Raw genomic sequence first — 113,272 nt, 5'->3', positions numbered from 1 at the left:
ACAAATTCTTTACACATGTAAATAAAATTAGGATATTTTACAAATCACACCGTATATTTTGTGATTTACGTGTCTTTGAGGTTTTTACAACCCAACTACTTTTTTTTTTACTTATAATCCTCATTTAACACCCTCTCTCAGTTTAAACGATACTAGCAAAAAAATCTTTCATTATAATCTATGAACTAATTTATAAATATCTAATCTACTCATGCCTTTCTTCAAAGGAGGGTTAGAGAGGAGGAAAAAAATAGGTAAAATAAATATCTGAATAACGTCAGAATGTCAAATAAAAATTATAGAGAAAAAGTAGGGATCAGATCGTTAAAAATAGAATGTGAATCACAAAATAGGTAAAACTATAGGGTGTGATTTAATGAAACTATGGAGACATGTTCTTAGTGTAGAGTAAAACTAGTTCTAGAAAATCCCATACATTATCAATGCATAAGTTGATATCTACATTAGGATATTTTTCTTGGTCTGATAATAAATTGTAGGTTTATAACTTTTAATCTGCAAGCCCAAACTCAATAAAACTTTATGTACATGCTATTGATATAGAGGATAATCATCTTCATATAATTTCATAAATTATCAATGCTAGACAGATCTATATGAATGGATCTTTTCCTATGTCTGATAATAATTTACAGCAGGAATTCTGGGATAGCAGATTTCAAGGTCATATAACCTTTAGTCAGTAATTCCAAAATTGATGCCAACTTCACTAACATATTTTCGTCATAGAGAATAATCATCTTCAAAGAATTTCATAAATTATTGAAATCTATATTAATCTACATAATTAGATCTTTTACTATACTTGACAATGATAGTCTGTAACAGAAATTATAGAACAACGTATTTGATTCCTGAATATAAAACTGATATTAGATATAACCCGTAATAAGAAAATCATTATAAGAATTTTTAGATAATGATCTCCATAAAGTTCTCTCTTTAGATACAGTAAAGTGTCTAAGTGTTATTGTTAATATCCATATCACTTATTTAAATGAATGGATTATTTGTAATAAGAAAACCATCTTAATCGTCTGTCTCATTTTCTAACGTATATAAAATAATATAGATTAGAGTTTATACGAAAAAGATATGAGTAAAATAGTATTATTTAATATTTTACTTATTTTTTTGTATAATTTTGATAAATAATATTTTATATTTGTTGGAAAACTTCTTCCGTTAAAGTATATTCAAATTCGATCATTTCTAGCCCTTAAAATTCGGTTAAACATTATAACTTTAAAAATTGTTTGTAAAATATTATTGTTCGAAGTTAATATGAAAACATTTATATGAAAGAGTGAATAAAATTATTTTTTCATATCTTTTTAGTATAAACTTTGATTGACATTATTTTATATGAGTTGGTAAATTTATTCAGTAATTTATAATTTTATCTATAATGAGTATATTTGAATTCAATTATTCTGATAAATTAAAATTATTTTAAACATTATAACTTTAAAAAAGGTCTCTTTAATCGGCGTCCTCATCCTCATCCTTTTTCACCCTCATCCTTTTTCATCCTTCTTCGGCCTCTGCATCCTTTATCAGGAAACTGTCGTTGCCGCCACCTCCTTTATCACCTACAAGCTGCTGTCGCCGCCGTCGCCTCCTCTAATTGGGCTAAGCTCGGGCTAGGTTTCGCTTTGCTCGGGCTAGGTTTCGCTTTGCTCAAGCTCAACTCAAGATAAGCTGAGCTTAAATCTTAAACTCGCTCAAAATTAATTACAAATCGAGCTTGAGCTAGCTCGGTTGGACTCATTTACACTCTTAGTGAAAATATCATTTGTAATTCCCTTTCATTTAATAAACTTGTAAATTCATAGAATTTGAAATTCATCCTTTGGGGAAGAGAAATAAAAGGTAGGGACTTGCAACAAACTAAAAATTTATAAGCTTAGCTAAATTGATATTACATGATCATATTAATTACATCAATTGAGGATAGGAGGTACCTAGAGAGTGGAGAGTGGATAGCTGTTGAGATACATGTTGCATTGTTTGCATTTTTGGTCGACTTAATGGATTAGCTTCTAAATATTGAAGGGTTATATTGACTATAAGTAAGATTTAATTTGCAACTTCAATTGTAGGTAGTGATAGACGTGAATCTAAAATATTCTCCAGAAGTGTGAGTTCGATAACTGCAGATGATAAAGATGTAATCAAATCTCCAGGATGAGCTCCCACAAGCACGTTAAGTGCCATCACTCCAAAACTTTACATGTTGCATTTTTGGTCACTATAATTGTATAGGCAAACTCTATAGAGTATCATAAGATAAAGTTTCAGCAAATTAAACCTAATCATATTAAAACCCATAAGAAAAAAGTTTTGAAATATGATAGACAGTTATACCCAAAGGCAATTATGGTAACAACTTTAAGAATTAGTTTATGGCACACAATTATATATTAATATTTTTAAGCTATAATATATGGGTTAAATAACAAATATTCATATGGTAGAATAAATGACACATTACTTGTATCTTCATACTATGGAAAAGAAGTGACATATGATAATACACGGACTGTCTCAATTAGAATTAAATACAGCCATTTTTCTGGTGAAATGTATCCCTTTGTTCTTGCAACCATGGTCCAATTGGTTGAGTCAGACTTCAAAATTCTAGCTATTCCAAAGTCCGACGCACAAGCTCTAAATTTTAAATCAAGTAAAACATTGTTGCTTGTGATATCTCGATGAACTATGGGAAGAGAACAATTATGATGCAGGTAAGATAAAGCATGAGCAACATCTCTAATAGCATTCAACCTTTTAATCCATTCTAACTCAACGGCATATGCATTATTTAGAATGGCTGTTAGACTTCCTCTCTCCAAGTACTCACTAACAATAAGCTTGTATTGATCAGTTGAACAATAGCTAGAAAGCTTTGCAATATTCCGATGTCGTGTTTCAGATAGTATTTATATCTCATGATGAAAAGATTGGTTATCTATGGATCTTTCTTCTTTCATTTCATGGATTTTCTTCAGAGTAATTATTTTTCCTGTTGGTAGTGTAACTTCTCCTACTCTTACTCATCTTAGTAGGGTGATATTGTAGACACTTCCATATGCACCAGTGCCAATGCAAAACTTGTCATCAAAATTCTCTGTTGTTTCGATGATATCCTTATACAAATTTTTACCATCAATGTTTCCTAACAATAACCCATTTTTATCAATCTCACTTGCATCATGTTTAGTGCTTTTCTTTCTCCATAAAAATAAAGCAAACCCAGCAAAAAGAAGCAAGGATCCAAGAATAGGAAGAATAACTAACAGAATAATGTGAGTTTGTTTGCTTTTAGAATCCTGCAATGTAGTTGAAGGGTTTGAACTACATGGAGTCAAGCTAGGCACCTCGCCGCATAGACCTTTATTATGGGTGAACCAGACTATCGGTGCTTTCTTGAAAAGTTGGCTATTAGGAAGAGAGCCTTCCAAATCATTATATGATAAGTCTATCAATGATAAGCTAATCATATAATTATATATATTGAAAAGATGTCGGGATAGATCCGATCAATACATTGTGTGAGAGATTTAGAGCTTGTAGCATAATTAGTCCACTCAGTTGGGATGGTATGCTTCTAGAAAATGAATTATGACTAATATCTAGTAATTCTTGTAGATTTACTAGATCACCGATTTGAAGGGGGATGCTTCCATTTAAATGATTGCTGCTTAACTTTAAAAACCAAAGTTTATAACAACCTCCAAACTTGCCATGAATCGGTCACTTAGGTTGTTAGCTCATAGATCCAATGTTTTTCTTATGCTAATTTACTTCCTCATTTACTTCAACTAGTTCCAAAAAGAAAATTGAAGCGAATAGGTCACTTTGAGAAGGTTATTAAGTGATTCCACTTAACCTTTAAATAACATTTCTTTTCTTTAGACAAAGTAAAACATTACAGTTCTAGCACAAGTCTCAATTTCATCTATTTGAGGGATCTTAATTGGTAACTCTATTAAGAAAATGAATCTTCCTTTCCTATACACAATCAAATTTGAGACAATAATTTCTTTTAGAAAGCTAATGTGGAAGCAATCAACACAATGGAACAATAGCATCCCAAGAAAATAATCACTCACTGATAATTTTATGTGAAAAACCCAAAGTGGGCAAAACCATGGAGCCTTGCCCTAGCAAATTTCTTCACTATATGTAACGAAATATAAATCTTCTCTAAATTATACTAGAAGCAAGCACACTAATGCGAACGTCAGATCGGATCGCATCATGAGGACATTGGGTTGGATGGATCGAGTTTATTTATATTTTAGTTGATTAATGTTTATCTCTTATATAAGCTCTTAAAATAAGTCTAGTTAAGTCATGTAAATCACTAAAGTAAGTTCAATTAAGTTACGTAAGCCACTAAGATTAGTTTAGTTAAGTAATGTAAGCATCTAAGATAAGTCTTAGTTCAAGTCGCATAAGTCTCATTTTACCCAACCATAGAGGGGCTAGGTTCTTTGTTTATTCATCTAAGTATCCAATAAAGAATTAAAAATTATATATTAGCTATAGACTATCCTAGGAGTAAGAGTAAGATAATTAGAGAGAAGAAGTAAATTTATCATAGTCATTTATTATCCTAAGAGTAGATTTAACTTAGAATCCTAATTTTACCTCCAACACATGGCCACTATCTACCTCCATGAGCCACCTACTTATACGATTGACCGCCACCATTCCACGACCGTCCGCCACCCTTTGATGACCGCCACAACATTGAATATTTATCGTTCTGACATTGCTCCACTCTTTTATTTATATATTTTCATCTTGACATCCAATTTAGGTGAAACGAGAGTAATTAGAACCCTAACTCAAGAATTTACCATCATCTAAATTTTCATAATTTTCTCACTTTCATCCACTTTCCTGAAAATATCTTCCAATCTAGCCATCCGATCTTGTGATATGAGATTCAGTAGAAAGATCTTTTCTCGGGCTACGACCTATCAACATTCCATATCGATCGAAAGCCAAATTTGTGAAAAATTCTCTCAAAAGGTCCATACAAATTTCTGTCCAAAAACTGATTCGAATTGGGTCTAGCCAGTTCATATCAAATTATAACATTGGTATTAGAGCCACCATTCCTCTGCCGTTAGTGAACACATGATCCAAGACAAATCCGAGGGAGATCGCTACCATGGAGGACCAAGAACTCATCTCCCTACCGACTAGCTAGGTCTTCTCCGACGCTATCATCACCAACAACCTTCGATGACGAACCATCCGCGTGGGCGAAAGCATTGATAGAATCATTGAAGGACGGCTTTGAACAGATCGAGAAGGCTCTCTAAGGCTTAATGGTAGCTATCTGGGCTCATTACCACACACCTGCATCACCAATACAATCAGCCATGTCGAAACTAGCTCAGCCATGACTAGATGGTTCCATCCATGAAGTTGATGGAGGAGACCTTCAAATTGCCACAACCGCTCCTCCTCCAATCACAGTGGAGATCCCTCTTCACTTGTAGACTAAACCCTCCACCACAGCAACACCGGAGCATCCCCCAGCGACGGCCCTGACGTGATGAAAATCGGGTTAGGTCGAATCGTATCATGAGGACATTGGGTTCGATGGATCGAGTGTATTTTTCTTTTAATTAATTTATGTTTCTCTTATGTAAGCCGTTAAAGCAAATTTAGTGAAGTCATGTAAGCCACTAAGGCAAATTCAATTAAGTCACATAAGTCACTAAAGTAAGTTCAATTAAGTCATGCAAACCTCTAAAGTAAGTCCCAGTTCGAGTCGTATAAGCATTTAGAGCTAAGTCCGAGTAGAATTCATTGTACCCGACCTTTATATATAAAATGCTGTGCTTCTTTGTTTATTTATCCAAGCATCCAATGAAGAATTAAAAATTATGTTTACGGGGTATGATGAAAGGGTAACATTGCAATGCTCGATTAGTTTAGGAGGTCTAACTGCAGTATTTTAAATGACGAAGGGTCACTGCAATATTAGCCTATAGTTTAGGGGGTGTTAATGTAACTAATTTTTTTTATAAATTATCAATGCCTAAATAGATCTTTACGATTGGATCACAGCAAGAATTCTAGGATAGCAGATTTCAAGGGCTTATAACTTTTAATTAATAATTATAAATGCCTTGCATGTTAAGAAGTTCTGGAAGGATCAGTAATGAATTGCAGAAAGCAAATTCCTAATATAACTTATATTAAGTAAATCACTGTAAGAATTTTTGAAGAATGATCTTCATAAAGTTCTCTTTTAGGTCTAGTAAACTGTCAAGAGTTGTTGTCAATATCTATATTGACAATGGATTATTTCTAATAAAAATACTAGCTTGATTGGAGAGAGTTTCATTTCATATTGAGATTAAGGGAAATTTTGGATAGGTATTTTAGAGTTTTTATTCCTAAAATTATACATCTAATATAGATTAGGGTATTCTAATATTTACCTATAATCTAGAGTGTGGTGTAATAATTACTTTTAATGTGATATTATGTTGAGGTAAAAATTGACTAGAATATCTTTGATTTGATATATAAATTTAAATTAAAGTATTCTTAATTATTTTAGGTATGCAATACATACTTGTAGATATATAATAAAATATAGGGATAATTCTTTTTTCACCTCGTGAACTATCACACATTTCCACATTGACCGCCTGAACTATTTTATAGTACACATTGACCCCATAAACTATCAAAAATACCTCACTTGACCCCTTCCGTTAGGGTTCCGTTACCCATTTCAGTCCAAAAGATATCATGTGATAATCACCGATAAATATATGACAATTTTACCCTCGTAAATGTGCAAGTCACATGCTAAGTCATGAGAAACTTTTAAGTGGACCAAAATACCCCTCATTCTCTCCCTCTATTACTGCGGCCTCAACCTAGCCCACCACAGCCTCCAATGCCATAACCACCGCATCCACGGTGTTGACCAACGTCGCCTCCTCCACAACCTACCGTCGTCTTCCTCTCCGACGTGCTCAAGCTCGAATACATCGCAAGATCCGCATTCTCGTTGGAGTTGGATCTTGGATCAGCATAGCTTCGGCCGCTACGCCGCCGCCTCCGGTGATTACAGCCGATCAAGGCGAGACAGATCCGCCCTCTTCTCGGAGCCCTTTCTCTGAGTCTGGCCTTGATGTTGCTGTCGCCCTCTTCTCTGAGCCCGGCGTCACCGTTGCCATCTTCTCCGAGCCCTTTCTCTTTCTCTAAATTCCTCCCCGTTGCCCTATTCTTAGAGCTCTCTCTCTCTCCAAATGCCTTACGCCATCATCTCCAAGCCTGGCGTCCCTTTTCTCCGAGTCTGGCGTCGCCATTGCCCTCTTCTCCGAGCGCGGCATCGCCAAAGAGCTCGCAAGAGCCGTTGGGGAGAATAGAGACTGGCGTCACCATTGCCCTCTTCTCCGAGCCCGGCATCACTGAAGAGATCACAAGAGGCGTTGAGGAGGAGGAGAGAGGGATCGGGATCGGGATTAAGGTAGAAGGAGAGGGTAATGAAGGAATTAAAAAAATTAAAATATTTAGAAAGAGAATTAAGGCAGTGGGAGAGGGTAATGAAGGAATTTAAAAAATTAAAATATTTAAAAAAGGGATTAAGGCAGAGGGAGAGGGTAATAAAGGAGTTTAAAAAGAATTAAAATATTTAATATTAGTTAAGCTACTTAATTATCTCGTCATTATAAGTGGAGGGGTAATTTAGTCAATTCATTAATTTTGTCAACGACGTCCGGGGATGAGGTATTTCTAATAGTTTAGGGGCGTGTGTACTTAAAAAATAATTTAGGGGGTCAATGCCGAAATGTGTGATAGTTTAGGGGGTGAAAAGAGAATTATCTCTAAAATATATAAATGGCAAGAGAGAATAGATAGATGAAATATTTTAAATAAAAATTTTTGGTTTGTGGAATGAGATAAAATGAGCGGTACTTAGACAGGAGTGAGAATTTTTTTAAATTGTAATTGGGCTTATATAGAATAATTTGAATAGTATCTCTAATCTAGAATAGAGATAATTTGATATTTATTTTCTTATTTGATACAGAAAAAAAAACTTAATGATATCCCAATTAAATAATTCAATATTTATTTTCTAATTTAGAATATTATTTTCTAATCTAGAATAGGGAAAAAAAATAATCTTGAAAGTGAATGGGATGCTTAGGGAACGAAAAACTTATAATCTTCTAATCCTTAATTATTTCCTTGCAGTTCATCAGATTAATCTTAATTTAAACTCATAAACTCTAACCTTGTATCCAACTAATCCAATAAGTTAAGTCTGAAATTTCGATTCCAAGTTAAGTTAATCAAATGGTCAAAGACATTGGCATACCTGATTACTGTGCTTTAGACCAAACTAGCCCTGATTCAATTTATTTTTACTAAAATAGACTACGCCTCAAATTTATTACAAAATGAGATCTAATTTACCTTAGCCCTAACAAAAATGCTGAACTAATCAGCTTTTTATCTCTAAGCAAAAATGCTAATCAGTTTAGCATTTTTGTCTGATCCTAAAATACTGAACAAAACTTATCAGTATTTTATGTATATAAATATCTTTAACTTAATCTTTCAGTAGTTAAAGAAAAAAAAATTGTATAGTGATAAAAATGCTAAATTTATTAACATTTTTAAAAATATTGATTAGTTTAATATTTTTGTTAGGGCTATAATTTTCTATTTGGCTAACCTAAATCTCTTTTTTTCTACAATTCACCAAGAAATCAGTTATCGGTGGATTAAAAGATTATCTTTGAATAAATAATTCAATTTTTATAAAAATTAAGTTATTCATTCATTTTTTAAAAATTTGGAGTAAGAATTTTAAATCATTAGATATATCCTTTTTAAGAAAAACAACTAATATCCAAATTATAAACAACAAATTTAGGCATTATTCACACTGGGAATAGAGTGAAATAGCAATAACAAAGTTTCTTCCTGAAATTTTTAGCTTGATAGAGATTTGATTGCTGAAAATTTATTCCTCGATATAAAAGAAAAGAATTTTGACATATTTTGATTTAGATAAGCAAGAAAGTAATAGTAGATCTTAGTTTGATATAAGCATGACTTGAGAGATGTGATGTAATTTGAGGTTAGTATTAACCAATTAAGTTAAGTGGCTAAGCCCAAATATAATTTGAGCCAAAATTTGACTATTTTTAATGACTAAATGAGATTCAATTGATCAAATGACTACATATAACTAAACATATTAATTAGTTAAAATAAAATATTAACAGTTCTAACAATAAAGCCAAAATAATAAATTTACTAAAATCAATATTAATTCCACACCTAAAAATTACCATATTGTGCTTCCATCCATTTTATTTGAAATTTCAAACAAGTAACTCGAGTCGACTCAGACTTGACTCGATTGACTCAACCCCACTTGCAATTATCATATCATTTTTATATTTTTTATTTTAGACAAATAAAATTCAACCGGCTCCGTGAATTCAAATATGAAAATATTTACATAATATAAGTTTTTTTTTTAAAATATGTGAGCATAATTTCATTGGCACGTTCCAATGTCGAGATGGATGAAAAGAAGTCAATCTCGTGCGTGCACTCGAGTGAGCCGATGTTAGTTCGAGCTTGGCTCGCTTTTCGAATGAGCTTGATTTTTGAGTTTGAGCTCGGTTCCATTATTGTGATTCGAGCACTACAAATGAGCCGCATGGATGTCCAAGATAACAAAGTCAATTTGTTATTTCTGTCTACTCCTTCAAAACATCAAATGTAGATCCAAAGAATATGACATTCATCCTTTGGGAAAAAGAAATAAAAGGTGGGGAGACCAGCAATAAACTCAAAATTTATAAACTTAGCTAAATTGATATACAAGATTGTTTCCTATACATTGCTGTTGGTCTACAATATTACATGATCATATTAGTTATATCAACTGAGGATAGGAGGTATCTGGAGGGTAGATAGCTGTTGAGATACATATTGCATTGTTGGTCGACTTGATGGATTAGCTTCTAAACATTGAAGGGTTATATTGACTATGAGTAATATTTCACTTGCAACTTCAATTGTAGGTAGTGTTAGACGTGGATCTAAAATATCCTTCAGTAGTGTGAGTTCGATGGCAGCAGATGATAAAGATGTAATCAAATCTCCAGGATGAGCTCCCACGAGCACTTCAAGTGCCACAACTCCAAAACTATATACGTCGCATTTCTCGGTCACTATCATTGTATACGCAAACTCTACAGAGTATCACAAGATAAAGGTTTAGCAAATGAAGCCTAATTATATTAAAACCCATAAGAAAAATGTTTTGAAATATGATAGACAGTTATACCTAATGGCAAATATGACAACAACTTAAAAATTAGGTTATGGCATGCAATTATCTCTTCACATTTTTAAACGATAATATATGGACCAAATGATAAATATCCATAAGGTAGAATAAATGAAATATCACTTATATCTTCATACTATAGAAAAGAAATATATGACATGAAAATACACTTTTGAAAATATCAATGCAAACTTTCTTAATTAGAATAAAATACATCCATTTACCTGGTGCGACGTATCCCTTTGTTCCGGCAACCATGGTCCAATTGGATGAGTCAGGCTTCAAAATTCTAGCTATTCCAAAGTCTGACACATAAGCTCTAAATTCTGAATCAAGTAAAACGTTGTTGCTTGTGATATCTCGATGAACTATGGGAGGAGAACAATTATGATGCAGGTAAGATAAAGCATGAGCAACATCTCTAATAACGCTCAACCTTCTGATCCATTCTAACTCAACGGCATAAGCATTATTTGTAAGAATGCTTGCTAGACTTCCTCTCTCCAAGTACTCACAAACAATAAGCCTATGTTGATCAGTTGAACAATAGCCATAAAGCTTCACAATATTCCGATGTTTGGTTTGAGATAGTGTTTGTATCTCGTGATGAAAAAGCTGGTTGTCTATCAATCTTTCTTCTTCCGTTTGATGAATTTTCTTCACAGCAATTGTTTTTCCGATTGGTAGTATAATTTCTCCTACTCTTACTCCTCTTGGTAAGGTAATTTTGTAAACACTTCCATATGCACCGGTGCCAATGCAAAACTTGTCATCAAAATTCTCTGTTGTTTCAATGATATCCTTATATAAATCTTTTCCATCAATGTTTCCTAACAAGAACCCATTTTTATCAATCTCACTTGTATTGTGTTTAGTGTTTTTTTTCCTCTTCCATATGATTAAAGCAAACCCCACAAAAAGAAGCAAGGATCCAAGAATAGGAAGAACAACTAACAGAATAATATGACTTCGTTTACTTGTAGAACCTCTCCTTGAAAAGCTTGAACTACATGGAGTCAAGCTAGGCACCTCGCCGCACAGATCTTTATTATGGGTGAACCACTCCATTGGAGCTTTCTTGAAAACCTGGCTACCAGGAAGAGGCCCCTCCAATTCATTATAGGATAAGTCTATCTTTATTAAGCTAGCCATATCTTGAAAAGAAGGGGGGATAGATCTAGTCAATGCATTGTGTGAGAGATTCAGAACTTGTAGCATAATTAGTCCACTTAGTTGGGATGGGATACTTCCAGAAAATGAATTATGACTAAGATCTAATTCTTGTAGATTCACTAGATCACCGATTTGAAGGGGGATGCTTCCATTTAAATGATTGTTGCTTAACTTTAAAAACCAAAGTTTATGATAGCCCCCAAACTTGCCTTCAATTGATCCACCCAGGTTGTTAGCTGATAGATCCAAAATCTCTATGTTGGGTAGGTTTCCAAGCTCTTGAGGTATCTCACCAGAGAGTAAGTTATTACTTAGACTCAAGTTATATAATTGAGATGACTTGCCTAATTCCTTTGGAATCTCCCCTTCCAGATTATTCGACGAAAGATCAAGCAGTTGCAGCTGAGATAATTGCCCAATGCTATGAGGTATTTCTCCGTTGAGCTTGTTGTTAGAGATTTTTAGGCTTGTCAAATTGTGGCATTGTCCCCAATAGTGTGAGAGAGTACCAGAGAGCCTATTGAAGCTCAAATCAATGTATACTAAGTTGGGATACGCTCCGAAATTAGAGATATCTCCCTCAAGCTGATTCCCATCAAGTTGAATTCTGACAAAGCTTGTGATATTTGCAAGTCCATGAGGTAAAGAACCACTTAAATGATTGTTATATATTAGAAGGTACTGGATGTTACTCAAATTTCCAAATGATAGAGGGATGGGCCCAGAGAGCTGATTATCCCAAAGGTTTAACAAAATGAGCTTGGTCAAGTTCCCTAGACTTGGTGGAATATGGCTTGCTAGGTTATTATTGGAGATACTTAAAATAATCAGATTTGTTAACTTCCCTATTTCATGAGGAATGGAACCAGAGAGCTGATTACCCCAAAGGTTTAACAAAATGAGGTTGGTCAAGTTCCCTAGACTTGGTGGAATATGGCTTGCTAGGTTATTATTGGAGATACTTAAAATAATCAGATTTGTTAACTTCCCTATTTCATGAGGAATAGAACCAGAGAGCTGATTACCCCAAAGAAGTAAGATATTGAGCTTGGTCAAGTTCCCAAAACTTCTCGGGATGGGTCCAGAGAGTTGATTGTTGTTGAATTCTAATTTGACCATATTTACCAACAGTCCTATTTCATGAGGAATGGAACCAGAGAGCTGATTACCCCAAAGAAGTAAGATATTGAGCTTGGTCAAGTTTCCTAAACTTCTTGGGATGGGACCTATAAGATAATTATGATATAGGTCTAAGATTCTAAGTTTGGTCATGCTAGCAAGAGAAGGAGGTATGAAGCCACTTATTTGATTCATAGAAAGATCAAGAGCGGTGAGCTTAAAAAGAGCAATGATGGAAGCTGGAATGGATCCATGCAATTGGTTGAGGGCGAGGTTAAGACTTTTTACCGTTGCTAATTGCGAGAAGTCGAGGACGTCGAGAGTCCCTACAAGACCCATCTGCGACAGAGATATCGCCGTGATTATGCTTCGCCCTCCATGATGCATGGCACTACTACATTTGATGCCAGTCCAATTGCATGGACTAATTGTAAGATTCCATGAAGTTATGGCTTCATGGCTCTTAAGACTGGTTCTCCAATGGAGGAGAGCTCTCCCTTGTGAATCAAGTGATGCCAGTTTTGCACCACTTGGGAGAATTGGGAGTAGCAGTAGAATCGACAAGAGGAACGTTAGGACAGACAACAAAGAATTCATAGCTAGCTCTAACTGAAGACCAAAGGCAGAGCTTATTTTGTTGTTCTTAACCTAAAGTGTTCAAGGGTTTATATAGAAACTTTTTGTCACGACACACTTAGGGCATTATCCAACACTAATCGAACATTTTATTTTGTGTGCTCATATTGTGATAAACCTTCGGATACAAGTTGTGTGGCTAACAAGAAGTCACACAATGTTACTAATAACCTCTTCTATACGTGTTATCTACGATGTTTTTGATAGTGAAATGCTGTGGAATTCTCTAGTTTTGCCAAGAGAATTTCTGCACACTCCACCACACAATTAAGAGAAGACTTGTGTTGAGTCCCCAATTTCCACATGACTCAAGAGTTATCTCTCTACTCCATATAAAAAAGACCTTTCAATTCACCACAAACTTCTCAATTCACATTCATCCGTGGTGGACACCACCAATAAGATTCAATAGTCTCCATGTTAAAGTCATTCCCTCTAAATATATTGTAAAGGTGAGGATTAAATAACCCAGACGAGTCCAGCACTATTTCCAAATACTCTTACATAAGAGTATTTTTGTTATTTTAAAAATAAAATATCTTTAGTTAACAGTATATTCTCACGATGTTAATTCTAAATCGTAATATTTTGTAAATAATAAAAATATACAATATAAATCATAATTATGTTATTATATACAAATTCTTTACACATGTAAATAAAATTAGGATATTTTACAAATCACACCGTATATTTTGTGATTTACGTGTCTTTGAGGTTTTTACAACCCAACTACTTTTTTTTTTACTTATAATCCTCATTTAACACCCTCTCTCAGTTTAAACGATACTAGCAAAAAAATCTTTCATTATAATCTATGAACTAATTTATAAATATCTAATCTACTCATGCCTTTCTTCAAAGGAGGGTTAGAGAGGAGGAAAAAAATAGGTAAAATAAATATCTGAATAACGTCAGAATGTCAAATAAAAATTATAGAGAAAAAGTAGGGATCAGATCGTTAAAAATAGAATGTGAATCACAAAATAGGTAAAACTATAGGGTGTGATTTAATGAAACTATGGAGACATGTTCTTAGTGTAGAGTAAAACTAGTTCTAGAAAATCCCATACATTATCAATGCATAAGTTGATATCTACATTAGGATATTTTTCTTGGTCTGATAATAAATTGTAGGTTTATAACTTTTAATCTGCAAGCCCAAACTCAATAAAACTTTATGTACATGCTATTGATATAGAGGATAATCATCTTCATATAATTTCATAAATTATCAATGCTAGACAGATCTATATGAATGGATCTTTTCCTATGTCTGATAATAATTTACAGCAGGAATTCTGGGATAGCAGATTTCAAGGTCATATAACCTTTAGTCAGTAATTCCAAAATTGATGCCAACTTCACTAACATATTTTCGTCATAGAGAATAATCATCTTCAAAGAATTTCATAAATTATTGAAATCTATATTAATCTACATAATTAGATCTTTTACTATACTTGACAATGATAGTCTGTAACAGAAATTATAGAACAACGTATTTGATTCCTGAATATAAAACTGATATTAGATATAACCCGTAATAAGAAAATCATTATAAGAATTTTTAGATAATGATCTCCATAAAGTTCTCTCTTTAGATACAGTAAAGTGTCTAAGTGTTATTGTTAATATCCATATCACTTATTTAAATGAATGGATTATTTGTAATAAGAAAACCATCTTAATCGTCTGTCTCATTTTCTAACGTATATAAAATAATATAGATTAGAGTTTATACGAAAAAGATATGAGTAAAATAGTATTATTTAATATTTTACTTATTTTTTTGTATAATTTTGATAAATAATATTTTATATTTGTTTGAAAACTTCTTCCGTTAAAGTATATTCAAATTCGATCATTTCTAGCCCTTAAAATTCGGTTAAACATTATAACTTTAAAAATTGTTTGTAAAATATTATTGTTCGAAGTTAATATGAAAACATTTATATGAAAGAGTGAATAAAATTATTTTTTCATATCTTTTTAGTATAAACTTTGATTGACATTATTTTATATGAGTTGGTAAATTTATTCAGTAATTTATAATTTTATCTATAATGAGTATATTTGAATTCAATTATTCTGATAAATTAAAATTATTTTAAACATTATAACTTTAAAAAAGGTCTCTTTAATCGGCGTCCTCATCCTCATCCTTTTTCACCCTCATCCTTTTTCATCCTTCTTCGGCCTCTGCATCCTTTATCAGGAAACTGTCGTTGCCGCCACCTCCTTTATCACCTACAAGCTGCTGTCACCGCCGTCGCCTCCTCTAATTGGGCTAAGCTCGGGCTAGGTTTCGCTTTGCTCAAGCTCAACTCAAGATAAGCTGAGCTTAAATCTTAAACTCGCTCAAAATTAATTACAAATCGAGCTTGAGCTAGCTCGGTTGGACTCATTTACACTCTTAGTGAAAATATCATTTGTAATTCCCTTTCATTTAATAAACTTGTAAATTCATAGAATTTGAAATTCATCCTTTGGGGAAGAGAAATAAAAGGTAGGGACTTGCAACAAACTAAAAATTTATAAGCTTAGCTAAATTGATATTACATGATCATATTAATTACATCAATTGAGGATAGGAGGTACCTAGAGAGTGGAGAGTGGATAGCTGTTGAGATATATGTTGCATTGTTTGCATTTTTGGTCGACTTAATGGATTAGCTTCTAAATATTGAAGGGTTATATTGACTATAAGTAAGATTTAATTTGCAACTTCAATTGTAGGTAGTGATAGACGTGAATCTAAAATATTCTCCAGAAGTGTGAGTTCGATAACTGCAGATGATAAAGATGTAATCAAATCTCCAGGATGAGCTCCCACAAGCACGTTAAGTGCCATCACTCCAAAACTTTACATGTTGCATTTTTGGTCACTATAATTGTATAGGCAAACTCTATAGAGTATCATAAGATAAAGTTTCAGCAAATTAAACCTAATCATATTAAAACCCATAAGAAAAAAGTTTTGAAATATGATAGACAGTTATACCCAAAGACAATTATGGTAACAACTTTAAGAATTAGTTTATGGCACACAATTATATATTAATATTTTTAAGCTATAATATATGGGTTAAATAATAAATATTCATATGGTAGAATAAATGACACATTACTTGTATCTTCATACTATGGAAAAGAAGTGACATATGATAATACACGAACTGTCTCAATTAGAATTAAATACAGCCATTTTTCTAGTGAAATGTATCCCTTTGTTCCTGCAACCATGGTCCAATTGGTTGAGTCAGACTTCAAAATTCTAGCTATTCCAAAGTCCGACGCACAAGCTCTAAATTTTAAATCAAGTAAAACATTGTTGCTTGTGATATCTCGATGAACTATGGGAAGAGAACAATTATGATGCAGGTAAGATAAAGCATGAGCAACATCTCTAATAGCATTCAACCTTTTAATCCATTCTAACTCAACGGCATATGCATTATTTAGAATGGCTGTTAGACTTCCTCTCTCCAAGTACTCACTAACAATAAGCTTGTATTGATCAGTTGAACAATAGCTAGAAAGCTTTGCAATATTCCGATGTCGTGTTTCAGATAGTATTTATATCTCATGATGAAAAGATTGGTTATCTATGGATCTTTCTTCTTTCATTTCATGGATTTTCTTTAGAGTAATTATTTTTCCTGTTGGTAGTGTAACTTCTCCTACTCTTACTCATCTTAGTAGGGTGATATTGTAGACACTTCCATATGCACCAGTGCCAATGCAAAACTTGTCATCAAAATTCTCTGTTATTTCGATGATATCCTTATACAAATTTTTTCATCAATGATTCCTAACAATAACCCATTTTTATCAATCTCACTTGCATCATGTTTAGTGCTTTTCTTCCTCCATAAAAATAAAGCAAACCCAGCAAAAAGAAGCAATGATCCAAGAATACGAAGAATAACTAACAGAATAATGTGAGTTTGTTTGCTTTTAGAATCCTGCAATGTAGTTGAAGGGCTTGAACTACATGGAGTCAAGCTAGGCACCTCGCCGCATAAACATTTATTATGAGTGAACCACTCGATCGGTGCTTTCTTGAAATTGGCTATTAGGAAGAGAGCCTTCCAAATCATTATATGATTAGTCTATCAATGATAAGCTAATCATATAATTATATATATTGAAAAGATGTCAGGATAGATCTGATCAATACATTGTGTGAGAGATTCAGAGCTTGTAGCATAATTAGTCCACTTAGTTGGGATGGTATGCTTCTAGAAAATGAATTATGACTAATATCTAGTAATTCTTGTAGATTTACTAGATCAACTATTTGAAGGGGGATGCTTCCATTTAAATGATTGTTGCTTAACTTTAAAAACCAAAGTTTATAACAACCTCCAAACTTGCCATGAATTGGTCACTTAGGTTGTTAGCTCATAGATCCAATGTTTTTCTTATGCTAATTTACTTCCTCGTTTACTTCAACTAGTTCCAAAAAGAAAATTGAAGCGAATAGGTCACTTTGAGAAGGTTATTAAGTGATTCCACTTAACCTTTAAATAACATTTCTTTTCTTTAGACAAAGTAAAACATTACAGTTCTAGCACAAGTCTCAATTTCATCTATTTGAGGGATCTTAATAGGTAACTCTATTAAGAAAATGAATCTTCCTTGCCTATACACAATCAAATTTGAGACAATAATTTCTTTTAGAAAGCTAATCTGGAAGCAATCAACACAATGGAACAATAGTGTCCCAAGAAAATAATCACTCATTGAGAATTTTATGTGAAAAACCCAAAGTGGGCAAAACCATGGAGCCTTGCCCTAGCAAATTTCTTCACTATATGTAACGAAATATAAATCTTCTCTAAATTATACTAGAAGCAAGCACACTAATGCGAACGTCTGATCGGATCGCATCATGAGTACATTGGGTTAGATGGATCGAGTTTATTTATATTTTAGTTGATTAATGTTGATCTCTTATGTAAGCTCTTAAAATAAGTCTAGTTAAATCATGTAAATCACTAAAGTAAGTTCAATTAAGTTACGTAAGCCACTAAGATTAGTTTAATTAAGTAATGTAAGCATCTAAGACAAATCTTAGTTCAAGTCGTATAAGTCTTTAGTGCTAAGTCCGAGTATAACTCATTTTACCCAACCTCTATATATAGAGGGGCTAGGTTCTTTGTTTATTCATCTAAGTATAAAATAAAGAATTAAAAATTATATATTAGCTATAGACTATCTTAGGAGTAAGAGTAAGATAATTAGGGAGAATACGTAAATTAATCATAGTCATTTATTATCCTAAGAGTAGATTTAACTTAGAATCCTAATTTTACCTCCAACACATGGCCACTATCTACCTTCATGAGCCACCTACTCATATGACTGACCGCCACCATTCCACGACCGTCCGCCACCCTTTAATGACCACCACAATATTGAATATTTACCGTTCTAATATTGCTCCACTCTTTTATTTATATATTTTCATCTTGACATCCAATTTAGGTGAAACAACAGTAATTAGAACCCTAACTCGAGAATTTACCATCATCTAAATTTTCATAATTTTCTCACTTTCATCCACTTTCCTGAAAATCTCTTCCAATCTAGCCATCTGATCTTGTGATATTAGATTCAGTAGAAAGATCTTTTCCAGGGCTACAACCTATCAACATTCCATATCGATTGAAAGCCAAATTTGTGAAAAATTATCTCAAAAGGTCCATACAAATTTCTATCCAGAAACTGATTCGAATCGGGTCTAGCCAGTTCATATCAAATTATAACATTGGTATTAGAGCCACCATTCCTCTACTGTTGGTGAACACATGATCCAAAACAAATCCGAGGGAGATCGCTGCCATGGAGGACCAAGAACTCATCTCCCTATCGACTAGCTAGGTCTTCTCCGACGCTATCATCACCAACAACCTTCAATGACGAACCATCCGCGTGGGCGAAAGCATTGATAGAATCATTGAAGGACGGCTTTGAACAAATCGAGAAGGCTCTCTAAGGCTTAATGGTAGCTATCTGGGCTCATTACCACACACCTGCGTCACCAATACAATCAGCCATGTCGAAACTAGCTTAGCCATGACTATATGGTTCCATCCATGAAGTTGATGGAGGAGACCTTCAAATTGCCACAATCGCTCCTCCTCCAACCACAATGGAGATCCCTCTTCACCTGCAGACTAAACCCTCCACCACAGCAACACCGGAGCATCCCCCAGTGACGGCCCTGACGTGATGCAAATCGGGTTAGGTCGGATCGCATCATGAGGACATTGGGTTCGATGGATCGAGTGTATTTTTCTTTTAATTAATTTATGTTTCTCTTATGTAAGCCCTTAAAGCAAATTTAGTAAAGTCATATAAGCCACTAAAGCAAATTCAATTAAGTTACATAAGTCACTAAAGTAAGTTCAATTAAGTCATGTAAACCTCTAAAACAAGTCCTAATTCGAGTTGTATAAGCATTTAGAGCTAAGTCCGAGTAAAATTCATTGTACTCGACCTTTATATATAAAATGCTGTGCTTCTTTGTTTATTTATCCAAGCATCCAATGAAGAATTAAAAATTATGTTTAGGGGGTATGATGAAAGGGTAACATTGCAATGCTCGATTAGTTTAGGAGGTCTAACTGCAGTATTTTAAATGACGAAGGGTCACTGCAATATTAGCCTATAGTTTCGGGGGTGTTAATGTAACTAATTTTTTTTATAAATTATCAATGCCTAAATAGATCTTTACGATTGGATCACAGCAAGAATTCTAGGATAGCAGATTTCAAGGGCTTATAACTTTTAATTAGTAATTCTAATTGCCTTGCATGTTAAGAAGTTCTGGAAGGATGAGTAATGAATTACAGAAAGAAAATTCCTAATATAACTTATATTAAGTAAATCACCGTAAGAATTTTTGAAGAATGATCTTCATAAAGTTCTCTTTTAGGTCTGGTAAACTGTCAAGAGTTGTTGTCAATATCTATATTGATAATGGATTATTTCTAATAGAAATACTAGCTTTTTTGGAGAGAGTTTTATTTCATATTGAGATTAAGGGAAATTCTGGATAGCTATTTTAGAGTTTTTATTCCTAAAATTATACATCTAATATAGATTAGGGTATTCTAATATTTACCTATAATCTAGAGTGTGGTGTAATAATTACTTTTAATGTGATATTATGTTGAGGTAAAAATTGACTAGAATATCTTTGATTTGATATATAAATTTAAATTAAAGTATTCTTTTTTTAGGTATGCAATACATACTTGTAGATATATAATGAAATATAGGGATAATTCTTTTTTCATCTCATGAACTATCACCTATTTCCACATTGACCGCCTGAATTTTTTTTTGGTACACATTGACCCCATAAACGATCAAAAATACCTCGCTTGACCCCTTCCGTTAGGATTCTGTTACCCATTTCAGTCCAAAAGATATCACATGATAATCACCGACAAATATATGACAATTTTACCCTCGTACATGTGCAAGTCACATGCTAAGTCATGAGAAACTTTTAGGTGGACTAAAATAACCCTCATTCTCTCCCTCCATTACTACGGCCTCAACCTAGCCCACCGCAGCCTCCACTGCCATAACCACCGCATCCACGGTGTTGACCAACGTCGCCTCCTCCACAGCCTACCATCATCTTCCTCTCCAACGTGCTCGAGCTCGAATACATCGGAAGATCTGCCTCTGGTGATTACAGCCGATCAAGGCAAGACAGATCCACCCTCTTCTTGAAGCCCTTTCTCTGAGTCTGCCCTCGACGTTGCTGTCACCCTCTTAACCTAAAGTGTTGTAGGGTTTATATAGAAACTTTTTGTCATGACACACTTAGGGCATTATCCAACATTAATCGAACATTTTATTTTGTGTGCTCATATTGTCATAAACCTTCCAATACAAGTTGTGTGGCTAACAAGAAGTCACACAATGTTACCAATAACCTCTTCTATACGTGTTATCTACGATGTTTTGATAGTGAAGTGTTGTGGAATTCTCTAGTTTTGCCAAGAGAATTTCTGCACACTCCACCACACAATTAAGAGAAAGCTTGTGTTGAGTACCCAATTTCCACATGACTCAAGAGTTATCTCTCTATTCCATATAAAGACCTTGCAATTCACCACAAAATAAATCCAGAGAAGACAAGATATTCATCCGTTAGAAAACCAGCAATAAGATTCAATAGTCTACATGCTAAAGTCATTCCCTCTAAATATATTGTAAAGTTGAGGATTAAATAACCCAGACGAGTCCAGCACTATTTCCAAATACTCTTACATTAGAGTATTTTAGTTATTTTAGAAATAAAATATCTTTAGTTAATAGTATATTCTCACGATGTTACTTCTAAATTATATGGCTTTATTTTGTAAATATTAAAAATATAAAATAAGGAACTCATAACTAAATCTAATGTAGGCCAAAGGCAGGAGCTTATTTTGTTGTTCTTAATCCTAAAGAGTTCTGGGGTTTATATAGAAACTTTTGTCATAACTTAGGGCATTATCCGGCCCTAATCAAACATTTTGTTTTGCTCAGATTATGATGAGTAATAACCATAACCTTCAGATTCAAATTGTGTGGCTAGCAAGAGGTCACACGATGTTACCAATAACCTCTTCAATACTTGTTTAATTCGATGTTTTGATGGTGAAGTGCTGTGGAATTCTCTAGTTTTGCCCAACTTCCACATGACTTAATGTACAGAGAAGACTCGAGAGTCTATCTCTTTACTCCAGACCTTGCACTTCACCACACACTTCTCTATTCACAATAAATCCAGAGAAGGACATTTCTCCACTCACACTTCCCCCAGACATTTCTCTACTGACCTTCCGCTTCACTACCACTGGCCCAAATACTCTTACACAAAACACTAAAGAGGTCGTTTGGCTGGCTCCATGTATCTATAGAAGCATTCTGTAGATACTGTATATAGGGAAATAAATCACTTACTTTGGTTGTTTGTATTATATGAAACTGTTTTTGTTGAACATATGTTTGGGTTTACATTTAATTAGCTTGTTTGTGAAAGATAGCTATTTGCTAACTAGGATAATACTAATTTATGATCAAGCATGCGCCTTCATCTCTTGATATTAAATTAATTAAAAGGTTTAGGAAAATACTTAGAATAAAATATTTGCCTACAGTGAGTAAGAATTGTTGGGTTAACAAAGAGAAAGAGAGAAGAGAGTGAGATTTAAGTGTGTCAACAAAAAAAAAAACCCTATTTTTCAGATGCTAACCAATTAGTTATTAAAAATAATTTTCATATGTTGATAAATTTAAGGGTATATAAGACATTTTATATATGACTAGATTTATCGATAAAAAAATTAAAATTTAAATATTTTCTTATTGCTTATTCTTATAACTGTTTCCTTAATAATAGGAGTGTCAACTTCTATCAACATATTATTATTTTTATCTTTTATAAAAATATTGATAGCTAAGAGAGAGAAATAAAATACGACTAATTTATCTTTACAATTTAGAAAAGTGACCCGTATACCTAGTTCATATGACGGGTACTTTCGATTAATTTTATTTAGTATTATTTAATTTTAATCGTTCGATTATGAGAGAGAAATTAATAGTTCTTATTGAATTATTTGTTATTACGAGAGAGAAGTGAAAGGGTTAATTTAAAGTGCAGTTAATTTAAGTGCATGTTAAAAAACTACATATGATTCTTATAATGGCATACCAAAATATTGCATGATATGCTATATACATCAAACCAAAGAAAATTTTTCAGCCCCAAATGGGCCAGAGGAAACTCTCTATTAGTCCTGTTATCATTTCTTTTAACTTTGCAACTACTATTAACTAATATATAATATTAATACTCCCATCCCTCTTATCTATCACCATAATGATAAACAGTTAATATACTTCCCACTCTACTTGCATGACATGATCACCCAACAAGTTAAATCCCATAAACCCTAACCTTAATTTAAGATATCCAACTAATCCGATAACTAGCCACACACTTCACTTCACTATTGACTTACCTATTAATCCATTACCGCTATTCTACATCTATTTCAGTCCATACAACAAAACCTGGACCTCTCTAAGATGTCAATGTTTGTAAAAAGATTAGAACGAGGGAATTGTGTGTTTCACTAAGATGAATCAAGTACATAAACAGGAGGAGATTACAACAATCTCTCCTACAATTAAGCTTGTCTATCCAAAAGATTAGGATAAAGCTGCTATATACAAAGAAAGTAAATAACAAACCGATTAACCAAATCAATAATAATAGTAATAAAATCTTATTTTGATATTTTTTTTCTGATTTTGATATTTTTTTCCAATACCCCCAAGAAGTTGGAACCAAATCTAATTTCAATATTTCTTTCCGACAACGCTTAATTGATAATAAAGCTCTGGATTTCTCAAAAACCTTGAAGTCATTCCAGAGGAATATGCACTTCAATTCTAAGATTATGCCATGTATTTTAGCACCACTTGTATTATTGTTTTGTTTTGCTTTCGTATACTAAATTTGAAGCATACAAAAAAAAAAGGAAATCATATTTGGTGGACTTATCTAGAGTTTGCTCCTAATTTACCTCAGCTAGTTCCAACAAAATTAAAAAAAAAATGAAGTTGAAAAGTCACTTCTATATTGTTATGAAGTGATTGCACTTACCCTTTAAATAACATTTTCTTTTTTCTTTTAGATAAATGAAAAACTAACAGCGTCTCAGTGAATTCAAATATGAGAATATTCATATAATAATATTAGGCTCTTTAGACTATTATATATGATAGAACTCAGATATTATCTGACCAGTTTTCACTCGTACCCTAAATTCTTAGAAACCCCAAAGTCAAAAGAAAAGTAACCAAAACTCTAATGTAAACTAAAGAAGTATAATTATGATTTAAAATAGGCATCCCTTAAGTGGTACTAGAAATTTAATCATCTAATTACTTCTTTTAATTTTTAAAAGAACTCTATTGATCAATATATATATCTCAAGTTCAGTAGGAGAAAATTTATTATCTTAATACTTCGTTGGTATGTTTCCGACGTAGAGAAGAATCATTTCCATAAGATTTTATAAATTATCAGTATATTGATCAATACAATTAGATCTTTTCCTACACTTGACAAATGATAGCCTTCAACATAAATTTAATAATCATGTATTTGAAACGCTTCTAACTTTTTATTTGCTACTTCAAACTAAGATGAAATTTTATGGGCATGTTTATAACATATATGAAAAATCCGTTCAATCAATTTATGATTTTTTGAAATCACTAAATTGGCTGCATGTTAAGAAGTTCTCAAAGGATCAATAATGAATTGCTAGAGTAGGGTATTCTAAGATAGAGTATAGTGTGAAGCAAACCGGGTAAAATCAGATCGCATTATGAGGACATTGGGCTCGAAGAGTCGAGTCTATTTATCTTTTAATTAATTTATGATATAAGCCATTAAGGTAGATATAATCATTAGACCCGACCCGCCCAAACTCAACCCGAACCCGCCCGGTTTTAATTGGGCTAAGCTCGACCCGACCTGAACCCGAGATGGTAGTGGGCGACAAGGGCTAAGCCTTTGCCCGCCCGGCCTGGCCTGAAAGCCCGATCCATTATTCTTATTATGGCCCAACCCATAATGTATGCATATTTCTATAACTTTTTTAGTCTCACATTGGATATTTAGTAAACATATATCAATATATAAGTATGTTTCTATGAAAGATAACTAAAATGACATTAAATATAGCCCAATAAGATATGGTATACCCATTATGTTAGACCGATTATATCCAATTCAAGCCCAATTACCTTAAAGTAAGTTTAGTTATGTTATATAAGCCCTTAAAGTAAGTTTAGTGAAGTTAATAAGCTTTTAAGGCAAGTCTAATTAGTTCCAGTTGTGTAAGTTTTTAGGACTCCTTGTACTCGGCCTTTATATATAGAGGGGTTGGGCTGTTTAATTTAACCATCCAAACATTGAGAAATAATTGAGTTTAGTTATTTTATTATTATCATATTTACTATTTTACCATAGCTATTAGATTGTCTTTATCTTTATAGAAGTAGATCATAACCATAGAACCCTTTCAAGCGCCCAAACCCTAGCCACTATGAGCCACCTTACTATATGGCCATCCACCACCACCCTTGGCCGTCCGCCACCCTTTGACGACCTCTACAACGCCGGATATTTATCAATTTGTTCCATTCTAACCTTCCTTCACTATTTTATTTATGTCGTTTAATCCCAATCTCCGATTTACGTGAGATGAAAACCATTAGAACCCTAACGTCCTAGGCTATCACCATATAATTTTTTATAATTTTCTTATATCTAGATCGGCTCAAATCTAATTCGTAACATGGTGTAATAATTATAGAATACAAATAAGAAGTAAAAATTGACTAAATTATCTTTGATTTGGTATATAAATTAAACTGAAGTATTCTATTTATTATAGGTATGCAATATAAGTTCTTAGATATACAATAGGATATATAGATGGTAAGAGAGAATATATAGGTGGAAATTTATAATTAGAACTTCTGGTTTGTGGAGAGAGAGAGAGGTGGGTGGTAGGGGAGAGGAGTGAGAACTTTTTAAAATAACTTTACCCAAATCAATGGAAAAACTGTAATTGGGCTCATATGAAATAATTTGAATATAATCTCTAATCTAGAATAGAGATAATTTGATATTTATTTTAGAAAGAAATGAGAAATTAATGATGTCCCAATTAAACAATTTGATGTTTACTTTTTAATGTAGGATATTATCTCCTAATCCAGAATAGGGGAAAAGATAATCCTAAAGTGAACCGGGGTATTAGGGAACAGAAAACATATAATCTTCTAATCCTTATTTATTTCCTTTTAGTTCGTCATATTAACCTTAACTTAAGCTTCTAAATGACCATGGATTTCTCAGAGATGGTGATGTGTTGTACTTCAGAGTTTGTGCCTAAAGTATTAAGAAGGTTATTTGAACTATTATGAAGCAAAAACGTCACTTTGAGAAGGCTATGAAGTGATTCTTCATACTATAAATTCAAATGGCAGCTAGGCATTCAAATGCCCACTTGGAGTGAGCCAAAAATAATAATAATTCTATCTTGGCAAAAATTCCAAGACTTCATCACTGGAAAGTGACTATAAATTTCAAAATGCCTACATACAAATTTGCGTCCAAAGATGCTAAATCCAAACAATCAAATATTGTGAGATTTCCAAACCGTCTTCACCGGTACAAATTGTGTGCACCACCTCAAATATGAAGGCAATTAACTATGACCTAGACTTTGAAAATGTAAAAGAAATTGTCTCCACTAATGCAAAATGAGTAAGTGCACCACACTAAATTTAAACAATCAGATATGCAAATAACTGATCAAGTCCAAGCAATATTGGATCTTGACCCAGTCACCATTATACTATTATTGTGAACAACTAAAAGTACATATGCCACCATGTCAGTTGAGTCAAGACGACTCTATTTATCTTTTAATTAATTCATAATATAAGCCGTTAAGACAAGTTTAGTTATATCATATAAACTCTCAAGATAAGTCTAGTTAAGTCATGTAAGCTATTAAGATAAGTTCAATTAAATCATGTAAACCTTTAAGACAAGTCCTACTTCGAGTGGTATAAGCCTTTAGAGAGTCTTAGTATGACTCATTGTGCCCGACCTCTATGTATAAAAGAGCTGGGCTTCTTTGTTTAGGCATTCAAGCATTGAAAAATAATTAAGTTTAATTATTTTATTATTGTATTTACTGTTTTATCGTAGCCATTAAATCGCCTTTATTTTCATAAAAGTATATTGTAACCATAGAATTCTTTCAAGCACCCAAACACTAGCGACCATCCTCCACCACGAGCCACCCTATTATACAGCTATCAACCACCACCTTTGGCTACCCACCACCCTCCAATGATTGCCGCAATATCGGATATTTACCATTTTGCCCCATTTCAATATTTCTCCACTCTTTTATTTATATCTTTTTATCATAACCTTCGATTTCTATGAAACTAAAACTATTAGAATCCTAACTTTTTAGGCTACCATCATATAAATTTTCATAATTTTATTACGTCCATATTGATCCTAATATAATTCAAAACACAAACTTAAATATTCTACATCTAAATTATTTAACTTTCTACACTTCAATGGAGTTATAGGGATTTCGATCTCCACTTGTTGTGGAAAGTTTTTGCTTGTGCCATTCTTCCAAATTCTCTTGGTTTAAGTTAGAAGACTAACCAAAAGTTACAACTCTTCTAGAGACCACATTTTTGAAATCTAGGTTTTGAGGTTTCTATCCCTATTTGTTTAAAACAATACTACCTTACAAAAAAAAATACAAATTCCTTTTTTGAAGATTTCTTTTCATAATAAAAGTACCCAATGCAATTTTTGAAATTCTATCTTTTATTGTGATTCTGAAGCATTTAGATTCTATGCATTCGATGAGATGAGAGTTTTTCTTTTATATCAAGGATATACCGAACACCTGTCAACTCTCTCACTTATCCATCATGCAACTACAAATAAACTGTCAATTTCCTTCAAATTTATACGCATTTTCATTACCAATACAAATATACCTTTGTTCAATTCTTCAAAAGAGCAAAACCAATCACAATGAAAACACATATGATAACTGCAATCTAAATCCTAAATCCACTCATTTGTATTCATTTGCATGGCATAATATAGACAAAATAGTAAGTGGAATATCTAAATCTAAAATGATGGACCATGCTTGCTAAATTTTTCATTATTCGATCTACCACTTTGTATCAAAGCTTCAGTTGAAGAATCCATATGAACTTGTTTATTCATCTTGTGATATTCATTATTTGCCAATCCATTGTAATATCATCATAATAAATTGATTATTTTTTATACTATAAAGTAATAGTCAAATAATCATATATATCAGGCAATGAATTCAATAACACCAAAGTTTTATCTTCATATGATATTTTCACATCCAAATTTTACAAATTTGTAGGAAATTTGTTGAAGGCATTCAAGTGCTTAGTCATAAGTATTATAATCTTATATTAAAATGAGAAGCACTTCTTCATCAAATAGAGTTTGTTCTTAATGCTATGATGCGAACCAAACTAGGTTGGATCACATCATGAGGACATTAAGCTCGATAGATCGAGTGTTGTGAATCATATCTGGAACGATCCGTTCATAACAAAATTATAAGAATTTAGTGAAAGTAGTCTCATGAGTTAAAATTCTAATAGCTCTAGTTTCACCTAACTCGGAGGTCAGGATGAGAAGTTAAAAATAAAATAGTATAGATAGGGTAGAATGGTAAATATCTGACATTATGGCAACCGTTGAAGGGTGGCGGACGACAAAGGGTGGTGGTGGATGGCTATATTGTAGGGTGGCTACTGGAGGTAGCAGGTGGCTAGGGTTTGAAAGATTGGGATATTTCTACAGCTAAGATGTACTCCTAGAAAGATAAAGTGATCTAATAGCTAGATAAAAGATAAGGATGAAAATAATAATTGGTTAAACTCATATTTCTTCCAATTGATAATTATCAACATGTCCACCCCTATTTATACGAGTAAAATTCCTTGTGGATCGAATCCACATGTGAATTATCCAATTTTTTTTAAATTCAAAACAGAAAGATAAAGCTAAGTAACTAACTCGAATCGACTTAACCCATGTAGTCAGATCGTAACAATCCACCACGCTTCCAACACCTTGTCCTCAAAGTAACTAGTCTCTCATGTCCTTATACTCATACAACTTATCATGTCAATCAGTGGATTCGGGTTCGTCTTCCTCGTGTCTGCCTAGGAACATGACGTGGAATGGTTGACGCTTGCATTTATGACCCAGGGTAAATCGGTCATCACAGTAAAACCACAAGCCTTTTCTTTGGTGCTCTTCCAAGTCGTTGAGTACAAAACGGCGCGTGATCATCTGTCGGTTAGGCTGAGCCGTTGGTGCAGGCTGAGTCAAGGTAGATGCCATCTCTAATGGGCTGTGGGCTTGGACTGTCTTTCTTTTTTCCTCCTTGCGAATCTGGTTCAACTGATCCAACTTGAACTCCATCAAAACAGCTAAGGAGAAGGCATCATCAGAAGTAGTGGGCCTCAAAGCCTTGATCTTAGCCTGAATGTCAGGCCTGAGCCTACTAATGAAAATGCTCTTCAAGGTCGAGTCAAACCAGAAGAGCCTTCACGTCCGGTTAGATCTCTCCCCGCAGCCCTAACATGAAAGAACTCTGTATTAACACATTTGGCCATATCGAGTTGCATCTACTACTAATTTTCTCGAACTCCTCTTAGTAAACACCAATAGTAGTTTGCCACACAAACTTGGTGGGGGCATCAAAATCCTCGTATCCTTCTACTCCAAAATGCCAAAAAATTCCAGCACTGAACTCCTCCCATTTCCTCAACCTATTGTTAGTAGAAGCCAACTTGTACTAATGAAGGGCAAACCCTTCTAAATAAAAACTTTCTAGCAATACCTTTGTATCTTTCTTAGTTCGTTGGAAGGCAAAAAATTGCTTAACATGGTACAACCACTCGACAAGGTCTCCACATTTAAATTTGGAAAAGTTGATGCTCGTCGTTTGGGTGTGAATGCCCCAATCTTCCATAGGTGGGTGCTACGGTGCAGGTCTGTGAGGAGGGCAACATTGCCCTATTCTGTGGTTACCTCTCACGTCATCAAGATGTGGTTCATCCTCTTTGGAGTAGTGCCACCTTCCATCTTCTATGAAGTCCCTTGGGTTCACCTGATAAATCGGTATGCCCGGTGGTGGGGCAAATAGCTCCTCTTCTATTGCTTCTTCTCACTCTTATGGTGTGGAGAGTAATGATTCATTCCTTGGTCGTGGGTGTCCCCAAGGTTGTTCCGGAGGTGTGGGGACAGTCACCCTAACTGCAAGTGCATCATCAGCTAAGAGTGTCACCCTATACTCTTGGGTTGCCCTTGCCGCTTCTCGTTCAGCGCTCCTTTCTTTCGACATATGAAGGAGTTGCATGTCTGTGGAGACATGTCTACCCTCCAACTTAACATGGCCAACTGTGGGTGGTTATGATTGGCTAGGATTAATTGGAGTATCTCTCGATCTTTCTTTCTAGTTCACGGCAATCTAATAATCCTCCATATTCGCCATTTCTTCATAATTCCTTTGAGACCTTATATTCACCATTAATGGAGCTTTAAGGTGGTCTAAGGTCTGACCGGCTCTGATACCAATGTAACAATCACCTTTCTAACTCCAAAATTGCTACGAGTCCAAATCCGAAGATGGAATTTGATTTCAACTCTCGAGTAGAATGTTAAGGTTGTTGCGTATTTCCAAAGTTAAGAAGTAACTGAGATTAACAGTTAGATAGTCGAGTGCTTTTGAGTTTGAGATAGATTTGGAATGAAGAACAAATCTATCAGAGTGGATTGTGGAAATGGAAGGCCGAAGAGGTGTGGTGGTGATCGGCCTAGGGTTGTGGTGGTAAAGTGGTGGAGATGGCAATGGTGGAAATTGATGTAATCGATAGGAAATGGATAGAGAAGAAGTACGAGTTATTCCTTACGACCAAGGGGGTAAGGTCAGATGAAAGGAAAGGTAGCGACGACTGCTCTAGGTGGTTTAGGGCTACTACGGTTGGGTCTAATCGGACAAGGAAGGAGGAAGATGACCTCAAAAATTTGATTAATTTTAAGATGACTAACTAGGTGCACACCATAAATACTTGACAATACGATCGAATATGCTTGAGTCTTATTACCCAACTTAAGCACAAAAAAAAAAACTTAATTTAAACACCCAAACTTGGGCTCCTTTCCGTTGAGTGTTTGAACACCCGCAAGGTCGTTTGAATGCCTTAATGCTCCTTCTGCGTTGGGGAATTTGTGTTCAAATACCTTGAGTGGCCGTGTGAACACCTTAAAGCTTCTTCTGCCCTCAAAAATTTACGTTCAAATGCCTGGAGGGGCCGTTCGAACGCCTTAAAGCTTTATCTACTCACAGACACCCAATCTCAAGATTGGATATTTTGACTACTGGAACCATTATTTCTTTTACAAGCAACTATTATTCAATCATTACATGATCAAGGTGATATGACATCAAAGTGTTTATAAAATATTTGTAAAGTGTTTGTAAGTATATCATTATTCATATTTATCAGATTAAACTTCCAACTTTCTTTTTTAGTCTAAAAAATAAAAAAAATAAAAACTTTCTTTTTACTCTTTTTATTAGGGAGGGAGATCCGCTTAGAAGACCCAAACCGAAAGAAAAGCATCATTTACTACTCCCATCTATAAATCCAATGCCGACTATTCATTTCTCCTCTTCTGTTCTCTTCTCTTCTGTTCTCTTCTCTTCTCTTACCTACCTCTCTCTCTACAACAATGGCGGGTCTCTCGCTCCGCTGCGGGGACTGCGGGGCCCATCTGAAGAGCGTGGAGGAGGCCCAGTCGCACGCCGAGCTCACCTCCCACACCAACTTCTCCGAGTCCACCGAAGCCGTCCTCAACCTCGTCTGCGCCGCCTGCGGCAAGCCCTGCCGATCCAAGACGGTAACGATCCCTCTTCGATCGCAAGAAATTTGGGCTCTTTTGTCGCAAATCTTGGTCGGTTTCTTGAATCGGTGGTTGTGGTTTCTTTGGTTTCTTGGCCTGGGCGGTGGTCTTGTAGGAGACGGATCTGCACACGAAGAGGACCGGGCATGCGGATTTTGTCGATAAGACTATGGAGGCGGCGAAGCCCATCGAATTGGAGGTTCCAAAGCCCAAGGTGGATGATATGGAGGTGGAGGGGGGTGCCGCAGCAGCTGAGGGTGGCCAATCGGAAGGTATATATATTTCTATCTTGAATTGATTAAGATGATAAAGTCGGATTTTGCTGACAATTATTGTTATTTTTAGAGAACATCGTAATTTGTGCTGGTTAGAATTGAAAGATTTGAGTAGCTTTTATCTCCTCTACCTGCTATTAACAGAAGCATGTGTAATGTATTAGATGACACCGGCCACCAATTTGAACTAGGGTCACGAATGGGAATTTGAGTATATAATAGTTGAAATGATGCTAGTCCCATAGATTGAATCATTCCAATATTTTGAATTGCTAAGGCATGATATTGATAGTCCATCATCTACCCGTTTAAAGTTTGCGGGCTGATTCATTGTCTAACAATTGGGAAATGGGAACCTTCATCGCGTTGAAATTGACACCTATCACTCCACAGTTGAAATGGGCTCTTCTTTATCTCTGCTTTAGATCATGATAATTATGGCAGCATGAGGACAAATCTAATCATTAGATTACCCATTTTAAATAGAAGAATGTTAAAGCTAGTACTCATGAGCAGATCCGAAGTTAACTTGTTGAATGGAAGTGATTTTAACAGTCATTTAGGGGAATGGAAAAGAAATACTTTTTATCATTTTTTTATCAAACATGAGTCCGTAGGCTATATGTTAAACAAAAGGGCTAATCCTTTTCGATATATAGGTTGAACTATTAGACAACTGAATCAATCCTCTTAAGAAACGAGCTACAACGAGCCTAAACTATAAGCATATAGTGATTCTATTGAAAATCCATCAAATATCAAACCCAATGCTCATGGAAGAAATTAAACTCATGGCCTCCGTCATGGATTAATAAAACCCAACCACTGAGCTAGTGTGGTGGCCTGGAAAAGAGATCTTTTATGTCACTTTTTTTCATTTTATATTTGATTTTAATCTTTCTGTTGCATATTACTTTTTGTGGTAAGCATAAATGTTGGTTTCCTAGTTATCTACGTGTTACCTTTTTTTGTTCTGTTTATTTTAGAGATGGTGATGCCGGAAGTCAATAAAACTATGCTTGAGGAGCTTGAGTCTATGGGATTTCCAACAGCCCGTGCTACAAGAGCACTACACTACTCTGGCAAGTCCCTGAACTATGGCTATCAATAATTTGATCTCAGTCAATACTTTCTTCAAGTTTTCTGCTATATGTAGAGTAAAATAGATTTTTAAATATTTCTGCTTTTCTCTAGTTATGGTTATTAAGATCCATCTCAGCAAAGTTTCCACTCCTGCTCCCATTGTCTATTGGAAATTCACCATATACTCAGTATAATGTGGGGTTTGCAACATATTTTACTATTTGCCTTTTATCAATGACGATGTTGATTTTTAAGTTTAGTAGTGCCTGGGGTACATGTGGAAATGCCATTTTTTTCTACAAATTTTGTTGCTCTTAACTCATATACCTTACTATGCATTGATGTTCAAAGTGACATTAGTAAATGTTAATATGCTATGCCTGTAAAAAAATTACATTAACTAATATATATGTTTTGTTTTTGGAATGTTACTAAACAAGTGGCATGTGTTTCTAAGGGAATAACTTAAAGGCCTCATAATTCACAATTCATCTTATTATTTTTATCTTATTTCATCTTGAAGAAAATGAATTGAATTAATTGGCTTGACCAACCTGGGCCTTGGTTCTTTCAATTTTGTTGATGTACGAGCCCTTTCTCAAGACTAATCAAAAGATTAATCAATCATGTGGCAGACTTTTGTAAGAGTATGTCTGATTGTGGCTTCCTTGCTGTTTGCTGGGCCAATATCAAGTAATGGATTGGTTCTTGGACCCTATTTCTACATCTTTGTTCCTCCTTTGTAATCATGTAAACAACAGAAGGCAACTCGCTAGATCTAGAGATAGGATTGTGATGGCATAACTGCAGAAAATGCAACTGGAATGACAAGGCTAATACAGAGTAGAACTTCTGGAAAAGAACAAGATGCAATATAATAATATCATGTTAGTCTCCTACAGGGTTCAAATGTTGGTACCAACTCAGTAAGATGTGTGATGTAAGTTTAACCTTAAAAGGGCCTATAAGCAATGAGACAGTCAATGAGCTAAGAACAATATTATGACTGTGTGCATTCACCTGTACATATATAACTTATTATCCTACCTATCTTGTGATGGTAAATAAAATGGATGATGATTCTTTTTTTGTTCCTCTTTTGTAGAACTAAGAATCCATTGATGCCATTGATGCCATTGATTGACATGGATATTTTGTTACTTTAGGTAATAGCAGTATCGAGGCTGCAATCAACTGGGTTGCAGAACATGAGGATGACTCAGATATTGATGAAATGCCTCTGGTATGTGCTTAGGAATGCTATGATGATATCATATTTAGACCAACTGTTTAATAAGAACTTATATAGTTAATAATGATCTTGCATTTACTTATTGAGTGTATTCTGTGTAGCCTTATATTGCGTCTATTCTAGCAGTTTTTAAGTTGTTAAAATGCTTGTTTGCATATGCTTGCACCAACATATTTTGAGTTTCTTTGAGGAACCCTCCTTTCTTATTCTTTTCTATAGATATGCTTCGTTCAAGAAAAGTTGCTTGTATATATATATATATATATATATATATATAGCTGTAACATTGTATGCTGGACTAACAATTGTTTAATGAAGATGGTATTGAACATCTGTAATGGGATAAAGCTTTATCCATTTGTATTGTCATATGTACATTCTACTTCTATGGGCATTAATTCTGTAAAAGGGGTCATTCTAAATTAGTTGTAGACTTGTAATCCACAAAATAGTTTTCCACTTTTCATGGCATCATGACTGTATCTTATTATGAAATTTATCTCCGAGGACTTCAATCAGAGTATGCCACTAAAGTATTCCTTACCGTAATTTAACCACTTTCAGGTGCCTGTTATTACTGAAACTGAAAAATCTAAACCTTCTTTAACACCAGAGGAAGTGAAGATGAAAGCACAAGAGCTAAGGTTCGTTTTCAGGATCTTTCCTTAAACTATTTACAGTGTTGTAAACGTTGTCAATCATCTCCATTGCTAAGAATAGAAAGACTCTTAAGAATTAAGATTAAGTTAGTCTACATGCATCATTACTAAGATCCTATGAAGCATGGATACGAATATGGGAAACGGATATATGGTGATACAAATACAGGAATATGGATAACTGTTAAAAAACAGGATATAGATATGGTATGAATACGACAATAAATAAATTAATAAAAAATATATTTTCAGTCTTTACCAATAAAGCATATATAAAAAATGCATATCATTCTCCAAAAGTGCATAAAAAATCTAAGTTACATCATTAGATAATACATACACTAATAAGTTCATGCGCTATGCGACCAAACAACAAAAATAACTACAATAAGGACAAAATGTTGCTAGAATAGTCATTGCTACAAAAGCATTTTTTTATTTACATAAGTAATATGACATCAAAACATTTTTTATTTTAGTAAATAGTCACATATCTCTGCTATCTAACAATAACATTCTATGAACAAAACAAAACAAAATAGAGAGGGCAATATTTTTATAGACATGGGCATTACTAGAGAAAACAAAACAGAGAAAAAAAATCCAAGGCATATGAACCGATGAACTCAATGAAAGAAATATAAGAGAAACATGCTTCTAAGAAGCCCGCTAGCATGGGATAGATACCGATGGTGGTCCGGTGGTGGAAAGGATAAAGAAGAAATGTCAAGGGGGTGAAAGCCATGGGAGAAAAGGAGGGAGAATTGAAAGAAAGATTGATACCTTCGGAGAAGCCCACTAAGATTAATGGAGGAAGTAGGCATCGTCGAGAAAGGAAGAAGGTTTTGTCAAGGAAGAAGGCATCGTCGAGCATTGAGGGAAGAAGCAAGCCTCGGTATCGAGAGAGGAACATCGTCGGGGGGAAGGAGGAAGGAAGCTAGGGCACGGTGGGTTTAATTTTTCCAATGTACCGAAAGGCGACCGCGGGTTGTGGGCGGTCAACCCACCGCCTAGCACCAAGGTGGTTTAGTATTTTTAATATATAAAAAATAATTATATATATATGTAATTTAACAGAATAATTTACCATCATAACAATAAGATATCATAATTTACAAATACATATATATGTAAAGTACATATTTTATTAATACATTTGAAATTAATAAAAGATGGATCTGGTGCATGCCAGCTAGCATGGGAAAGGATCGTCTGTAACGTGGCTATAAGATGTTTCTACAGTTCAGTAGTTAGCAGCAATTGGTTGCTGCCAAATGTGTTGATCCATTAAGCTTCCTACATCCAGCTAGTGAGAGGAAGAGAGTGACATTTGTCTCTCTTTTCTTCTTTCAATCTCTCGCTGTCACTATTTGAAGTTACTATCCAAAGAATCAAATAGCAAGGGAGAGAGAGAGAAGGCGATCACTTGTCGTCGCCGGTGTCAAGAGTGAAAGGAAGAAGTAAAGAAGAAAGAGAAGAGGAAAAGAGAAGAAAGAAGAAAGGGAAGAGAAAAGGACAAGAAAGAAGAGTTAGCTGCGGACTGCCGCCGCCGCTTGCTGTCACCGCTCCTACTGCTGCTACTGCTATCGTCGCTCAAGAGGGGAGGAAGTTGAAGATGAGAGATTGATTGGGTATGTTAGGGTTAGCAGCTGATTTTTTTTAAAAAAAGTAGTCATTAACTATCCATTGGATAGTCTGACCTTACCTGACCTGCTATGACAACTAAGCTGGCCACGCGGGCTGCCAAACGGAAAAGGTGGGCCGCCAAATGACAAGGCAGGCCGCCTAGCTACCTGGTTGGGCGGTTGGGTGCCCCGCCATGGCGGCCGCCTTTAAAAAAACTGATTTTTCCTTTCCTTATATTGGCTTAACAGGTTTAACCATTTAATATTTAACCAACCGAATATACAACTAATAAACTTAAAAATGTATCCAAAACATATCTTGCCGTATTTTGAGCGTATATGGTCATATCCTAACCTGTATCCAGTAATTAGATTAATTTATTTTTATTTTTGATACTTCGGACATATAGATACTTACGTAGAGCGTATTTGACCCGAAATTTTTTTAAGAGATTTGAGAGAGTAAGGAAAAAGTATGAGAATGTGTGATGAATTTAGGATGAATTATCATCTATTTATAAACCTGAGAAAAATCAAAATTAGTAAATTACCTCTCTAAACTAGCTATTTATTACTGTTTAAAGGGGTAAAATGGTAAAAGGAAAAAGTAGGCCCTATTTTTTTTATTTTCAGAATATTTTTAGCTGTTGGCCCTATTTTAAGAAAAGAAATCTGTTAATTTTTTTTTAAAAGTACTATACATCTCTCATGTACTCATATTTTTGTTGGAATAAATATACTGTAGGCTGTTGGGCCTAATATTGACTATTGGACCTAGTTGTACAATTATTTAAAGGACTATACTATCAGGTCAGGCTATAGTAGGGCTGAACGGGCTAGGCTTTTGGCTCAGGCTTATAGGCACTAGTCGGGATTTTGAGTTGGGCCGACGAGCGGAATTCCTAGCCAGACCGAGCAGGCAAAGGACTGACCTGTGCCGTTGGCAATATGGGCTCGGGCTAGGCAAGTCTAATCGGTTTTAATTACTCAGGAATAAGGTAGGATTAGTTTGGTTTTTGTTTTATTCATAATTTTAAACATACGTTCTTCTATCCTATTTCCATAACAGCAAAAAGGTTATTGGATGCTAACCTTGCAACTTTAAGGCTGTGTTTAGGTGGGGGATAAAATAGCTTTATCCCCTTTCATTCTTAGAGCTATTCCAAACAACTCGCCTTTTAACTTTGAGAGAAATAGCTTATAGGAAAACTTGGTATTTGAGAAAAGCAAAAGGATGCTTTTATCACTTTATCAAAGGATCATAGTTTCACTAAATCGATGGAACTACTTTTATCTCCTAGTTTATCCCCATTTATCATTGAGATTTAACCAGCCAAACGAATAGGCCGGGGATAAACTCTGCCCAGCTACTCCTTTCAAAAAACAGCTTAAGAGGTAGTATGATTGTTGTACAATTGTACATGTTTAGTTTTCATCTGGGATTTACATTTGTAGCAGAGTAGGTGACAATTCTGCCTGCATAAGGCAGGATTTAAAGCTTATTATATGCCTGTATTTCTTGATATATGCCGGCATCTTAAAGCTTTACCATTTCTTTATGCAAGCCATTGTTTCATTTCATTCCTCAGTTGCATTTTGCATTAACTAATAAGATAAACATGGTATCCTTGCAGAGAACGGGCTCGTAAAAAGAAGGAAGAAGAAGAAAGGAGAATTGAGAGAGAAAAAGAGAAGGTATTTTAACATTTTATGCATCACTGTTGTTAATTTCACTGAAAGATGCCTATTATCAAGAATGTAGGTCATGATTTTTGTATTATTAGTTCTAGATTCTTCAAAATATGCTTCTCCTTCAAGTTTCTTTTCTCCAACTTCAAATTCCTTAAGTTATCTTCTGCAAAATATGGTTTGTGTTCAAAATGCTGAAGCTTAAAAATAAATTATTTTTTTAATTACTTTTGAGTATAAAGTTCATATCAGAAACAATCTTTGGAATATGCCATCAGTTAGTATGATAAATCTTTAACTTTACATAAAAATCCAATATACGAATAATAATCATAGCCCTACTATATAAGATTTAAATAATTATTGGCTAGATCATCATAACTATGATTCTTCCTGTCACTATAATCCAATATTGATTGTCTAAGCAAGAAAAAACAACCTGTCAGAAAATGAAGCAATGCCTGAATCTAAATATAGTAATCCAATTGATGTTGAGTCTCAGAATCATAAAGAGGGAACTGTTACTTTATCAGTTTTCTCCGTTTAACCTGAAATCTCTTGAATTTGTTGCAGTTTTGTTAAGTCATCATTATGAAAGTTAAATAATGATCTAAAGAATAATAAAGAAAGAAGAGGATACAAACATGGAATGGTAGTGGTTTACGTATGTGTTTACACTCAGAATAGTGTCAAGTGCAAACTTTAGGTTGGCTCTAGACTAGTGAAGCGGCAATGAATTAATACTTGGGGAACAAATTTAGAACCATTGGAAGTACTAGAATAAGATAGATATTTTATTCAACATAATGATTTTTTTTCACCTAGAATGTTCCAATTGTTAGAGGAACTATTGAGGTTTTATTCTTATTGAGTCAAACTGCAATCACTTGGGTAGATAACTGTTACGAACTAGATCTAAACCGATCTAGACATAAGAAAATTATAAAAATTTATATGGTGGTAGTCTCGTGAGTTAGGATTTCAATGGTTTTAGTTTCACATGAATCCAATATCGAGATAAAAAGTTATTAATGAAAGAGTGGAGCAAGGTTAGAACAGGGCATAATAGTAAATATTTGACGTTGTAGAGATTGTTGGAGGGTGGCGGATGGCCAAGGATGGTGGTGGAGGGCCGTATCGTAGAGTGACTACTGAAGGAAGATAGTGGCTAGAGTTTGAAAATTTGGAAAAGTTCTACGGTTATAATCCACTCCTAGAATTATAAGGATGATCTAATAGTTGTGGTAAAACGATAAATGTGATAATAAAAATAATTAAACTCAAATGGTCATTCCACAATAATAACCAATACATGAGCACTCATAGCGAATTAGATTCACATGTAGATTATTCGCTTTATTTAAAATTCAAAATAATAAGATAAATCTAACTAACTCTAATTGACTCAACTCGACTAACTTAACCCACGTAATCGGATCATAACAATCTATTATACTTTCGACACATTGTCCTCAAGGTGACTAGTACGCGAGCTGAATCATCTAGCACATGACATCTCTCCTAATAGTTTCATTCAATGAAGCACGGACACCTCTCCCAGGAGAAGGTGTTCGCGTCGGACACGGACACGGACACGCATGGGACACGTGTTCAGAGTTTCCAAAAAAAAAAATATCGGACACTATTGGGACACGAGCGGGGACAAATCGTCGTTCTGTCAAATGTTAAACGGGTCGGGTTGGGTTCAGTCAAATGTTGTTAACCCGAATCCAAACCCGATAATAAAACCTAAAACCCAAATTGTCGTTCTCACCTTCACTGTTGAGCGACGAATTGTTCGGTCGAAGCCCTAAAACCCTTGAGCAGTTGTAGAGCGACGATCCAAGTTGTGACGGGCTGCTGAGAGAGTGCGACAGGTTGCTGAGCGAACGCAACAGCCGATAGGCTGCTGAGCGAGCGCAACGACTGACGGGCTGCTGAGTGAGCACGACGAAGCTGAGCACGGCCAGGACGCAGGTTCTCTCTCCCTGTCTCTGTCTCTCTCTCTCTCTCTCTCTCTCTGTCTCTTCCTCCCTCCCTTCGTCCCTGTCTCTGTCTCTCTCCCTGTCTCTTCCTCCCTCCCTCGCTCTCTCATTCTCTGTCTCTTTCTCCCTCCCTTTCTCTCACTCTCTCGCTGTCTCTCTCTCTCTCTCTCTTCCTCCCTCCTTCCCTTTCTCATTATCTTTCTCTATCTCTCTCTGTCTGTCTCTGTCTCTTCCTCCCTCCCTCCCTTTCTCTCATTCTATCTCTCTCTTTTCTCTCTCTCTCTTCCTCTCCCTCCCTCCCTCTCTCTCATTATCTCTATCTGTCTCTGTCTCTCTCTATCTCACTCTCTCTCTCATTCTCTCTTGCTGTCTCACTCTCTCTTTGTTAAATTATTTTAATTTATATTAGTTATTTTAATCTATGTTATCAAATTGTTAAATTATATTAAAGCTTCTCTATCTGTTAAATTATTAATCTGCTAATACATATCCCTCTTAGAAGTTTGTACATTTTTTATTGTCTTTTAATTTGTTCTTATCTTTAAATTAGTTCTTACAACTTGATGTATACTTCTTAGTTTTTTGAATGATACTTAGTTTTTATAGCTTGATGTATGTGTATTTAACACTATTAGATTGCAAACTTTTATTTTAGATGTATCAATAATTTATATATTTTTTATTTTTTTATTTCGCCGTGTCCTATACCATGTCCGTGTCCTATATTTTTAAAATTTGCCATTTTTGTCATGTCTGTTTCCCGTGTCCGTATCCGTGCTTCATTGGTTTCACTGCTTGTCGTTGACCGTCGACCTCGTCTTTGTCGTCACCACTTGCCCACAAACTCTTCATCATCGGTTGCTGCCCGGATTCGCAAATTAAGTTCTTATTCAACCCAACCCGACCCACTCACCATTTCTTTCTTGCGCTAGGGCACCTAATGGGTGCGAGCGGCAACTCAAACTCCGAGGGCGGTGAGGACGACAGCAAGTGGCGACGACAAGTTCGGTAGCGAGTGGCGATGACGAATTTGGTGGCGAGCGACGACTATGAAGACGAGATTGATAGCAAGCGGCGAAGGGTGAAAGATAAGTATCTCTCTACCTTTTTCTCTCCCTCTTGTGGCACGATCGGCAAGTGTCACGGCACATGCCGTATAGCACATGCTGTCGTGCTGGCTGGTGGGCAGCACGGACCGTGCTTGTAGCATGGCCATCCTTGCGGCAGATTATTACCAATCACTATAAAATAATGTGCAATGTAGGTGATATTATACGTATAGGTTATACTGTAGTTCATTCTGGTTTATTGATGCTGGACTTGAGCTTTCATATGATTTATCAGTTTCAGTTGGCATGGATATCCTACTTGCAACGTGTGTCAAAATTACGTACTTGTTTGCCTCTTGCAAAGTTGTCTCATGTGGGAAGTGAATCATGGTTAGGCTTATTAAGCTTAGTTGTCTTTTACTGGAAATTATTGTGTCAATCCTTACTGTTTCTTTTTTTCTGATTCTTGCACGTTAATAGCTCTTAGTTTTGGTTCATTTTTAAACTGAAATCTGCATTTATGATCATTAGTTTTTGGGGAAAACAAAGAACTGGATATTGTATGACTTGGTTGTCTGCCTTCGTAGGAGAGGATACGGATTGGTAAAGAACTTCTTGAAGCCAAGAGAATTGAAGAGGAGAATGAAAGAAAACGGTTTGTCCTTGTATAGAAGTTTTCTCTTTTATGGTAGTCTATTTCAGCATAATTTCATTTGCAAGTGCTGATGTATTACTCATTTTTCTCATTGATATTGAGAACCGTTTCTTCTTACATGCAGAATGCTGGCATTGCGAAAAGCTGAGAAAGAGGAAGAGAAGAGAGCAAGGGAGAAGATCCGCCAGCGACTAGAGGAGGATAAGGTATTTAACGTGATTCTAATCTGCTGCCTCAAATTGTTCTTTTGCATGTTGGTGGTTTCATTCTTTGTCAACATTTTCATTCCAGTAATGCTTTAAAAATCAGTTTGCAATCCCTCATTTTTTACAGGTCATACATCACAAATAAATTATAATTTAGATGCTTTAGTGCTTCCTATAACTAGTTCTTTATTAGTAGTCGTGCCAGCTGTGAGCTTGCAAGTCATTATTTTGTTGCTAACTGTTTGTGTATATCAATCAAGAAAGTTATTCTGTTCACAACAAATATGCTGAAGTTCACAACAAATACACTTTAGCATGCCTTCTAGTTTTAGTTTCTTACCCTTTTGTTGAGGAATACCATGTGCCCACTTTCTGCTATATTACTGCCATGAAATCTCATGTGGGTTCAGTACAGAGCTTATTAGTAATATGTTTTTGGGGTAAATTCATTCGCTCAGCCTAAGAGAATTGCAAAACAAGCCAGAAGGCCCAGATCCCAACAGAGTACTAGCAACAAAATCAAAAGGAACAAAAGCCAGAAAGAAAAGAGTTTCAGCGTGGTTAGCAGAACACATCAGATTCAGTTAGTTGAAGTCAAAGGTCACTAAAGGATGAAACAAGGCACCTAGCCTCTTCAAGTAAAAAAGGTCAATCAAGGATAGAGGTGTTGAAACGTCATATCTTTCACATATGTAGTAAATAATTATAGACAAAACACCTTTTAGATTAGAAACTGAGATTTTAAGTTCTGTAAACGTCATATTGTTTGCCAATCTTGAAATACATTATTGATAACAATTCAAGCTTGTATTGCAAGTCACGATGTGACCATGTCTTATATTCTTAGGCACTATTTGGTCTAGCATCGAGGTTTATATTAGTATACTAACCAAACAACTGCTTATTCAATACTAGTTTACTAATATATACTTCTCTCTCCTCTCCTCTTCCATCCAATATTTTTATATTATTCATTAAGTATCACTTTAGGTAACTATCATTTCATTCTCTCCCACTCTTTCCTTTTCTCTCTTCTCTCTCCTCCTCTCATCCATACCTTGTAAAAGGTATTCTATTCATTTGCCAGAATATCTCTATTTTTTGTCATATCAAGTATAATAATTATATCACTATTACTGGTTTATAATCAAATTAGTTTGGAAGTTATACTGGTATAAACCTTGTTACATGTTTAAGACATGAGCATATTTTTTTAAAAAATTAAAAGAAGAGAAATGGGCATATTTAAACTAGTTTGGAAGTTATTCCACACAACCTAACCAAATGCCACCTTATTGTCTAGCTCCTTTCTTTTAGAGCTGTTGGGATGATGTTAATATGATAGCTCAGCTAGAGTCCAATATGAACTTAATGATGGTAAACTTTTTACCTCTATTTAATCTTCAGATCTAAGGTGATAATCAGTTGTGTCAGGTACTATCATCTCTGGACAATATTTGCTACTAAAGTCTCAAACCAGTACTTGTTAATAGATACCTTCTTGACCTGCCAAGACTTTCTGCAGTGACAATCAAGAGAGGTAAATAGACCATGGTTAAAATTAGACAAAGCTTTGAATAATTAGGTCCTCTCTTTTTGGTTCGGTTTGAATACACTATAGGCAGATAGCAGACAAGTTGTGTAAACGAGTCAGTTGGGACTTTTGATTAGTCACTGCTGCAGATGCTTGCTTAATAGAATGTTTATGATAGCAAATTTGTCTACCTATTGCATTTAACAATATATATTAGGTTATATTTTTAACAAAATAAGATTAGCAGTACTTCTTGAGTATATAGAAGAATGGCATGACTATCTTATGATGTGAAGAGTTCTGCAGGTCTCTAGGAATATCAACATGTGTGGCCTGTTGTGGTCACTTTGATTGTTGTTACATAATCTTGTTAGATCCAATTGAATCTCCTAATCACAGCTCACATAGAAATAAGCACTTACAGCATATATGTTACGTACAAGACAACCAAAGAGTGGAGTTTGATCATTTGTCTCTTCTTCCTTGTAAGATTAATCGATCTTGTTATTCGTGTTAGATTCTCTCTGTGGATTGTGAAACACCGACTCTAAATACACGTGTCCCTCAGAGCATCTCCAACGGACTGTGCTCTATATTTATTATTTAATTAATATAATATATATATATTTATATATTATATTTTAAATCACTTAATAAGTCTTCTTAATGTTATTATTTTTTAATAAAAAATATATGGTTAGAAAACTCCCATCGATATCTTTATACTAAGACTAATATTCGATAGTTTTACAAATACTTTTAAATTACTTTTTTAATTAAATGTATTGAAATAATATTACACAAAATAAAAATAAAAAATTTAAAATAACTTAAATAATTTAATATTAGACTCATTTTAAAGATCTCAATAAGACCTTTTCAACGGTACTTTTTCAATGGTACTATTTTTGTTAAAAATTGATTAGCAAAACTAATTATATATTCGATTTAACTAATTAGATTATTTAATAAAGGATATAGACGGAATTTAAATTTTTGGATTAAGCTTTTGTAGGGCAAAAGTGGATCTTTTAAAGTTAAATAGTATTGGAGCTAAGCTCCAAATTTTTAGATGGGGCTCCATATTTGAAGTTTCACTGTAGCTGGCTCCAAATTTGGAGCCCCATTTGAAGTTCGGTTAGAGTTCCATCGAACTCTAAATTTGGAGTTTTGGAGCCTAGTTAGAGATGCTCTCATATGAGTAGAACCCACGTTATTTCCACGTGATCTGTTAGTTAATATTTTATATGATAAACAAGATAAAAGTTAAAAGCCTAATATTTTTACAAATAATACAAGCAAAAAGAAGTCCAAAATATCACAGGCTACAACAAGTTTTAAAATACATAACAGAATAAATGCTCACATAGGGACTATAATCCAACTTATTTACAACAATAAAATAAACTATAATCAAATCTTCACTAACTTCGTGAACTCAGGGTTATCTACTGATTTGAAAATATTTTCACCAAAAGGTGGTGAGCATAAAGCCCAATAAGTATATAGCTCTGTACTCTAAAAGTAGTGTAAAGAAGAATAACACATAATACGTATATATATGCCAATATAATAACTATAATGCGTTCATGTAACATGTCTATTATGTTTATATTTACAGCTCACATGTATTAATAAAGGAATACATAATATGTATTATTCAAACTATCAAATTCTCTCTCTCATGCTCACATAGAGCCATAGCCATGTATTATCATTATATACTCATAGAGCTATCTATAACATAATAAACATATGCATACAAAGCTATCTACCATATAAAAAATATATGCTCACAAAGTTATTTGTTATGTAATAAACATAGACTCACATATCATCTCACATATCAAGGGATAGATATGTAGCAGTAATGTCGTCCGTGCATGTTTGACGACACTGCATATGACTAATTATTATAGCTATCATATTAAAGACCCCATTCGTAAGCCCACACCCTCATTTTTATCATCATCATCGCACGCAGCGAGATCGCACATAGCAAGATTATCGCACGCAACGGAATCAAGAGCATACAACTCGTAGATGCCCTAACCCTACCATCATTGGGTACCGTTCGGTCTACGAGTCCTACCCTAACAACCTCAGGTTTAGACTGGTAATAATATAAGCACCATATAATACACTCTACCTTTAACCCCGGTTTAGGTGAGTAGATGACATCACGTAGCGATTCAATCATATGATATATATACCGCAATTATAATACTAAAAAATGCACTAATAATCCATGAATGACTATGAAGCAATAAAGTAAATATAATTATGCTGAATAGTAAATAAATAGCTACATATGTATGATATGAATGTCATGATATTATAAAGTCAAACATCACTTCAATATTATACTATTACTAAACTATGAAAGATTCAATTGCCTGACATCACTTTTCAATTTGCTAACTCTAATTGCTCTACTGAATCATATTTTCTTGGTACCGAATCTACCTCGATAATGGAAGTCATAAATATAAGTACCAGCCTACCTGAATTGATTAATTAAATGCTCTACGGATAACCATTACGAGTTTAGGGTACGTCCACCTAATGATTCTTATATTTAGTAATTATAACGATATGACGCACTATTAAGGGTTATTAATACAATTATCATACTTATCGTTTCACTAATTACTGACAATTCAAAATAAATAAAGTAGGCCACATTCAATTAACTTATTGTTTTGAGTATAAAAACACATCTAATATAATTACCAAACTCCAATTAGAGTTAGATTCCCATTAAAATCAAATAGTAGTGGTACTCTTGTATGCATCAGTTATTAATATTGGTTTATAGTAATTATTATAACTAAGTAACTAACAAAACCACTCTTTATCAATAATTAATATAAAGGCTCAAGTTGACAAGGATAAATAAATAAAATAACAAAAGTAAATTGAAACAATTTAGAGAACCATTAATCTATTTGGGCCAACACAAACCCACCAAGTTTGGGCTCGAAGCACCAAAACAATAAAGCGTAAGAACTACTTGAGCTAGGCCACAATCCAACCCACCAGCAACTTGGGTTGGGCTGCTCCCAACCCAAGCCCGACCTGGGCAGGTCAGCCCAACTCAACCACACCACACGCCTTACTTTTCCCACCTATGACAGAAGGCCAGTGAGGGAGGAGGGTGGCTGCCCGTGATCATCACAGTTGACAACTAGACCACACCCATTGGCCCTCTCTCTTCTAGGGAAAAGGCATGTCAGGTGCCGATCGGAAACGAAGCACAATCATCTCAAAGGGAAAAGGCTCAATGGCAATGAGCAGAGCGGATCCGCGAGTCACCATGGAGACCGACGAAAAACTCCTGCTAAAAGGATGAGGAGATCGAGTGGAGTGTGCACAACGCACGTGGCAAGCGGTGACTATATAACTCCATGGCTGGTGACCATGGAGGTTGCCAAAATCACAACTGAGCCACGATGGCATTGAAGGGCGATACAAAAGCTTTGCCTCGCAAAGAGGGGACTTTCCAACCAATTAGGGAAGGAAGACATTGGTGGGAATGGCTAGAAAAATGTCCGCAAACTAGCGAGGAGAGGCTACCGTGCGTAGCCTTAACCAAGAGGAAAAGCAACTCATTGAGGGTACTAATAGCAAGGGAACGACAAGAGGAAGCTACCAAGGCCGGTGTGGTGAGGCATGAGGCTGCCAGTTGACTGATTGCTCGACGAGACCAAACAAGAAGAGAAAGGGGGAAAAGCATACTAAAGGGCTAATTAAACCAAAAATTAACTTCACAAGATAGAAAATGACTCACTGACGGGCATTTTCGCGTACGACAAGCTCCGACACGATAGGAAGGACGGAAGAGTGGCAGCTATGGAGTGAGTGAGGGAGAAAGGAAAAGAGAGAAGAAGAGATGAAGGGGGAGAAAATAAAGCAGTGCATGTGCCGGGCTTTATTTTTGGGGGGGGGTACGGGATGTTATAGATTGTCTATTCTCACTCATTGGGATATGGTTGCACAATGCTGACAGTAACAGTGCACAGAGCTCTAACTGGCTATGAGACAAAGCTTCTCTGCTTGGAATGCAATGATTAACATGTTATTTAGGGCTTTTTTCTGGTAAAGGATAATTTTAAGGTTTTAAAGATGATGGTCTGGATCCCATTTTGTTATTCACTTCTCTGAAGTGAAGTGCAAACCAAATAAATCTGTTTTCTTTCGGGAGAATACAATTTGATTTCTTGTTATGCTTTCTTCTAAAATGATAGTATGTAAACTAGCATGCTATGATATCTTCCCTTAGAGTGGACCCTTTCATGTTCAAGAGATGCCTACCTGCGCCTGTTCTCTTTGGTGCCCTTTCCAGAAAATGTACTGACTTGTTTTCCTCATTAACAAGGATGCCCTTCTTATAGAGGATGTAGCAAGAATTACAAAGTTTCCAACTCTAATTATATGTATTTGATAATCAGAATTTACTTGCTCTGTTCAGCTATGTCTGCTATCCATCGAAACTTTAGCTTTTTTTGCTTAATGTGCCATGATCGAATCTCTATTACAGGCTGAGAGAAGGCGAAAGCTTGGACTGCCTCCTGAAGACCCAGGAGCTGCAAAACCTAGCACACCTCCAGTGGAAGAAAAGAAGGTAGGAATCCATTATTGTCCTAATCAAATATTACAAGAGTTTACTGTCTTAATTGTCTCAAAAAAAAAAAGAGAAAGTAATTCTGAACGGTGTCCGTGCTTTGCATTTTGCAGAGCGCATTACCTATCAAGCCTGCTACAAAGGCAGAGCTTATGAGAGACTGCTTACGCTCCCTTAAACAGCATCACAAGGTAAAGCTCAAAGCATTATATTTTCTCTAGTAAGGTATGGAGGTATAAGTAGAAGCAAAACAAATTCAATAATTTATATTAGAAGTTTAATTTCATTCTCATATAATGACCTAAGCTTTGGCTGCTTCTCTTCTTGGATATGCATATCTCTGTTAAAGATGCTTCATTTCCTACTCATGTCATACTTCTATATCTGGGCCTACTCTTGCTACAACATTGAGGTCCTTGGGATGTGCAAGGATCTTCTACTATTATTATGCCAAATTCTGATCATTTGCAGGTGCTTTTTGAAACAAAAGCTGGTAGATATTGCAATTTGTTCTATGAACAATTACAAGCATTTGGCTTGCTTAATTTGTAAATTTAAAGTGCTTGTGTCTTTCCCTGGCAAAATATTTGGTGCTACTTTTCTTCATAGATTATGTTTTATTTCTGTAATCTTTCGGCATAACTTATTGTCAGACTTTATTTTGATAGGATGAGGATGTCAAAGTAAAGAGAGCGTTTCAAACACTTCTCACTTATATCGGAAATATTGCAAAAAATCCTGATGAAGAAAAATTCAGAAAGATCCGTCTCAGTAATCCTTCTTTTCAGGTGTGACAGTAGCAAGCCATTAATTGGTTGAAGCAGATGATCTCTTCTTGATGTAATCATCTTTCTCTTTTCTGATATTTAACAGGATCGAGTCGGCAACCTTCATGGAGGCATAGAGTTCCTTTGCCTTTGCGGATTTGAGAAACTTGAAGATAATGAGTTCTTGTATCTGCCTAGGGAGAAGGTGGATATGCCAATCCTTAACTCTGCTGGAGCCGAGCTGAATTCTGCTATAACAAACCCCTTTTTTGGGGTTCTCTGAATCAAAGAGTACCAATTTCAGCAGCAATTTCTTGTAACACTCAGCTGTAATGATTTTTCAGAATATGTAGAGAAAGCATGGACTGGAGCATGAAAAAGTTGACTTTAAGAGAAAATTAGAGAAGGAAACAAGAGACTTTTGGAAATTATATGCCCTCTTTAATTTTTCTATTCACATTTTTATTTTATCTTTGATATGTTCCAGGATTTTCAAGAAATGAGAGAATTCACTATGCTCATGAATAACTCTGAACTAGTCCTGTATTCCAACTTGATTGCCCAATTATTCTGCTCTTTGAGTTAGGTTGCGATATATCGGATCACAGAATAAATCATAATGCTGTTTAACAATTGATTCTTGAGTTGCTATGACCACAAAATTCACATATCTTATATGCAAGATAGTGCAATATGCAGCAGTATTTATTCTGAAGTAGTTTTGGAATGATAGATGTGGTTGAACGTTCTCATGACATCATGTCTTAGCTTTGGTATCTTGGCAACCAATTTCAAGAGCAAAGAAATTTATACAGAAGTCTTTCACTGATTATTGTAGGTTAGGTGTCATCAGAACCTTTTCTCCTAGATCCAAAAGGAATTTGCCTCTCATAAGACGGCTAGAAGATTACTCCGCAACCAGGAAACAGGGGGTGACCCACAGGAGGATGCTGAGAGATGAGAGAGTAATTAGGTTGAGTCCAATTATAACTACAAAGTGAGAAGCGAGGAAAATGAATCAAATGTCCCTCTAGAAGGGAAAATGGACCTCCACTGTACTAGATCTCCTAGAGGAAGATGCGTCCTTGATTATGCTCCTCCTGAAGAAGTCGCCAAAAAGGTGATCGACAACCTAGCGGGAGTCCCTTCGAATAGTGACTTTTCTCTAGGAAGATCAACGAACAAGAAAAGCAAGGACATCATACTCAAAACTGGGACGGGAGAAAAGAATCCCATCAAATACAAGAAGCCATCAAAGTTAACTGCTGATTAAATGTCTATAGGTATCTATGCAAAAACAAAGGTATCAAGGGTACCCATCTAAAAATAAGTGTTTTAGGGAACAGACATATAAATATCAACTTTAGAGAGGGATTCTACTGAGAGTGAGGAGAACCAAAAGAAGGATATAGAAAGGAAGGATATGATACTACTCAATTTAATAGAGGATCTTTCATTAAAAAAAAAAAAGATGAAGAAAAAGAATCTTACATTAAATAGTGACGAATGAATGAATTGGATTCCTAAAGCATACTCCTATCAAATAGTTGGGATTCAAGGCTTCTTGCTGTGGTGGCATACTCCTATCGAATAGTTGGGATTCAAGTAATTTATACCAGTGTAGGGCATAACTAAAGGTCACAATAAATTGTTCAAATTATGTCTGATCTATTATGTTCCTGTTGGAAATATTGAATACAAATATTTTATTAACTTTGAGCTCAAATTTAAGTAGAGTTCATATATTATTAATGATAAATTAATGGTAAGATTAAAAGAGTTTAAAGAATATTTTAAAGTTATATAATCACTTATTCAATTCTATGAAGAGAAGTAAATAAAAATTAGCTTTAAAATGGTATCTTAGTAATAAAAAATAACAAAAATTGAGTTAAATACTGTAGTGAATATTTAAGAAATATTAATATAATATATAAGTGTCAAACTTCTCATACTTTGAGCCCCGAAAGAAATACTTATTTTATAGATAAAATTATCTATGCAAATTAACTTATACATGCGCGTGTAAGCTATCAATCTAATATCCACTATTCTAAAAGTAATTAGATAGAGGGCGAATTAACTTAAAGAAATAGTTTCTTTTTGATAGGTCAGAAAATTCACATCTTATTTCATTGACACATTAAATGCGATTGCACTCTACCAAGATTACAAAACTAAATTAAAAATAACCTATTTGATTGGATCTTATGCATCCCAAATTAAACATAAATCAGTACTAATGTGGAACCAGGTATCCAGTTAGGGGGACTTTGAAGGAAAGAATGTGTGCTAATCTAATTCCATAATACCTAGCACATTACCATGAGTTAACATCACTGTAGATTTGCCAAGAATTGCAAAACTGGTAAACACTTGAAAGATTGCAAAATTATACAAATTATCATGCATTCCTCCCCTGAGAATCAGCAGGTTCAGACCTTGAACAAGTTTTCAATCAAAAACTACCAAACCCAAAACATTGCCTGATAGCAACAGGTAAGTCTTTAGTATTAGAAAATATAAGATGTAAGTTTCCTTTCCAAAATCTAAGCCTAAACACTCATAGATTCACATAAAATGGGTTATTGGTACAATCTCTGCAGCTTCCACTGGAATATTAGCCAAATGGCTGACAGGCACTGAAGGCAATTTTTCTTTTAAGTAAAACAGAGTATTTCCTTCAGAAGGGCATTCCATCATATAAGGAACTACGGCTCTTAGCTTACAAATTGCATTACTTGTAAAAGTTTAAGCATTAGATTTATATAGACCTTCAGAATGAGGAGTAAGATTGCAAAAATTGCTGATTTTGTAAGTTTTGATGGAGCTCATCCATGCTATATTGATACAAAGAATTGCCTTCCAGCCAATCCTATTAATTTTTACATGGCTTTTGTTTTGAAATCTGTTCTCGAGAGATGAAAAGGATAACATGATGCAAGAAGAATCTATCTCCAGCTAAGATTGTGGTTTTGGTTTGTGCAAGACTGGACTCCATTACTAACAGCTGGATCTGCTTTAACTCTCCTGTAGAAGAGCACATAGGCTGCAGCTGACTTCACATCTTCCTCGTTGATAGGTGATATATGGCTATCATCAAAATTATACCATCTATTTTCATCTAGGAGCTGCAAAGAAGTGAATCATAAGAAGAATTTCAGATAATGAACATGAAAAATAATTCTATTTTGTTATCACATGTCAGTAACAGATTACCAAGCTTCCATATTCTTAATAACAGAATAATCACAATTTATATCTCCCCAGGATTAAGTAGAAAAAGATATGAAAGTTATCATTTATATGTAAGAAAAAAGGAATTTTGAACCTAAGGTATTCATGACTTAGAACAAGCCAAAAGTATTATTTGCCACAGGTGTTTGTGCAGGCTAACTAGAGCAGGGTATAATACTCAGTAGTAATGTGAATAGCTGATATCACAAGAACGTCAGTAAAAAAAAAACAGCTAGGAGCCTACAAATCATTTAAATAGAATTTCTTGCAGGAAAGTGGACTGCCAGAGTATATATAGAAAGCCAACCTTGATGTGTGCAGTGTAATGCCCACTTGCCATGCTTCCATAGTGGTTGCTCAGGGCATACAATTCGTAAATCTGGCGGTGTGAGTTTTTCTTGTTGGCAACATAATTCGTCAAATCCAAATCATGGATTGGGAAATTGACAAAAGTTTCTAGCTTATGCTTTGTTGACCGGCTAAAAGAGAATCTCTTCAGATGAATAACCAACACCTGGGGAAGTCTCCACAAGTCCAACTTTTTGCTAGCTTGAGTTTGCTCCTTGCATCTTGGGCAGTACCTAAGGTTAATCAGATCCACTAAATATATAAAAAATTGAAAGCAAGTGATGGTTAAGGATAAGGAAAAGAGTAAATTTTGATAGTAGCAACATCTAAAAATCTGGAGGTGACCTAGCATAAATTTAACAGAAATTATATTCAGAAATAGTAGAACCATCCTAAATGAAATTTTGTGGAAAGTAGAGAAAGTTCTCTGACTTCCTTTTATAGCAACTAATTAGGATAGATGTGCCAGTGGCTGATATTTAACCATTTTTCTAGATTAAATGGTATCTAGTGCAAAATAACTGAAGCTACATGAAAAGGTTCAGCCAGCCAAAAAGCAAACTCCTCTTTGAAGTTTATTGGTGGGATCTCAATGAGTCAAAGAGGACCCAGTGCTGTTGCTTGTAGTACATTCGGAAAAGCAATAGGTATCATCTCTTTTTCTGGAGATATTAGCTGTCAAACTACCTGATTAGTTCTACTAGGAAAGTTATGAGACTAACCACATGTCCTCAGGTACCAGTGGTTCTTCCCTCAAGAAAGCATCCAGGCATGCATATAGTGAGAGAGGTTCACTACGAGTTCTCTTAGGTGGAGGAGCATACTTAACCACTTCAGGAATACTCTCCAGATGACGAGTATCAAACCTTTTCAAATCCTTCTTAGACCAATTTATATACACAACAGCGGATGCAGTCAGTGATGGTATCTTGATGACTTTCTCCTCTGACAAATCAATGCATGCATTATTTTCATCAACCAACTGAAGTTGCAGTCTGAAAGGTGCTACTCTTTTCAAATGTTCTTGTTCTCTACTATCAGTTTCAGATGAAGAAATGCATCTTTCTTTAATCCCTTCATCTTGAGGAGCTTGTAATGCTCCAATGTCACTGGAAATTGAAAGGTTTGAAGGCTGTAGCTCTTCATTTTGTAGCATAGAAGCTAACATCTTACAAGCCATCACTTGGATGTCAGAACATCTGACAGTTACCTCACGTGAGATCAGCGATAAGAGAGGCGTGCCGTATGGTTTCCAGCATGTTGAGCTGCTGGTGTTCCCAGGCTCCCTAAAATTTTGAATATTCATGAGACAGGAACAAACAAGCATTTCCGTACAGTAAAATAGAATCTAATTAGAGAATCATTAAGGATCCAAGAAATGCCTACACTTCTTCACGACGATGTACAAACTGTATGTAAGTAGAATTCTTTCCCATTTTTGGGAGCTTATAAGCCGCCAGATGATCATCATCCTTAACTGTAGACAGCAGAAGTGCAGGATCTTGCAGAAACTGATGAATTAAGTGACCACGTATCTGCACATATTCAACTCAAAGTGAAGCAACTATGACAATATCATAAATTTGTTATCCCCAGCTTTTCTGACTGAATTTTAACAAACCTCTGCAAGTAGTAGCTCCTCCCCACTTTTAAGCAAACAAGATGTGCTTAGAGCTTGAAGCAGGTCCCTGACTCGACCTTGCTTTGGTACGTTTACAGTGCAAGGTTTTGGGAGCACACTGCCATCACTAGTGAAGACCGTAACAGTCATAGTCCGGGATGAGGCAGATTGTAGAGGTAATGAAAGGTACATAAAAGGATCAAATGTCACTGAAACTTTCCCACATACAGGACATACCAAGGTTGACTTGTACTGACCCTGTCAAAGTAGAAATACTTAGATTAACTGCAGAGCAATTTTGTATCAAAGACCACTAAGTTTCTGGGAGTTGGTAGAATAAGAGATTAAAAGAAAGTAACCAACAGTCAAAGTAAGAAGAATAATTCCATCACAATCAGTCTCTGTATGAATTCTAACAAAGTTTAAACAATATGGCCAACTTATGCAGCAGTTAGTCGCACAAATATGAAGTAACAATGGATATACACTAAAGACTCCAGTTATAGACACATTATGAAAGTATGGCCCATGGATAGGATGAGGTACAGACACGACTACATAATATAATTATGATGGTTATGCTGATAAGGCAAAACTTGAAAATACCCTGGTTATAAATATTAAGGATATATAGTCTAAATATGCAGACGCCTACATATGGTTGTAATCTATTTAACTATGTTATTATCACAAGTGACAGTACATACTTAAGCACATCCATAATTTAATTCACCAAACAAAGCAAACAAAATATAACAAATTCTCAGTTAAAAATATAAAGAACAAAAAATAGAAACTTGATCTATATTTCACAAGTTTATTGTGGCATGAAATACCAATACCCCATTCCTTCAAAACGATAACAATAGATTAACATTTCAATTATCTTCAATATGACTTATCTTTGAATTCTCCAAAGAATCCACCCATATGGTGTCCAATACAATATCACTAGATTATAAAAGTATCTACTCTTCCTAGTTGACAAGAGTCATTTTCTCATTTTCTTTATTACAATTAGAATGTTTCCCAGAAGAAAATTTTAATGTTGTGCAAAGTGCCTGCTATATAGAGGCAGTCAGGCAGTAATATACATGCATACATTATATATATATATATATATATATATATATATATATATAGTATTCAATCATAGTATATTAGAATTTTTCCTTGGTAATAAACTAATAGATGGGTAAAGTAACTAAATGATATATGGACAATCATATCTTATTAAAATCTTATCCACGAATAGGTATATGATTTATAATCATATGATCACAGAAGTGAACTACCTAGTAAACATTTGTACCAGATGTGATATGTTGATAACCACATACCAATAAAGTATTTGAAAAAAAAAGTACAAATAGATAATAACAATAATACAACTTATTAGTTATCATATGCATTCATAGTTAGTTGCTTATCTATTGCTAGTACAACACAACACATATACAGTAACTACAGTCAATACGTGATCCCTGCTCAGTATATTCATGCATATGTGTATATGCAGGCGAATATTGAATACACAGTCCACATATAGAGCATATATGAAGTCTGGCCACATATAATTCCACATAATGCGTATGCGGAGCAGTTTATCCACCGCCACCACATATGTGGCTGCATATACTGCGTTCTAAAAGACAAACTACGGTTATAGGAGGATGTTTACATAGTAGTGCATGTAGATATATATTTACAGGAAGTAAAGAGAACTATCGGAACTGTTTAGGTGATTACAGTTTTCTCTCCATAGTATTAAAAAGGGCAACCGATTCAGTAATAACATTAATATATTTATATGCGAGGAATCTTAGGTCCATGGAACAGGGAATAGTAGGGGTAAAATATGGAAGGTATGCTAGCAATCTAGGGCTTCTGTTGATAGTTGACAATTATTATCGTTCTAGGATTTGGAACCAAATAGAGTTAAATAAAAATTTTTGACTGATCTATACTGACTTTGTAGACACATTCAGGGGAAAAAAATTTTATGACACACAACATATGAATTTATCCAATTTATGGCAAATAAAAACATTGTTTAAAGAAAAATAAATCAAGATTTTTTCTGTTGTGAAGATATTAAGCCTAATTATAGTGAGATCTACACAAAATCCTGGCATTTTCCAGAAGAGCTTTATTGATTTTGAATCCTGGACGGCTTAATAGAAGATAATACAAAACCAAAACTCAGACTGACATGTAACACTAACATTATATCAACAAAAACAAATAAAAGATTTGTCTTGGGATATTTTGGACCCAACCCTAGGTAATAGAGTCTAACTCTCCATATAGACCTTAGTTAAATCAGAGCTCTACTAAGAATTTATGGTCAGGGTTGAACAAGTGATTGAGACTTTATTACCTACTAGTGTTTTGTGGCTTACCTATCCAAATACTGCTCCAATAAGTGGCCATCTCCTGATACATACAGAACCTTTCTTAGATCAAATTAAACTCAATTACATACTCCAGAGACTGATCTTTCTCCTAATTTGATTCAATGTGGGCAACACCCACCTCAGATTTACTCAAATACTAGCTTGCTAGCTCAGTTGACCAATTGAAATGGATCACTTAAATCAAACTAAATTGAACATAATTAAACTTAAATTGAGTAAATGACTCAAAAAAAGTAACAAAACTATTTACTGATAAGAAAAGACACTGTAGGCACCTTGCCATTATAAGATTTAGTCATGAGCAATACTTTCCTGTTCTTAGTCCAGTGTAGCTAATAACCCTCTTGGGCACCTTGCTTATCTCAGTAACTCTTATAATTGGTCGGAGAATGTATTATCTTATGAACAAAGAAATAAAGAGTACATTTATCTATCTAGCTTACTTATCAGTTCTCTTGTAAACAAATGGAATCACAATATACTGCAGCACAATTAGATGTTGGAATGATCCAACTAGGTGATGGCATATGATGACTAACCATTTAAAGAATAAATCAATATATATTTGGGAACTCACCTGGCATACATCAACAATGATTGAATCATTTCGAGCTATGTGATTTGCCCAGTACTCATCTGCAACTTCTTCATCTGGTCGCCCATCAGCATCTTTAGTTTTTGTATAATGTTTATTTTTCACACGGTTCAGATCCTCATGAAGTCCATCTAAGAGAAATGCCAGAAGTTCCTGTGGAATGTGCACAGACAGAATACAGCTCAAGATTTAGCAATGTACCAAACAAGAGTTAAAGTCTGACCGATTGAGAGATATTGAACCTGGGAATCATGTTGATTATATCCGCTGAATTGAGGTGCAAAACGAGCAAGCTTTGTTTTAAATGGCCGAGGAGAAACTGGAGAGCGTCCAGGAGCCCACAGCTTCCTCAGTAGCTCCCCAAAAGCTAAAGCAAGCTCACCCTACATTATCATAACATATTAGTGGATGTATACGAAATGCACATAGCTGCTTGATAGTTTAAAGAAGAACCTCTCTGATGAATAAGAACAGAGAAAAAATATTTATCTGAGTATCAAACATCATTCGCTAGAAAATCAATAGCAAAATTGCTCACTGATAGTATCAAGTGTGACCATGGACATGTTTCATATGAAACTTTCTGGCCAAATTGGAGATACTAAATGCAAAGGGAAGACGAGGGTACTCAAATCAAGTTATTCTTGATCAAAGATGGTCATGCCACAACCACAGCACGAGACAGGAAGGGAAAAAGATGAAGGAAACTACTCACTTTTACCCTTCGTTGTAGACCTCATCGTCACTGCTCGCCAGCCACAACTTAATGTTTTATTTGACCTGACCTACTAACTCTTTTTTCCTCCTCGAGCTAGGGCACCCAACGAGTGCGCATGGCACCTCAAGCTCGAGGGGCAACAAGGATGACGGCGAACAGTGACGGCGAGTGGCAACGGCAAGCTTGACGACAAGGTCGACTGTGAGGTTGATGGCGAGCAACAAAGCTGCTAAGAGGAGTATTGTATGGCACCCTCGTGCCACAAGCCGGTACGCAGCCAGCATAGTAAGTGCCGACCGGCACATCCCGTGCTAGTCGGCACACCCATCATTGATCTTGATGACACATATGGTTGACCGATAATAGAGACGATGGTGCTAGATAGCAATAGATTTTAAAAGTGTAAACCAAAGATGAAGATTAGATTAGGGCTCTTGTTGTGTTTATGTAGAGACCATGACTGTGGCTCATATTTCAAAAAGTTGATACAGAAACCATATCTGGGCTTGTGAGTTCTGCATGATCTATACAAAGAGATTGTACTTAATGCAGATCAACAGAATGGCAGAACATAAGCAGTCATCTATATTTAAAACTGAAGCCAGTGGCTAGTATATTGGTTTAATGTCCCAAGTAGCCACTGGTACAGGTTCCAGTGCAAAGAATAAACTTATAAGATCCATACAACATGATATATTCTCATATGCATTGAATACTAGAATACCTGGAGATTACAACAATATATGAAGAAGCATCTAGGTATCTTAAGTATCAACAATACATTGACAAATAAAATGAACAAAAGCAGATGAAGGAGAAAATATTATAGTGAAGTGATTACAATATACAATAACTCATTGTGAAATAAGAAATGATTGGAGTGTAATCAATCCTTTGACCTTTAATTCTAGGATGAATATAAGCTAGGCCAGTTTGCTCCACATCTAAGAAAGCAATAAGTTCTTTTGAGTAATCTGACAAATTGTAGGTAGAAAAGGAGTAAGAAAATGAATTCTACATGCCTATATATACATGAAACAATCAGCTAAAAGAGGAAGTTTGCACTCTCCTTTCTTCCAAAAGGAACTTGGAAACTTGGTTAGTACAAAGAACTTCCACATGCATGTCCCTATAACAAACATCCCATGTAGTGTGGATAATAAAAATTAAAAAAAGGAAATAACACGAATGCTTATTCAGTTAATATTAGTAACAGATCCATAACCAAGGGTGTAGTTCCAATTATATAATAAAAATATCGCATTTATATTATATTTTTGATCAACCATTATGCTCTAGAAATATATGTGGAAGTACTTGAAGCTCCATGTAAAGCACCTTTACCTAGAAAGTCAGAGTTAAATAAGAATGGAAGTGGAAAAATTAAATTGCACTTATTTTTCTGCATATGGTCATTGTTACAGAACTTGATATCAGCACTAATTAGTTGAGTGCCCGTAGATGAAGTTGACATAAACTGGAATGTCGCAAAGATAGTCTTATGTGGTCTTAAGACAGAATTAATTATTTAAGAAAACAGGAAGGGTGCAGCCATTAGGATCCAGTACTGTGGAAAAACAAGAAAGAGACTGAAAGGAGACAAACAAAAAGCATTTGTAGACTTCTTTGCAGACAAGATTCAATATTCATGCAAGGAGACTAAAAATAGTCCGATATGGAAAAAGATACTCACAACCATGCCAAATGGGTTCTGTCTATTTATTTCTTGGCGGTAGTCTTCACGAAAATATCTAGCAAATTCTGGTGTATGGACTAGACATTGTATTGCACTGTTCATGAAACAGGTATTTCCAAGATTTAGCAGTCCTGTCAGACCTAAAGGAGCTCCTCTTGTACTGATGCTATTGGTCGTATGCATATCCAAGTCACTGCTTGGAGAAGCAAGGTATTGGCTCTGTGAGAACTCTGAGCTACAGCTTCTAGAAGTATAGTTGTTTGTAGACAAATTTTCAGCAGCTGACAAGCTCGACCTAGAAGGCTCCACAACCATAGAAGTTGTCTCAGTGCATCCATTTTCTTGTACGGAGCTCATGCATCCACCATCAAGACCACCATTTCCATCAGTAAGGATCTCTACCAGAATCTGTATAAAATAACTTTTGATCCATAATCAAATTCAGATAATAGATGAAATTGCTCCAGAATGTCTCTAGATGCATACAAAGACTACCCAAGAGAGGGCAAAACAATGTTATACAATATCTAAGTATATATCATGATGCTAAGCATGTTTGACTTATGAATGTTGGTGTTAAAACTAAGACAGAAGAAACATAGAACATGAAAGAAGAAAACATATCAAGCTATAGGCCATATTGATATGTTAAAGAACTTATCCACAATCCATAGTAGGATTAGAACAGATAAACATAAGCAAGTGTCATATATCTGCCGTGAAGGAGTCAAACAGAGGTCTGCAAACTTTCCTCAAATCTTTTACTTGAAACAAATTAAATGAAATTTCCATGAACTCACTCTCTTCTCTAGGAACTGATTAATAATCTATGGTAAACCATCTGTCACCCCTTCTGTAAAAACCTCTAATCATCAACCAAATTATGGGCATATCAGCTGCTCTGTTTTAACACAAAATTTTTCAAGACACTCTTTAGTTAGAATAATAAGATACTCATTAAATTTGAGTATCCACAAATTTACTTAAGTTTCCTTTCCAAAAATTTAGAACATATTAAATAGGTTCTCAATTAAGTTCTGGAGTTTTACACATTCCTACACAATTAATGAGTTCCGAAATATCTTGGATAAAAGTAAAACCTTGGAGAGCGTATGCACCTGCTATGGCATATGCACTATGCAGAAGATAGGTCTCTCACTTAACAGCTTCTAAAGTGTTTAACTTTGTTGAAGTAACTGACTATTTGTTAGACAAGGTTTTTAGGACCTTGACCTAGAACTACAAGGAAATAAAAAAGGAAATAAAACATGAGAAAAGATGCACTGGAACACAATTATGGGAGCTCATTGTTTTGTCAATGAATATGATCTTCATGCTCATGTAAACATCTGAAAATAGTGACACATGCACTATTATTTTTCCAAGTACCAAGCATGAGCATGATTCTGTTATTACCACCAAAATGATGCACGACTTTTACGTATAAGGTTTAGAAATCCACTGGCAGAACTCAGGCGATGCAGCAATCAAAACCATTTAGATCAGAATTTTAGTATCACCGCACAAGAATAGAATCTCACGAGATCATAAGCTCGAAATATGCTATAGCTGAATGGTCATCTTCTTATGCTAAAGCAAGATTTTTTTTTATTATGCAATTCATTTTCAAGAAGAAAGATGATTAAAAACAGTTAAAACATACATCTTGGTCCATCTGAATATTGGCATCATCTAACGTTTTCGCCATGTTGTCCATCAAAGCATGTTTCTGCTGACCATAGAAGTCCCAAATGCATACCTGAATATAGGGTGTAAATAAATAACAAAACAACTTCAAAATCTGCAGACTGAACAGGTAAAGAAACTCTTTACTTGATCCAAGATCAAATCAAAAACTTCGCAAGCCTTTTTATGAAGCTCGCCAATTGTTTCCTGCAGAGATGGCATGGAATCTTACAGTCAGTAGCATTTCTTAGTAAAAGCTATCCCAAGAAGGTACAGCTTTAAAATGTAATTGCCAATGACATTTGTTTGAAGAATGAAGCAAGTTTTAGGAAGAACCCCATATTGTGTGAATCAACAGACTAATAATACTTTGCAGTAAGAAGATTATTTGATCACCAACAGTCCAAAAACTCTTTGTTAGCTGATACATGAGCACATGAAAAAAAGATAAAGAAATTAACAATGGTAGATGAAGTGGTTGATTTGAAACTTGAGCTAGACCTTCTTGCTTATCCTAACAACAGCTCGCTCTCCTTTTGGCGTCAAAAATAATTGAAGGCGCAGAGGATAGACTTCAATGGCTAAATCAGTCTGAGACAACCCTGTATTGATTGCTTTTCTTGGTAATGTTGGACCTCCTCCATACCTGAAAAGCAAAATATAAAAAAATTACACCAAATAGAGAAAATTGCTGCAAAAAGTTCTATGATTTTGGTCTTGCAGAACCCTCATTGGCATTATCATATCAAAACATTTTCCAAAACATGGGGTCCACTAGAAAACAATTCAGCAATCATAAGAATCCAAAAGGGTTGTAGACCTGAGTAGAGAGCCAACAACTTCACTCTTTCACTCTTCTAGGAATTTGCAAGAAGCGCTTGACCACAAGAAAAATAGACAAGAGAGAGAGAGATTTGCCAATGTAAACTATAAGACATTGTTTACTTTAGGAATAAGGTCAATCCTAGAATAAGTATCTCTCTTTGTTATTTTCAAAATGACGTCTTTATTTTAGGAATAATTATTCTTGTATTCACTTGTATTCTGAAGTAACAGTATAATAATTATCTTTGATGTAATATAAAATAATGAAAAAGATGAAAAATAGTTGTTTTTTTATGAAATTATCATAAATATTTTTTTATTTGATATAAAGTAGATTGATGAGATAGGTATCAACAGTAAATTAGTAACTGGGTTAGTGTGTGGTATGGGATGTAATTTTAATAAATAATATTTGTATTTTATAATAGAGTTATTATGATATCTAGATGTTATTTTGAAATAAAGAGTTGTATTCTAAAATACGAAAAATATAACTTTGATGAATAGTATTTGTATTGTATAATAGAGTTATTATAAGATTTAGTTGTTATTCTGGAATAAAAAATTGCATTACAGAATAAGAAAAAAATTATTTTCAAAGTGAACGGGGGCCAAGAGTTGTCAAATGGCATAAGCCAGCATATATCATGCTAATGCCTGCCGACACCTGTACCCTCCCATACTACCACATTCCTATGGCATGCTAACTCATGGCAACGCTAGGACAACACCATGTCAACCCATGTTGATTTTGCATAAAACAGGTTTACCTACGGGGGCCTACTGACCCTTATAGGCATGCATCAGTCATCATGTACTGTTGTAATTATTTACCAGACGATAGGATCTTGCCAAGATTTTGGAACATCAAGATGCCTCATTTAGCTCAATTATATTTTAAAAAATTATCAAAAGCCTCGTAGGTGATCGACCTAACCTTGCAGCCAAAGTACATTGATTCTTGCTCACCATCCCAAATCTACAAGATATTCAAAATGTTTGTAGCAATGTAAAAGCTCCACTCCATGTGTTATTCCGAAAACAACAAAATTGTAGCACAAACATTCTAATTCTGACCTCCTTCACTGCATGCCTCCTCCTTTCTTACTAAAAGCTTATCACTCACTAGGGTGTAATAGGATTTGGGTTATTCAATGGATCACCCAATCCAAATTTGAGCAAGATGAATAAGGATTTTAGAAGTCAATATAGTTAAAACAATTGGTATGGTTTGGCGTCTTTTATAATCCAATAATTAAATGGATATCCCAGAGTAAAACTAGATTTGACAACTCTCATAGAGGACTTCTTTTTCAAGGAAACCAAATACATCTAGATGACAAAATATCTCATATTGCTTCTCCTTCAGCTAATCTAAGGTCTTGCATAGCATTCGCTAGTAAAAAATGGCATGTAATTTTTACCTATGGACATGTAATATCTTTCTCCATGTAATCTTACAAGATAATCTCTCCCACTTCCCATCGGTGAAAATGTGATATGACAATCACTGCATGAAGGTCCACTTTGGTTTTAGCGGTAGGTGTGTTCTTTGCCCTTGACCAAACAATAACAAAGAGATAGAATTGCAATCTTAAGGTCAAAAGGTATGTACCATTGTAACATCTCGTAAAAATAAAGAATATGACATAGATCTTTACATGTTACAGAACATGAAGTTACATGAGTTCTGCTAAATCAGATATTTAGAGAAGTTCATTGAGAAAAAACAAATAAGATAAATCACCACAACTATAAATATTAGACCTTTTGGCACACTTAATACAAATCAACAAGGATATATATATATATATTATAGTGCTATGACTACAAATAAGCAAATAAGAAATCAATCAAGTTGTTAGATATGCTTATAATCTTCATAACTTACCAACCATGCAACTTTTCCCAAACTTCTTGTGGAAGCAATATATAGTCACGGCCTTCAACTAATGTGTCATGAAGTTCAATTTCCACATTAGAAACCTCAGATGTAACATCATCTATTAAATCAGAATTGTCAATAGCAGATGGTCTTTTTGGGGTGATTGAAGAAGCTGATTCATGTTGATGAGAAGCATGGGAAGAGAATCCATTGATTGATGTACTAGCCACATCTTGATTAACATAATCAAGCCAACGTTGCCACCATCTATTTGCACCAAGAGAAATTGAATTTATGAAAAAGAAAACAGTTAACTGATAGAAATATATGAAAGTCACTTCAAATTTAACAGACAGGGGAAAACATGAAAGAGAAAATTTTAATGGAACATGTAGGTAAAATTATCCTGAAGAATCTAGAGGTACTAAAGAATGATACTACTCAAAAATTAAAATGACACTTATGATGTACCAAAGCTTTTCCTCCCCAGTAACAACATCAGATATTGTTTAAAACACATTTTCCTTTCGAACATTTCTACATCTATCCCCAATACAAAAGCAAGTGTTAACCATTAATGAACTTTTTTCTGGCACTATATCAATCATTTCTTAATATACCCGTAACAGCCAAGAGAAATCATCTTAGAGACATACATCAGTGGACAATCCAATCAACCTCCTTTATAAAGTAGAAGCGATAGTTGTCCAACTAAGAGATCATTTTTCGAACTTCAGAAACCAATTGATAGGTTGATGAACAACAGAAAAGGGCTTGCAGATTAATTGAGGAAAATTAATAGCCATCCTCTAAAAAGACCAAAATCACTGAAAAAAGAAAACAGAATTTTCAAGAACCAACCCCTAATAATATAGAAAACATATACTATTGCTGGATCCATTTTTATAATGTTGTCAAAACCACCATGTAACCGGATAATCTCGAGTACCAAGTGCGAAATCAATACAAAAGGACATGAGAAAAGTAAATAAGATTGGATCTTGCTAGTTGGGTAATGCGGAATACCTCTGGGTTATGAGGTAGAAGGCGTCGCCCTCTTTGGAATGGGCTTCGGCGGCGACGGTGATGTCTCTTATGAGGAGCCTTTCCTCCTCCGGACTCAGCTGTGGCGCTGAGACCACCCCATCCATCTTCCCCTTCCACCAGACTGAGCTCTCTCTCTCTCTCTCTCTCTCTCTCTCTCTCTCTCTCTCTCTCTCTCTCTCTCTCTCTCTCTCTCTCTTTCTCTTTCTCTCCCTTATTGATGTGTTTGTCGTGGTTTGGATCGAGAGGAACGGAGGGAGTACAGAGGAGAGCGATTCCGGAGCTTCAATTGATAGCAAGCAGAAGAGCACCCAATTCTCCGATTAGATTAGAACTAATGTTCTATTTTAGTTTATAAACAGAATAAGAGAAATAGGAAGAAAAAAACATAGTAAACTATTTTCTTGATATATATATATATATATATTTTATATGGGTTAAATTAAGAGAAAAAACAAATCTCAAAGCTATGCTCTAGGGAAAAATACTCTCACAATATGCACCATAAACCAAAATAATTTATGATTTTGCCACACTACCCATTTTAGGTTTTCTTTTCAGCTTCACCCAAACTTTTCAAAAATACCAAAATTAACCCTCCATCAACTTTGAGAATATTTTGTTACATTGAATGCAATGAGATATTATTTGTAAAATATGAAAAAATAGTTTTCTTCTCTAATTCTCTCCTTAGAAAAATTAAAACATATTATGAATATAGTTTTCGTAACCCTTCTCCATATTGCAAACCATCCAAAAATCCACTTTTGTTTGCGACTGATAAAAGACGAAATAGTCACAGGAGCTTCCCCTTTCTTCACCGAGCAATCGGAGAGCATGTAAGTCTCCTCCTTATTTTTGTTTCCCATTTTGTAATACTAAATTTCTTGTTGATGAATTGGTGTTGGAATTGGAGAAAGAAAAATAAATCGAACGGTTGGAAGAGATATTCATTTTAGATGGAATCAGAGATTGTTCAGAATTTTGGATATATGTCTATTCATTTATCATATTTGCATATGAATAAATTTTTTTCATAAATTGTAGAAATTCTTAACTGCATAAAACCTAAATTTTGAAGTCTCTTTTTTTCATGTAGAAGGGCTAGTAATTGAGATGACATGCAAACTTATTAACCTTTTATTAGAACATGAAATACCAAAACCAAGCTTTTCTTAGCAATCTACAATAATTATGACCAAAGTAATATTTAATATTTTCTTATACTGTATTATATTATTCTATTACATTTGGCAAGTTAAGTGAAAAAAAATATATTTTCTATACTTAAGCTATAGTAAAAGCAATTCTTATGGAGCTCCATTCCGTTCGCTATTAGTTTATTTCATTACGCTCATCCAACCACCGACACCTACTTAATGGTTTGTGAAAAAAGAGTATATATGCATTACGTGTAATTACCCAAGCTAGCAAAAAGAAAAGTTGGACATGACGTGACTAGCCACATTGTGGTCGACTCATGCCCAGCATGCATTGTATGCAAAAGTGCAGTAAAGGTGCCACACAACCCCATCGAGCCTTTCACAGATCGATGCCACGTGGAGATGGGACTAAGCCCACCAGCCACTCCGTCGCCGCCACATGACCACCCTAGTCTCCCTTTCTCTCTCTAATTTTCTCTCTTTTTCTCTTATTCTCTCGGCTTTTCCCTCTCTTTAGCTCTCTCTCTCTCCCTCTAGCTCCATAGCCACCTCTAATAATTGAGAAGAGCCGTCATCGGCCCCTTACCCTACTGGTGAGCCTCTCACTCTCCCTATCCCCCCCTCTCTCTCTCTAGCTTTCTAACCTTCTCTTTCTCCCTCGAGGTCGTCGGAGGGTTGAGTCGCTAGCGAGAGGCCGGCCACTGAGTGGCCACCAACAGTCGTTTCCCTCCCCTATGGCCTAGCTCCGCCTCCCATTTTTTTATTCTTCTTCTTCCTTTCTCTCCCTCTTCTTCTTCTTCTGCCTCTTTTTCTTCTTCTTCCTCTTCTTCTTCTTCTCTCCTTGGTCTAATCCTTCTTGACTCCAACGGTGCTTGGCTGAGCTCAGCACTATTTAACAACATACTGCATTTCTTTTTAAAAAAATTATTTAAATTATGTTATTACTTATTTAATTATTGTAGTTAATCTAAAGTACTAATTGCCATAAATTAATTTAATTATACCATGGTTAGTGAATAAATTTAGTTACACCATGCTTAGCAAAATACATGCAATATAATTACTATATTAATCATAGCCAAGTATAATAATTATTAGAGTTATGTATATATGCTCTCTTGCATTAAATTATTTTCATTTTTCTTAATTATCAAAGAGAATAGTAGGCTGATGGTAATGTCTTAAATAATGGTATTATTATATAATATAATTGTGGTTAATAAATAACAAAACAAGTATAAGAATTAATGGCAATAGCAATATCTATTATAAACCAAATAGAACATTTAGGATGAATTAATAATATGTAATTATAATGAGAAATGATCTTTTAGTTGAATTAATTATAATTAGTGAAAAGACTAATATTATATGTCATTAATAATTTCATATCCCAGCCACCCTATTTAAGACCCCATGGTCCTTGCTAACGATAACTGATCGTTGATATAGTAGATGTGAAAGGTGATTGTCTAGTAATTATAGTTATTGTTAGTAGTCTTATACTAGATTTTTTTTTTCAAATTATAATATATTATATAATTATGTATATATATGTCTTGGCCTCCAGCATGATTATATGATCTTATAGAGATGATTATAGTTGAATATATTTTATCATTCATTTGATTAGACTAATCTTTGATATAAATATGTTGATGATTTTTATATATAATTAGAGATAACTATAATATTATGACTTTATGTTGAGATAATCTCTAGCATAAGTATATAGATGATAGACTAGCATGAGTATGCATGTAATAGATATATGATTGAAAATTGTATTACATTATGTCTCTTTTGATTTCTGTCTTCCACTTAAATTTCTGATATGCATTAACTTCTTATATATTGGATATATACACATGATCTATCATATAGAAGGAAATGCATAAATCTCATTGATAAGAAAGATAAAAAAAATGCATGAGGGTATTCAGTAAGCGCTAGGGTTAGAGGTGTCTGATGTGGTGATTGTGGCCGTTGATATGCGATATCTTGTGGCCATGTCTAAGGTCAGTTGAGTTTGGTGTGCATAGATAATCAAACACCTACCGTTTGCTAGGGCGTGCGTGTGGCAAGTTATCCTTATGTGATCTATATTAACTAGTGGAATATTTGATTTAGATGGATATTGATATATCCTCAGCATATGGCAAGGTATGATATAATTGAGATATCCATAGCATATGATAGAGTATGTTTTGAGCCTACATGCCAAATGATGAGATTTGGTATCGAATGTTGACTATGCATAGTGGTCTAATATGATAATATTATACCGAGATGACGGTGATAGTTGTGATATTGAGAATTGCATATAATTAGAGCTAAAAACGGGTCTAATTAATTCTGACCCAACCCGCTATCTGACTTGATTCAAATCAGATTCGGATAAAAAATTTCTATCCGATTCGGATACAAATAGAATTTTTGAAAAAATCTTGAATACAGATTCGGATACAGGTCGAATATAATTTTCTAATTCGGATATGCATATCGGATATCCATTTACCCCCATATTTTTTTTAAATGATACAGTTTTTAGTTTGCTTATTTAAATAGTGAATATTAATATTGTTACTAATAGTGTGCTATATATTATTTGTAGATATTAATTCCTCTAATTTATATGTATTTGACATATAAAAAAATTTATTTTTTGTGAAACTCTTAATATTTTTGCGTTAATTATGTTTAGATAAAATATCATAATTCGTTTAAAATTTGATCAACATCCATTTAGAATCTGATTTTCTATCCGTCTAATATCCGTATTCGGACTAAAAATATGGATCCGGATATGGGTTGGGCACTATCTGATCTGTTTTCACCCCTACATATGATTATATTATTATTTGATATATATAATTATCAAGTAGTTATCATGCTTTAAATATGGTTGTATTTGACATCCTAGCATGGTCAAGGTCATCATGCATCATATATGTTATATTTGATAGTGTTATAATAATAGTATGATATGGAAATTTATTTATATATTTTCAAGTGTTCTCTTTTTTATTCTCATAACATGATATATATATTATACATCTAATATTGTTGAGACGTGCTTATATACTCATTCTTAGCATGATTACTTTTTTTTGTGATTTATATTCTCCAGTATATGATTTACTCTATGTTAGACATCACTGATTCGAGATAAAATCTATTCACTGAGCCTTTAAGTCATGACCTCTTTATTTTTCTTTTCCAAAAATCTAAGTAAACAAGTAGAGCATGATACTCCATTAGAGACATTGTCAGTATTTGAGGAGTAAAATGTGGTTAGTATTATACGCTAGTTGAGTTATATTATATGATGTATCACTTAGCTTTTAGAATGATGTCTTTATCCTAATTGTTATCATAAAATATGTGATTTATATTTGATGTATTATGTATATATTACTGATGTGTATATATAATAGTGAGATGCTCTTGATGATATGTTGTTGCCTATGTTGGGCCCTATTAGAGTTATCAATATGTTGTGATACCTATATATGAATTATTCTTAGTTTAAATATTATAGATAAATTATAATGTTGATGCATGTTTATCTAATTGTCGACAACTAACCAAGTAGCCAAATGCCTTACATATGTCGTATAGGCTCGTGCCATACATTTGTTTAGGGTTCAATTATGTTACACTACGACAAATTAATATTGCAAAATATAGAAAGGTATGTTATTGTATGTAATTTAACATACCTTTAATTGCGAATTCATAGATATTGTTTCTATGATCATTACATATTATTTCTTTAATTCATATATATATTAATAGAATCTAAAAATAAAAATTTATAATCTATGATTACTCACAATATTTTGTAAGCATAATGAGAAAATGATTGGATGTGGATTATGGTACCAATTGTTTATTGCCATTCTAAAGAATCTTCAATGAATCCAAAAAATTTCTTCTATCCCAAAACTATATGACTAATAAGAGCGGATTGTGAGATTTTCTTTATAGTGTATAAGAATCGGTTGCAAAGTGACGCACCAATCACATTTGTACAAGATGATATGGCTAGGCTTCGTGCAGAAAAATTATTATTGATAGAATTGAAAGAAAAAAAGAAGTATCAAAGAGGTCAAGAAAGAGATAGAGTCCAAATAAAGCCATAGTTGCTCCCAATAATATTTATTGTGCCAAGACAATTAACACCTTACTTAACATCTCTTTCATGAAAGAATTGTACTAGATGAATCAGACTTATATTGATTTAATGTAGTTAAAATTAATTTTATAAAATAATGAAGTTGTATTTCGAACAATTAAGTTGTATTTATTCATACATAACAATTAGTCCATTTCTAAAATATTTTTGTATAATAGCAAATAATCTATGGATTTCATGTTTAATAATTATAAATTTTATAGTTAATAACTATGAATTTTATAATTAATAATTATAGAAACTACGGATTATGGATATGATTACTCTAAATATGTTATGTTATAGATAATATGAGAAAAATTTTGAACTCAATTCTATACGTAGTGACCAGTAATAAATTCTATATATATAACCAGATTTATAGTAAAAACCCATGGATCCCATAACTAATAACTATAGATTCTATAGTTTATAATTATCAATTTTATAATTAATAACTATAAATTCTATAGTTACTAACTATAGATGCTAAAGATTGATTAGGGGGTCTAGTAAGAAATCTCATATATACTAACATCTAATTTTATAATAACTTCAAACTCAATTTATCAAAATAATAATTATCACAGTAATCATAACGATCAAGGCTTCTATGAGCAAGTATAGTGATGCCGTGTTTATAAAGGATCTCAAACACATTTTATTCTTTATATTTAATTTTGTTATAGAAGAAGAATAAAATCTTTTCTCTCCTCCTATCTCTCTCTTTGCTTATGAGTATAGAACCAAAAAAAAGATCAAACTAGCATTTAATGTGTTGTTGATGATGATTTGATCAACTTATATTTAAATAAGCCTTACTGAAACTTACAATTGAAGATATCTCTTTACATTTAATATAAATCGCCCAAAATATTCCACACATTATTATACTTTTCAAAATATTTCTAACACTACTATAATTTTTGTCAGACTCAACAAATTACTATCTCAAACAGTAATTTTTACTTACACCAATATGTTGGAAAATTATCAGAAAAGTGATTAATGAATTATTTTCTCCGAGAAAGCAATTTAAATAAATTATTATTCTAAAGAGTAACTTCATAAAATGCTTTTCGGGAGAGCAATTTAGTAAAATGTTTTTTCATACAATGATTTACTTAGTGTACCTAAATTTGTTCTTTAATATATAAAATATTTTTATTAAAAGCATTTAATATGTATTAGCTAGATTTCAAAATCAAGTGATCTATTGGTAGCGCAATACATGCGATGCAAGATTTGCTCAAAAGTCAAATAGTATCGACATTTGCACCAAATGAATCCATATGTAAGAGTCAATCCTAGGCCTCTACAAATGGGGGTAGTGCTATAGTCATGGTCACCCCATGCCGGTCAGCCAGGGCCTCTAGATATTGATAAATATCCTCATTGGGCGTGAAAACCAAATCATGTGTTTATGCATCATACATAATACCATATGCGCAATATTAACTCTATCATTCTGTGGATTTAGACCTATGTTGTATTGTTTTGTTTATAAATATTTAGATCTATTGGTGGTTGAAATATTATTAGCTCATATTAAATAATTGATTGACTTGGGTCTACTACTAGTGGTTGAGATATCACTAGGTTGACATTAAGATGACTCGGGAATGCATAATATTGTTTATGAAAATTTATATTTATGGGTGGTTAATATATCACTAGTTTATTAGATTGTGTGAGTAAATGAGTGTTTGATAGTGTTCAAACCATATCTAGATCCATATTTTGGGTCTGAATACAAATATTATATGGATACAAAATTTTTAAATTATATCCTAACTAACTGGATACGAATAATTTTTGGATAAGGATTAGATAACTTTTTAATAGAAGATCATATCTTAATAGGATGTGGATCGAATTTGAAATGAATTATGACATTTCTTTTAAAAAATTAACACAAAAAATTAAGAGTTTTAAAAAAACATAAATATTTTTCATATCAAATATATATAAATTTTTGTATAATCAATCTCTAGAAATAATATATAACATATTATTAGTAACAATATGCTTATTCGCTATTTAAATAAGCAAAGTATAAACTATAAACCACCAAAAAATATATGGTTAAATGGATATCCGATATCCGCATCCGTATTCATATCTGAAAAATTATATCCGACTCATATCATATTCGTACCCGAGTTTTTTACTCGTATCTCAATATGTACCTAAGTTTTTTTTTTCAAAAATCATATCCAAATTTGCATCTAGGTTGGGTAGAACAATCTAAATTGAGTCGAATAGTGGGTCGAATTGATAATTTTGACTCATTTTTGACCCTAATTGTATCCATATTTTAGTTATCGATAACTGGCTTTGTATCAAACTCATGATGGAGATTACATTTTAATTTGGATTGTAGCATATTTTATATTTGAGATGAATTATCTTAAGTACAAGTTTATCTTTGTATGTTATTTTATTCACCCTATCACGTACAACATGTGTGCTATGTGGACATATCAACAAGCACATGGCCATCAGGTGAAGGCGTTAAAGTAACGCACCATCGACATAGTGACTTTGCCTATGTGGCACCGTGTGGAGCATGCCCCCTTCCCTATTTCCTATATTCTCTTTTTTACTCCCTCTTCTCTCTCGCTCTCTCGATATATGTGTTCTAACTCAAACTCCCCTCCTTTCTTCCTCTTTAGTGAGTATCATCGTTGACGGTGAGATATGAGTGCAACTTCACCTCTAAGTTTCTCAATAAACTATTTTTCTCTCATTCCATCTATTTGGATTGTTTTAAGATAGTTGTGTTGTGGCTCATTCATCGCTGTTGGGTTGTACTTATAAATTGGCTAGCTAATGGTGGTCAATTGGTAACCTTCGAGATCAGTTAGATAGTTAGAGAGTTGGAGTCAGGTCTAGATCCCTTCTTGGCTGTTGATACTGCTCAGGTGGGATTTTCTATGCTAGTGGTTGAGCGTTGGTTTAAGCTTTGAGCTTTCCCACCATTATCCTTCACAGAGCATGGTAGCCTGTTAGCATTATTTTTCTTTTGCCACCCCCGGTCTTATTTAGCACTTTGTTAAGTCATCTTTCCTTTCCCAACGTCGAAGCCACCATGGCTTGCTTGGCTTTCTTCTCACCTCCATCGGTTGCCAACCAAGCTAGCTAGATGCCATTGGGTCATGATTGCCTTCCTTGACGACCTTCCCTTTATTTTTGCATCTCTCGGTTAGGCAATGGCTTGTGGTTTTTGACATTTCCTTCTTGTCGCTCTTGGATGCGATTGAGAAGAGAGGAAGGGGATAAGGGTCTTTTAGTATGGGTTGGCTCGAGACAAGCCAGTGTAGGCTAGACTAGGTTGGGCTGGGATAGTTAGTAGTACTATCTTTTTAGTCATGTTTCTCTATCTGGGTGGTTTAAAGTTACAACTCATGCTGTTGGGTCTAATGCTTTTTTAGTTGTCTTTCTCCTATAAAATAATTATTTATCAATCAGCCTGATGAGATCTCACGATTAAAATACTCAAGAGTATAATAAGAATGCAAAAATTTAAAAAGAAAACATTACTATAATTATTTATTTTTAAAATATATTACCTCTGCACTTTATTTTTTGACAATTATTTTTTAATAATTTATATATATATATATATATATATCAATATAAGGTTAATGATATCCTTTTATAATTAATTTGATGAAAATTTAATTAAATTCTATTTTTTTAATTATTTTAATTATTTACATATATATATATATATATATAAATATTTTGAGGGGTATAGACGTTATACTCCATTCGTTTTCTTCCTCTCGACAATTGTTGTTTCAGGTGTGTTGGTCGTCGAGGGGTCTGCTCTCTGGTCTCCGAGGGAAACCCTAGAAAGGGAAGCGAGAATAAAACGAGGACGAGAATGTCGGGGATGACGCAAGAGGAGGACAAGAAGCCGGCCGATCAGTCGGCCCACATCAATCTCAAGGTCAAGGGACAGGTAGTGGCTTCTCTCTCTCTCTCTCTCTCTCGATAGATCGATGGATCGATCGGTTTCTGCCTGTTATTTGGATTTTACTTCTGATGGGTAAAATTTTGGGGTTTTGTTCCTTCTGCACTTCAATTTCCGTGTATTGATCGCTTAGTATGGTATACAATGTAGAGGGTAGTGTGAATTTGGCAGTGAAAAGGTAAAAATGTCCCGTGCTTGATCGGTTGTCTTATCTCTGCTTTGTGATATTTTTGGGTGTGAGGTAGTTACTTTGAGTTGAAACGAATAGTCTTTTTAGTTTAGCAAAGGACGATGTTTCATGGGTGAGATGAAGTGATAACTTGTTCGATAAATCCGGAGTGAGTATGCAAAGAAAGGAAGATTAATGGTAGGATATTGCATTAGGGAATAATGTTTAACTGGGAGAAATATTTTGGATTGCTGAGGCATGTCTCTTTATTATTGGAACAATCGTAGGTTTGTAAATTTCTTGGATTCTCTTTTTTAATTTTCGTGTTCATTTATATGTTAGGTGTCTTTATATTTTACATTATTCATCATACTGAATTCCCACTTGAACAATTACAAACCCTTAAATCCCAAAGTGAGAACGATATGTCTTTTTCATCTTCAAAAATGAACTCAAGAGCTCTTGCCATGGATAGTCATGCCGAGCATTCCACTAGGTGTGGTTCAAGAAGATGTATTGTCCAATGCCTTTTGAACATTGATACAAAATAGCTTCTTCACACTCCACTGTTACTAGGGCATTGAGCTGCTTGACAATGCCAGTAATGTACAGATATGCAGTGGTTTGAAATACGTCAATTTAATCATCATATCTTTATTGACTCAAAGAGGTATAGGTTTGTGCTGAGGTTAGCTTGTAATGTGCCAATAGATTGTTGAACAGGATAATATCTTGATTAGTAAATTCATTCTCTTGACCATAAGTGTCACCATCGATGCATTATAACTGTCACCATTGATTTCTTTTACGATTTTTGTTTCTCTTTATCCTATGTGAATCCTTCTTATGCCGTTCATAAAGTTACATCAATTTAGGAGTCCTCTCATCATTGTATTGTGCCTTACCAAACCCCATTTTCTTGTGATAGGGCTCAATCGGCAATGATAATGAAGATCCATTGTAGGTCTTCTACCTTATATACATGTTGCCTAAGTATTTATACGTGTTTCTCTGCATAAATATGATTGTGCATATCTCTATATACAACAAATAAAGTGTGCCATAGTGGACAGAGTTCCCACCTACAGTTGTCTTTAAGGAGGAAAGATGTCTTCAACCTTGCCTCAATTCTGAAGAGGTGTTTCCATGACTGAAACCCATGACCTCTTGGATGCAAGAGGTAAGCATTACTGTCAGTCACACCAAGTGACACCATATAAATTATTTATTACAGAATGAAAGTAGAAATTGGGGACAAAATTTAAGCTTTTTGTACATGGAGAGAATTGTCGAGGTAGTACTTTTAGTTGCGTAGCAGGAGTGGCCTTTCCCACAAGAAGTTCATATGAAAGTAGTTGTCATGGTGGGGATATGCTAATATAGGTAGTTGCTTGGGTGATGATAATGGTTGCAGGGTTTCTTAGATTTGTTAGTGGAAGCAAAAATTGAGTCTTGTAGAGAAAATACAACTTCAGTTAGGACAACAATATTAAAATTTGTGCTTCATAGATAGTGAGTGGGCATGACTACTCTTAACTGGTAGAATGAACTTGGGAAATTGTTGCCTAGAATTGTGATTTCCTAGTTAATCTTTCTTCCTTGAGTTACCTTTCAGATGTAGTTTCTTCTTTTGGCATGTTCATTTTGCTACTTGAAGTGAACTTAGGAGGCGATTGTGTGATTTGATTGTAATAGCAGACAGTGAGACAATATGTAAATTGCAGAAGTGGTAGCTGCATTAATCATGTTAGCCATACTATATTTCTTTGTCACCATTGCAGAAGTGGTATTGACTTTTCTTGGGCGCAAGAAGGATAATAGAATTGTAATTTGGGGGGCATAAACAACCAAAAATGCCTACTTTATGAGATACACTTAACACTATGAGATGTTGGTGGTTAAATGCAAGCGTTGCTAAAGATAGCTTTGGCCAAGTGAAGCCGAAACAGCCGCCTCAAACTTTTTTCTTTTCCTTTTTTTTTTTTTTTTCTGAAACATTGATCTCCAATGCCCAACAGCGAAAAGAACAATCTTTATCTCTTGAATATCTACAACCCCCTTCCCCAAAATTCTTACCTTCATCATGCTAACTTCCAATTTGCTAAACAATAACCTTGTAGCTTCTATACTTTAACTCTCCATGAGAACCTGCTCCTACTTTCTGCTCTGTAGACTATTTTATATGCTTTCTATGTCATTACATTCTGACATGATGGATAAGTGCAAGAAGAATAACTATTTAACATGCTTTCTTTGATCAGATTTTGACATGATGATTAAGTGCAAGAAGAATACTCGTGCTTGTTCTGTAAGTTATAGTATTGGTGACTAGGTTTCTTCTACCATGATCTCTTCTTTGTGGTCCAGGATGGTAATGAGGTCTTCTTCAGGATCAAACGCAGCACTCAGCTGCGGAAGCTCATGGGTGCTTACTGTGACCGACAATCAGTGGATTTTAATTCAATTGCTTTCCTGTTTGATGGCCGTAGGCTGCGTGGGGAGCAGACCCCAGATGAAGTAAACTTTTTCCTTTTATTGTATTTCATTTGGTCAACTTGGTTTTGTTAATATTTCTTTTTCTGACTTCTTCAGCTTGAAATGGAGGATGGGGATGAAATTGATGCTATGTTACACCAAACAGGTGGAGGACTGGCAATTGCATAGGAATGTTAGCAGTCAATTTTGGGTTGATCTCTGAATTCTGTGAAGCAATTATTCAACATGGAGCCAACATCTTTATGGTTTATGATTATAAAGTGCTGATTGACTTCTCTATCTAAAGATATCTTCTGAAAGTTTTTTTTACTTTTTATTATGAGATATTGATTCTTTTCCCATACTGGAGTTAAATCTTGCTCATGTAACAGGGTAATTACGATTTTCTTACTTCCTGAGTAGAGGACAGGACATTACTCTTTATTACCTTTATATGAATGTATCACTAGTTAAATTGAGCCTTATGATTCTCTGGCATCATCTGTTTAGACTCATCTGGTTTACTTGTGCTGGTGCTCGTTTCTGCCCTAGGATTCGTCGAATATAGTGAGGTTTTGACCAAATTAGCACTCTCCCAGACTTAATACCAAAATGGGGGATGTTAAAAGGCTATTTTGAGAAACTGTTTGTACTTTTTAACATCTTACTATTTAGGAAATAATTGGATAAATTTTAAAACTAAAATTTAGAGAAACTATTATCTTTTTTTACTATTTTGAGCCGATATCGATTAAATTTCGATCATAATTATTAATTTATTTATCTTTCATCTTTGTAACAGCATATTATATATCTAAACTAAACTATTGGTAAGAAAGTTATCACCTTTGAAATTAAGTAGTTCACCATCTTAATAAGACACTGAATGATTTAATGTTTATACTAATAAGATACTTATATAATAAAATATAATATCTTGTTATTCTAGTAAAATATTAAATTTCTCAGTATTTTTTTTAATACAAATATTGATAAGATCAGTATTTTATTAGAAGATAAGATTCATCTAAATATAAAATACTGAATTCAACAGTATTTTACTGACAATTATAGTGAAATAAATTGTTTTTAGTTTAAGTTTGGGATGTAGTATATTTCGATAAATAAAGTCCAGAAGACAACGGCTAGTTGGCCAAAAACTCGAATATACTCGTCACTTTTTGCACCATGTCTCGTCGTTATCTGCCAGTAGTTTATTTCATTTATTTATTTTTTTGATAGATGAAATTATTCACAATTGAATTGGTGTATGAATAAGCTAATTGTCTGTTGTCTTCCCATCAAGCATCTTTGGTCAAATTTTTTTTATAAATTACACTCTATATTTTACATATTTTATGATTAATATATGTTTTTAAAAAATTTGTAATCCAATTCTTGTTTTCTCATATAATTCTCATTTAATACGTATACGTTGTTTCGACTAACTAACGTCAATCAAGTTACTGAAATATCCTCGTAATTCTTTCTTATTTTTTATATCCATTCATCATCTTTTTCACCTACCTTCTCCGTCATCTTAGACAACGGTAATTTAGATATTTATAAATTGTTTTATATATTATAGTAAAATATTTTTTTTCTAGCACCGTTTAAGTTTGTGTTAAATAAAAATTACAGGGGAAAAGAAAAGGGTGTTGTGTGAATCACAAAATAAATAAAATATATAGTGTGATTTGTGAAATTCTTAAAAGAATGGCAATCAGAAACAAAATTCCTTGTCATGCACTGCTAGATTTTCATTTTGATCATAGTTAAATTTTATTTCTGATCCAGATTATTTATGAGAAATAATAGAAGCGATATCACCAAAAATATTATGAACTAGAAGTGCTTATATAACCTCAACCAATGAAGGGCTAAAAAAGGAGTTGTTTGGATATCTAATAATCGAATGGATTGCTGAATCAGATATGTTAATTGCATTTAGGGCTGTTGATCTAGCTTATTGCTTGCGAACAACTCATGTTCATCATAAAATATTGTTCGAGATCAAAATTTTGAGCTCAGAATACGAACAAGTCGAACAAGAACAATGCTTATCCAACTCACTCATGTTCGGCTCAATATAGCTCGATTATATATATAACATGTAAAATTCAATAACTAATTAATAAGTAATCTAGCTATTAGACGGCTATTCTATTGATTCTCAGTTTTGCTTTTCAATATTTCCATGATATGATAATTTTATGACTTTTGAATTCTATATCATCCCTAATTGTATTGTGTTACTCGTCTACTTTTAGGGCATATGCCTCAACCCTCAGGACCGATGGGAGTTTGCATTAAATTTTGGGTAGTATTTGCACCCTAATAGTGATATACCTCGAGTTTTTTTGATCAAATTAGCTCTGTTTTAAAATTTATTTACCAAAATAGGTAATCTCTAAACTTAGATACCAAAAGAGGTTTATTTTACTATAGCTCTTACTTAATTGTTAAGTGTTTTAGTAAAACACTTAATTGTTAAGTATTTTTCTAAGTAAAACCTTCCTAGGCTAAGGAATATGATGCATTATCTAAAACATTTTAATAAAAACACTAATGAAATTACCATTTTATATTAAAAAAACATTGATCTTATTAGTGTTTTAAGTAAAACGCTTAATAATTAAGTATTTTAACTCAAGACTAGACCCATTTTAGTATTTAAGTTTGAGTGTTATCTATTTGGATAAATAAATTGAAAAAATAAATCTATTTCAGATTCAATAGGATCTTACTATTCTTGTTCTACAATAAAAATAAAATAAAAAATAGTGGATAACTGAAGGTTATTCTGCTAACACCCAGTAAAATCTCAATATGTGCAAGGAAAGTCAGAGAAAAGCTTCAACTAGAATAGAATAGTAAAAGCTTCAACTCAATTTGTTTTCTAACTAGTGTTTGCAAGGAAAGCCAGATAAAGAAAACCTAATAGCATAATTACCATCTGCCAGAATTGTTATTCCACTAAAACCTTCTCCCTAGAAATTATGGAAATCTTACCAATCTATCCTCCACTCTAAGCATCCAACATTTTAAGGTATTCCCAATTTCTTTTTTTTTTCTTATTCTTTCATTAAGATTGAGACTAGACAAGGAGATAGGTAATGCTCCCCTATGATCATGATCCTAATGCTCTTGTAACTTAAAATCTGGATTAATAATAGCATTCACGTAACTGTTGTCCTACTCAAAATCTATAGGCACACAGGTGGCGTTTGTATCCGTGTATAATAAATATTTATTCATAAATTAAATCTCTCTTAAATATATTTTTATAGCCAAATATTTATTTATATATATAATTTAGTTAAACCTTATATAACATAAGTCATATAACAGATTATATAAACAATTTTATTACAGATAGTAACAAGTAATAAAGTTTAAGTACTTTTTCTAACAACAATTTCTATTGCAGTTAACATACTTATTTACAGCACAGTAACCAAATATAAATTCTTATATAAACTCATTCAAAATAATCGTTATGCTAAATAATAAAAGATAAATAATATTATCAATATATTTATTTTATATTTAAAGGGTGTGCATAAAGTTGTCTTTAAACAAACCTTATGCACGAACTAAAATAAATCTTAAAAATCAGCTAAAATTTCAGTGAATTTAAATTCCCATGTATGGCTAATGTTCCTTGGGACGAGAATTTAGTTGAAGTGTTTCTGTTCTGACCTTGAGATGCATCGATTTTGCTTAGATTCAAAGTTCCCGATGGATATCCATTAGAGGTCTGTACATATGATAAGAATTCACATTACCAAAATGAGTAGTCAATTTGTACCTTAGTACCTAACATAAAAAAGAAACAAGATATTCATTTAGTTTTTCAAAGAATTCATCTTGTATATGAAATTTCAATGTACATATATAGTTACAGCAAACTGTCAAGATTCATCAGAATGATAAAGAATGCTTCCTGAAATTTCCCAACAGAAATAAATGTTCATCCTAGCTGATAGACAATTACTACATATGCTTTTCGGCCCAGCAACCTTGGCAAAAAAGAAAAGAAAAGAGAACTTGCTGATCCTTAGGAGGCACAGGAAAACACTTAAATATCTGAAAACACGTACTAAAGGAAAAAGAGTCTGGCTTGACACATACAGCTATGATGTTACATCAACTTATCTCAAAAGTAATGTGATGAGATCAAGCTGGTAACTGGAGCTTGACATTATTCTTCCAGCTGCAAGTCGTAAGTGAAGTTTTAAGTCATGATTCATGGATATATTGCTCTACAGAGAAAAAATTGAAAGAAAAACATCCTGCTTACCTATTAAGATAATAATAGAAGAAATCCGCATATAGTAATGTTTGCACCAATCCAGATATCCAAGCTGTGAAGAAAAAATAGAGGAATACAAGTAACAAGTGCAAAAGACAAAGGAGGATCATAACAGCCGAAAGAGAGTAGAAGTTGCTTACTTATCCAATGAACATAGTGTGGTTCGGTGAAATAGCGATAAATCCAATTGAGAATGTAGAACGCTCTGTATGCACTGCACCAGGATAAAATTGATTCAAAGAATAGAAATGCAACTGATTACTATAAATAGGAAATCCTAAATATGTTTCTGAGCTGATGTACATTAGAGTACTACTCAGCGCAACTAATTAAAAAAGAAAAGGAATTTCTAGATATGATTGAAGAATATAATCAGTAAATTCTATAGAATGATGATTTACTGGACAGGACAAGTTTTCAACATTCAAGAAAATGGAAAAGAGCTTTCTCAAACTAGAAATCTGACTGCTCCAAATACAGTGTTTACAGTGTTGCTTAGTTTGTAGAATAAATCAATAAAAGACTAGAAGACCCATATGGTGGAGAAATGTAGATATGATAACATTTCCTATAATGATCATTGTGTCAAGCTACGTTTCTCAGTGGATTACAGAGAGGTGTGGATTCCAGAGATATGCTCGAAAATAAGATGACTTCAAATTACAAAAGTAAACAGCAGCTTCCAGCAAATTGTACTTCTTTGGAGGATTTGCGTGCCATATGCTAATCACGTACCTTCAACAGATTTATTCTATAAGGAAAGCATATATAAATGATATATAAAACATCCCAGTGCATAATCAATGAACCTTAACTAATTAGCCTGTCTGTAACTCTTTTCTTTTAAAAAAAATGAAGTACAAAACAACTGGGATATAAACCTATTGACCAAAATTAGCAAAACTAATGCTAATATCTATTTAAAAATTTCTTTACATGGGACATGCAGATAAAACATCAGATATAGAGAATTATGAATGAAATGAAAAGTTTGTGAAGTAACAGGTTCTTTAATGGAGTCCAATATACATGCATCGTAAATAATGCTTTCAATTGAATAACTATAATTAAACAACATTTCTAGATTCTTGTTCTGAGTTAAATGAACACTAAAAGAAATCATTATATGACTGTAATCTGTCTTGAATCTAGACATGAATCACACAATTTCTTTTTTTTCAGTCGGAAAGGAGTAATTTGCAAATTGATGCAGTAACACCTCAATGCAGAAAAAGTCTATTCTCCTCTGGACCTGGACCAGGTCTAAGTAGCGACAGATAAATTTTGATTTGAGATAAAAAAGATCGCATTGCGTTCGATTTCTATTTGAGGAAAAAAGAAGAGTAACCCAATGGATAAGCACGAGGCAACTTAGTTTCCTTGAAAAAGAAATGAGAATATAGTAATATCAAAGATTTTATATGACATCACATGCGTTCTATAGAGTTAAGATCATTTTGCAAATGATATCATCAATGGTTTGAAAAATGAAGCTAAATCATACAAAATGCCCTGAAATCATGGTTTTTCTTGGGGGTGATTATTTGTGTTTGCAAGCATGTGTATTGATTTTCAGATTTTCCTTCTTTTCTTTCTTTGTTCTGTGGTTGGCAGGAAGAGGGATCAAACTAAATGGAATCAAAAAAGTGAAAGAGAAAACTAAATTACTGGCAGTATAACGGAACCAACCTAAAAAATATTTCCCTAAGACCCTAGCAAAATCAAGAGCACTAGTTTCAAAAATATCTCCTTGGAGGGCATATGAATCTTCAAGATTTTTTTTCTCATAATTCCTCTATTTCTACCCATACAATGGCAAGATTGTCTTATAAAATAAACTCATCTAAGATCCCTTCTGCTTGCTCAGTCTCATTGTTGTTTTTTATTTTTTATTTTCCCAACACAAGCTTTAGAATTCATAAATCCTACATTCATGCCTACATTAACGTTGACCAACTGTATTTATGATTATTTTACTTTTAATTTATATACTAACTAGTTTCTACTCCTTTTCTCTTTTTAACTGAGAAATTAAAAGATTTCTTTGTTGGATCTTCTTGTCGTATACACTTACAGTTGCATCTATGATTTATCTCAGCATGTTCAGCGAAGAAGTCAATTAAAAGAGCAATCCAATAGATAAACCACAACTTGCCCCCCTTAAAATAACAATCCATAAACTCTGGTGACTTAGCTACTCATTGGCATGTATCTAAACGTATCATAATGCAGAGCTGCTAAAACACCAATTTCTGACATCACATAATTCATCATGTAAAAGGTCAAAGTTTAAAGTAATCCTATTCAATTCAATCAACTTCATTGCAAATCTTCAGAATGCCAAATTGTTGCATCACGGTGAGACTATTAGTCCCTAGGTTCTGCCAATTACTTGAAACTCAATTACTCATTTTAGTTTCTAGAGAACAACCTATATAGCTAACAATGAGACCTTCCACTATTAGCTGGAAGCCTGGCATATCAATCACCCATCAATCTCTTGTTCTCCTCAACCTTTTAATTGGAATTTTATTTTAACGAGATCTTTTTTATTTCCTATAATCAGTACTCTAATCCTAACTTGTGAAATGGACATCTAACTTTATGAGAGGATCACAAACTGAATTGCTACTCCAAAGGGAAAACAGGAGATGGGTTTGGTGTGGTGTATGACCAAGGTACAGTTGACAACTCCTATTCGTAGATCTTTCTAAATCCTTCACCAAGAAAAAGTCTTATAGGGCTTCCCTAACATTATAAAGTCAGTGAATGTCAGTGTTCTAGACTCCTAGCATGAAAGAATTAAATGTCTCTTCCTTTACATGCAATCTTTCCACTTCATTAGCACTCTTACTTTCGTTTCTAATTACTTCACAGTAGATTATTAATTTATGTACAAATTCAGTATGTAAAGCTTAAAATCATTTCTCAGTTCTGCTACTTATGAAATATGCTATCACAACATGCACCTATGATCCAAATGTGAGTAAAGATCACGTCACACTCCTGTGATTAAATTATTTTAATTATGAGAAGTTGTATGGAGAATCCTTGGGAGGAAAACAATTAGTATCTTCATTCAAGGATCTTTAAGAAACCACATAATCTTGCTTTCATCATAGCCCAAAATGAAAGGGAAAGCAAGTGACATTAAAGTAAATCAATGTAGAAAGAAGCATTCTTCATTTTTCCTGAAGCATAGCAGAAGTTTCTAAGTGGATGAATGGATCAGAATTATCAGGATTATTTCAGCAAGGCATTTAGAATGGATAACTCAGAAGATAATTAAATCCAAATGATAGCATCAAGAATTTTTGAGCAAGTAACAGTATGATTTTCTTTTTCTTAGAAGAGCACATATAGAATTGATTGGCAATGTTCTTTTACCCTAGAAGAAAAACATATTGCCCAGTCAAATTGTCAATATTCCTTGTGCGTTGTAGTAGTACAAGCTGAGGAAGAATTGCAACGGCCTCCAAGTATAAGGAAAATGCCCACATCACCTGCAAGATTAATCCGAAATAAGAATTAAAGAGTTAATCTAGGAAGTGGAAAAAGAATGGAACAAGATCCCAGAAACTTGCACAAAAGCGTTGCCCAATATAATGGTAACTCACATTATGAAATTAAATGGTAACTATGCATAAGGCATACGAGTGCTTAACCTGGACATAAAAAATCAATGGACTTACCTCTTTCAAGGTGAATCTCTCATTTATAAGTAGGGCCAAAAGTAGACAGGGTAACACAAGGAAACCATAACGAAACGTGTCCTGATCCTTATCATAAGATCTTCGTACAATCTTGTGGCGTCTCATGTACCAGACTATTGAGAATGAGCTCCCCAAGAAAATCATCTTCATGACGGTATTGTATAGTGAGATAAAATCAGTAAAAATATCCAAATACCGAGTAATGAAAACAAGAGCATACAGCTCTTGAGTCTTCAAAGAAATGCCTGCAAAAATGAATGAGGATAAACAACTTGATTATGATGATCGCTTTGGACGTGATCATAATCAGCTTCATAATAAAGGAAGAAATGAAGGAAGACACAAACTGTTGAAACATCTAATTGTAATTTTGTAACATAAAATGCAAATTAAGATGTCGAGATTATTTTCATAGGATGCCATAAGAACCGAACAGGAATTACTTACCATCAAAGCATGCTAGCCTATTAGACTTAACCACATGTTTCAGTGACTCTTGAAGGTCAACCCAATCATAAAATTGGCAATTGCAGTCTAGGGATAATGACACTAAAGGAGATTGCTTATATCTAATAGAAATCAATAGTATTTACAGAAAATATGAGTAGACTCTAATGCTGACAAGTGACAACAAAACAAAATCAAGAGAAGAAATTTGCCAAATCAAAATGAACAAATAAATCAATAATAAGCAATCACCAACATCAAGGATCAATAAGTTTTGAGATTAAAGTATCATGGAATAGAGATACTCGTAGTTTTGTAACCGGACTGTGGTTGAATCAAAGCAAGGTTTGAAAAATCGGGATTATGATCGGTCTTCTAAAAAAACGATACGTATCGGCCAAACCGGTTGTATCAATTGCCTGAATTGGATCGGATTTTTTTAATCACGTAAAATTCTAAATATTATTTAAAAATACAAGAAAACTTCTAAAAATTTACCAAAAATAAGAAAGTAAAGAAAGAAAAATTATGGTGTGATAAAAATTGAAAAGAAGAAGAGATTAGAAAGAGAGTGGATAGAAAAAAAATCAAACAAAAGAAAAAAAAACTATGGTGTAGGGAAGAAGAAGAAGAAGAAGAAAAGAGAAGAAAAAGAGAGAGAGTGGAAGAAATGAAAAAAACTAAGAGGGAAATAAAAAAATAAATTAAAAAATTATATATTGGAGTTTCCCTAAGCTAGATCTCTCCGCAAGAAAAGCAATAGTTATATAGTAAGGAAAAAAAAAAGTGAAAGAGTGAAAGAAAGAGAGAAAGGGGGAGAGAGAGAGTTTGGATCGGGCTTAGATCAGAATCGATCGATCCGGCGAACCATGATCAAAAGCATACAAGAAGGTAGAAAACTATAGAGTATAGTAATATTTAGAGGGAACCACGACAAAATAATAAATCTGTAACATGTAGAAGTAAAACAATGAGACTTCCACTAAGAAATACAAGTGAAAGGGCACCTTCAAAAGTGTCAAAACTGCAGCATCATAAGGGCATAGGGAAATGATAAGAGCTCATAGAAAGAGCAATGGCTCATCATCAATAATAGGATCAAGCCATGTAAGTTAAGAACTTAAGAACAAAAAGGTGGAGATGCCACCTGTGACTTGAGACTGCTAAATAGTTGCTTATATCACTAATATCGTCAAAGTAGCATTTTATTCCTAAGAGGCATGTTGAATGCATCTTTAATTAAGTTTGTCTACAATGATGAAATTCATGATAAAGATTGTGTTTCTAACTAGATAGGGAAATAATTAGAATAGTCGGTCTGTCTCGTTAGTATTATTTAATGTGACTCATGTCTTAGTCAAACCACTTGAGATCCACTTGCACTAGGTTTATACAATAGGTTGCTCAAGATCATCTGGAATATAAAAGAGTCGAGGTTGATAGATCTTCCGAGGCTCAAAATCAACTATATGTAATTATGTCTATACCAATACACACCATGACTTAGCATTGGATACAATGATTAAGCTCAATTTGCTAATCAAGCTTGAACTGAACTTTGTTCAAGCCAACTCAAGCTTGATAAAAATAAATTTGAGACGATCTTGATTTCAACCTTGATTTGAATTTGTCTTGATCAGTTTTATCCAACAGATCATTAAAGCTCACATATTGACTAGAATTAGATTTAATATAATGCTTGAATTAAAATTAAATGAGTTGAATTTAATCACCGACACATGATTGAAATCAATTCCATGATGAGCTTTGATCAAAGATAGGTTTAACAAGGCCTGTAGTTCTACCTAGGAGATGGAAATAATTTCCTACATCCACATTCATCAGATCTTTTACCATTTCTAGAGGAACCTTTAAGAAGGAAACCTATGCATCAGACAACCATGAGCTATGACAAAAATGGATAAATTGACCAATTAACCAGCCCATGTGATCTCATGGAAAGCTGCCAATTGATTTATTTTGATCAGTAATATTCTGTTTTATTCTCATTGAATCTTGTACAATGCTTGAGCTCTTAGCGATTGAACAGATATCTGAGAAACATGTTGAGATAGGGTCATAGCTGGCCCCTCCCTTCTATGCTGCTACCCCATTGATGCACTACATGCCAACCATGCTGTGTATTATCGAACGACATGACCATCCTTGTGATCTCTTTTATGTGCTTCAGTAAAGACAATTCCAGTGTCGTTCTTTTTTTTGTGACAATTCCAGTAAGACAATTCCAGTGTTTCATCGTGATAACTACTCATATAGAACAAAGAAGTGACGAATTAAATCATGATACAACGGAAGCAATCTCTCAGCATTGTACATAGGTCCCTATGGGAAAAATATCAAGATACTTATAAAAAAATTGGTCAGCATTCTGTACACGAGCCATCCATCTCTGATATCATTATACTTCTAAAAGCTAAAAGCATTAGGTTTTCCCTAATAGTACTACTTAATCAGATTTCGGTTTCGTCCGACCTGTTATTGTGGTTTAAGAAGCTCAAACTCTGGCATCGTCCTACAAAAGCTACTGTAATGATTGGTGGAGACAAAAAGAACAGAAAACTTCTTATAAGTAACTTCATATCCCAAGAAAATAGCATCAATTCATTCCCCAGGAATGTTTAGTATCACATACTTATTTCCAACTAACCCTCACCCAGATCTATCTGTACATGCTAAAAACTCCCACCGCTTCTTGATCTCGCATTCGCAATCATCTAAAAAGCGTTCATATCTCAAAAAAAATTGAACCCTAATTCAAATCAAGCTGCCTTATCCATCAAATCTCGCCACGATTCTCACAGGAGAACGGCATTTTGGATCCGAATCGAAAAGGAAAAAAAGAGATCTTTTCGTTTTGTGTACCTGCGCAAGATTTGATGGTGTGGATCTTGAGGAGCAGGACGAGGACGCTCATCAGATGCGTCATGTCGCCGGCGAACCTGAAGACGTTCATCCTCGGGGGCGGTATCTGGGCCGCTCGACGTATGACCAACGGTGCGGATCGAGCGGGAGGAGAGGAGATCACGCGGCGAGATCGCTCTTGGCTTACTGGCTCTGCTCTCGTCTTCGCTTCTCCTCTTGGTGTTTTTGTACGCGTATCAGGAGGAGGAATGGAGTGACGCCGCACGACGGGGGGTCGGGGGTTGGGCGTTGTGGTGTGGTGTCCCGCGAGAGAACGTAACAGTCAGAAGACGTACATCGCGGCCGTTGGTTTCTTGACCGTGGCCGTTAACGAGATCGAATCCGTCGATTCCCTGCGGTTTTATTACTTGGCGGCATTTCATTGGGTCGAGTGACATGGCGCGGATGTAAGTTGTCCAACTCATACTCTACGAATTTATTTTTCAAAAAAAACCCCTTCAAAATCCATTATTTGCTTACATCTTTTAAATTTATTTGCACAAAAAATTTACTTAGTTTTCGATTTAGCAAGACAAGACTTTTTCCAGATTTTTCTTTGCACTTAGAGAATTTTTTTTTGTCATTTAGTATATTATTAAATATTAACGGAACACTATAAAAGAGAGAAAAATAGATCCCGTACTCATTCATCTTCTTCATCTTCTTCTACTTCATATGCTGTGTTAATTCTTCCTATTCTTCTTCTTTTGTTGCTACCGCTCAAAAAACCCAAAAAAGATCTATATTGACTTCAGAGGGCCGGTAAGTCCAGCAAACTTACAGACTCGCAACTATACTATAATATCATTGTTTCTTATTTTAAGATTATGGGCTTGTAAGGGAGTAATTCGAAGGGAAATTAAATTTTAATGTGACATAAAAAGTAAGAAATACTTCTTTTTTTAAGAAAATTTAGTATTTATCGTGTAAGAAGTACCAAAATATTATTATTAAATTTATAAAATATAAATATATAAATTATTTTAAGGTAAAATTATAATCTCCTCTCTTATTCTTAAACTTGGCTAGAGGAAAAGCAACGTTTGGTTACACAACATGATTAGGGATTCTTAACCGAGTTTGGGGACCAAACTTGAACTCGAACCTGACGCTAAGAATTAAGAGTCAAGCTTGTCTTATTTACTTGGCATTTTGGATACAAGTTACTATTTTTAGCTAATATATGCTCCCTTAATTTTGGCCTAATCATAATTACTAGGCTAATTAGATGAAGACCTTCCATTGGAATTCAGGGTTTAACACAATATTTTTGAATTCTAACTAACTAAAAAGTTTAAATTATTTAGTGAGCGGTTAAGAGTTTATATAAACCATTCTATTTCTTTTCTTAATGTAAAACTAAATCCTTATACACGATAGGTATAGACATAACATATAAAAAGCTAATCGATATGTTAGAAAAATTATTTATTTGAACATAAATTATATATAAACTCTGAGCCCAAATTTAAATATGGCCTGTGCATTATAAATGAAGGATTGATAATATAATTAACAAATACTTTAATGTCGTATATTTACTTATTTAAATTAATAAAAAAAAGTGAATAAAAATTGGTTTTAAAGTGGTTGTTACGATAATGAAAAATAAAAAAGTGAGTTTAGTACTACATTGACTATATAGAGTACCTATTTTTATGGGTAAAAAAGTTCATACAAATCAACTCACACACGTTGTCGCTCGACTCGAGTCGATTCTCACATAGATCAAGTAAAAACTTATTTTATTTTTTATTTGACACGAAGAGATGAGTTTCTTTAGATAAAATGATTAATTTACTTCGAGAAATAATGCATCATTTAGCCTTAGGAGATGCATCTTTTTGGTATGATGACCAGGGTGCATCCTTTCATTCCAATCGAAACTTCCCACCTCTTCATTCTATAAATAGATCAATAGATCAAGAGTCTGTATTATAATATTATTGTACTGATTCTATCTATGAAAGTCTTTTATTACCATATTAAGAGAGAGTATTACACTTGTAAGCATTTAAATAAATATGTAAGATAGCAATTGTATACTAGGAGATTAATGTCCACGGTTGTAGAAACAATCGATGATGAATAAATTAGTCTTAAAGAGATAATATCAAACATTAGACTTAATTTATACATAATATTAGTAATTTATAAGTTTATTTATTCTAAATAAATTGTTGATACTAATAAGATTAACATTTGTTTTGCTAACTTAGATATATAGACGCCAAAATTGTTGACTTTTCTATCTAAAAAGTAAAATGCTGATCTTATTTATTAATATACGGGTGTCACAAGGGTTACATAATTAATTTTAGATTCTCTAGAAATTATTTTATCCTTATCTTAGAGAAAATAATTAGAATAAAGTTGAGTCAAAAAAATAGTAATTTGATGTTCAATACTGTGTGGGAATAAGTTTTTCTAAAACAAATGTGACATCTTTCATATCTAGTAGCATTTTTTTTTATATATATCCCATACTTACTATGAAGTTGGCTCTTAAATAATGTTAGGATTATAGGTTTTGGGTGTACATAGAAATTATTTTGGCTGTCGACATTAAACAAACTCTGATTGTAATCATAGTATTTTAAGGTGTGCGTATGAAAATGAACAAAAGGGTTAGTGTAATTATCCTAAGAAAATTTGACAACAAGTATGTGTGTGTTCTCTAATAAGTGTTCATAAAATAATTATTAAGTCTTAGGAAATTTGCATATAACACCTTGTCTTTTAATGAAATTATGATTTACATCCTACATTTTTACTATTTATAAATCGAGCCTACTGTTAGATCAATTAGTTAAACTTAAATAAATCTCTGAGTTAAGTCAACTAAATCATACTAAGGGTATTTAAGTTATTTTAGAAATAATAATATTTTATAAATAGTAAAAATATAGAATATAAATTACAATTACATTATTATATACAAATTCCTTAGGAAATTTTATAAATCACACCATATATTTTATCTATTTTATGATTCACGTGCCTTTGAGGTTTTTGCAACTTGACCCTTACTTCTTTTTCCCTATAATTCTCATTTAACACCTTCCGTTAATTTAAATGATACTAGCAAAAATAAAATATTTCGTTATAATCTATGAACTAATTTATAAATATCTAATCTACCCATGCCTTCTTTAATGGAGGGGTAGAGAGGAGGAAAAATAGGTAAAATAAATATCTGAATAACGTCGGAGTGTCGAACGAGAATTATAGAGAAAAAAAACATGGATCAGATTATAAAATCGTTATAGACAGGATGTGAATCACAAAATGGATAAAACATAGGGTGTGATTTATAAAATACCTATAAAATTAATTACAAAACCATTAAAATATGACGTTACTTGAGAATTTCTCTTTTGCAAATAACGAGACGATGGATTGGAGTCTTAAATTATCTAAATGCCAAGTGCTTTATAGAAAATTCCTTAATCTTGTTTAAGGTTTGATGCCTCTTTGTTAATCTAATATGAATCTTGATAGAATAAGTATATCTCGATATGTTCTTTTTATAAACTCTTTTAATAAAAAGAATAACGTCATGTCATGCTTTTAGATGGGGATCAGGAATATTGCAGTCTTTTGACCGAGTTATAGGTTCATTAAGACAAGAAGTTAACTTATGGATTCCTCTAATCGGCATTTAGTGGGTTAGGATTATCTCTAAGTTGGGGAACTTAAGATGCTAATGATTTCTCTAATGAGGATTAGAATGCTAATCTGTGGGTGATGCTTCTTCCATCTATATCTCTTTCAATCACAATGTCACAATTCGTTGGAGTTAACACTTTTTTGTTAGAAGAAAAAGAAGTAAGAAGAAAAGTGAAGGAGAATTTAATTACCAAAACTTCATAACAAAATCAAAATAAACCTAATTAATCCAAATTATTAGTATACTGTTAACTAGAAAGTATGGCAAAAAGTAGGGATTAGAGTATAAGTAGCTTGGATAACCCATTTTTGATCCATTTTCATTTAATATTTTAATCTGTGTATAATAAAATAATACTACATTTTCTGGGATTATTACATTAAGCCCCCTAAATAATTATAATTTTTTATAAACACCATCTGAATTTTTTCACCTTTCCTATAACCAAAGAGGTCATAGATTCGACTCTAACCCCAAACAATATTGTGGAGAAATTGTTTAGTGGTTTAGTGACTTAATCTGATTCGGCTGATGGTTTGACAGTGTAGCTAGCTTAGAGGAACAGCTTGGTAATGCAGCGGTTTGGAGCATATCTCGGCAACATTTGGTTCGGAGAAATTATAGGGAGGGCTGTCCGTTTGTCCAACCAATATCTAGTCTTTGGTCTTATGAATTATAAATAGATATATATAAAATTTTCAACTAAAAAAAAAGTAATTAGTCTAGGATATATGTTAAAAAAGATGAAGCAATAGTTAATTAGAATTTAGAACTAAGTATAATTAATCCCTATGTTTTCTACTTAAAATGGTAGGGTGTTATTAGCAAATTAAATTTACTATTATTATATGAGGGTCTAAAAAGGTAAAGTGTGACACTAGGCTAGTAGAACGGTAGTGTGTTTTAATGCTAAGGAGACAGGGAGATATAAAAGTTGGAAAGAAACAGTTAAAGTCCTGTGATGACAGTTCTTTTAAAGACTCCCATATCCTCTTGAAGTTTTCCTACAACCCGCTTATCCGCATGCCAAGTATCCCGGGATGAAGAATATTCCCGCGACTGTAGCTGCAGGCGATCGGATGCACGAATTCCCAAAACCCTAGCTTGGCTCTGATCATCTTGATCCAATCTCGATCCCCGATCTATATCTCTCTCTCTCCCTCTCCCTCTCCCTCTCCCCCACTCCTACTATGCCACCATATATTCCTTCCTTCCTCTAATGGCTTCGTAGATTTCCCCGTAATTTCTCCTCCCCCACCCTCGAATACCTCGAAATCGACGGCTACGATGGAGGCATCAAGGGCGACGCTTTTCGATCACCTCGCCATCCGCCACTCCTCGACCCTGCGCGACCTCCTCAGCCACCGCGACGCGGCTGGGGACGCCGCTAGCGGCGGCGTCGGCGGTGGCGGGGGCGGCGGGGGAGCCCTAACGCTCGCCACCGCCCTCGCGTACGAGAGGAGCTCGACCACCACGGGCGCCGTGGGAGAGAGGACGCTGCTCGACTTCATCCGCGGGGAGGGGGAGATCGGGTGGTCCTCGCCCGGGGTTAGGGTTAGGGCTTCCCTGATGTCGCTGATGGAGGACTGGGAGGAGGAGGAGGAGGGGGAGGGGGAGGAGAAGGAGAAGGGGGTGGGGGAGAGGCGGCACGTGTGCTGCGTGTGCGTGGAGAGGGAGAAGGGGGCGGCGATGGTGCCATGCGGGCATACCTTCTGTAGGGTTTGTGCGAGGAAGGTGTGGCGGAGTAGAGGAAGCTGCCCGCTTTGCAACGCCAGCATCGCCCAAGTACTCCATATCTTCTAATATATTTCTTCTTCTCCTCCTCCTCCTCCTCCCTTCTTCTTCTCCCTTCCTTTTTCCTTTGGAATAAAAAATAGAAACAGCTTATAATCACTATAATTCTTGAATCTTGATCCGTTCTATTGATCTCGCTCCTTTTTCATTTTGTTTTCTTCTGTGGTAGTAGAAGCTCTATTTGGGTTAATTTCTCAAGGAGCAAAATTTAATAGAAATCAGATTAAAAGTAGTTTAAATATAGGGGGGTAAACTGAAATAAACATACTTTTTCCAATAATTTTTCCCAGAACAAGGGTCAAGAATGAGGGCATCTGCCCATGTCTGGTATTAACTAATTTTTTAATGGTATGCAGGAGTATGCCAATAATATTAATGGGGAATCTAATTAAAAACTATAAATAAAGGTTACTCAATTAATGGAATTTGGGGGAGGAATTCTTGTATCAAATGAAAAAAGATACACCCAAAACTAGGGGCTAATACTACTACTTTCTCCTATAGATGTTTAATGCTTCTTTTTTCTGGGTAAACAATGCTAATCACAGATTAAGCCACTCTTATTTGTCTTAATGACACCTGAGTTAGTTGATTTATAGAGGCAACAAGCCAACAACTCACCTAATTAATGATCAAAGCGATGTCCTTTTCTTCCATGTAAGCTTGTAAAGATAACTCCAGAAGTCCTAACAACTGGAGTAGCTGCTATCAAGTACAAATGCATTCTTTTATTAACACTAATTAAATAGACTCAAAATAATTTCCTAAGATAAAATATAACAGTGATTAAACCAAATAATAAGTTCTAATCCTATAATACTTTCTTTTTTCAATTCTCTAGTACATATGTGAATTGAAAAACTAATGAACCAAATTTGAAAGTCATTTGTCTATTTAAATTTTAAAGTAAATTAGACACGTGTAATAAAGAAAATATATCATTGGAAGACTTGAATAGTAAAAACAAAGAACAAAACTCATCGATTTATATATATAAGGACACTAAACTATCATTCTCTGACAAGAGTAGAAGTACATTTCACATTTACCTTGTTGTCCTTGCCTCCTTGGTCCTCCTTACCATGATCATGTACAAACGAATCCAAAGTTCAACTGTTACCTTCCAAGATGGCCTATCTATTTTATAATTTGGTTTAAATACATTTTACTTTTATGTACTTATAATTAGGTTTTATTAAGTTAGTCTTTTTATTCACTTTATAAAACCTCACCTAAATTATCAAAATACCACTATTATATTTGTTAGACAAAATTAATTGGAAGGAAGAATAGTTTGAGCATTTTATGATAACATGGCATTTTGATGATTTAAGCTAACTCCATTAATCTGGACAATAATTCCAACAATTATATTTTAGCCATGAATACAGAAACTAAAAACAGATTTTAGATAAAATTTATTTAACACTTACAAATTATTACAGAGTGCCAGTTACAACAAGAAATGCTAAACCCAACCAAGATAAACAGGAACCCCTGATAGTTGGCAAGCAGATTGGATCCATATTAAATAAAATAAACCTTTGGAAGTTAGCATGGATTAAGAGACAATTGCCATCGCCATCAAAATAAAAGGGTATAGTTCATCTTAATCATGGAATCAAGGTTGGCAATCAGACACCAACTAACCTTCATCAGAATAGCTTCATTTCATTGTCTTCAAGTTGCTTCCGCCTTTGTCCTTTCCTTGAAATGGTCTTACGATATGAAATGTATGATCAGTTTTGATCAGGAATGAAGCACTCCCTGTCAATATAAACCTACCAAAACCATCTTATACTGTTCCTAGTCTTGTTAAAAAGAGATTCAGGACATAATATAGTCAAAATTAAACAAAGTGAAATGGAAGGTAAGGCTGACTTCACAACCACAACGGCACATGAGTCAATAATCTAGATTACCAGCTAACCAGCTTGCCATAAATCTTAGTGCACTTCCAACTAAATTCTGAAAAGAAAAAATGAATATGGAAATACTTATCCCCTTCAAAAAATTGTTCATAGTACAGACTCAAAACGCCTAGAATAAATATTCAATTCCCATCCAGCAATACTGTTGTTATAGCTGTAATGCTTCTCGAGACAAGAAGCTTCAATCAGAGTGACCTATCCTTAAAGAATTCATCTGCAAGCAATATGAATAGCTTAATTCTATAAAGAGGTTGATATGCAGCAATAAATGAAGAGAGATCATAACAGGCAGCCCTGTCTCATGTTTTACTCAAGATAGATATTAACAAGCTCAATAACTTTACACAAAAGTTCATAAAATCTCCTGGTACAAACATTATAAACCATGAAGACTATAGATATTGTTTCCAAAGAAATTAGAGGCGCAAGTCGGCACTGGTTGCGTCGAAGCTCACAAAATAACTTTCGTCCTATAATTGCGATTCATACACTATATCTTCCAAGATAAAAGCGTGATGTAGTTAACCAGCGACAGAAGCTGAAAGGTTGTAGAATATCAGAAACTTGCAAGTAGGTAAACACAATTTGCACCAATTAATGAACTTTTTAGCAGTTAAGAGTTGTTGCAAAGAAGCCATGCTTATGAACGAGGTCGTATCTATGATGTACAGTTCCTTTATAATGTTAAAATATACTTCTTTATTTTGTTACCTATGATCTAATTTAACTATGTAACTCTTGTTGGCTAATGATAATTGGTTTATGGAGCGAAGAAACATGCACAATTACACATCATAAGTCCACAAAAATGATTAATGCTTCTTCTTGTTAAACATATCGAAAGAGATAATATTGAACAGAAGATAGCCAAAATTCACAAGACCAATGCTGCTCGCAAGACTTTAAGACCCATAACCCTGTCACTATTTCTAAATGCTATACTTCTAGTATATACAATCTTTAAAGCCTACAATTACAAGACAAATTTTATGGAAGAAAAGGAATCAAGAAAACAAGGTGACCTACATACAATTATGCAATTAAAATAACTTGTAGACTAAAAGAGATTAGTAATACATTAGTTTTCCATTAGGAGTTTCACAGCATGAATCTGTTAGTCCTAGAACACTTTAACATAAGTCACGCAATTACAAGAGACTCGGCCAGGTCAAAACTAAGACTTTGTTAACTATCTTATATAATCCTATATCATTTTAATAATCCCACTTATTAGCTTAATCTAACCAGATAATAAGTATTAGACATTAAAAACTGTACGATTCCTAAATAAAAGCACACAAATGATTAAGATGAGATTAGAATATCGTGATTTATCTACCCTTACGAAACCTCAATGAACTCAGACATCAGAGGTGAATAAAAATAAGTAATGTAAGTAGCGATTGGCATAATATGATCCAAAATCCATATGAATATGTTTGTTCTAGCACAACGATCCTAATCCAGGAAGACGATAACAAAAGAACATGAAATATTTTTTAGGATTGAAGAGAGATATCGGCGTCATAGCGAGCCGAGAAAGCCCATGGAATAGAAAAGGCACCGGCTTTCTGAGACGCCATTTGGATCTCGGATTCTTTCTTCCAACTCCCCTCTAGGGTTTACGGTTTAGGAAAACCCTGATGGGAGTAAGGGATGGGAAGAAGACGGCTTCTCCTCAAACCCCGAAGGATCCTACAATCCTTTTGGGCTCGAATTTTCTTTTATAATAGAACACTAGGGTTCCTAAAATTACAAATAATACCCTACACTTTCACAATATTACAAATAAATTCCTTTCTAATATTATTAACAAATTGAGTCTCAGTATTAGAGAAGTTTAACTGGTTTTTTATTTTTTAAAGAGTTGACCATAGACCATAGTCATTGAATTAGGTTTGATTACAGATACTCAGATAGCATCCAATTGTTCGCCTAACATGAGGTTGAAAGATTTTAGATGAATAACATGTTGGGTGTTAGGCTGAAAGATTTTAGATGAATAACATGTTGGGTGTTAAAATATGCAGGGTAATGTTACATTTACTAGTGAATTCTAATTTGATCCAAGAATACAATGAAAGCAGATATTTATAGTCTAGTGGTGGATTACCCATACCCAGTAAAGATTTGCGGCTTGATCGTTGATCCAATTCACCGATAAACTGGCTATCGTTGAATAACTACATCTCTTTTTATAGATGGAGGTTGGAAAGCTTGACTCGGCCTACCAAAATAGCTGCACCTCACCCATTAGATGGCTAGGACAATGCTTGATGTAGATTGATTTCGCCGGCGGACTAGCGTGAGAGTTAAACTTGATGTAGATTGATTCCTTCATGCTGCATCCACCCACCTCGCTTCACAAGCTTCTATTGTTGGTACTAGTAATAAAAGCGGTGTGGTTGGCAGGCTTAAGGTGTTGCGACGCCCTAACTAGGGCTTTGAGGTAAGGTTGTTCGCATTGACAACTACATCTCGAGAGGAGACTTCCTTGCAGTTAAAAATCTTTTGATAACGGGTTTTTCATAAGGTAAAAACAATAGACTATGTCGTCTACTGGGAGCTTTGAGTGGGTAGCCGATAATTAGGCGTCTAACAAGGATGGAAGGTTTTTAGACTTGAATTCCAAATAATAGGAAAGCTATACAGCACGAGCAAACGAGCAGTTGAGAAAGAGATGATCTATCGTCTCGATACCATTAGAGCACATCGAACATCAATGATCTATAGCATGACTCCGCCTATGAAGGACCTCCCCAATCGGGATGGCTCCAACCGAACACCTCCAAAGAAAGGTTTTAACCCTCGGTAACACTTCATTTGCCTTCCAAATGATAGACCAAAACTTCTTGTTGCTATTCTCCGACGACAAGCTTAGCCATTCGCCACACGAGATTGCATCACATGCTACTTTGGTGGAGAAGATGCAATTTTTTCCTGAAGCCCAGCAAATCTTATCTAGATGAGTGATGGAGAAGGGGCTGATATAGTAGTTGAGAATGAGTGAGGCGATCGCCAGTGGGAATATACTATTAATGAGGCTGCGATTATAGTTATCATCACAAATGATGTTGCTGACCTTGCTTATGGAACTAGGGAGTTGGAGTTCCTCAGTAAAGACCGCTAGGAGCCAAGGATTAGAGAGTATAGAAATGGAAGTACCATCTCATATTATCCAATGAACGTGTTTGAAAATCATCTCCTTCACCTTGATAATTGAGTTCCAGACTGCAGAGATAGATCTACTAGACTTGACTTGCCAGAATAAGTAGGTTGGAAAATATTTAGCTTTTAGCAAGGCTGCCTAGTCTGTAGAACGTTTAGAGAGGAGTTGCCAAGCAAATTTGAGGTTTAATAACTTGTTTATGAGTAGCGATTAACGCACTTCTAGTCCACCCTACGCAGTTGGATGATGGATTAGCTCCCGCTCCCATTTGCCTAAGAAAAGATGTTTACTACTGCTGTTGAGCCCCACCAAAAGTTCCTAATGGTACTGTTCATTTCTTTTAGTAGTAGTTTTGGTAGTGCAATTGAGTCCATAACATGCACATATATAGCACTATAAACAAATTTGATACGTGTGACTTGGCCTGCATGGGAAAAAAGGATGCACTTCCATATTGCCAGTTTCGATTTTACTTTTTTAGGATAAATTGATATGCTTTACGATTTGAGGAGGAAAACAAGAGAGGATTTCCCAAGTAGTAATCCCTAGGGAGAAGATGTTTCAAATTTCGAATATTCAAGATGCTAGCTTCCTATCCTCGGTTATGTGTTTACTGAAGAGATAGATGACTTATCTATGTTTAACTCTTGACCTGAAATTGGACAAAAGAAATTGAGAATATTATTAATAGTTGACACTTCCTTTGAAGTAGCTTTCCCAAAAATGAGCAAATCGTCTCCAAAGAGGAGATGCGAGTATCTTGGTGCACAGCGAGCCATTTTAATGCCTTTTAGGTTCCCTTTCTTGATTGCCATTTTGAGGAGGGAGAGTATGTTGGGGGTTCTCAAAATGAAGACATGGGGAGAGAGTGGGCATTCTTGTGTCAGTCCCCTTGAAATTCTGGAATATCTATTGGCATTATCGTTAACATCAACTGTTAGAAATGAAGTTAAGATACACTGAGAGATAAAATTAGGAAATTCTTTAGGAAAACTATAGAGACTAAGACAATCCATTGATAATATACAATACATTTGGTCAAATGCCTTTGATAGATTAGCTTTGAGGATAAGGTATCCTTCCTTGCTCATGGAAGAATTTAGAAAGTGCACAATTTCCTAAACTATAACTTGATTATTAAGATTTGCCTACCTAGTATGAAGGCCTTTTTAGCTTCAAAAATTAGATCAAAGAAAAGTAGCTTCATTCTTATTGCTAGGAGCTTTGAGACGATTTTATAAATAGTGTTACAAAGACCAATCGGTCTAAAGTCATTAACAGATTCAGGAGAAACATTTTTCTTAATAAGAACAATAATAGTTTTGCTGATACCTTCATCTAGAATGCCAGATGAGAAGAAATGATTGATTGCTTGTCAAACTACGAGTTTTAAATCCTCTTAGAAGAGTTGATAGAAACTAGCCGTAAGGCCATCCAGGCTTGAAGCCTTATCAGGGTTTAAGTTTTTAACTATGGCTGATATCTCATCTTTAGAAGTAATACTACAAAGCTTGGCGATCGCTTCAAAGGAAATCTTTGGTAGATAATTCTAGTTCAAATGATCAAAGTCCTTAATAGACGTTAGATTGGAGGCCTCGAAGATATTTGAAAATGGGTGATGAAGCTATTCCTGATGAGAGTTTGATCATAAGTCCAACAGCCATCATCCCTTATAATATACAGTATCTCCTTCTGCCTCTTATAGTAAGATGTAGTGGAGTAAAAAAACTTTGTATTTCGGTCATCATGTTGAAGCCACTTGATACGTGAGCGTTGAGGTCAGTAAATCTCACTCCTAAGGAGCAGATCTTCATACTTAGATCGTAGAAATTTTTTCTTTATCAGATCCAAATCGCAGGAACTTTCGTAGTTTTGTAGTAATAGGATACCTTTTTCAATGGACTTAATTTTCTTTTAGAGGTTGTGAGTGTTGGAGCAGGCCCATAGCTTGATCTTATGAGTAAAAGAAGAGAGAATTTTAAGATAGAATCACCAGGTTTGTAACTCGTGGTCCAACTTTGCTGGCAATAAGGGATAAAGTTGTGGGGTTGAGTCCACCAATGCTCAAACTGAAAAAGACATGTAAATCATCTCAGTTTTAGGTCAACATTAAAAGGAGAGGATCATGATTACTTCTAATAGTAGAAAGGTGATATACCTGAGCGGTGTTGTACTTTAAACATTAAGGAGTAGATGCTAGAGTTCTATCTAGCCTTTCATAAACGAGGATATTACTAGATCTTTGATTAGACCATATAAAGGCTGGTCCTACAAAACCAAGATCTAACAGGCATGTGTTACTGATTTGGTCATTAAAGGCTGAGCATCTAGAGAAGGCCGAAGCAAAGCCACCAATGTTCTCATTTGCAGTTATAATTACATTAAAGTGCCCCATGCAACAGAAGGGGGCAGAGCCTTCGGAGTAGGCGTTTATGCACTCCCATAGGTGATTATTAGGACCATGGCGTGGGTCACCATAAACACCACCAAAAATCCATTCCAAGTTGGAGTTAGAGTCACCAATGGTTGTGGTAATAAAGTAGGGAGAGGCTTCCAAAATTTGCATCAAGATGGAGTCATTCTAGGCAATGTTGGAAGGGAGGCTGGACTATCATGTTCGAGGAGAGGGGAGGAGATTTGATAATAGTGAGGTTGAGATTGAGATTGAGAGAAGGGCCGAGATTAGTGTTGTAGGTATGACTAGGATAGTAAGTGGAGGGGGTAATTGGAATGTGGTGTAGAGGAGATCTGTCAGCAGAGACATGGGCTCGGGCGGTAGAAATGACCTCCGAGAGTTTCAGATCAAGGGTTTGCCAACAGGTGGGAGTTGCATTAATTAAGTGATTGGATAAAACCAGATGAGGAAGTAGAAGGCGACACTAGCTCCCTCATGCAAGTTGTTCCATCAACGCTAGCAACAGCTATCCCATCAATGACGTGAGAATTGCTTGTGGTGACCAACTTGATGTTAGGTCGAAGATGGCACGCCGACGAGGCCAGCTCTAGTGGTTGGGGAATTCTGGCTTGGTCTTCTTCCTTGTTGGGTAGCAGTAGCTTCTTGCTTTCCCATTTGAGGTAATGAGGCGGATTTGAGGAATTTAAGGAATGTGTAGCACTAAGGTGGAGGAACTTTGGCTTTAGCATCTCAAAGAGTTTCTAGTGGATGTATTGGGGAAAGTCATCAATTATTTTCATCTCTAGCTTGCCTCGTTGAGCACACTTAGATAGTTCATGGCCAAGGCAAGCGCAAAACATGTAGTGGCTCGGAAGATGCTCATATTTGACTGCAATATCTTAGATAGATCCATTGAGGAAAGTGCTAGTTTGGAGAGAGGTGAGAGGCTTAGAGATGTCAACTCGGATATGGGTTCGAATGAATTAAGACCACTTCATATGATCTAGAGAATTAGAGGGAACTGGATCTCCTACTCTTTCGGCCAAGGCTCTAGCTGTGGTAGTAGAGAGATACTCCAAAGAGGGTTCATGAAATTGAATCCAAGACTCATCATGGGTAAAGGACCAGGATTGCACCGATCCATTAGGTTGAGATCACAGCTAAAAGACCATAGCTAACTATACCAAGCCTTCCACCTATCAATCTCAAGCTGCAAAGCCATTAGATAGACATTCTTACCAGCTTCGATAAATTCCAGTTTACCTTCTGAAACCCAAAATTTGTTGAATATTGCATTTAGACCAGCTATGTTGTGAGACTTGTTAGTAATGAATTTGTCAACAAGGCAAAGATTGGGCTTTCTAGAAGATATGACATTCTCCTCCTCAAGGGCTATGACCTCCTCCATTGTATCTCTCATGAAAATCTAATTTTTTTTTTTAAAGAGATCATCCTTTGGGTTCTCCATGGCTGGTGCGAGATGAGATGCGGCCCTAAAGTAAAACCTTGTTTGGAAACCATAGTAAAGCTAATGTAGTGGAGGATGAGTACTTGATGAAAAGGTAGCGATGGGAAGTAGCAGAAATAGTGGTAGATAATAGAGAAAAGGCAGAGGAGTGTAGATGGTGTAGCGAAGAAGACACTGAGTTTAGGGTGGAGATGAAGAAGGGCCAACGACGCAAAATACATAGAGAAAGTGAGATTTTTTATCACAGTAGGAAGGTATCTCGACAAGGAGATAGGGGTAGCTCTCATGAAGAGAGAAAAAGTTACTGAGTCAAGTAGAGACGCAATTTTTTGACTAGCTAAAAAAATAGTGTAATTGTTCAATAGTGTTAATTTTACCTCCATAGTAATCCTGTCATTTTTCTTTTTCAATATATAAAAGAGAATCACAGTGTATTGCAAATTTTATATTTTAGTTGCTTATTACTTTGTCATCATTCAAAACTAATTTTACTTTACAAATCTTCGAATTTTAGTGAGATAAACTAAGACCATATGATAGTAGACTTTTGATTATGAAAGTCAAAGTTTACAAGACTTATTGGTACATGTTAAATGATGATAAGGCAACAAGGTCAATTTGATCTATGTTTTTCTTATTTCAATGCTCACAGCCAAACATATCTTACCTCATATTTTTATTCCACCATTTCTTACTTATATTATAACTAAACAAATTCCCTCTATTTTAGAATAAATCCTTATTTTACTTTAATTCCATCTTTTCCTTATTCCCCAACCAAAACTATATTTAAAAAATTTTAAATCCTAAATACAAAATTATATTAATATTAATCAAAATTTATATGTATCATTAAAAATTATGATCTATTAGCACCATGTTGGCCCCATCAACCCCCATGAAAAAAAAAAAATCACTCTTCTTAAATTATTAAAAGTTAATTTGAGCTTAAATCTGAATTCATATTTCAAAGATGCCAAGAAAGACTAACCTGAATTATATACAAAATATGAGCAGATGAAACCAACATGAAATAATTATATACAAATACTTATGCTCTGCTTGCATTGAAAATATGGATATCATTGCTCGGAAATTGACACAAGCAACCTGCATTCTATTTAACTTTATTGTTTGAGAAAAGAATATGAAATTATTTTATTATAATCTATTCAACTATATTGTTTCGAAAATATATGAAATCATTTTAATATATTTAACTTCCACCTTAACTTAGCAAACAACAACATGCTGAAATTGTCATAATCGATCATAGCTACAACTTCATATATACTCATTTTACGATATCACATTTAAATTATTTGGTGCACATTTATCGATAACACACAAACTTACAAACGTTTTTAGAAGTATGAATTTAAACTCGGTAAATGTATTCATAAAATTTATTGTGTAGTTTAGTTTTTTTTTTTTTTTTTTTTTTTTTTTGCTGTGGTAGACTTGCTTTTAAAGATGTTAAGCTCTATAGTTTACGATGTTCGACCTCTTAGAGCATCTTCAACCGAGATTCAAAATTTTAACTTTGGAGCCTGGCGAAATTTCAATTAAAATTTGGAGCCCCATCAAAAAATTTGGAGCAAGCTCCAATACTATTTAATCCAAAAATTTAAATTCCGTATGTATCATTTATTAAATAATCTAACTCATTAAATTGAATATATAATTAATTTTGTTAATTACTTTTTAATAAAAATAATACCATTAGAATGCTTACCGAGATCTTTAAAATAAGTGTAATATTAAATTATTTAAGTTATTTTAAATATTTTATTTTTATTTCGTGTAATATAATTTCAATGTTTTTTAATTAAAAAAATAATAATTTAAAATTATTTCTATAACTATTAAATGTTAGTCTTATTATAAAAATATGAATAGTTTTCTAACCATATATTTTTATTAAAAAATTATAATATTAGAGGACTTATTAAGTGATTCAAAATATTATATATATAAAAATAATATTAATTAAATAATAAATATAGAGGTGGTGCATTGGACTCATCGAGCTCTCGGCTCTAACTGGGAGATGCTCTTGGTTTCAGTTTTCCTATTCAAGAGTTCGCATGTCTTTTTGTCTCTTTTCCGGTCTCAGATAGAATAATCTTTCATAATTCTATTCGTCTCAAAGGAAAAAAAAGAAAGAAACATTATATTCGTGCATAAGATGACTCCATATATGAACTTAAATTTCAGAGCTGGCGGTCAAAGTTTCCATGATACTTTGCAAACATGTTCATATCGTGATGATACCAAGAAAATATCAACTAATTTCATCTCAAAAAGAAGCAGTCAACCTAAATCTCCATGGAAGAGTTTGAAAACAATGATAAGAAGAAGAAGAAGAAGAAGAAGAAGAAGAAGAAGAAACAAACTAAAAGCATTCTTTAGAAGTAAACTTAAGCAATTAAGAGTGATCAACTAGTACAAAAACTTGCAGTGAGAAAAGTATTTAACTTTTTTGTCGCAAACTGGACAAGAGTTGATCTTCCTTTGGATCCGGTGAGCTACGTAGGAGTCCAAGCAGTCGAAGTGATAAAAATGGGAGCAATCCAGCATCACTATTCCAGGCTCATGGTTAACCTCTTCCTTGCAAACCCCACATCTTTCTTCTTCTTCTTTGTTGTTGTTGTTCTTGTTGTTGTTATCATCATCGCCATGATTAATTCTTGGCCTCTTAGCCATTGGATCCACGTTCTTCGTCGCAGGTGATTTGGTTCTCGCCATGAACACAACCTTCTATCTCTCCCTCTCTTTCTTTTTCTCCAAGTAGTAGTAGTAGTAGTAGTAGTAGTCTGGACGAGGAGAGAGAGCTTTGTTCATATATATAATATATAGATGGGATATGTACGTAGGGAAGTGGTATTTGATTAGGGTTTTGGGTGGAGAAAAGGAAAGTGGTTTACGTTAGGAAGAAGACGAATTTGGAAGAATTAAGAAGGAAAGAGATCAGGATTTTAATTAATTAAGCTAGATTTTGTTTCGCTCGTCGAATCGGAGAAAGATTCCGACAGGATCTCTCCTATCTGAAGCTGTTTGGTTTGAAATTTTTTTAAAACATTTTCTCAAAAACACCCTATGTTTTATTTTTATTATCGTTCGCATTATACTATTGAGTACCATTCGAGCCCTTCCACTTAGCTTTTAATCTAACAGTGCTAACGGAATAGTTACTTTTAAAAATAAAGATTAAAAATACAAAAGAAAATTCCCTCTATTTGATCTTTAATACTTATTTTGCATTTATAGTTAATTTTAATTTATAAATTCGATAACTATCCTTAAGAAAATTAATGTCTTGTTTTTGAAATTAAAAGCAAAATGTAGGAGTTATATGATAAATATTAAAACATAGGGTGGTGTTTTTGATACATTTATCTTTTTTCTTTTATTTTTCGGATTGAATAAGAGCATGGTTGCTCAATAAATTTTGCACCATGGTTAAAATAAACTCTTATTTACTTGAAATTTAGAATGTAAAATACCCATGAACAATTTTGATCTCACATAAAAAATTAATTTTGTTGTACTATAATATTAAATAAACTGTTAGTTAGATTTTAAGTCATTTAAAACAATTCATGCAAGGGCACAATAGTCTTTTTACAATCGGAGTTCGGTTTTAATAATAATTATTAGATTTAACTAATGGAATGATATTTTTAAAAAAGCTTAATAATTTTCAGCAGCAATTATATAAAAATACTTTGTTATTTTAACTATATCATAAGGAAATCCTAGGAAAATATTTCTTTAACTAAGTACTAGGTATGCCTAGCATTTCCCTTATATTCTGGTGGGTTCTAAAAGAAGGAAAGAAAAACAAACAAAAACATCTTGGGATATATACTCATACACCATATCATAACCCAGAGTCCAGAGATTAATATTCCTTTACTTGAGTACCACAAATGTCTCTGCTAATTACCTAACATGGATTCCTTTGCTCATTGAAAAGGAAACAAACTATATCAGACCTCAGAAAACCCAACCATAACAATTACAATTTCTCATGGCATGAAGAATCATCTCAATATTATTCATGTAGTATGTGTCCTCAAAACGTTTATCGTTAGATTACTCTTTGTTCATCTTGCCAATGGTTCTTTGAGCATACAACTGTTGTTCACGTGCTCGCTTCGCTGCAAGAGCTTCCTCATCCAACACTTGGATGGGTGACCACTCTGGTAAATTCCACCAGCTCTTGTCTCCAGAAAAGCTATCTTTGAAATCCTGCATGTAAGGTCTCAGCTGCTGACTGGCAAAGTCCACTGCTGTCCCTGCAGCTGCTATGATGATTGCATATCGAATGGCTCCAAGCTGTCCACCTGCGTCGGTGGTTAGAAACTTAGAACACAATTGGTAAACAAATTCAGCTGGAAAAATATTACTTCAAAATGAAACTTTAGGATAAACAGCGCAAAAAGTTAACAGACATCAGATACAGCAAATCAGAAACATAACCTCAGGAATGAGATCAAGCATAAACAAAACACTCAAAATCGAATATTGATGCACTTGCTGGAACTGGAGGATAGTCTACCCCTGACTAAATTATAGAAACAACAGTAAATATGGCAATAAAATAAGTGAAGTGATAATGAGGGTCCACCTTGAAGTCGTCCGAGAAGAGCTCCACTTGCAACCCCGCCTACAACAGAGTTCATGAGGTCATCAGGTTCTGAAGCTCGAGCATCTCGTGCAAGTTCACGTGCTCCTGCGTGAGCGAAACAGATGAATAGGTTAACATCTGAGCATATCCACATTTAACAGATCATCATAAGACATAACTAACTCATCAAGAACTTCTCACATGTCCTGGTTATTTATGTCAGGAAGCTAGCAGGAGCAAGAATGTGACAAAATGATGGGTCTTATCAGACAAACATAATTATCTTTCTTTTCCTTAGTTTGATTACAAGAGTTAAGGAGATGATTATCAAATGATCACAACAACCTTTCATAATTTGCAAGAGTTCTCCATTCAAAGAGAAGATATTTCAAGCGCAAACAGAATCAACTACAACTGATTCCCACAATTGGAACACCATAATAACTACCAACTACTTCAGCCTGAACACATGGCTGTAAAAGTGACCAACCCAAAAATCTTTCTATCTGTGAAATCCAACCCTTCTAATTACTGCATCACAAGACAGCTTTCCTAAATCAGATAATTTGTGATATTGCGGCTGAGTGCAGCAGTTTAGTAGGAAAATCAGAGAGAAAGGTAGTAAAATCTGACAACAGGAACATCCCATCCTACTTTTACAAGTACAATTTTTGTTGGCAAACCATTCATCCACTAGTGCTCCTTGCCATAAAATTATCCCTAAGATAACGCATATGTTGGTGTAAAGTAGTCAGCAGGATAATTGAATGGCAGAGATGCAACTAAGAATATCAAAGTATTCTACAAAAAGAAGATATCTCACCCTATTGTGTTCTCTTGGTATATTCTATAAATAGCTTTTAATTGGTCCTAATATCAGAGGTACAACAAACTATATACTTTTATATATTAGAGATGCCAAATATTTGGTATGTATTGAAAACACAGGTCCAATTTGAAGTTTCATTCTGGATCAAATAGAAAGCCACTAAGCCAGTGATACATGACCACTTTCAAATTAGAGTACTCATGCTATTCCATTTTCTGTCTCTAAATAAGAGTCGATGAAAATTGAGGAGTTTCTGGAATACACAAGTTAATATGGGTTTGAATGATTGACCATTTATGATGGATACAACATGCTTATTATATATTATTCCTCCTTTCCTCATTATTCTCTTCATATTTCTCATACTCTTCCTTGTACTGGACTTCAATTACACATCAAGTATAACTTTTATCAGTAAACGTCATCAAAAAATTTAAATCAGATGATAGATCTGAACATCATATTTTGTATCAAACAACCAAATCGATATATGGAATGCTGCATAAGGACATAGAGATTAGAGGTCAAACACGTCAGATTTTCAGGGAGCACTTTGAGCAGACAAGGGATAGGTGTCCTACAGAAACTTAGTAAGATGCTTCTGCCAATGCTGAGGGTAGGGTAGAATTTCATATCCTTACTCGGCTGTTTGTATGATTTGAACCAGGTCATTGGTTGCATGAGCAAGCATAAACACTAGTCCCATGCTCCCATCAACTATTTCTATCTTACATATACATATGAATTGATTGCAATCTAACTTAGAAATATATCATAGAGTAGATGGAGCTGGACTTGAAGTGGCATATAATTATTTAATGAATCTACTTCATGAAGTTTCCTGTGTTACATTTATTTTCATATCTTACAATGGTACATCAATTGATAATTGTAAATTCAAATATTAGTAGTTCCAAACTATCTGATATGTGTAACCACTTCTTTTGCAGGCACCACGATATGAAGGTTTCTGGCTACAGCTTGAGGACGAGTTTCATGTACCGAAAGCAAGTTGCATGATCAGGTGTCAATAGTTATGGGACAAAGATCGCAGATCCATTTTGTATACCAGATAATGAGAACTTCATAAGTTCCTATAGGATACTGTATTTCAAGTGATTCTAACTACCCTTTACTTCCTTAATCTAACTGGAAACCTAAGGTCATATCTACTTAGGAAAGAAAAGGTTGATACATCTATCTAGGAAAGTAAAAGTCTGAAAGGTGTTGAATAATGTTGATCAGAAGAAAAGCTCCACTGCCTAGTGCCTAGTAGGAAACATGAGTACTTTTGGAATAAGAAAACTTTGCTGTTTTCTTGTAGATTTGCTGCTTACAAATAGGGTCCAGTGAGATATAATGGATTCTACTATGATTTATGAAGTATTATTAATGAATTGATATCTTTTTCGGTGGATGTCACAGGCATCTCACCTCCCATACTTCTTTCTCCTTATATTGTCTTCTGATTTCTCTTTTTTCATTCTTTATTCTCCATTGCATTTTGGTTTCCAGCAGAAAATAATCCTTGTTCAGGTAGAATGGAAGATAGAGAAGTCCTTAAGTGGTCTACTCAACCTATTCTATTAATATGACCCTCTAAGCATAAAATTAACCAGAAATTTTACAACGAAGGATAAATGCTGCATAATCAAAATTAGACACCTATCCTAGAAAGACCTCTAAAGCATGCTTCTAGAAGCAGAAAACTACATACACCTTAAATAATTATATATGCAAAAACGTGCAGAGAAATGACAAGAGATGATACATATAACTAGGAAATATTGAAGTCCTCATAGTCCATGATCCATAACCTGAGGTTTCCTTATTCTAAAATATAAAAATTTCCTCCATGGCTCCATCACTGATATTGTCCAGATATCTACTATAATAAGGTTGCCTCCTTATCTCTAGCGTGCCAATTGTATTGCTATGAGTTTTTTCCTTAACTCATCATTTCATTTAACAGCCTATTTGCGTAAAAAGATTAAACATAAAAGGGAAATTTCTGAGAAGCCGAATGTTGGCCTCTAAATAGTTTATGGCGCATGTTACCATTTCTATAGCTATATGATGAAAAGAAGAAAACATACTTCTTATATGTGCACAGAAACAGAATAATTATGTACAGATTCGTGTTTTACATGATGCGGAAAACTTTGTAGGAAATCAGTCATACCTAGTTATCCTGTTTTGCTAGACTTATATATTTGGAAGTAATTTCTTCTCTTTTTGCGGAGAACTACACTATAAGACTATATGGGATAAAAATTAAGTCGAAGTAAACAATTTGGCAGCTCTAGAACTACCCTAAAAGAAAAACAAACCGCCAATACAAACTGTTTGACCAATACTTATAAGAAATGGAAATGTCAACTAAAGATGTCATCCAGACAACTACAGCAAATCTCTTGCCCAGAATCCACAAAAGATACACCATTCTCACCTAATCAGATCTCTTAATTAATTTCCACAAGAACAGCAAGAACTACATTTACCATCTCCACCCCAACAACTGTAACTCATCAGAAATCAAATCGGAACCAAATTAATAGCAAAATAATAAGATAAAAAAACCAAATTTCTAACTTTTTTCTCAACAATTACCACAGTAGCATCCGGCAACAATGGCAAGATTGGAGGCGTAAGTGGCGGCGGAACGAGCAGCCCCGAGAGCCTTCCGGTGCTTCGAGAGCAACCCAAAACTTCCCCCAATCGCACCTAATTGAAAGCAATCATAATCGAATTTTACATTGTGGATGAAATCTCGATTTCAAAGATTTAATTGGATCGACGCATCGATGGGAACCTGCGAGAACGGTGGGGATGATGATGCGATCCTTCCAGCCTTCGGATGACGGGTTTCTGCCGGCGATCGTGTCGGCCGACGCCATTCGCCGTGAGCGCAGCACCTTCCCAATACAAGGGGAAGGACTAAGGAGGGGAGGAAGCGAAAGTATTTTGCAAAATCCACCCTGTAATTTGCATCGAATTATTTAGGAAAATTTGCGTACAATACCTCGTCTTTTAATACAATTGTGGTTTACACCCTAGATTTTTACTATTTTTTTAGCCCCATAATTTATCGAATATATGTAGAAAACACCCTGCCGTTAGATTAATTTATTAAACTTGATCAAATTTCTGAGTTAAGTTAATTAAAAAATTATGAAAATATCCTCAACCAAGTCATACTAAGGGTTTTTGTCATTTAAAAAATAAGAGTATTTTAGTCATTTTAAAAATAAAATATATCTACGTAACAGAATATTTTGATAGTGTTAGTTTAAATCTAACTGTTTTCTGTATATATTCTCTAAATCAAAGAGCTCGATTTATAAATAGTAAAAATATAGGACGTAAACCACAATTACGTTATAAAGCTGGCCAACAAATTTCCCTATTATTTAAGAACAAAAATTTTATAAATCACACCCTATATTTTATCTATTTTATAATACACACTTTGTCTTTGAGAATTTTATTTAATCTAACCTCTCATTTTTTTTATAATTTTTATTTAACATCTTGACATTATTTTAACTAACATTAATCAAATTACCCACTTGATTAGATCTAAATTCACTTCACTTTATGTATTTTATTTATGCCATTACCCTCTAGTGATTATATACAAACTGAAATCATTATTTTTCTTATCATATTTGTTTAATCTACATGTTAAATTTGAAGATACCTTTTATACACAGTTATATATAGTTTGACAAATTTTTGAACGTATCTAAAATAATAGATATCAGATTTATATGACAAAAATATAATAAAAATATACATATGTTGAATATATTTATCATCTGAAATTTAATTTGTATTATTTTAAATATATTGAAAAGTTTACTAATCCCATATAAATTTGTATCTAATGAGTATCTTTAAATTCAACATGTAGATTGATCAAATATGATGAAAAAAATAATTGTTTTGATTGGAATATAATTATTTTAAAAGTAAAGTGATACATATCATTTCAAAATTATATAGAGTGAAGTAAATTTATACCTAACTACGTGAACGTAAAAAGTAGTTTCCTCTAAGAACTTTTTTTTTCTTTATTAATTTGCAGATTTTTTTAACTCTGTGGGATTAGGATGTCTTTTTTCTTTCTCAAAATATTGAGATCAGACTAAAAGAAAGTTAGAATGGGGGTAGAATTATAATTATCCGAGGTTGCGGTAGTCGTTGGAGGGTAGCGAACGACCAATGATGGTGGTGGATGGCCGTAGAGTAAGGTGACTCATGGAGGAAGATTGTGGCTAGGATTTGGAAGCTTGAAATGTTATATGGCTATGATATACTCATAGGAAGATAAAAATGATCTAATAGTTGAAATAAAATATAAGGACGAGATAATAAAATAACTAAACTTAATGATCAATTTCACGATAATTACCAACTGGGTGATTAGTCTACGTGGGCTTGAGTTGTCTTTCTTCTATTTTCTTTATGGACCTAGTTCAATTGATCCAATTTGGACTCCATTAGAATAGCTAAGGAGAAGGCCTCATTAGAAGTAGTAAACCTCAAAGCCTTGATCTTAACCTGAATGCCAGGCCTAAGCCCACCAATGTTGGTTCGCACTAGTGCTCTTGAGGGTTG

General features: G+C 34.3%; 7 protein-coding genes across 9 annotated transcripts; 3 read left to right on the top strand and 4 right to left on the bottom strand.

Annotated features, from left to right (window-relative positions):
• Window positions 1-9,875: 9,875 nt before the first annotated feature.
• Window positions 9,876-13,302, bottom strand: LOC140767631 (uncharacterized). The gene is made up of 2 exons (XM_073107628.1): window positions 10,609-13,302; window positions 9,876-10,286 (listed from the first exon to the last, which is right to left on the bottom strand). Exons 1-2 carry the CDS (start codon window positions 13,271-13,273, stop codon window positions 9,973-9,975), a joined length of 2,979 nt encoding a protein of 992 aa, XP_072963729.1. The 5' UTR covers window positions 13,274-13,302; the 3' UTR covers window positions 9,876-9,972.
• An 18,378-nt stretch (window positions 13,303-31,680) lies between these two features.
• LOC140765362 (uncharacterized) lies at window positions 31,681-49,859 on the top strand. The gene is made up of 12 exons (XM_073104418.1): window positions 31,681-31,925; window positions 32,044-32,200; window positions 33,190-33,285; window positions 34,453-34,529; window positions 35,103-35,182; window positions 38,457-38,517; window positions 42,133-42,200; window positions 42,325-42,406; window positions 48,481-48,564; window positions 48,678-48,755; window positions 49,233-49,352; window positions 49,438-49,859. Exons 1-12 carry the CDS (start codon window positions 31,758-31,760, stop codon window positions 49,612-49,614), a joined length of 1,248 nt encoding a protein of 415 aa, XP_072960519.1. The 5' UTR covers window positions 31,681-31,757; the 3' UTR covers window positions 49,615-49,859.
• Window positions 49,860-52,072: 2,213 nt separating this feature from the next.
• On the bottom strand, window positions 52,073-65,718 carry LOC140761686 (ubiquitin carboxyl-terminal hydrolase 5). Its single transcript, XM_073099119.1, has 13 exons — window positions 65,386-65,718; window positions 64,366-64,626; window positions 62,151-62,295; window positions 61,797-61,856; window positions 61,627-61,722; window positions 59,961-60,371; window positions 57,792-57,932; window positions 57,532-57,702; window positions 54,538-54,795; window positions 54,303-54,451; window positions 53,639-54,202; window positions 52,876-53,149; window positions 52,073-52,462 (listed from the first exon to the last, which is right to left on the bottom strand). Exons 1-13 carry the CDS (start codon window positions 65,508-65,510, stop codon window positions 52,283-52,285), a joined length of 2,835 nt encoding a protein of 944 aa, XP_072955220.1. The 5' UTR covers window positions 65,511-65,718; the 3' UTR covers window positions 52,073-52,282.
• Window positions 65,719-74,514: 8,796 nt separating this feature from the next.
• On the top strand, window positions 74,515-77,851 carry LOC140761806 (small ubiquitin-related modifier 2-like). The gene is made up of 3 exons (XM_073099324.1): window positions 74,515-74,710; window positions 77,259-77,408; window positions 77,484-77,851. The coding sequence occupies exons 1-3, from the start codon at window positions 74,633-74,635 to the stop codon at window positions 77,553-77,555; spliced, it is 300 nt and encodes a 99-aa protein (XP_072955425.1). The 5' UTR covers window positions 74,515-74,632; the 3' UTR covers window positions 77,556-77,851.
• A 3,085-nt stretch (window positions 77,852-80,936) lies between these two features.
• LOC140765627 (ER lumen protein-retaining receptor) lies at window positions 80,937-88,977 on the bottom strand. 3 transcript variants are annotated; one of them, XM_073104818.1, is made up of 7 exons: window positions 88,725-88,977; window positions 85,374-85,639; window positions 85,069-85,184; window positions 81,822-81,895; window positions 81,670-81,733; window positions 81,501-81,582; window positions 80,937-81,126 (listed from the first exon to the last, which is right to left on the bottom strand). In XM_073104818.1, exons 1-6 carry the CDS (start codon window positions 88,813-88,815, stop codon window positions 81,546-81,548), a joined length of 648 nt encoding a protein of 215 aa, XP_072960919.1. In that variant the 5' UTR covers window positions 88,816-88,977; the 3' UTR covers window positions 80,937-81,126; window positions 81,501-81,545. The 3 variants fall into 3 exon arrangements, with proteins under 3 accessions (XP_072960919.1, XP_072960912.1, XP_072960905.1); XM_073104811.1 differs by lacking the exon at window positions 80,937-81,126 and adding an exon at window positions 81,214-81,388; XM_073104804.1 differs by lacking the exon at window positions 80,937-81,126 and having other exon boundaries at window positions 81,214-81,582; window positions 88,725-88,976.
• Window positions 88,978-93,543: 4,566 nt separating this feature from the next.
• Window positions 93,544-94,332, top strand: LOC140764053 (uncharacterized). Its single transcript, XM_073102506.1, has one exon. The coding sequence runs from the start codon at window positions 93,721-93,723 to the stop codon at window positions 94,234-94,236; it is 516 nt and encodes a 171-aa protein (XP_072958607.1). The 5' UTR covers window positions 93,544-93,720; the 3' UTR covers window positions 94,237-94,332.
• Window positions 94,333-107,076: 12,744 nt separating this feature from the next.
• Window positions 107,077-111,630, bottom strand: LOC140763139 (uncharacterized). The gene is made up of 4 exons (XM_073101241.1): window positions 111,465-111,630; window positions 111,263-111,376; window positions 107,824-107,928; window positions 107,077-107,539 (listed from the first exon to the last, which is right to left on the bottom strand). Exons 1-4 carry the CDS (start codon window positions 111,547-111,549, stop codon window positions 107,289-107,291), a joined length of 555 nt encoding a protein of 184 aa, XP_072957342.1. The 5' UTR covers window positions 111,550-111,630; the 3' UTR covers window positions 107,077-107,288.
• Between the last annotated feature and the right edge of the window lie 1,642 nt (window positions 111,631-113,272).

The sequence above is a fragment of the Typha angustifolia genome, chromosome 1 (genome assembly GCF_048772165.1).
Source record: "Typha angustifolia cultivar Huaian chromosome 1, ASM4877216v1, whole genome shotgun sequence".
Classification (NCBI taxonomy): Eukaryota; Viridiplantae; Streptophyta; class Magnoliopsida; order Poales; family Typhaceae; genus Typha; species Typha angustifolia.
Note: the sequence above shows the minus strand (reverse complement) of the source record. Positions and strands in the feature narration are given on the sequence as shown.

Bases quoted from the DNA above. Each gene is read 5' to 3' on its own strand.
- LOC140767631 (XM_073107628.1), bottom strand. From the start codon at position 13,273: ATGAATTCTTTGTTGTCTGTCCTAACGTTCCTCTTGTCGATTCTACTG. The intron at 10,287-10,608 runs GTAAATGGATGT...GATACTCTGTAG, and splicing joins AAAGGGATACGTCGCACCAG to AGTTTGCGTATACAATGATA.
- LOC140765362 (XM_073104418.1), top strand. From the start codon at position 31,758: ATGGCGGGTCTCTCGCTCCGCTGCGGGGACTGCGGGGCCCATCTGAAG. The intron at 34,530-35,102 runs GTATGTGCTTAG...AACCACTTTCAG, and splicing joins ATATTGATGAAATGCCTCTG to GTGCCTGTTATTACTGAAAC. The intron at 49,353-49,437 runs GTGTGACAGTAG...GATATTTAACAG, and splicing joins TCAGTAATCCTTCTTTTCAG to GATCGAGTCGGCAACCTTCA.
- LOC140761686 (XM_073099119.1), bottom strand. From the start codon at position 65,510: ATGGATGGGGTGGTCTCAGCGCCACAGCTGAGTCCGGAGGAGGAAAGG. The intron at 64,627-65,385 runs GTATTCCGCATT...TGGTGCAAATAG, and splicing joins TTCTACCTCATAACCCAGAG to ATGGTGGCAACGTTGGCTTG. The intron at 53,150-53,638 runs GTTAGTCTCATA...GATTAACCTTAG, and splicing joins CTGGTACCTGAGGACATGTG to GTACTGCCCAAGATGCAAGG.
- LOC140761806 (XM_073099324.1), top strand. From the start codon at position 74,633: ATGTCGGGGATGACGCAAGAGGAGGACAAGAAGCCGGCCGATCAGTCG. The intron at 74,711-77,258 runs GTAGTGGCTTCT...TTTGTGGTCCAG, and splicing joins ATCTCAAGGTCAAGGGACAG to GATGGTAATGAGGTCTTCTT. The intron at 77,409-77,483 runs GTAAACTTTTTC...TGACTTCTTCAG, and splicing joins GGGAGCAGACCCCAGATGAA to CTTGAAATGGAGGATGGGGA.
- LOC140765627 (XM_073104818.1), bottom strand. From the start codon at position 88,815: ATGAACGTCTTCAGGTTCGCCGGCGACATGACGCATCTGATGAGCGTC. The intron at 85,185-85,373 runs GTAAGTCCATTG...TTAATCTTGCAG, and splicing joins AGAGATTCACCTTGAAAGAG to GTGATGTGGGCATTTTCCTT. The intron at 81,896-85,068 runs GTAAAAGAACAT...ATCCTGGTGCAG, and splicing joins CAATATGTTTTTCTTCTAGG to TGCATACAGAGCGTTCTACA.
- LOC140764053 (XM_073102506.1), top strand. From the start codon at position 93,721: ATGGAGGCATCAAGGGCGACGCTTTTCGATCACCTCGCCATCCGCCAC.
- LOC140763139 (XM_073101241.1), bottom strand. From the start codon at position 111,549: ATGGCGTCGGCCGACACGATCGCCGGCAGAAACCCGTCATCCGAAGGC. The intron at 107,929-111,262 runs GTAATTGTTGAG...TCGCTCACGCAG, and splicing joins TGTTGCCGGATGCTACTGTG to GAGCACGTGAACTTGCACGA. The intron at 107,540-107,823 runs GTGGACCCTCAT...CCACCGACGCAG, and splicing joins TCTTCTCGGACGACTTCAAG to GTGGACAGCTTGGAGCCATT.